The sequence below is a fragment of the Tasmannia lanceolata genome, unplaced genomic scaffold (genome assembly GCF_043159265.1).
Source record: "Tasmannia lanceolata isolate RefF3 unplaced genomic scaffold, GAP_Taslan_0.1 ptg000018l, whole genome shotgun sequence".
Taxonomy (NCBI): Eukaryota; Viridiplantae; Streptophyta; class Magnoliopsida; order Canellales; family Winteraceae; genus Tasmannia; species Tasmannia lanceolata.
The window spans coordinates 964,809-1,108,987 of NW_027518695.1; the positions used below are offsets into that span (position 1 = coordinate 964,809).

General features: G+C 37.5%; 4 protein-coding genes and 2 long non-coding RNA genes across 15 annotated transcripts in view; 4 read left to right on the plus strand and 2 right to left on the minus strand.

Moving 5' to 3' along the window:
* Positions 1–22,541: 22,541 nt before the first annotated feature.
* Positions 22,542–23,366, minus strand: LOC143849332 (uncharacterized). Its single transcript, XR_013235646.1, has 2 exons — positions 23,114–23,366; positions 22,542–22,840 (listed from the first exon to the last, which is right to left on the minus strand). It is a non-coding gene; the product is annotated as an uncharacterized LOC143849332 (long non-coding RNA).
* Positions 23,367–27,028: 3,662 nt separating this feature from the next.
* Positions 27,029–32,434, minus strand: LOC143850718 (uncharacterized). Of its 8 annotated transcripts, none has more exons than XR_013236031.1 (7): positions 32,205–32,434; positions 30,018–30,279; positions 28,970–29,912; positions 28,826–28,870; positions 28,469–28,557; positions 27,496–27,519; positions 27,029–27,355 (listed from the first exon to the last, which is right to left on the minus strand). It is a non-coding gene; the product is annotated as an uncharacterized LOC143850718 (long non-coding RNA). The 8 variants fall into 8 exon arrangements; XR_013236033.1 differs by having other exon boundaries at positions 27,074–27,355; positions 28,970–29,095; positions 32,205–32,415; XR_013236034.1 differs by lacking the exon at positions 28,826–28,870.
* A 32,010-nt stretch (positions 32,435–64,444) lies between these two features.
* Positions 64,445–94,345, plus strand: LOC143851655 (sister chromatid cohesion protein PDS5 homolog A-like). 2 transcript variants are annotated; one of them, XM_077361134.1, is made up of 33 exons: positions 64,445–64,694; positions 67,973–68,176; positions 68,332–68,513; positions 69,428–69,554; positions 69,729–69,947; positions 70,208–70,424; positions 70,588–70,733; positions 70,830–70,975; positions 80,144–80,293; positions 80,421–80,469; positions 80,551–80,745; positions 80,906–81,088; positions 82,378–82,532; positions 82,619–82,745; positions 82,856–83,005; positions 83,107–83,166; positions 83,340–83,476; positions 83,638–83,755; positions 83,944–84,078; positions 84,240–84,445; positions 85,931–86,087; positions 86,246–86,392; positions 89,036–89,113; positions 89,241–89,921; positions 90,038–90,145; positions 91,259–91,338; positions 91,736–91,787; positions 91,885–91,971; positions 92,100–92,137; positions 92,675–92,743; positions 92,822–92,985; positions 93,644–93,930; positions 94,018–94,345. In XM_077361134.1, the coding sequence occupies exons 1-33, from the start codon at positions 64,602–64,604 to the stop codon at positions 94,051–94,053; spliced, it is 4,983 nt and encodes a 1,660-aa protein (XP_077217249.1). In that variant the 5' UTR covers positions 64,445–64,601; the 3' UTR covers positions 94,054–94,345. The 2 variants fall into 2 exon arrangements, with proteins under 2 accessions (XP_077217249.1, XP_077217250.1); XM_077361135.1 differs by having other exon boundaries at positions 89,036–89,110.
* A 9,370-nt stretch (positions 94,346–103,715) lies between these two features.
* LOC143851865 (protein C2-DOMAIN ABA-RELATED 11-like) lies at positions 103,716–115,888 on the plus strand. Its single transcript, XM_077361364.1, has 4 exons — positions 103,716–103,916; positions 107,134–107,290; positions 111,688–111,783; positions 115,307–115,888. The coding sequence occupies exons 2-4, from the start codon at positions 107,180–107,182 to the stop codon at positions 115,601–115,603; spliced, it is 504 nt and encodes a 167-aa protein (XP_077217479.1). The 5' UTR covers positions 103,716–103,916; positions 107,134–107,179; the 3' UTR covers positions 115,604–115,888.
* Positions 115,889–116,731: 843 nt separating this feature from the next.
* On the plus strand, positions 116,732–120,453 carry LOC143849932 (uncharacterized). Its single transcript, XM_077359239.1, has 3 exons — positions 116,732–117,132; positions 118,931–118,998; positions 119,084–120,453. Exons 1-3 carry the CDS (start codon positions 117,012–117,014, stop codon positions 120,116–120,118), a joined length of 1,224 nt encoding a protein of 407 aa, XP_077215354.1. The 5' UTR covers positions 116,732–117,011; the 3' UTR covers positions 120,119–120,453.
* Positions 120,454–134,618: 14,165 nt separating this feature from the next.
* LOC143850741 (acetyl-CoA acetyltransferase 2-like) overlaps positions 134,619–144,179 on the plus strand; it is a 13,976-nt gene continuing 4,415 nt past the window's right edge. For both annotated transcript variants that reach the window (XM_077359980.1, XM_077359979.1), the window contains exons 1-9: positions 134,619–134,701; positions 135,598–135,653; positions 136,718–136,816; positions 136,919–137,092; positions 137,173–137,278; positions 137,800–137,938; positions 140,048–140,125; positions 140,213–140,278; positions 142,733–142,818. In XM_077359980.1, coding sequence (XP_077216095.1) covers positions 135,611–135,653; positions 136,718–136,816; positions 136,919–137,092; positions 137,173–137,278; positions 137,800–137,938; positions 140,048–140,125; positions 140,213–140,278; positions 142,733–142,818 — 791 coding nt within the window. In that variant the 5' untranslated portion in view covers positions 134,619–134,701; positions 135,598–135,610. The remainder of the gene's footprint in view (positions 134,702–135,597; positions 135,654–136,717; positions 136,817–136,918; positions 137,093–137,172; positions 137,279–137,799; positions 137,939–140,047; positions 140,126–140,212; positions 140,279–142,732; positions 142,819–144,179) is intronic.

Genomic DNA, 144,179 nt, shown 5'->3' on the forward strand with positions numbered 1-144,179 from the left:
GAAGATGGATAAATTTGAAGCCAAAGAGATCAAATACTGAAAGAAATAACCAATCTCCAATGGTGGCCGAATTCTATACAAGATGATTATTGTGCCTCTATAAATTCTCTTTTAAAAATTTAAACAATTCAAGGGCTGCAATCAAGTTACATGATGGACTATTAATTTGGATGGCTCGGATTAGCTATGGAATTCATTTACAAGGTATGGTCCATTTAGATTGTGACCTATAATATGAACGGTTCGGATTATCCTACGAGAATGATTTAGGAGCGTCGTTAATTCATGGCCCATCAATTGAGCGGTTTAGATCACCCTACGGAGATAATTTGAGGAGCAAGAATTATTCACATTGGAACCCATCACTTGGATGGTCTGGATCATCTTAGGGAAAGGATTTGGAGGACACGCCCATTTATTTCTAGGCCCATCAATTGGATGGTTTAGATTAACCTATAGAAGCGATTTAGAGGGAGTCGGCTAATAGGAGCTTTTATCACTCTTGAAAGAGAAGAGGGAGGTAGTAAAATCCATGAAGGGTGGTCAATATCATTAGTGGGGCCCACCTTTTGTTTAAGGTTTTGAAAATTTGGGGATTTCATTCAAAAGGGACATTTGGCCAACATGGATAGGAAATAAACCCCAACTGTTGGAAATCTAAGTAACCTTATTAATGAATTCACTCAAGTGGGTCCCATTTGGATTTTGGAAAGTCTTTAAAAGCGAGTCACAGCAGCCACGTTTCCCTTTTGTTAGAAAATAACATTTTCTGATTTTATATATAATGCATATACATATATGCAAAAGTGGGACCCACGAAAGTAGAGGAAGAAAGCAAGAACTTAAAACCACCGAATTTGGCCTCCCTTTCTTTGTGTTATATATATATTAAACAAAAGTGGGACCCACATGGGATTTGAAGAAAACTGCTATGGAAAATAAACTACCGCATTTGGAATGTTTATTCTTCCATGTTTTGCGTTGAAGAAAAAAAAACAGTAGTTTCTAATTAGCTTGTATTACTATTCTATATAATATAAGTGGGACCCAATATGAAGAAGAAAAGAAAGTTGCCAAAAGCCCACCCATTTCTACGTAAGGAAGGAGAAAAAGTCAATAAAAGTGGTGAAAAAGTTACCAAAGAAAGGTCAAAGTTGGTGAAATTTTAAAGAAGAAAAGAAGAAGTTGGTGGAATTACAAACAAATAGTGGAAGTTCCCAAATTACCAAAGACAGGTGGGGTTGCCAAAAATACAAAAAGATGCCTAGATTGTGTCTTTCCTTGGAGATGAAAATAGAAGGTGAAGAAAGCTACATATTGGAGTGAAGAAGGCTCTCTCTTTTTCTTCTCCACACACTTTTGCTCTCTTTATGCTTTTGCTTGTTCTCTATTATTCTCTACACATTTTCTCTACCACTCTCAAGCTCTCTCTCTTTGAGGTTTTCTTGTTCTCTCTTGCTCTTTTTCATGCTTTTTTTTTTCTACTCTCAACAAAGGATAAATCATCCACCGTTCAATCCAAGGTGACACTAAAGCTTGAAGAGGAGGATTTTGGCCAAAGTTGGAGGAAAAAAGACTAAGTTCTATTTAATTATTGTTATTTATTTTAAGTTCAATTTGATGTAATTTTGTTTTAATTCAAGTTAGTGAAGAAGTAATTTGCTTTTGTTTCATTTCCTTTCAAGTTCTATATGACAATTCTTCTCCCATCTATCTTTTTTATTTTTATTTTTCTTCACTTCTTCATGAATAACTAAATCCTAATTACTTAGGGTTTAGTTGAAGCCATGGGGAAGGAGAAATATTTATAATTAAATCAATCTACTCAATTGAAAATTTGTGTAGGATTTTTGTGTTTGGAAAATCCCAATCATTCATGCTATTGGCTTTCCCCTTTCGTATGAATGATTGTTGATTAACAAATATAAAGTTCTATATAATCAATGTAAATTGGAGAGTGGATTTGATTAATTACTTACAATGAATGACATCCCTTTGATCTTATTCCTTATTGATTAGTTAATCGAGTTTTCAACCCACTTCAAGAGTTGTTTTAATTAATCAATCTAATCCAAACTCATGGTGGATTCTAACCCTAAGTAATCTTTTATATTGAATTAAGGTTTTTACATTATTCCAAATTACTTTTGCAATTTTCCAATTAACTTAGGCCTTTAGAATTTTGGTTTTCTAATTAAATTAGATAAGTAATTAAAAGAGATCATTAGAACTTTGGTACACTTTGCCTAAATTAAGATTTTGATTGCCTAAATTAAGATTTCCAAATTAAAATCTTATTTGTGTTCGATTCTTAGATTGATTAGAATACACGCTTATATATAGTGTTGGCTCCGAGGTCAAGTCCACGGAAATCCTGAGTCCTTTCCAGGCAACATTATATCATAGCTAGTATTTTAATTGGTACAAGAATATGATTGACAACTAGATTTCTCTTCCCTGAGTTCGACCCGTATTTACACGATCCGTGCACTTGCGGTTATTTAATAAATCTAACAAGTTTTTGGCGCTGTTGCCGGGAAAGAGAGTTGCATTAAAATCTTAATTATTCGAAGTGTTAGATTAGTAGTTATTTTTAGTTTAGTTATATTTTTGGTTTCTTGGCTATCCATCTCTCTTACTTGGTTTTCTTGTGTTTATGAGTGCAGGTTGGGTGCGGAACTCGGCCAATCGACTAGAAAGAGCAAACCGGTTAGAGACGGCGGAAGACATCGCACCAAATCCAAATCAAGTAGTCATGGCGGAAGAACAAGAGCCGCCAAAGACTTTACGCGATCGCTTCTATCCGGCCCGAACTGCGCAACCTTCTTGCATTAGATTGCCGATTGCGCAGGGCAATAATTTTGAGCTAAAATCGCAATTTATCTCTTTGCTTCCTCATTTTCATGGCCTCCCTTCGGAGGATGCTTATTTATTTTTGCGTGAGTTTGAAGATGTATGTGCTTTGATTAAGTTGCAACAACTTACCGATGATGCGGTAAAGTTGCGGTTTATTATGTTTTCACTCAAGGATGGAGCCAAAAAATGGCTCTATGGCTTGCCAACGAACTCTATCACCACTTGGGAGGAATTCGCCGTCGCTTTTCTAAAAAAAAAATTCCATTACATAAAACTAATAAGCTTAGGAACGATATTTTACAATTCAAACAAAAGCCAGTAGAGTCATTTTCTAAGTTTATGGAGATGTTCAAAGACCTACTCCAAGAGTGTCCTCACCATGAAATTGATTTGTGGCACTTATGCCAAATTGTTTATGAGGGCATAGATTACCAAACAAAGCAACTTCTTAAATCCATGTGTCCTAACGGTTTTACATCTTTCACGGATGAGGCCGCGGCATGGAACTTCTTACTTGATTTGGCGGAAAAAACAAGAGTGTGGGAATCCACTCAAGACGGTGAGAGAGCCACTTCAAGTAAGGAATTTCTAATAGAAGGTGTCGTGGCAAAAGAGGCTCATCTTGATAGCTTAATCAAAAGGCTAGAAGCAATAGTTGTTAAAGGACCTTCACAAGTCAATCAAATTGCACATAGTGTTTCCATATGTAATTGGTGTCAAGCCACGGACCATGTCATGGAAGAGTGTCCAACTCTTGCTAAATTTAGTAATTCTAATGAAAATGTGAGTGCTCTTTATGCTACTAATCCTTATTCTAGCACTTATAATCCGGGATGGAGAAATCATCCCAACTTTTCATGGAGTCAAAGTGGGCCATCTAATTTCAAGGCCAAGGCCAATTCGGCCCACCTTCCCTCCCACTTTTGTTCGGCCATCCCCTTCCCCTCCTACTTTTCAAAACCCCATGATTAATAATGTTTCAAATCAGCAACCGCCGGATTTTCAAAAACAAGGAGAGTCGACACGCATAGCTTCCTTAGAAAAAAGCATAGAACTTCTCACTAACACTTTCATGACAAGCCAACACAACATGGAGAAGCAAATCTCCCAACTTGCCATGGCGTTGCATGAGAGGGAAAAGGGGAAGATGCCAAGTCAACCCGTTCCTATTCCAAGGAACGTGAATATGAATGTGAATCAACGGGTACCGCCAAATCAGTTGAATGCCATTCAACCAATTTTGCCGCCGCAAGAGCCCTCCAACGAATGTAATGCCGTATATGCTTTAAGGAGTGGTAGAGATTACCACAAGGAGGAGGTCAGATCTGAACCTTCTATAGATATACAAGATACATCCAAAGAGGTAAGAAAAGACTCCCCTCCAACAGGCTCGATTGCGGAACCCAAACAGGTAAGTGAAGAGCAGGCTGTTTCTCCACCTGAAAATGAGTATGTGCCTAAAGCTCCTTTTCCAAGGAGACTTGCTAATAATAAGAAGGTAGATGCCATGGATAAAATTTTAAATGTGTTTAAACAAGTGCAAATTAACATTCCTTTATTAGATGCGATTTCTCAGGTTCCTACTTATGCCAAAGTGTTGAAAGATTTGTGCACACAAAAGCACACAACTAATGTGCCCAAGAAAGCTTTCTTGGCCGCAAATATAAGTTCCATCTTGTCTCAACAAATGGTGGCTAAGTATAAGGACCCAGGATGTCCTACTATTTCTTGCACTATTGGTAACACAAATATTGAACATGCTCTTTTGGATTTGGGTGCAAGTGTAAATCTCTTGCCTTTTTCTGTATTTAAGCAACTAGGATTAGGAGACCTCAAACCAACCACCATTACTCTTCAATTGGGGGATAGATCAATTAAAACACCCAAAGGGATGGTTGATGATGTGTTAGTTAAAGTAGGTGATTTTTTATTTCCCGTAGATTTTGTTGTGTTAGATACCGAGCATGTTGCTAATATCAATAATCAAATTCCTATCATCCTTGGTAGGCCGTTCCTTGCCACTAGCAACGCTCTAATTAATTGTAGAAATTGATTAATGAAATTATCTTTCGAAAACACATCGATTGATTTTAATGTCTTTAGATTGGGTAAGCAACCAAATTTTCATGAATAAATCAATATATTGCATTCCTTTCCTGACGATATTGTTTCTAATTTTGAAATTGATTTTGATGCAGGATTCCAAGAATGCTTGGACGAACTTGTTAGATTTATTAAATAACCGCAATTGCACGGATCGTGTAAATATGGGTCGAACTCAGGGAAGAGAAATCTAGTTGTCAATCCTATTCTTGTACCGATTAGAATACTAGCTATGATATAATGTTGCCTAAAATGGACTCAGGATTTCCGTGGACTTGACCTCGGAGCCAACACTATATATAAGCGTATATTCTAATCAATCTAAGAATCGAACACAAATAAGATTTTGATTTGGAAATCTTAATTTAGGTAAAGTGTACCAAAGTTCTAATGATCTCTTTTAACTACTTATCTAATTTAATTAGAAAACCAAAATTCTAAAGGCCTAAGTTAATTGGAAAATTGCAAAAGTAATTTGGAATAGTGTAAAAACCTTAATTCAATATAAAAGATTACTTAGGGTTAGAATCCACCATGGGTTTGGATTAGATTGATTAATTAAAACAACTCTTGAATTGGGTTGAAATTTCGATTAACTAGTCAATAAGGAATAAGATCAAAGGGATGTCCTTATAAGTAATTAATCAAATCCACTCTCCAATTTACATTGATTATATAGAACTTTATATTTGTTAATCAACAATCATTCATACGAAAGGGGAAAGCCAATGGCATGAATGATTGGGATTTTCCAAACACAAAAATCCTACACAAATTTTCAATTGAGTATATTGATTTAATTATAAATATTTCTCCTTCCCCATGGCTTCAACTAAATCCTAAGTAATTAGGATTTAGTTATTCATAAAGAAGTGAAGAAAAATAAAAATAAAAGAGACAGATGAGAGAAGAATTACCATATAGAAGTTGAAAGAAAATGAAACAAAAGCAAATTACTTCTTCACTAACTTGAATTAAAATAAAATTACATCAAATTGAACTTAAAATAAATAACAATAATTAAATAGAACTTAGTCTTTTTCTCCTCCAACTTTGGCCAAATCCTCCTCTTCAAGCTTTAGTGTCACCTTGGATTGAACGGTGGATGATTGATCATTTGTTGAGAGTAGAAAAGAAAAAGAGCATGAAAAAGAGCAAGAGAGAACAAGAAAACCTCAGAGAGAGAGAGAGAGAGAGCTTGAGAGTGGTAGAGAGAATGTGTAGAGAATAATAGAGAACAAGCAAAAGCATAAAGAGAGCAAAAATGTGTGGAGAAGAAAAAGAGAGAGCCTTCTTCACTCCAATATGTAGCTTTCTTCACCTTCTATTTTCATCTCCAAGGAAAGACACAATCTTGGCATCTTTTTGTATTTTTGGCAACCCCACCTGTCTTTGGTAATTTGGGAACTTCCACTATTTGTTTGTAATTCCACCAACTTCTTCTTTTCTTCTTTAAAATTTCACCAACTTTGACCTTTCTTTGGTAACTTTTTCATCACTTTTTATTGACTTTTTCTCCTTCCTTACGTAGAAATGGGTGGGCTTTTGGCAACTTTCTTTTCTTTTTCATAGTGGGTCCCACTTACATTATATAGAATAGCAATACAAGCTAATTAGAAACTACTGTTTTTTTTCTTCAACGCAAAACGTGGAAGAATAAACATTCCAAATGCGGTAGTTTACTTTCCATAGCAGTTTTCTTCAAATCCCATGTGGGTCCCACTTTTGTTTAATATATATATATATATATATATATATATATATATATATATATATATATATATATAACACAAAGAAAGGGAGGCCAAATTCGGTGGTTTTAGCAAGATGCCAAAATATCAGTGAAGTTCTTGTTTCTTCCTCTACTTTCGTGGGTCCCACTTTTGCATGTATGTATATGCATTATATATAAAATCAGAAAATGTTATTTTCTAACAAAAGGGAAACGTGGCTGTTGTGACTCGCTTTTAAAGACTTTCCAAAATCCAAATGGGACCCACTTGAGTGAATTCATTAATAAGGTTACTTAGATTTCCAACAGTTGGGGTTTATTACTTATCCATGTTGGCCAAATGTCCCTTTTGAATGAAATTCCCAAAATTTCAAAACCTTAAACAAATGGTGGGCCCCACTAATGATATTGACCACCCTTCATGGATTTTACTACCTCCCTCTTCTCTTTCAAGAGTGATAAAAGCTCCTATTAGCCGACTCCCTCTAAATCGCTTCATAGGTTGATCTAAACCATCCAATTGATGGGCCAAGAAATAATTGGGCGTGTCCTCCAAATCCTTTCCCTAAGATGATCCAGACCATCCAAGTGATGGGTTCCAATGTGAATAATTCTTGCTCCTCAAATTATCTCCGTAGGGTGATCTAAACCGCTCAATTGATGGGCCATGAATTAACGACGCTCCTAAATCATTCTCGTAGGATAATCCGAGCCGTTCATATTATAGGTCACAATCTAAATGGACCATACCTTGTAAATTAATTACATTGCTAATCCGAGCCATCCAAATTAATAGTCCATCATGTAACTTGATTGCAGCCCTTGAATTGTTTAAATTTTTAAAAGAGAATATATAGAGGCACAATAATCATCTTGTATAGAATTCGGCCACCATTGGAGATTGGTTATTTCTTTCAGTATTTGATCTCTTTGGCTTCAAATTTATCCATCTTCCCAATATAACCCTGAAACACCACAAATACACAAAATACCTTAGTAGCACCGCTTTAATTATCAAATATGCATGCTTTAGTACCTACAATTCACACATAAATGTGCTCATCAGATTCCCCCATACTTAAGCTTTGCTTATCCTCGAGCAAACAAAAAGAAAATAAATAAAAACAAAACAAAAACAAAATCCTAACTCACTTTCGTAGGAATCACGATTGCACTTAGCACGTGTAACAAGCCTTTAAACCCCTAGGTTATCCTAGTGGATGAGTTTTGTCTCGTGAGTGTTTGCAGTGAATATACACACAAAATTCTAAAAACAAACTTTTCTTTCAAAATCTCACTATTGAATAAAGCCAAAAATTTCTAATTCTTTTTCTTTGATAAATTACTCAAAATAGAAGAACAAGAATACCCATATACTTAAACTTTGCATCCTATCCCAAGTTGGAAAAATTAGAAAAATATTTTAATCAAGGAATCCTCTTTTGAATTTGTCCTACTTTGCTCCCTTAAACTTGCCTCTAATGTAATCGTACCATAAAAGAAATTTGATTTTGAACTTAATAGAAAAATTGTAATCTTATATGGTCCACCATCCTTTACACTTTTCCATTACTTTCTAAGAATAGAACTCAGCTTTTGTAATCCTCTACTGCTTTTGGCGTGAATGACATGCAGGGCATGCACCAGACACCTAGGCTACTAAGCAGTGCCCGACTAATCTTTGATTTGCATATGTCATAGACATTGATGCATATGAGTTAAAACCTTACTTTTGATTACGTGCAATTGTAGACACCCCATTTTGACCAGACCCAAGTTCGCTATGCTTGGGAGAAACCCCATCCGATCATTTCCGCCATGTTTCGCATTTTTCCGTGAGAGGTTGAGAGAGATTATTCATAAGAATCCAAGCGAGGGAGAATTTGGACCCGTTTGGTGGGCCCGCATTGAACATTTGTTTAAAATTCGAATCAACCGAGGGCCCACATTGTGGGGCCCGCGTTGTGGGGCCCACATTGTGGGGCCTCAGTAGGGCCTCTTGTGAGGCCTCTTATGAAGAACAATAATGATGGATTCTCCACTAAAGAAACATGATGGGCCCTCCACTAAGAACAATAATGATGGATTCTCCACTAAGAAACATGATGGGCCCTCCACTAAGAAGAATGATGATGGATTCTCCACTAAGAAACATGATGGGCCCTCCACTAAGAAGAATGATGATGGATTCTCCACTAAGAAACATGATGGGCCCTCCACTAAGAAGAATGATGATGGATTCTCCACTAAGAAACATGATGGGCCCTCCACTAAGAAGAATGATGATGGATTCTCCACTAAGAGGGACAACATGATGAGCTCTCCACCAACACATCTCTCTCTCTCTCTTTCTCTCCCTATATATATCTTCCTTCCCATCCATAAAAAAGGGGAGAAAAAGGAGAGATTTATCTTCCATTATCTTTTTCTCTTCCATTATCTCTTCCAATCACTCCCTCCAATCCCTTTCCCTATATTCTTCTTCCATTATCTCTCCCAATCACCTCCCAATCCTTCCCTCTAAGAGAAAGTGAAAGACGGCGGAACGGATCGGCGGCAACATTTTTTTTTGGGGTTTTCTTTGCTAATTGAAAGGGTAAGACAAAGCGTATATCCGAGGATTACTTACCCTAGAGACAAGGAGAGCTAGCAAGGTTGGTATTCCAAAACCCTCTTTCATATATCTTAAACTAGAAGCATGCTAGGATAGAATTTGTGATTTATTTTTATTTTTTCTTATTGTTATTCAAAATATGTTTTTTTCAATCTCTGAGTGTTTTGCACATTAAGAAGTGTAGAAATCTGGAATTTCGAAGAATTTTGACTTCGTTTTGACCGTAATTTAACCTTTTGAACTTTACCCTCAAAGGGGTAAAATTCTAAAGATTGAATTTAAGAAGATGTCAACATAGATCCAAAATCAATGAAAATTTAAACATAATATAATTGTAAGATTTTGAATTAGTACGAATTTCTTTATGAATTCTTGATTTGATTTAAAGGGTTTAAAAATTCATTTAACTCTAGGGGTATTTTTGGAAAAAACCAATTTTCAAAAACTCTATAATGTTTTCAAAATTGAAATTTGGATGAGATGCAAATTAAATCTAATCTAATCTCCCGTGAATTTTTCAAGATTTTTGGTTTCTGTTGGATATTTGTTTATGATTTTTTACGTAAAATCATGCATGCTGTATTAAATCTGATAAAAATAGTAAATTGCAATGAAAACTTCTGAAAATATTTGTTTGATAATTACTACTGGAATTACATGTTTTCATAAAGTTTAAACTGATTTGGATTTGATTTACTATGTGTTTCTTTGTTAATTCATAATCTGGATGGATATTTGTAAAATCGTAAATTAATAGTAAATCATTTTTAAAATTTATGAAACTTTTACAGTAATCCTTTCTTATTGTAATAAACATACTATAGAAATTTCATATTGTTTTGAATTGATTTGCTATATGTTACTGTGTTAATTCACAATCTGGACAGAAACTTTCAACATTGAAAAACTAATAGCAAACCACATTTAAAATCTATGAAATTTTTATTATAATCTTATATAATTAAGGAGAAGTTACTGTAAAAATTTCATCTTGTTCTGAAAAGATTTGTTATATGTTGATGTGTAAATCTACAATCTGAATTGAAACCTTTTAAAATCCTTGAGTAAATTGAATTAAAATCAAATTGTTTTAAAAATTTCCAGATCATAATATTCCATCACATATTCAATCATTAAATTATCAAAATAGAAACCTTAGGAATCACTGATTTCCTTTGTAAAATCCTGGTGCTGTGATTAGTTTGTATGCTTTATTTTCTCATCACATTTACTCAAACTTAATCTAACAAAACCTGAAGGCATCATAGATTGCGCGAACTTATTGCACACACTTACATCACTTGCATCTAAACCCCTGCATCTCACATGCACACACGTCCTATTTTAGGAACCCGGAGTGTTATCTAGCATGGTTGACTGGGATTTCATCACCTGGTGCCTCTGTGCTAGAGAAGCATTCCACCCTTAGCCTAGTACCTTTATGGTACGTAAACGGATCTCTTGTTCACGTACTGATACGCCGGACACTGGTACAGTATATCGAACATGGATTCGCGCTAAGGGAACTCTTGGCCTTACCCCTAGATTAACCCACACATGCATGTAGTATACGAACACATGTGCATCACGTGTGTGAGCCTAGTTTAGGATATCCTACCCATTTGTGTCTAGATTAGGCCGTAGTCCATCTTCCAATGGCTACGATCGGTCCTAGGTACACAAACAAAGTCATGAGTCGAGATCCTTTCTCCACTCCGCTAGATTAGGGTTAGGGTTGATGCCTTCAGGTAACACTGATAAAATGTGTGAAGATTAAAAAACTTTTCCTTTGGGGTTAGGATGTAAATCCCATTCATTTCCAAAGATCTCATAGGATTAGTCATTCATGATCCATCCGTTGAAAGCAATCTTATGCTATCTCATCTCATCTTGATCACAGATTTTCAATCTTCTATTATATGATTCGATCGCGTTTCCATCTCTTTTAGAGAGTCTTTTGACTCATCTGTCTTTAGTTGGTGTTATTAGAGTCTTTGACTCGTATTCCTTTTCTTTTAGGGAGTCTTTGACTCATATATCCTTTAGTTGGTGTTAGTGGAGTCTTTGACTCGTGTTTTCATCTCTTTTAGAGAGTCTTTGACTCATTTATCCTTTAGTTGGTGTTAGTGGAGTCTTTGACTCGTGTTTCTTTTCCTTTAGAGAGTCTTTGACTCATATATCCTTTAGTTGGTGTTAGTGGAGTCTTTGACTCGTGTTTTCATCTCTTTTAGAGAGTCTTTGACTCATTTATCCTTTAGTTGTTGTCAGTAGAGTCTTTGACTCGTGTTTCTTTTCCTTTAGAGAGTCTTTGACTCATATATCCTTTAGTTGGTGTTAGTGGAGTCTTTGACTCGTGTTTTCATCTCTTTTAGAGAATCTTTGACTCATTAATCCTTTAGTTGGTGTGAGTGGAGTCTTTGACTCGTGTTTCTTTTCCTTTAGAGAGTCTTTGACTCATTTATCTTTTAGTTGGTGTCATTGGAGTCTTTGACTCGTGTTTCCGTTTTTAGAGAGTCTTTGACTCGTCTGTTTCATTTGCAGTATTATTAGAGAGTCTTTGACTTCGTTATCTTATTTCAGTGTTATCAGTTGCTCTTATTAGAGAGTCTTTGACTCGTTTATCCTTTAGTCGCTTTTATTAGAGAGTCTTTGACTCATTTATTCTTCAGTTACTGTCATTAGAGAGTCTTTGACTCATTTGCTCTTATAATAGTATTATTAGAGCAAAGTTTCTCCTGTACACCCTAGGGTTTGTCCCTAGGATGTTGTTTTGTATATTCCCTCCGGTCTTTGGCCAAAAGGGTGAAAACATAAAAAATAATTGATTTGCTGTAAGTGTTTGATAGTTAGAGAGTTCGTTTCGAACTACGTTGGCTTGATCCTCTTCCACGAGGTACGTAGTGCAGCTTGGGATCCACATCCCAAGTCCAGCCAAACCTTTAAAAATAAAAATTTTAAATCTTTCAAAGTTACAAAAATATTCAAACCATTTTCAAAAAGATCTTCCTCTAGAGTTAGGAGTATGTCCTAGCTGTTTAGGTTGTGTTCTAGAGTTAGGAGTTTGTCTTGATTTGTATTGATATGGTATGTCCTGTCGTGTGAGTGTCCCTAGAGTTAGGAGGCCTCGAGTCGATCGGTTAGACATTTAGTCGAACCGATGGCTAGACTAGGCATATAGTCAGCCCGTGGTTTTCATTAGGTTGCACAGCCTAGTTACACATAGGATTGTAGGAACCACCTGCATTAGCCTAAGGCTAATCAACTTGCATTAGTTAGGGCATATAGGGTGTCCTAAAATCCACAATTCACTGGAATTTTAATAATCATACAAGAAGCTTTAATAACTGGTTCGGTCTTTTAGATCGAGTCTAGGATAGAGGTCTAGGTGTCTTAGGCATCATAATTTTGAATAGGGCATCGAACTACGTGGGCTCCGATTCTTCCCGAGGCCGGGATACGTAGTGCAGCTAGGATGGATGGCCATTCTGGTCCGAGTCCAGTCCTGCATTAGAGTTAGGACTTGTCTTGTCCCGTCATACATAGCATAGATTTGTGTCTCATGTTTTGATATGTTTTCTTACTTTCTTGTACTGATACTATACCTTTGGTTGTAGCTTGCATGTGCGTGTCCACCAGAAACTTAGACACCCATTAGGCATGTCACTCATAACCTAGCTTTGCTTAGGTGACACATTTTTCATTTCATTTTACGTGTTTATTTCTCCATTCTCAGGAAATGCATGCTTAGGTAGACGATTCCTGAGGATTGTTCCCATTTCACATGATTTTTACTCAAACTTCTTTGGAATTAATGAAAATGGCATAAGAGACCAAGTGCTTGCACTCGGGCGAATTGGGGGTGCTCTCAGACCTTCCCCATTCGTAACCAGGCACGAACCCATATATATTTCTGGTTATCCATTGCACAGAGGATTTGATTTTAGGGTTCCATGGCCTATCCATGGATGGCGACTCTGAGTTATTATAGGTATGTCTCGGTTTCGAACCCCGGTTCCGGATCAAGACATATCTCTTTCGTTTTGTATCGCCACTCGTGCTATGCTGTGAGGGTGGCATCCGTTTCGAGAGTTCCTTGGCAGAGCTCTCCTTCACATTGTGGAGATCTTAGAGGATTGCTGTGGGGACCTCGCGTCCCTCGCCGCACTCGTCCTCTCTGGATCGGGGTCCACAGCAATGCTTTGATTTATTAAGCTTTCTAATTGACCCATGTATGGAGTTTTCAGTCAGTTGCTCTCAAGCCAGTTGGCTTTAAGGAACTAGGCATAAAAACCCTTCAGACTTAATAGCTCAAGTCAAAATGGCTACAAATCAAAACTATAATCAAAAGGTAAACTTTCTAAAAAAAAATTTTCAACCTTTCTTTCCTTTTTCACCATACCATATAAAAATCAAGTTTCTATTTCTATTTCTTATTCAAATCCTTTTAAAAGAAAGATTCCAAAAGAAAAACAAAACTAAGAAAGGAAAGTATTCTTTCTAAATTTTCAAATTCCAAAATTAAAATATCCACTAACTTTCTTTCTTAAAATAAGAAAACAACTTTCCTTTTAAGAATACCAAGTTCTTTCTAATTTGAGAAAAATACCAAAAACAAAAGGAAACGAAAATTTCTAACTTTAACTATAGAAAAGATTAGAAAAGAAAGTTTCTAAAAGCTACATCCCATACTTGATTTATGCATTGTCCTCAAGGCATTAAAAATAGAAAGAAAAAATATGATGACTAAAAATAGAAAGGAGGGTACGTACCGTATTTGTTTAGGCATGATTCGATTAGGAAGGTTTATGGAGATCCATTAACTTTGACAACTCAATAAATGGCTTTAATCTTTCACCATTAACTTTAAAAATCTCACAATTGCTTAGATTTAGAACCTCTACTGCGTCATGGGAGAAAACTTTATTAACCACATATGGTCCATCCCAACGGGATCTTAACTTACCTGGAAAGATATGCAGTCTTGAATTGTAGAGAAGCACTTTTTCGCCCTCTTGAAACGATTTTCTTAAAATATGTTTGTCATGAAAAACTTTTTTCTTCTCTTTATAGATCTTTGCATTCTCGTATGCTTCATTGCGCAACTCCTCCAATTCAGAAAGTTGTAATCGCCTTTGAACACCTGCAGAAGACAAATCAAAGTTTAGTTTCTTAATAGCCCAAAAAGCTTTATGTTCCAATTCAACCGGGAGGTGACAAGCTTTGCCATACACAAGGCGGTAAGGAGACTGACCAAGATCAGTCTTGAATGCAGTCCTATAAGCCCACAAGGCATCCACTAATCTAATGGACCAATCTTTGCGGTTTGGATTCACCGTCTTTTCCAAAATTTGCTTTGACAACTCAATAAATGGCTTTAATCTTTGACCATTAACTTTAAAAATCTCACCATTGCTTGGATTTAGAACCTCGACCGCATCATGGGAGAAAACTTTATTAACCACATATGGTCCATCCCAACGGGATCTTAACTTACCTGGAAAGATATGCAGTCTTGAATTGTAGAGAAGCACTTTTTTGCCCTCTTGAAACGATTTTCTTAAAATATGTTTGTCATGAAAAACTTTTGTCTTCTCTTTATAGATCTTTGCATTCTCGTATGCTTCATTGCGCAACTCCTCCAATTCAGAAAGTTGTAATCGCCTTTGAACACCTGCAGAAGACAAATCAAAGTTTAGTTTCTTAATAGCCCAAAAAGCTTTATGTTCCAATTCAACCGGGAGGTGACAAGCTTTGCCATACACAAGGCGGTAAGGAGACTGACCAAGATCAGTCTTGAATGCAGTCCTATAAGCCCACAAGGCATCCACTAATCTAATGGACCAATCTTTGCGGTTTGGATTCACTGTCTTTTCCAAAATTTGCTTAATTTGCCTATTTGAAACCTCTACTTGACCACTCATTTGAGGATGATAAGGGGTGGCCAACTTATGAGTAATACCATATTTCTTCATAAGAGCTTCAAACGGTCTATTACAAAAGTGCTTACCCCTATCACTAATGATGGCACGAGGTGTACCGAAGCGCGAAAAAATATTTTCTTTAAGAAACTTCACCACCACCTTGTGGTCATTGGATTTGCAAGCAATGGCTCCAATCCATTTTGACACGTAATCTACACCTAACAAAATATACAAGTTTCCAAAAGAGTTAGGAAACGGACCCATAAAATCAATACCCCACACATCGAAGATTTCTACCACTAAGATCGGGTTGAGGGGCATCATATTTCGCTTTGTAACTCTTCCTAACGACTAACAAGATCTACATGCCTTACAAAAATCAAAAGCGTCCCTAAAAATACTTGGCCAATATAAACCACATTGTAAAACTTTGTGCGCCGTTTTCTTTGCACTAAAGTGGCCACCACAGGCTTGATCATGGCAAAAAGATAGAATCGATTGGTGCTCATGATCGGGCACACATCGTCGGACAATCTGATCCGAACAAGTTTTGAACGAATAGGGATCATCCCAAAAGCAATACTTTACCTGTGAGTGAAATCGGTATTTGTCTTGGTTGGACCAATGATCCGGTGTAGCACATGTAACCAAGTAATTTACAATATCCGCATACCATGGCTCACTAGAAATAGCAAATAATTGCTCATCAGGGAAGTTTTCATTAATTGGACCTTTGTCATTCTTTGCATTAGGAAGTCTAGACAAGTGATCGGCAACCAAGTTTTCCGTACCCTTTTTATCTCTAATCTTCAAATCAAACTCTTGAAGAAGTAAAACCCACCGAATGAGGCGAGCTTTAGCATCCTTCTTTCCAACAAGATACTTGATTGCCGAATGGTCGGTATAAATTATCACATGCGATCCAATCAAGTAGGACCGAAACTTCTCTAATGCAAACACAACTGCTAGAAATTCTTTCTCGGTAGTGGTGTAGTTGAGTTGTGCATCATTTAAAGTCCTACTTGCATAATAGATTACTTGCAGTAATTTATTGAATCTTTGACCCAACACGGCTCCTATTGCAAAGTCGGAAGCATCACACATAATTTCAAACGGTTCGGTCCAATTAGGTGCTTGAATGATGGGAGCCGTAGTTAGCTCTTTTTTCAAACACTCAAAAGAATCGAAGCATTCTTTGGAAAACTCAAAATTTTGATCTTTTGCTAACAAGTTGGTTAGAGGCCTAGCAATTTTAGAAAACTCTTGTATAAAATGCCGGTAAAAGCCCGCATGGCCCAAAAATGATCGAATATCCTTCACACTTTTGGGCGGTGGAAGATGGACAATGAGATCCACCTTGGCTTAATCAACCTTAATTCCCTCTTTAGAAATCACATGACCTAAAACTATGCCCTCTTTTACCATAAAATGACACTTTTCCCAATTGAGGACAAGGTTCTTTTCTCTACTCCTTTCTAAGACCAATTTTAAGTGATGTAAACATTCGGCATAGGTGGAGCCATGAATAGAAAAATCATCCATAAAAACCTCTAAGAAGGTCTCCACCATGTCATAAAAGATACTCATCATGCATCTTTGGAAAGTTGCTGGTGCATTGCATAACCCAAAAGGCATGCGTCTATAAGCAAACGTTCCAAAGGGGCATGTGAATGTTATTTTCTTTTGATCTTCATGAGCTATGGGAATTTGGTTGTAACCGGAATATCCATCAAGAAAACAATACTACTCATGACCTGCTAACCTTTCTAACATTTGATCAATAAAAGGCAAAGGAAGGTGATCCTTCCAAGCAGCGGTATTAAGTTTTCAGTAGTCAATACAAACCCGCCAACCCGTTTGAATACAAGTAGGAATAAGCTCATTGGTGGCAGATTGTATAACCGTGACTCCCGACTTCTTAGGCACTACTTGGACGGGACTCACCCATTGGCTATATGAGATGGGATAAATGATCCCGTTATCTAACCATTTTAAAATCTCTTTTTGGATGGCTTCCTTCATCACAGGATTAGCCATTCTTTGATGTTCCCTTGAAGGTTTGGCACCCTCAACGAGATGGATGTGATGTTGCACAATCGAAGGGCTAATTCCTTTGATGTCGGCCATTGTCCAACCTATGGCTTTTAGCAATTTAATGAGTTCCTCCTCTTGAGGGGAGGTTAGGTCCGCAACAATTATTACAGGCAAAGTACAATTATCACCAAAAAATGCATAACGTAAATGAGAAGGCAAGGGCTTCAACTTCAACTGTGGCGCTTCTTCGATTGATGTCTTTGGAAGAGATGTTGCGAGTGGTCCAACAGGCTCCACGTTTTGGATGGCAAAAGCTTTGGAAAAGAAATCATCTCCATAATTTCCTAGTTCGTCCAAGCATTCTTGGAATCCTGCATCAAAATCAATTTCAAAATTAGAAACAATATCGTCAGGAAAGGAATGCAACATATTGATTTCTTCATGAAAATTTGGTTGCTTACCCAATCTAAAGACATTAAAATCAACCGCTGTGTTTCCAAAAGACAATTTCATTAATCTATTTCTACAATTAATTAGAGCGTTGCTAGTGGCAAGGAACGGCCTACCAAGGATGATAGGAATTTGATCTTTGATATTAGCAACAGGCTCGGTATCTAACACAACAAAATCTACGGAAAATAAAAAATCACCTACTTTAACTAACACATCCTCAACCATCACTTTGGGTGTTTTAATTGATTTATCCGCCAATTGAAGAGTCATGGTGGTTGGTTTGAGGTCTCCTAATCCTAGTTGCTTAAATACAGAAAAAGGCAAGAGATTTACACTTGCACCCAAATCCAAAAGAGCATGTTCAATATTTGTGTTACCAATAGTGCAAGAAATAGTAGGACATCCTGGGTCCTTATACTTAGCCACCATTTGTTAAGACAAGATGGAACTTATATTTGCGGCCAAGAAAGCTTTCTTGGGCGCATTAGTTGTGCGCTTTTGTGTGCACAAATCTTTCAACACTTTGGCATAAGTAGAAACCTGAGAAATCGCATCTAATAAACGAATGTTAATTTGCACTTGTTTAAACACATTTAAAATTTTATCCATGGCATCCACCTTCTTATTATTAGCAAGTCTCCTTGGACTATTTGTTGGGGCGTATGGGGTTTGGAGACCGGTGGAGGGGGTGGATTAGAAGATGTGTTGAATCTGCATGGTTTTCGATTATGGTCAATGGCTCTCCTCAAGCGTTTTTTAAATCTTCTAGAGGGTTGAGGCAGGAGGATCCTCTTTCTCCTTTTCTATTTGTTATTGTAGCTGAGACCTTGAGTAGATTGATGGCTATTGGAAGCGGCAAGGAGTTATTTCGGGGTTTTGTTGTTGGGTGGGACAGGATGGAAGTGTCTCATTTGGAGTTTGCAGATGAGACTCTATTATTTTGTTGTCCGAATGATTTGTACATTTTAAATTTGAAAGTGACTATTCGATGCTATGAGTTGATAACTGGCCAGAGGGTTGATTTCGAGAAATCATGTATGTTTGCGATCAATATTCCGAGTGAGAGGGCCATCAGGCTTGCTAAGATGGCGGGGTATAAGTTGAAATTTCTCCCGTCCTCGTATTTGGGTTTACCGTTGGGTGTGGGAAGACCTAAGAAGCATTTGTGGGATCCTATTGTGGAGAGAATTGAAAGAAGGCTTGAAATGTGGAAAATGAACCTTATATCCAGAGGGGGGAGATTGGTTTTGGTAAAGGCCGTGTTGGCTAACATTCCTATATATTTCTTATCTCTCTTTAAATGCCCAATCAGTGTGGTTTTAAGAATTGAGCAGATTCAACATAGATTTTTATGGGGGGGGGGGGGGTTCATGTGATAACAAGGGTATTCCGCTTGTGAAGTGGGAGAAGGTTTGCTTACCTTTTAAAAATGGAGGTCTTGGGATAAGAAGAATTCGTGAATTTAATCATGCCTTATTAGGCAAGTGGCTGTGGAGGTTTGGAGTGGAGCAAGGTCAATTTTGGGTGAAAGTGGTGAGTAGTAAGTATGGAGCAAAACCTGGAAATTGGGAGTCAGACAATCTTTACAACTTGAAGGGGGTGACTGTGTGGAGAGATATTTTGACAATATATCATGATTTCAGCAAGGGCATCCGGTTTAAAGTCTATTCGGGTGATCGAATTAGATTTTGGCATGACGCTTGGTGCTCGGCTGAGCCTCTTATGAAGGTATTCCCGGAGTTGTTTGTTGTTGCTGCTTCAAAGGAAGCTATGGTTAGTGATAGTTTTGTTCGAGTGGAGGGAGGGGTGATGTGGATGCCGGCTTTCAGAAGGAATTTCTTTGATAGAGAATTGGAAGCTTTAGCTCGTTTTATAGAATTGCTTGAATCTTGTTATATCAAACTGTCTGGGTCGGATAAAAGGATTTGGAGTTGGGACCCATCTGGCTTCTTTTCCGTTAAATCTTTTTATTCCCATCTTGTTCCGTGTGGTGCGCCCTCTATCTTCGTCATGGTGCGGAAGTTTCCTTGTCCTCCTAAGGTATGCCTTTTTGGGTGGGCGGCGTGTAGGGATAGGATCCAAACAATTAACTTTCTTCGGAAGAGGGGTATGTTTTTGGTGGATCATTGCTCCCTATGTTTGGAAGATGGAGAATTGGCTTGCCATCTCTTTATCCACTGCAAAGTTGCTAGAGAAGTATGGAGGTACATTTTGGGGAGATTTGGGATTTGTTGGGTGTTTCCTTTCTCTATTTCGGATGTCTTTCTGTGTTGGGAGTCCGTGCCATGGAAGAAAAAGGGTAAGATGTTGTGGAAGATTTGTCTCCTTGCTACAGTGTGGATCCTTTGGAAGGAGCGAAATGCAAGGATTTTTGAGGGGTCCAATAGATCGCCTTACCGGTTATACATAAATATCATTGCTCTTACCATTTCTTGGGCGAAATGCTTGCTTCTGTTCCGCTTTGTCTCTGCTTATGACTTATGGGAGGGTTGGAGGGTGGTGTGTTTTAGTGGAGAATACCGATCACAGGTGGTTCAAGAGTGGGAGCTCCACCCATTGGATTGATGAAACTTAATTTTGATGGTTCGAGCTTGGGCAATCTTGGTCCGGCGGGTATTAGTGGTATCTATTGGGATTCCAGTGGGGCTACCTTGTGGGCTTATTCGGGGCCGTTGGGAGTGTGTGACTCAAATGAAGCGGAAGTCAGAGCGGTACATCAGGGTATTAAAAGAATTGCAAGAGACCATATCGACTCTACTATAGTGGAGGGGGATTCATTAAATGTGGTTAGGTTGCTCCGTGGTACCGCGGCTCCTCCTTGGAGATTTTGGTCATTTTTTGATGAAATCTTTGATCTTGTAGAGGGCTCATCCATTGTTTTTAACCATGTTCGCAGATCTGCAAATTGTGAGGCGGATTCTTTGGCTAGATTCGGGGTTGAGAGATTATAGTTAGAGAGCTTTGATTTTTTTTCTCCTTGAGGTTATTGTATTTTTATTTTCTTTATTTCCTTGTAATCCTTTTGGGAGTCTTTCTAGGTCTTCCCTGTTTTAATAGTTGACTTACCATTTCAAAATATATATATATATATATATATATATATCAGATGGGCAGATCAAAGCCTATGTGCAATAGGAAAACACTTTTTTCACATAAAACACCCAGAAGTTGACGGAGAACATAAGTGGTAGTAGACTTCACTTTCCATGCTAAGATGTTAATTATGATGGTTGTTGAGCTGCTAGAGATCCACCAGTGTCTTATAGGGATGTTTAGGATCGATAAAAGGTTGGCCACATTATGTAACAATGGGTTCGCCTCATTGTATTACAATGAAGTGGTGCCCATGTAAATAGAGGTTTAGAAAGAGTAGGGAGGTAAGTCATTCCAATATAGGTAAATGATGTGGATCAAGAGAAATGAAATTCAATTAGCAAGGATCGAGTCCTAACAGTGACGAGTTTTGGTTCTAGAGGTCTGTTTCAGCTGGAATTTGATCGAGTAATTGTAGTTTTACTGAAGATTCAGGTTAGGTGTAAACATCTAACGACAGTAAAAGTGAAAATACATGCATATAGCACTATTTATAGGTGATGATTGAAGAGGTTTGGAGCCCCTTGCCATCTGGATGCCAGCTGGTTGACAGCTATTGGTTGCCACATGGCACCTTACAATTGGCTGCATGAATGGCTCCCCATGTGCAAGCCACGACAATTTGCCAAGTGAGACGGTCTCCCTCTTCCCCCTTACATGTACTCCTTACTACAAATGCCACTCATATGTACAAAAACTACACAACATGCCACACTACAGTTTATGTACAAAAATATGCATGCCCTCAGTCACTACAAGCACACTACTCCATTTCCTCTCTTGGAGGCTGCTTTGTTCTTCAAACGTTCTTAAAGCCTTAGGATCTTCGGATGCACATCAGTAAAGCAAGTTTTCACAAAACCGTTTATAAATTCCAAGAGAGATAAATGGAAGGGCTTCTCCTCATGTAAGGATCAGCCAATAAAACAGAAACTAAAAACAATATACTATCTTCAGAGAGAGAAATGACAATAGAGGCCTTAAATAGAATAGCTAACTTAGCAGCAGCAGCAACTATTGGAGTAAGTACAAAAATACAAACAATCCAACTTTAAGCGTATGCAATAGTCAATAATCTCATACAGAACATTGAACAGTAGTTAGAGAGAGAGAGAGAGCAGAATTTTCTACATCTATCACATCCATGTAGCACTTTTCATCATGATTATATATCAACAAAAATCTAAAAAAAACAATTAAAATTCGAACATAAAATTATAAGAAACTGAAGTATCAAACTGGTTAGTATATAAAAAAAACTAATTGAAAATTACAACATAAAAAAAATAATCGAGAGCCTTTTATTTGCCAAAATTTTCAACAAATCTGTTAACTTACTAACTTCTCCAAAAGCTTAAGCTGTTGGAGAAAGGCGTTATATATCTTTTATACTTAACACTCCCCCGCACGTGTGGCCCACTTGGCAAACACGTGGCACATGTGGTCCCACTTTGGATTGACCATCGCATGTGGATTTTTGCTATCCTAGGAGGTTTGAACTCAAGATTTTGGCTCTATACCATGTTAACTTACCAACTTCTCCAAAAACTTAAGCTGTTGGAGAAATGTGTTATTTATCTTTTATACTTAACAAAATCAATCAAAACATGGCCTAAGTTGAACAAAACTCACTCTTTAAAAATAAGTGATCCCAAAGCTCACTCATGAAAATATAAGAGTAAAAACATCTTCCCACACTAAAAAATTATCAAAAACATATAAAAAAGATTCATAATTTTTAGAGCTAGATCTTTGTTTCTCCGTTGCTTGTTTATACTGTAATAAATTTTCACTGATTGAAGGACAATTGTGGAGGGAAAAAATCAACAAAGAAAATCCCCATTTCCACCATGCTTTTCTCGTGCTTTTCTGGACGCCATTAGTTTTTTTTTTTTCCCTTTGCTAACGACCTCCCGTAGTCAGACCAAGGTTGTCCCGGCTGCTGCAGCCAACCACTTGGCACAAATTGTTCAGATGGATTGAATCTCTTTGACTAAGAAAGGGAATTGGTCTTCTGCAAAGGCGATATCTACCCTGAAAAGATATGAAAAAAATCATCCAAAGGGAAAATTAGGAGAAATAGGATAGAAAACATGTTGTTATATGAGCGTAAAGGGGAAAGAAAAAATAGCCTTGCCTTTGCCTTTTGTACCTTAAATAGAAAAAATTATCTGGATCCCTATATATATATATATATATATATATATATATATATATATATATATATATATATATAAAAGAGAGAGAGAGAGAGAGTAAAATCCATGGAAATGAAAAATATCTAAGTTGCAGAAAAAGGGAGAAAACCTCAATCGATTGAAAAGTCGCTGAGGACCTTCCAGTATCAACGGACTTTTGGTAGTGGGCATCATATTTCTCGTGAATTACTCGAAATTAAAAAGGAAATGAGTTAGAAGTAAAATCCAAACCCAAAACCAAATAAAAAAATGGATCTAATCCATTGCAGGAAACATCCAGAACTGTAAATCCCAAACAAAAAGACTTTCACTTAAATGAGAGAGAGAGAGAGAGGGAATACCTTGGAAATGAAAAAAAAAAAAAAAAAAAAAAAAAAAAACAGGTGGGGCCGATGATCATCTCCATCAGAGGACATGGCGCAGAGAGGAGAGAAATCGTCCTTGTTTACACACATGGGGTCTTAGATCATTTCCATTTTATTCGATGCAAAATTGCAGGTTCGGAAACAGTAAACGGGAAGAGTTATAAATTGAAAAAAAAATTGATTTCTTTTGGTTTTGGCATGTGTGATTAACGGCTGTAATGGGAATAGGTCAACTTGCACAAAACGGAAATCTTGGCATTTGATGGAAAGAAAAAAACGGAAACAAAATTTTATCCATAAATAACTTTTTGAAATGTGTGATTAAGGCCAAGATGAAAACGTATGATTAATTGTAATGGAAATACTAAACGACAAGAGTTATAAATTGGGAAGAGTATTAAGTAGAATTTGGTTTTTTTTGAAAATTTTAATTCTCAATGCCACGGTGGAATTTTATTGCCATGTAGATCTGAGGGGGGAAGGAGAGGGATGCCACATCAGCGGTGAACAGTCTTCCTCCATATTATGAGAATTTATATGGTGGCCGACCGTCAAACAAACAAGGGCAGAGAGAAAAAAAAAACTCTCTCCCTTGATTTTTGATTCAGGTCAGACCCCCTTTTTTTCCTTTCCCCTTGATAAAATATCAAGGGGGTTGATATTTTCTCTCTTTACCCTTGTTTGTTTGACGGTCGGCCATCATATAATTTCTCAATATGAGAATTTATATGATATGATATGATTGAGAGAGAGATTTTTGGAGGATTAATCTGCAAAATTAAAGGGATGTTACTGCCTAATTATAGGTAAGGTGGAGGTGAAAAGATACAGAGAGCTTTTTGGAAGATTTACATGCTAAATTAAAGGGGCATCACTGCCTTTGTAATTTAATGGAAACGTGGAGAGGAGAGATTTAATAAAACAGGAATCTGGAACGTGTTTTTGTCGAAATGTTTGCCAATAAAGGCAAATAAATTGGCGTCATTTTGGAAATGCCAATAATAAAGGCTTCTGGAATAAATAGCCAAATATTCCTTTTATTGCGCGTTAATTGCGTTTTTAGAAACCTTTGTAATATACAGGTTCTAGATTGGCGGACACGCTTAGAGGATTCCACTTTATATATATATATAGAGAGAGAGGAAAAGGATTGTACGCTCGAGTGCCAAATCACATGGGTCCCAAATTTTTTTGGTCATCTAAACCATTCATTTGCAAGGCCCCATCATAGATAAGGTGCATACCAAATATCAGCTCCATAGGATCATCCCAACCCATCCATTTGTGGAGGTCAAAATGGACAGACATTGTTTGTCCACAAATCTGCCCATTTTGCCCTCCAGTTTTGGAGGGGTTAGGATGATTCAATGGTGCTGATTTTTGGTACACACCCTATCTATGATGGGGCTTTGCAAATGAATGGTTTAGATGATCAAAAAAAAATGTGGGACCCATGTGATTTGGCACTCGAGCGTACCTAAGGTTAGGTACACTCGAGCGTACAATCATTTTCCTCACATATATATATATATATATATATATATATATATATATATATGAGATATATGATTGTACGCTCGACCGTACCTAACTTTAGGTACGGTAGAGTGCCAAATCACATGGGTCCCCCATTTTTGGTGGGCATCTAAACCATTCATTTGCAAGGCCCCATCATAGATAAGGTGCATACCAAAAATCAACACCATTGAATCATCCTAACCCCTCCAAAACTGGAGGCCAAAATGGGCAGATTTGTGGACAAACACTGTCTGTCCATTTTGGCCTCCACAAATGGATGGGTTAGGATGATCCTATGGAGCTGATTTTTGGTATGCACCCTATCTATGATGGGGCCTTGCAAATGAATGGTTTAGATGCCCACCAAAAATGTGGGACCCATGTGATTTGGCACTCTACCGTACCTAACTTTAGGTACGGTCGAGCGTATAATCATATACCTCTCTCTCTCTCTCTCTCTCTCTCTCTCTCTCTATATATATATATATATATATATATATATATATATATAGAGAGAGAACGGTTCCTACACATATGTGTAGATAACTTATCTACACACTAGCTTAAAATACAGTGGGGAAACACATTATTTGGGTGATCCAAACCATTCATTTTTAAGGCCCTCACATAGATAGGGTGTCCACAAAAAATCAGATCCATAGGATCATCCTAACCATTCGAACTGTGGAGGCAAAAAATCGACTAATTTGTGAAGGTTTAAAGACATTCATTTTACCTCCACAAATCGTAGGGTTGGGATGATCCTATGGATCTGATTTTTTGTAGACACCCTATCTATGTGAGGGCCTTTAAAATGGATGGCTTGGATCACCCAAACAATGTGGGCCCCCACTGTATTTTAAGCTAGTGTGTAGAGAACTCTCTACACATATGTGTAGGAACCGTTTTCTCATATGTATATATAGGAAACTGTTAAGCTCACCATAAGTTATGGTGAGCTAGCTTACCCAATCACATGGGTCCCACATTTTGGGGAGTGATCCAAACCATTCATTTGCAAGGCCTTATCATAGATAGGGGATGTACCAAAAATCAGCTCCATAGGATCATCCTAACCCCTCCATTTGTGGAGGACAAAAATGGGGCAGATTTGTGTCTGTCCATTTTTGTCCTCCACAAATGGAGGGGTTAGGATGATCCTATGGAGCTGATTTTTGGTACACCCCCCATCTATGTAAGGGACTTTCAAATGAATGCTTTGGATCATCCTAACAAAGTGGGCCCCCATGTGATTGGGCAAGCTAGCTCACCATAAGTTTGGTGAGCTTAAGTTTCCTCATATATATATATATATATATATATATATATATATATACTAGTTGCAGACCCGTGCGATGCACGGGGCAAGAAAAAAAGAAGCTTTTAAACTGTTTTAAAATTAAACAGTATGTCAAAAGAGGGAAAAATAGAATGAAAAAAAAATCCTTAGAATCAATAAACTGCTTAGTAGATTATCATTTTGAAGAAGAAACATGGTGTAGCTCGATGCCGGATGTGATAAACGATTTTCAACGGGCAATCTAAGGATGGATTGATGGAACTAAGAACCTACAAATAACCAAACCAAAAAAATGCAAACCACACCTTCGGGCGTGTTCGGCAACTATTATTTTACGGGATTTCCCCCCTTTTTAGGGGTGGAGAATGACGAAAGCCAAAAAAATCTCAAAAATCTTGTTCGGGTGACCCGCAAAGGTCGGTTTCCAAAATTTCTGCTCTGTTTCTGCCCGATTCTCTAGGCGAGAATGAGAAATGTTGCCGAACATGCCCTTCATATACACTTATATCTAAGAAAAATCTAAATTTTTTGTAAGAAAGAAAGCACATAAGAACAAAAACCAAAATCCCATATGGGAAATCAGAAACTAATTCCATCTAGGACAAAACAAATATAAACCCATGTCACACCAAACTAATAATGTACTCATATATTAGAGAAAAACCAAAAAGAGTGCACACCAAAACAGAAAGCAAATCAGAAACTAATTCCATCTACGATAAAACAAATATACCCATGTGACACCAAACTAATAATGCAGTCATATATTAGAGAAAAACCAAAAAGAGTGCACACCAAAACAGAAAGCAAGCAACCAAGAACACAGTGGGGAAAAAAGGAATAAAGAAGCTTTCAACCCTCTACTTTCACATTTTGCAACCAACAATAAACAAATACCAATGGATAGAGAGAGAAAGTTGTAGCAGAATTCCTAGTGACCGCAAGTAGGTATTCTTCACGATCAATTACAAAAGGGCATATGGGTTTACACATATTCAATTCTTACAATGATTGATGCTCCTGCTGCGAATTTTTTAGTCCAACTGACCTGGCTCTTCATTTACAGCTATTGATTAATGACTTTGGTGTAAGTCATACTGGAGCTCTAACATTAAGTTGCTTAGTTAATGTAAAACATGGTTGCCTTTTAAATAAGAACTGACACCATCTGCAAAGAACACAAATCAAACAATACTAATTAATGACTTTGGTATAATAAATCATAACATAAAAAAGAAGCCAAATCATATTGGAACTTGGACACTAAGCTGGTTAGTTAATGTAAAGAAGGTTAAGCTTGCAGTTTGCCTTTTGAATAAGAACTGACCATATCTGCAAAATCAAACAAAAAGGAAAATAATCAGTAGAGGAAGAAAAGTTTAAAACTCAAAAAGCACAATGTTGATTTTAGTAATAGGTGCTTGAGTTGAAGGAACTTACATTTTACCCAACTTGCCTCTTTACATTTCTTATTTAACAAATTATACAATGAATGGAATGGCTGATATTTTAGCCAAGGAGGGTGTTGACGTCCCTGTAACTCGTGTTATTTCCTTCACTGAGAGAGTGTAATCGTTTTATTTCTGGGACATCTTGTCCCCTGATTGTATTTTATTCATATCAATAAATCTTTGTTACCTTTCAAAAAATATATATATATATATATATATATATATATATATATATATATATATATATATATATATATATATTATAAAATGATGATGTGCATCACACTCCAACAAAAATAGAATAAGGAAGCACTTGATACAATTAAAGATGCCGGACTACCTATCAAAATATGGAATTCTACTAATTTAGATGAGTTGATACACCCATTCGACTTTGCTAATGTTCGTCTAAAGCTGTATTCTAATCCCCGTGACAGTATTCTTGCAAGCCAAAAAAGAGACTCAAATTTACAATATTTAAAGGGTAGTGATAAATCGACTCCCCAAATGGATAAATCGACTCCCCATGTGTCTATCTCTCTCCTCTTTCTCTCTCTAACCTAGAGGAGAGAGAAAGACACATGGGGAGTCGATTTATCAATTTGGGGAGTCGATTTATCACTCCCCTATTTAAAAGCTCTTTCGAGTAAAGAGTATTTATTGAAATAGTGAAATATGGGTAGTTTTTCTTAGAATTTTGGATGATTCAAATGGTGATTAAATATTGATAACAGTTTCAGACTTGAAAGATGGATTTGACTCGATGGTTGAATTTTTCAAGGCTATTTAGTTAGCATTTAAATGGGAACTGCCATTTCCATTAGACCCACCTTATATTTCGTCTCTTGAGTCTCTTTTCATTCTCATCAGTTGGGTTTGAAGAAGATGATGTTTTTCCAAGAAAGTTTAAGTGCCTCTCCTGTGGCAGGCATACGAACCAAAAAGAGAAACGTATTAGAAATGCATGCCAGAAGGAATAAAAATCTAAAGAACTGAAATGATGCATTCGCACACTCATATTGGTTCTAAACCATGTAACATTTCCATTTTTAATATTGTTTTGATGACAATAACTGTAACCACAGTGCATTATGGGATCAATTCATAAATAAAAACTTCAAACAACAACAATTAATGCCATAAAGCAGTAAATAAATTGAAAGCTAAAAAAATTTTAAATCACTTACGCCAATAGTATCACCAAGCCTATAAAACTGAATCTGAACCTCAGCCTATAAATTTGATTTTAGGAGATTAAGAGTAGTTTCCAAAGCCTTGAAATAAGACAAAAAACAATAAGAGACTACGTGTGATCCCAAGACGACTCGTACAATTTGCAGCTGTAGGATGGCGAGGAAGCGGACGAAAATTTTCTTGAAAATCTGCACTTGGTCACCTTAGGCTTCAGCGCCCAACTACCTTCTTTTCTGCCGGAGGATCAACCAATTACAATCACACTGCTAAATAGATTGAGTCCTGATTTGAAATACACTAAGTGGTCAAATATGTCAACAGTGTAACTGCATTAAAAAAATGTCAATAAGATGTAAAGAAGGTGTCAAAAAGAAGCATTGTCCAAGCCTACATTTTCACGATTATTGAAGGAAATACAGTCACTTACGTTATTCAAAAGATGTAAAAAAGGTAACTGGATAAAGAATTCTCACTCCAATCAAACCCCCTTCTTATGCACTCCTAACAATTTAATTACGACAGCTGAAACCTGATTGTGATTACTAATCCCAATTTACGTTAAGAAAAAATATAAATAGTAGAGCATGGTGGACTCTAAACATTGTATTTTATTTCACGGTTGAGACTTGAGAGACGTTTGGAATTCCAACATTCAGCTTTATATTATAAGAATAGATAGATATAGATAAATTAGTAATTAATTCGGTATTTAATTTTGGGAAGCTGTGGGTGTGACACGTGGCACAACCTCAGCTTCCCACATTCAGCTTTACTTATATACTAGTAAGAAACCCGTGCAATGCACGGGAGATAAATAAAATGTAAGTAATTATAAAAAATGAATTAATACAATTTAGAAAGAAAAAAATGAATATGAATAACAATAATAATAATAATAAGATGTATTAAAACATATTTTCAATGTATCAATAACATAACATTATGAATTTTGATATAAATCTGAAAATTTCTATTTTAAAACGGAAGGATGCCAGCATTCTGGTGAAGATATTGTATTCATCCGTCTATATATCACCATGTCAAATCAAATCCTTCAATGCTTAATATTCGTCTACATATCTGGAATATAAAAGAAGGGCAGTTAAGACATGAACCCTTAATATATGAAGGGGAATCCAAAGGAAAGGATTTTATTTGTATTAGAATAATCTAAAGGCTACTCACCTAGTAAGATGAAGAAGTTTTCCAAAAAGACAAAACCCTAGAGAAAACACCGCCGGTCGGTCCTGTGGATATGTAAAAAGCAGCTCCAAATTCTGTGAACAACTAATACTAAATCCCTGATGAATAGGAAAAAAAATATTACACCCACTCAAACTCTGTGATATCCTTATCTTACTGGTCTTGAGCTATTTCCACCACCATCGAGTCCGGATTTTATGCTTCTTAATCAACATGGATTTGGTCTGCAACCCAACTTCCATCACTGCAATATCCAGGAAACACAATTTAAAGCGAAACTAAACAACAGCAACAATTCTAACCCTTATAACCTCTCTTCCTGTCAAAACAATTCATTACAAAATACAACCTCACTGCCTGTAAAAATCAAACATTGAAAAAAAATAACTATGGTAAACAACAATACTAATTGTGAATGGGTAAAGAATAGTCTCAAGTAAACAACATCTAAAGTTAATGGGTAACAACTGATCAATAACTTTTCTTATGAATGAACTAATTGTGTCAGCGATATCATGGAGCACATGAACCTGCTTATGTATCGAAGTTAGAGTATCAATGCCTATTGAAGCTTCGGAAGACCTGAGAAAATCTTTTTTAGTGCACACATTTGCTAAATATAACAACAAAGATTCGCACATGCAGTGCTCTAGATATAAGTATGAGCAGGGTTATAAACTTGAATATCAGTAAGGATGTTTTGTGCATAGTATGTCAACTCCATGTTTTAGAGATGAAGGTGTTTGATGTGTGTGTATTCCCTACAGGAATATATTGTAATAATCACAAAGTGTTATCCAAAAACATGAAATATTAAATTAAGCAGATGTTATACGTATACAAAGCACTTGTAGTGAGCATTTTTGTAATATATAATGGCTAGAGAGTTTCAAAATCAAACCAGAGATTTAAGGAAAAAATTACTTACTACTCTATAGTCCAAAGACCATTTTCACACAACAACAAACTCTCACATCTCATCCTTAGTCATTTGGAATAGAGACGGAATAGCAGAGCATAAAAGCAAGAAATTTGCTTAATGGATGAGATATGAACCATGGAAATGATATCACGGAGGCAGTGCTGGTGGTTTTCAATCCATGGTCGCAGTTGAAAGAGGCTTGGGTGAGAGGGAGTGTTGCAGTGGGTAGGTCCCGTAAGAAGAGGAAGGGGAGTTTTGAGTATTTAGTGAGACTCTTCAATGAAAAAAAATAGAGAGGACAAAAAAGAAACAAAAAAGAGCAGATAAATAAGTCACAAATTGTTCCATGATTGGAGTGATTTGGATTCTTAAATTCTCATCTCCCTACATAGAACACATGTTACATGATTTCGGTGATTTTCGAATCTTAAATAAGAATAAGAAAATGAACTGAAATGAATAAAATCATAAAAATTAGAAGCAGATCATGAATGGATGGAGAAGACGCATCACGCCTAAAAATATAAAAAAATAAAAATAAAATTCCGTAGAGTGAGAGCATAAGTATTTGTAAAGAAGTTTAGGATTCAACCTACACTCAGCTAAGAATGGGTACTAAAATTATAGATAAGAAAAGTTGATTATTAAAACCAAAAAAGGGCTACAGTAGAAAAATAAATACCATTACACTGAGTTCCGAAGTTTGTATTGTAAAATTATACAATATTGCAGAATCATACGATAAAAATCCCATCAGGCTCCAATAAACAACCTCCTCAAAATCAAACCTAAATTAGACCAGCGGCCCTCTTTCCTTCATCCTTATAAATGGAGGCCCGCCAGGCGTGCCTAATCTAGCAGTTTAATCTAGCGCTCTTGAATATCCTATGTAAAGAAAAGGACAAAAACTGTAATATCATCAAAATAGTATATATTCCTCCCAAAAAAGGCCAAAAAAAATTCAGAACTTTAGAACAAATCAATAACAATTCAGAACAATCTGATCTGCAGGAAGGGCCAAAAAAAAAGAAAGAAGTAATTTTTTTAGCTAGTGGTGGAAAAAAATTGGGTTTTAGAGGAGCTTGAAGATTTTGATGTTGTCGTAAAAGAGATTTCTGCAAGTAAATAGAAAGGGCCTCTAACAATTCACATCAATAACAATTCAGCTCGGCCAAATCGCAAAAAGGGTTAAAAATATCAAAACCTAGAGGAGAAGAGGAAAGAAAAGAAGAAGTTTTTTATTTTACCTTGTGGTGGGAAAAATGGGATGAAGAGGAGCTTGAGGAATGTTGTAAAAGAAATTTCTGCAAGTCCATAAATATTGAATAGAAGAGGCACTGTCGAGTGGTGGAGAAACGAAAGGTTGGAGAGAATAAGAATGGAATTGGAAAGGAGAATTAATTGCTTAATTTAATGAGAGAGGGATGTGAATTCGCTATATGTATGGAAATAAATTAGGGATTAACACGATCTATTTTAAGCGTTACATAAAAAGTATACACCGTGAAATTAGCGTTTGTAAAACCTATGTGTATTATACGGTAAAACGAAAATATCGGGAGAGAGAGAGAGATAGAAAATATCTCATAAAATCTCTACCGTTTGGTTGCTGGGTTTTTTTTTTCTTAGGATTTATGTGGGAGAATATTTAGTGGTCGCATCAGCAAAATCTTGTCTTGAAAATGGTGGTCTCTCTTTCTCTCTACGCTCTCTCTCCACTCATCATAATATCTTTCTCTAATTAATGCTTGTCCCCTCCTTTGTCTCCTACCTTTACCCACACATAAATCCCAGGAAAAGAAAAAAACCCGGCAACCAAACGGGCGGGACGAAATAGAGGCTGACACGTAAGCTTCAATGAACAGTAAAATAGGCGTTCCTCTTTATTATAATATATATATATAGAGAGAGAGAAAGTAGTGTTCCTGCGCAGCTGCTCAGATGCTTTAAAACTCATGTGGCCCACATTTTTGGGGTGATCCAAAGCATTAATTTGAAAAGCCCTTCCATGGATAGGGTGTGTACCAAAAATTTGCCCTATAGGATCATCCTAACCCAATCAAAGGTGGAGGGGGAAATGGGTTGACACTGTTTCTGACCATTTTTTCCGTCCACAAATGGCAGGGTTAGGATGATCCTAAAGGGCTCATTTTTGGTACACCACCTATTCATAGAAGGGCCTTCCAAATGAATGCTTTGGATCACCCAAAAAATGTGGGGCCACATGAGTTTTTGAAGCAATCTGAGTAGCTGTGCAGGAACACTTTACTCATATATATATATATATATATATATATATATATATATACTAGTAAAACACCCCGTGCGATGCACGGGCCGACAAAGAACTGTACAGACCACATCATAGGTTGATCCAAACCGTCCATGTGATGGAACACAACATAAATAGGTTGTGCCCCAAAAATCATTTCCATAGGCTGATCCTATTCCTCCAATCTATAGAGGTTTCCATAATTTCTCTTAAATCGGATGGTAAGATCACCCTATAGATTTTTTATTAAAAAACCATAAAGGAGAGGGGTAAGATTGAAATTATGTTGCTTTAATGGGTGCCTTTGTTAAAAAGCATAAAGGAAGGGGTAGGATTGAAAATATGTGGGTTGAATTGGTGCATTTGTTAAAAAAAATGATGTGTAATTCTCATAGAATTTTCAAAAAATTCAAAAAATTCTCTTCTTTTCTCTTCTGCTATATAGTATACTAGCCCTCTGATCTGAATGTTAGAGGGTTGATCCTAACCCTCTATAGATCGGGGGGTTAGGATCAACCTATTGAAATGATTTTCGGGACACAACCTATTTAGGTTGTGGCCCATCTAATAGACGGTTTGGATCATCGTATGGTGCGGGCCATACCGTACTTTTAATAAAGTGAGAGTGCCTCATCAAAATACAGTAGTGCGGATAACATTTCCAATAACATATTGAGTTATGAATAAAACTATTGAAAGCTGACAAAAAAGAATTATGACATTTTGAGTTTCTGGATTTTGTTATTGTAAATGCCATATTTTATTAATAGGTTACTGAAAGCTGCAAAAAATAATTATTACCTTTTGTTTTGCATGAGAAGGGGGAGAGACAAAGCGAGACACATAGAGGAATTAGAAAGCAATTAGTTGTTTAAGGGGGAGACGTGTAAATCTAATAGAATTTTGGAGGAAATTCAAAACATCCAGCATTTTCTCTTCTCTCAAAATTCCACGTAGATTTGACGGAAGAAGGGGACGGGTGCCACCTAAGAGCGAACAGTAAACCCCCTCCCTCCTATTATATATACTAGCAAACACCCGCCTTGCGATGCACGGCACACAAAGAATAGTAAATTATTCGAAAAATAAATGAGGTAAATATTGGGAATACAGATTTTCTAATGGGAATACAGCTTGTCTCACCTTATTGCATGGGCCGAGAAAGAAAAAGTAATTGATGAAAATATATAAGAAAACAGAAATACAAATAAGAAGGCAATAGTCAAATCAACTCAAAGAAGCGAAACCGAAAAGAAGAGGATAATTGGGAAAAAAAATGAAATAGGAAGAGAAAAGAAAATTAGAAAACAATACTAAAAAGTGGATGTATTACCCGGATCAGTCAAAAGAGAATAATGAAATGTGTGGCTGGATTAGTTTTGAGGCAATAGTCAAAACAACTAAGCAAAACGAAAAAAGAGAATAATAGGAAAAAAATAAAAATAAAGAAATAGGAAGAAAAAAAATAGAACAACATTCTAAAAAGTTAATGTATTACCCGTATCCGTCAAAAGAGAGTAATGAAATGTGTGACTGGAGTAGTTTTGAGCCTATAAAAACAACTGGCATTATCTAACAAATTTTTCATAACATAGGACATGAATCCCATGTTCTGAGGCCCAAAACTACTGTAGAAAAAGACAACCCCTTATGAAGAATTAGCAAACAAAACTAAATTACGTGAGTTTAGGAATGCTTATAAGACCATTCACCAAAATATAGTTTTAATATCCCTTAAGAACAGGGTTGTGAAAGAAATCATCTTAAAATGGATTGACCACTGTAAGTGGAAGTGAACCATAATATTAGTAGCATTTTGACAATAATTCTCCATAATAAATAAGTTCCAAAAAGAATATAAAACTTAAAATAGAAAGAAAAAAATTTGAATTTTACCAAGAAAGATCCAGCTTGTGATCTTTCAATCTAGCAGGCCCAGACAAAATGGAGTGCATACAATAAGTCTATCTAAGATGGAATACTTGATAGTTAGTCTTCATAGTTCATTATTTGCAAAGGAGTGGTGAAGCTGTGAAAGACAAATGCAAGTGATGTTGCATATAATTTTGCATACAGTTAAGAACACAATGGTTTTTATGTACACTCTCCGTACTGTTTTTATGTACACTTTCCAAAATTAGTGAGTCCGTATTATGAGACATCAAGAACTAATTAAATTGTAGATGATTATCAATGGCATTCAAGCAGGGTGAAGGTGCCATTATCTGTAATTACCTGTAGACACCCCATTTTGACCGTGCCCTAAACCATCAAATTTTGTGCAAAAAAAAAACCTATCAAATCTTTGAGCTAGGGTCCCAAACTTCACCCTGAGCTAGGTTAGGGCCCCATCTAGCTCCCCGTAAAATTTCGTTGAAATCCGAGCGCGTTTGCCTAGCGAACGGATCGAGCAAAGTTGTAGTACAAGTTCGCAGAAGGGGGGTGAATTATCCTGGAACGGTGCCAAGCTACTTCTGAATAGGACACGATTCAATCGTGCGCCTATCAATTTCCGCGCAACCGCGCGCTCATCAAATCTGAGGGTGCCAATATCAACACTCATTTTTCTCTTATAAATATCGGTTTTCTCTGTTTTTTTTTTTTTAAGGAAAAAAGAAAAAAGAGGAAAAATCCGCAGAGAGAGAGAGAGAGATCCTAAACCCACCTTTTTCGTTATCTTCTCCGACGGGATTCCGGTCGGAATCCGGCGAAGCTCCGATTACTTTTCTTCTCTTTTTCCCTTCACTCAAGCGGCACTTAGATTTTTTTCAATTTCAAATATCATTTAACGAAATCTGTAAGCCCTGGCTTTTGTTTTAGATGTCATTCTTGATTCCTCCGGTCTTCTTCTCCGGCTAATCATCTCAGACGAGTTCATCTTCTCCGACCTGTCCCTCAAAATCCTTAGATTTGTCTATCAAAGCCTTAGATCTGCTCATTATAAACCTCAGATCTGTAAAAAAAATAGATCTCTGTGTTTTCCGATCATCTTCTCCGGCAGATCCGGCAAGATTCCGGTCATTTTTCGATCGGAATTCCATTTTCTCCGGCCTAGCTCCGGTAGAATTCCGGTCAAGATATCTCTCTAATTTTCTCCTCGTTTTCCATTAGATCTGTCCCTCGAAACTTTGGATCTATCGATCAAAATTGTAGATATGTTCATCCAGAAGCTCAGATTTATGAAAGAGGAAGACAAATCTCGCTTCAGATCCACATCATCTTGCATTGATCTGCATTTCTGGGTCTCGGATTGAAGAAGCTATACATCTTTGGAGTGATTTTTTTTTTCCATCTCATTCGCAAAAAGGTATTCTCTAATTTTGTCTGTTTCTAATATATACTTTGCTGTTTCTGTTTGTATTGGCTGGATTTAGGATCTGTGGATGGATGAATTAGACTTATTTTTTTTTAGTTTTATCAATGAAATGAATGGATAAATGTTCTAAAACATAGAAAATGATACAAAGGATGTAAAAAAAAAGAAAAGAAATGATGATGCTTTTAATTGTATGATATCTGAATAAAAGCACTGTGTTCTAATATGTACATGTTAAAATTTTGATTTACACTTCATTTCTCAGGAGGTATTCCATGTTTCTAGTGAACATGTCATTGGCATAATACGGACATGATTTCGCTTTGGTCATTTTAACTTAATTTTGACAGTGAGGTAAAATTTGTCTATGTTGCTTCTATTTTAACGATCAGTAAAAAAAATAATTTTGAGTCTCTTTGTGACAACAGTTTTCAAGTAGGCATTTATTTTAGAGATATTCTGAAAATTGCACCCTAGGTGGGAGAAGATTTAACAAGCTAATCCTTGGAAGGTGTTATTTACAGTTTATATTCATATGGCATAGGATGCTTCGGTGGTGTTGTAATATCATTAAAGTCATTTTTCTTAGCAAAGATAACCGTACAAGCTTTTCTTTTAAGTAGTTTGAGCTATGAATAATTCAGGAAATATGGCTCTGGTGACATTTTTATTCAATATAACTTCATAGACTAGTGTGTGTTCAACACCATTGCTTTGCATTAATTCAGGTGAGCTTATTTTTTTAGTACAGCCTGTTATTTTGGTCAATATATGAGTGCTACAGATTTTTTTTAGGAAGTGGTTTCCCATTCTATGGAGTTTTTCTTTCTATGAGCTCGATGCCTCAAACCTAGTGCTTGGGAGGTAAACCTACCTGTTATTGTAAAGGCCTGGTTCAAATCAATTTAGCTATATGTATCTAGCTGCTTTTTGAAGTGATTATCCCTTTAGGTACTGTATTGATTTCAATGTCGTTAGATAGTATGTACGAGAGAGAAGATAATTAGTATGTATATACTATGCTATGAAAGCTATGCAAACTTCTAAAGTAAAATGTGGCATAAAATGATTTTATTGAGAATCCTATGTGATTTTTACTCTTGGAGTGTAAATGTCCTTCTCTTATTAGCTTTCAATTTATATCATGTTGAGATTTGCACAGGTTGTAGCCAAAGTAACTCATTAAGCATAGTAATGTTATTACTCGTTTCAGTTTAAGTCCATCTTATAAAGAATAATTGTTATTTTAAATTAGTCCTGTTTTGGGTCAGTCCTTGCATCTTGAACTAATTGATGAAGTTTTTGTAGTTATTGTTTTCGACCCTGTTTTGAATCATTCCTTGCATCCTGAACCAATTGATGAAATTTTTACGTTCCCAATTTCAGCCCCTGTACTGGATTGACCCCTGTTTTGAATGATATTTTGCTATTGATGAACTCTTTGAATTTGTTTTGTGGTTTGATGCCTTTAAAAACGTACATGTAAGGGATTACTTTTGTTTCTTGTTTTAGCACTATCACTAGCTAAATTGGTATTTCCATCCTTATGATTGGTCTTGACCTGAAACTGATTGGTATTTCCATTCTTATAACCTGAAACTGATTATCTTATAACCTGAAATTAACTGAATATAAACCTGAAACTGATTGTCTTGTAACTTAAAATTAACTGAATATAACCTGAAGCTGGTTGTCATGTAACATGAAATTGTTTAGAATATAACTTGAACCAATGGTCTGTCATTCTAAATATGTTCTAATCTTGTTCATGCATTAGGAAATCAGATTTTCTTGATTGATAGTCGAAATCACAAATTGTTAACCTTAGCTAAGAAAGATGATTACATGAAACTTTGATCATGTTCATGAATTTACATGTACTAGATGTATTCAATGGAGTTAATGCCACTTGGATGATGAATCTTCAATCGGTTAAATGAGTTGATAAGTATTGGATAAGTCTGCCTTGTTATTTTGTTTTTATTTTTAGTTTATATACCTTTGGCGTGATAATATCAACAACTATGGCTTATCATGACCTTTTACATGGTGTCCCAAAGGGCGATGAAGGAGTCATCCCAAGCCCATCTTTAGGGGACTTGCCAAGTCCTATAGTCTCCTCCTTTCTTTTTCCCTTTGTGAGACTTTCTTAATCTTTTAGACAACCTCAGATATTAGTTTCCCTCCATTGCAAAGGCGATGAAGGCGCTAGCCCAAGCCCATCATTAGAGGATTTGCTCAGTCCAAGTAGCACTCCCCTCTTTCTTTTCAAAAAGACTTGACCAGTCTTTTATGTGTGTGTTTTGCATATGGTTCAATTTTTATGTCAGTTATTGTTCAAATATATAGTTTAGTCCTATATAATTTTTTGATCATATATATTTTGGTTCTAGATTATGTACATTTCAATTTAGTAATTTATTTTTTCTTATCTGTGAATAGGATTTTGCTGTCCAATGGCTTTAAAAAGAGAAAATCATTTTTCTTTGTCTTGATAAATATATAAAAAAAAACTGAATAAAGAGTACTTTGAAATAAAATTTGAGAAGATTTCGATAAGGATTTCCAAAATTAAGCCTATAGTCCAGTATTTATAAATTTAATACTTCTCTTTCATACTAAGCTTTGAGTTAGGGTTCGAAGACGGTAATAAATGGATTGTTCAGGTGAGATTATCTCAAAGCTTATTATGCTCATTCCTTTTTATTTAAATAAATTGTTTGATAGGAAGAAGGAGATCAGATGACTACTCTATTCGATATTATCGACATGAGTACTGTCTGATTTCAAGGTGGGATATAGAAATATTATCATGTGTATATGATATCAGATGATTACTTTAGCATCATCTGATTTCATCCCCATATTGGGGTGGTGTTTGTGGTTGGGCATAGAAGTGTTTGATATTGTTTTCTTTTACTTTATTAGGCTATCCAGCGGCTGGTCTGGACTAATTAATGTTGTTTATCATTTTATGATGGCTATAGATTGTGTATTTTTTTTATTTATTGAAAATTCTTCTTTGCTTAGCACTTGATTTATTTTTATAAGAATAGAATGGAATTTACGATTATCTGGTAGCCTTTTCTTCTCTCTTTGATAGACTAACACAGTCTTATAGATTTCTGTTAATTTTCTTTAGATACTAGAATCCCCTCTCATTACATAGGGCTATGAAGGAGTCATCCCGAGCCCATTATTTTAGAGGACTTGCATAGTCCTAGTAATGTTTTCCCTTCTAATCTTTTCTTCATTTTATGAGACTGTTTAAGTCTTTCAGGTTTCTTTCCTTTGTCATTTCAAGCCCATCTCTAGGGGGACTTGCACAGTCCAAATAGCATTCCATTTTCTCAAAAGACTTGCCTAGTCTTTTAGATCCAAATCTTTAGAGATAGGCATTGTCTCATTAATGAATCAACCTGAGTCAACCCCTAGGAGACTACCTCTAGTCTCACAGGTCTTAAACCCTCTTCTAGTCGAAGACCAACTTGGTCTGTCAGTTATCTCATTTTCTTATCATTGTTTAGGCAATGATAAGGTTACTTGGAGCCCATCCTTGTGCTTAGGAGACTTGCCCTGTCTTGCTAGCATTTTTCTCTATCCTACCTCTGTGTCTAAGAGACTTACCCAGTCTCATTCTCTTGCTAAACCTCCTCTTTGTGCGTCGTTTGGTTTTGGGAGAACACCTTACTCGGCTTGGCAGCATACCCCTACCCTTATGGGTATTGGGTTGCACATTTGTTGCACCCTAGGGCTAGGCAGCTGTCCGGCCCGGCTGGGTGTTTTTCCTTTGCCAAATATGCACAGGGTCTCTTTTTTCCTTATTACTTGTGAGCTTTATTTTGGTTTGATAGTCCACTAGCATAGGAATCCGTCCTTAGTCTAGAGAGTCAGTCCTCTTATTCAGGAATCAAATTCTATCATCATAGGGATTAGGATTTTATCCAACCTTTCATCAGATCATGTTCTTCTATCCGCTCTTGCAAGGTATAGGATGCTGTCCAACCCTTGCAGAGTCGTGTTTTTGTCTTTTTCCCCCGCAAAGCATAGGATGCTGTCCGACCTTTGCGGGATTCCAGAAGTCTACCCTACCCTTATGATGATAGGATTCTATTCTCTGGTGTCAAAAACAACAAAAACATTACAAAAATATTTCAAAAACACTAAAAAACAACAAAAACATTTCAAGAACACTCAAAAACAACAAAAACATTTCAAGAACACTCAAAAACAACAAAAACATTTCAAGAACACTAAAAAACAACAAAAACATTTCAAAAATACTTGAAAACAACAAAAATATTTCAAAAACTCTTAAAAATTCAAAAAACATATGAAAAACCAAAATTCTCAAAAATCTTGAGTCTTAGGAGCGTACTAGGAAAATCTGTTTCCGAACTACGTTGGCTTGATCCCTTTCCAATGGGTACGTAGTGCAGCTTGGGATTCACATCCCAGGTCCAGCCAAACTTTTTAAAAAATAAATATTTCAAATCTTCCAAAAATGCAAAAATCTTCAAAACCTTTTCAAAAAGATCTTCCTCTAGAGTTAGGAGTCTGTCCTAGCTGTTTAGAGTATTTTAGAGTTAGGAGGCTGTCCTGATTTGTATTGATGTGGTGTGTCCTGTCGTGTGAGTGTCTCTAGAGTTAGAAAGCCTCAAGTCGATCGGTTAGACATTTAGTCGAACCGACGGCTAGACTATGAAGCATATAGTCAGCCCATGATTTTCCTTAGGTTGCACAGCCTAGTTACACATAGGATGTAGGGCCCACCTGCATTAGCTTAAGGCTAATCAACTTGCATTAGTTAGGGCATATAGAGAGTCCTAAAAACTACAATTCACCTGAACTTAAGCAATCGTACAAAAAGCTTTAAAAATCAGTTGAGTCTAGTGGATCGAGTCTAGGATAGCGGTTCTAGATGGTTAGGCATAGGGCATCGAACTACGTTGACTCCGATTCTTCCCGAGGCCGGGATACGTAGAGCAGCTGGGATGGGCGGCCATCTTGGTCCGAGTCAGGTCGCATTAGAATTAGGACTCATTTTTGTCCAGTCATGTATAGAATTGAATTGTGTTGTGTGTTTTGCTGTGTTTTCTTACTTTCATGTACAGATCCTATACCTTTAGCTGCAGCATGCATGCGTTTGCACATCAGAACTCAGACACCAATTAGGTATGACACTCATAACCTAGCTCTTTAGGCTTGTCACTCAGAATCTAGCTACTCCTAGGTGGCGCTTATTTTATTTCTTTTATGTGTGATTATTATTCATCTCCGAGACATGCATGATCTTCTCGGAGATATTGATTCTCATTTCATATGACTTTTGCCCAAAACTCTTCAAAATCATTAAATAAATGGCATAAGAGACCAGGTGTTTACACTTGGGCGGATGAGGTGCTCTTTAGACCTTCCAAATTCGTAACCAGGCACGAACCCTCTTTTTATAATCTCTGGTTATCCGTTGCAACAGAGCATAGTATGGGATCCTTTGCCCACTTCCTTGGACGGCGACTCTTCTTTGTTTAAGGTACGCCTCGAATCTGGGCTAGTCCCCGAATCGAGAGGTATCTCACCTTTGTATCGCCACTCATGCTGTGAGGGGCACTTCTTTCGAGAGTTCCTTGGTAGAGCTCTCCATTCACGTGGATGATCTTGAGACTGCTCGTGTGGGGGCTCGTCCCCCGCCTCTCTCGGATCGGGGTCCACATTACCTTCTTCTTTTCTTAGGTACACGGCAAGCTGATGGTAATTCTTATTCACAACGCTAAATTACGTAGAAAACAGAGTTTAATTTGTGGACATGCATCTGGGTGGACAGAGTTTAATTATTTTTCCACAACTCTAATTTAGAAAACAGAGTTTACTTAGAAAATAGTATTTGGGATTTTAGTTGTGGTGTTGCATGCTTGAAAATGTTATTTATTGCTTGATATTTGTGGACCCCGATCCGAGAGAGTCGGCGGTGGAGGACGTGTGCCCCCACGCGAGTCAGTCTCAGGATCATCCACGTGAATGGAGAGCTCTACCAAGGAACTCTCGAAAGAAGTGCCCCTCACAGCATGAGTGGCGATACAAAGGTGAGATACCTCTCGATTCGGGGACTAGCCCAGATTCGAGGCGTACCTTAAACAAAGAAGAGTCGCCATCCAAGGAAAAAGGCAAATGGGCCCTGGATCCCATACTATGCTCTGTTGCAACGGATAACCAGAGATATAAAATAAGGTTCGTGCCTGGTTACGAATTCGGAAGGTCTAAAGAGCACCTCATCCGCCCAAGTGCAAACACCTGGTCTCTTATGCCATTTACTTAATAATTTTGAAGGGCTTTGGGTGAAAATCATATGGAATGGGAATGAATATCTCCGAGAAGACGTCTATCTAATCATGCATGTCTCGGAGATGAAATCAAAGGCACACAAGATAAAATAAAAGAAACATGTGTCACCTAAGCATAACTAGGTTATAAGTGACATGCCTAATGGGTGTCTAAGTTCTGATGAACGAACACATGCACGACACACCAAAAAAGTATAAGGTCTGCGCAATAAAGTAAGAAAACACTGCAAAACATAGAAAAATGACTCGATACTATACAACCCTAAGACTCTAATCTATACCTAGGCCCGAGTCTTTAGATGATCTGATGTTCATCCAAAGAAGCCTACGTATCCCCGCCTCCACGAGAATCAAGGCAACGTAGTTCTTCGCACCTATTCTAAGCTATGATGCCTAAGACATCTAGACCTCTATCCTAGACTCGATCTAAAATACCGGACTAGTTCTTAAAGCTTCTTGTGTGATTATTTAAATTCCAATGAATTGTAGATTTTAGGACACCCTATATGCCCTAACTAAATGCAGGTTAGCCCTAAGCTAATGCAGGTGGTTCCTATAATCTATGTGTAGCTAGGCTGTATATCCTAAGAAAACAGTAGGATCTATCGCATCTTAGACCTAGTCATCAATTGGCGATGTGGATCGCCAACTGACCGGACGGAGGCATAAAACTCCTAGCTAGGACTCACTCCTAACTCTAACACAAGCAAATAAAAACACACAACAAACAAACAACGAACGAGGGAGCAACTCCCGACTCAAAAACTCTCTAACTAGGACAAACTCCTAACTCTAGAGGAAGATCCTTTCGAAAAAACAATATTTTGAAAGATTTTTGTAATTTTGAAAGATTTAAAATGCTTATTTTTAAAGGTTTGGCTGGACTTGGGATGTGGATCCCAAGCTGCACTACGTACCTCGTGGAAGAGGATCAAGCCAACGTAGTTCGGAATAGATTTCCTAACTACTCCTAATGACTCAAGATTTTTGAGATTTTTGGTTTTTTAGATGTTTTTATTGTTATTAAGTATTTTTGACTCAAAGGGAACAAATCCTATCATCATAAGGGGAGGACAGACTCCCGAATATCCCGCAAAGGTTGGACAGCATCCTATACTTTGCGGGGGAAAAGAACAGAAACACAACTCTGCAAGGGTTGGACAGCATCCTATACCTTGCGAGAGTGGATAGAAAAACACATGATTTGATAAGAGGTAGAATAGAATCCTAACCCCTATGATGATAGAATTTGATTCCTGAACAAGAGGATTGACTCTCTAGATTAAAGACGGATTCTTGTGCTAATGGACTAATCAAACTAAGATAAAGCTCAACAAGTAATAAGGAAAGACCTTGTGCATATTTAGCAAAGGTAAAACATCCAGCCGGGCCGGACAGCTACCTAGCCCTAGGGTGCAACAAATGTGCAACCAGATACCCATATAGGATAGGGGTATGAAACCAAGCCGAGTAGGATGTTCTCCCAAAACCAAATGATACACAAAGAGGAGGATGCTAATAGAATGAGACTGGGCAAGTCTCCTAGACATATAGGTAGGATAGAGAAAAAAAATGCGAACAAGGAAAAAAAAGACCTTGTGCATATTTGGTTTAAGTAAAACACCCAGCCGGGCCGGACAGCTACCTAGCCCTAGGGTGCAACAAATGTGCAACCAGATACCCATATAGGATAGGGGTATGAAGCCAAGCCGAGTAGGGTGTTCTCCCAAAACCAAACGACGCATAAAGAGGAGGGTTAGTAAGAAAATGAGACTAGGCAAGTCTCCTATATACAAAGGAGAGGTATGCAACTTGGACTGAGCAAGTCCCCTAAGGATGGACTCACTAATGAGACAAAGCTTGTCTCTAAAGGATACAACTTTCTCTGTCTGAGACATAGCCTGTCTCCCTAAATTGAGGCTTTAAATGACAAAATTTAAGGGTATCTCAAAAGACTGGGCATGTCTTAAAAACAAACGAGGGAAGGGCTACTCAGACTAAGAGAGTCTCCTAAGGATGGGCTTAGGCTAGCGCCTTCATCGCCCTACAAGAAAAGGGGATTCTAATATCTAAAGAAAATTAACAGCAATCTATAAGACTGTGTTAGTCTATCAAAGAGAGAAGAAAAAGCTGCCAGATAATTGCAAATTTCACTCTATTTTTATAAAAATAAATCAAGTGCTAAGCAAAGAAGAATTTTCAATAAAAAATACACAATCTAAAGCAATCATAAAATGATAAACAACATTAATTAGTCCAGACCAGCCGCTGGATAGCCTAATAAAGTAAAATAAAACAACATCAAACACTTCTAAACCAACCACAAACCCCAATACGGGGACTCCAATGAAATCAGATGATGCCAAAGTAATCATCTGATATCAAATACACATGATAATATTTCTAATCCCGCCTTGAGATCAGATAGTACTCATGTCGATGATTCGAATAGAGTAGTTATCTGATCTCCTTCTTCCTATTAACAATTCATTTAAATAATAAGGAATGAGTGTAATAAGCTTTGAGATAATCTCACCTGAACAATCCATTTACTACTGTCTTCGAACCCTAATTCAAAGCTTAGTATAAAAGAAAAGTAATAAATTCTCAATATTTTACACAAATTTTTCTAATGATATTTCTAATCTATACAAAGTATAAATTAAAAGAGGCATTTATTTAATATATGCAAGCAGCGAGATATAACTAAATCTAAAGATATGATATTTGCTATTGTCAGGGTGAAATAAGGCTGTTAATATCAAAATGGAAATGGCTACCACTATTAAGGTGTGAGAGGGAAAATTCTAAGACTTATTAAGGCTGGATAAGCTTAAAATGAAAAGGGAGCGTTATTCGGACTATGTAAGTCCTCTAATAATGGGCTTGGGCTATCGCCTTCATCGCCCTTGCAATGATAAGGCTCCTAATGTACAAGGAATACAAACCTAAAAGACTGGGCAAGTCTTTTAAGTAAAGAGGAGAGTGCTACTTGGACTGATCAAGTCCCCTAATGAAATCAAGACATGATGATGAATACCCTTAAGGAGGTATTTCTCAAAGAAGGGAATTTTAAGTGCAAGAGAATGCAAGGCAAGACAATTATTTGCAAATGATATGTTCAAATGAAAAGAAAAAAGTTTAGTTTGCCATAGAAAAAGAATCCCAAGAATTTGGAAAGCATGGAAATGCATTTGGAAATGATTCGAAGAATTTTGAGAACTTAAATGTCTAGGAATGCTAAGCTCTTTTAGTTCAAGTGCAAGTCTCTATCATAGCTCCTTAACATTTTTTTTTTATTAACCATTTTCCAACATCTTTTACAGATTTCCAATATGTTTAATTAAGATTCAAATCATTAGTAGATCACTTGTTCGCATATCAGTATCAAGTTTAACAAGGCATTGTTAAAGCACAACCAAACCCCCGATTTTTACTAAAACGCATCAAAATGTAAAACAAGTTATGGAAATTTACTAATACATGATTTATAACTTGCTAGTATGTTTATATATCCAAAATAATCATTAGAAATGATTTAGAATCAAGACAATAACAAAAGCAAACTATATCATATTAATGACATAAGGTGTAGAAAATGTGATTTTCCGAGAAAAAATTGACCATCTAGACATCAAAACCATCAAAACTCACAATTATCAAAGTTGTAGATCTCATGATTAGTGACATTTTATCTTTTGATCATTTCGGCCAACTCCAGCCAGAAGTGATTAGAAAATGATCATCTCTAGGTTATCGCCATTAAAAAGCACATTAGGTGTTTGGCTGAAAGTTTACACTCAATTTTGCCACCCAAAAGGTTGTTTCTGAAGAAATTGCACAATAAGAAAGTTTCAAGAAAATTTGTAAGGAACAACTTTCCTTTCTACGGTTCTGGCTAATTCTGACCATAAATGATCTAAAAACAACCGACAATGTACTGTGTACAGTATGACAATTTTTTCGAAACAGCTGAAATCTTACAAAGGGATTTTGACAATCAAAACAGCGGTTTTGGTAAAAATTTGCACAACAAGAAAAGTTTGAGAAATTTTATATGAAGCAACTTTCCTTTGTATGGCTTTGGCCAACTTTGACTAGAAATGATCCAAAAACAGCCGACAATGTACTGTACACAGGGTCTTAACTCAAAATCGAACTCTAAAAAAAAATCCTAGCTGAAACAGAGCATACAACAAAAGGAGAAAATAAAACAGTTGGTTTAATTATAAAGGTGTGAGGGCTGTTCGTATACAAATGGGATAGGGGCTGTCCATATACAAATGGAGCATGGGGGCTGTGAGCTTTGGCTTAATAAAATATGGTCTGTTAGGGGAAACAAAATAGAAATGGTATCAAGAGAATAATTTAGGGTATTGTGAGGCCACAAGAAAAATGATCTAAATGAGGCCTATTAGGGTGAAAATGAAGGTGAAGGTAAAGGTGTTGGTTGCAAATGCAGAGTCTAATGGTATTAACACAAAGAGGTAACCTCTAACACATTTCTCTAATATGGAGCTTGTAAACTATGCATCATTTTTAGCACCTATTCAGTGATCTACAACACAGCTCGAATCTTCAGCACAACTTGAATAAACATATGCATAATAAACTTCAAACAAAATATAAAGAAAACAGAACAGACTTGTAGAATTTATCGTTACAAACATTAATCAAAACCGGTTGAAATGAAACCTAGTCTATAAACATCAAGGCAAACTAAAAGGAATAATTTCTTTGTTAATTCAATGTGAAAAATTTTTTATTCCTAAAAGACTAAAGAGTAAATGGAAAAGAGAGGAAAATATTATTAACCTAATTTAAAACCCTCAAAACCAAGAAGGTAAATCCAAATGAATAGGGATACATGAACTCACAGAATTTTTGCAAGAACAATTTAAACACATAAAAGGATTTATAGTGAAGATAAAAAATAAAAAATCCTATAATAATATAACAGAACTTACAAGATCAATAATGAGCTAAAATTTCTCAAATAAAATAAATCAAATCGAAGCATAGATCTTCTGTCGAAAGTACATATAAGATGATAAAATCATAGAGTCGATCGAAAGTTCAGATCTTCCAAAACTCAATTTAAAAGAATACGGTTCCTATCACAAATATATGTAAATCACGAAATTAATTAGGAACTTTGATCCTTCTAACCAAAGCCTAGATCTCTAATTAAAATCAACTAAATAAGATGATCGAAGGCATCAAAACCCCTTTAAACTTCAAATTTGTGCAACGAAAATACAAATCTAAGCCGAAAAAAAATTGTAGATCTTAAATTCGGTTAACAAAATGTGGACTAGAAAGAATTTCTAAGATATACAAGTAAAAAAAAAATAAATTAACAATGATTTTTACGCAGATTAAAAAGAAGTAAACACACAAATATATTAACCTGAGAAGAAGGAGATTGTCTTGAGCTCGCCGAGGTTTGACCAGAGCTTATCAGAAAAGAAGAGTTGCCGGAACTTAAAACAATAAGATCTGTGTTTCTTCTTCTTCTTCTTCTTCTTCCTTTTTTTTTTCTTTTTTTTTTGAATCTGAACTCTGAGCTTTAAATCTGCTGAAATTATCAAATCCTAATGAATCTTTTCTTCTTTAATAGAAGATAATGAAGAAGACGAGCCAGCCGCTGTTGTTATGAGGCTAACGATTTCAGATCTGAAATTCCTATGATCTAAAAAAAGAAAATGAACCGAATCGCATCATAATAGAGCAGATCTAGTTTTTTTTTTAAGAATGTTAGGGCTTGAAGAAGGAACGAAATGGTTGATCTGAAAAGAAATAAAGATCTGAGGGAAGAAAATGAAGAAAAAATGACAAGATCTGCAACAAAACGATCGGATCTAAAGTAGATCTACGGCATGAGATGAACAGATCTAAGTTTTTTGTGAAAAACTAGGTTTTCTAAAGGGAATACACAGAGAAATCAGAAATTTTAAAGAAGAATAAAAGGAAGAACAATAAAATCTCACGATCAAGATCTAGCCGGAACTAAACCGGAGATTGATCGGAGATAAAGAAACGGAAATAAAGGCTTGGGATTTGGGGAAAGCTCTCGATCGGAAAATTTCTCTTTTCTCTCTTAATTTTGCTCTGGTAGGGTTTTTAAAAAAAAAAACCTCCCTTCTCTTCTGCACGAAAATTTTCTTTTATAAGAAAGAAAAAAAAAATGGGTTGCTGATATTGGCACGCCCAAATGATGGGCGTGCGGATTTTTGATGGGCGCGCGAAATTGCGCGTCCTTTTCGGCCCAGGTTTGTCTTTTTTTCAAAATAAATTCGCCCCCCCTTTCGGATATATTCACCTCCTTTTCTAGTTTACACAATGGTCTTTTCTCGACTCGTTCGCTGGGCAAACGCACTCGAAATTCAATGAAATTTTGCAGGGGCCTTGGCGGAACCCTAAGCTAGCTTAGGGTGAAGTTTAGGATCCTAATTCATTCATTTGATGGGGTTTTTGCGCAAAATCGGAAGGATTAGGGCACGGTTAAAATGGGGTGTCTACAATATTCTACAGCTAGTTTTATGGATGAACTTATGCACACATAAAAAATTATTCTGGATGTAGGATTGAAGGATGTATTTGATGCTACAATCAAAGTGAATTGAATGAACTGAAGAAAACACAGAACACCTGCTACATTTTTTAGTGGATGTTAGAGAGGTACTTAATGATTTGCTGATGGACAGTTCTGTAAAAAAAATTGTTCTCGACTTTCTCACGGAAGTTTTTTGTCCTTCATATTTAGGGATGATATGTCTCTTTGTTGTGTCTTGTTTGTTGTGGTGTCGTTTGTTCTTCAGTTAATGAAGGAAATATTTATTTCATTTAGTTATTAGAAAAATAATGAAAAAATGGTGTGAGTTTCAGATACGTCAGTTCATATGTGCTTAGCCAATTTTCAAGCTTTTGTATTTTTATACGCTTGGTATAAAGATTTTCATCTCATCTCTTGATTAATAAACAGAAAATCCACATAAAAATTGTGAGGTTGTTGAGAGAAGAGTAGGAACAAAATCTAAAAGCTGACAAAACAACAGAAAAATAAACCAATAAAAAAATATTAGGAAGAGAGAGCAAGAACCTTAGAACTATCAATCAGAAATTTCCGGCTTTCCTCAAAATCAGTATATAAATTGAATTTTCTACAGTAGACATACACATGCCAAAAAAAATAGCACGAAAACCAAAACCCACATCTAATTACACAACCATCACAAGAACAAACCCAAAACCAAACCAAAAAACAAAAAAACAGAGAGAGGGGGAGAGAAAATGAGGGTTTCAAGGAAGAAAAAGAGGGAGATGAGTAACAGCAGATGGGGATAAGGATGGATGAGAAAGGAAAAATCTCTTCTGCATAGAGAGACGTGGAGAAGCTATACACAGAAGCTGCATGTATAGATGTTACCATCCTCGGTGCAAAGATGCGCATGGCAAATGTTGCTAGCAAACCAAAAAAAAAAGTAATCATTACACATAAAAGCCATCCTCGGTGCAAAGATGCGCATGGCAAATGTTGCTAGCAAACCAACAAAAAAGTAATCATTACACAAAAAAGTAAATAAGCTAAAGTATAAAGTTTTCAATGAAAAATTACCTATAAATGGTTAGAAAGTTTTAAAATTACGAAAAAAAATACGAACAAAATGTAGTAATATATGACAATTACGGAAAAAAGCGAAAAATCTCTGACATAAGACACGTACATGGACGTGTTAAATTGATAGAATTTTGCAGAAAATCAAAATATTCTCTAATTTCAAGGGCATAAGAGGTATTTATGTAATGAGGGGGTAAGATCGAAATTATATGAGTTGAATGGGTGCGTTTGTTCAAAAAAGTCAAAAAATGTGACGTGTAATTCTCATGTAATTTTCAAAAAAATGGGAAAAACTCTCCTCTTTTCATCCCAGCTTATTGTAGTATATATATATATATATATATATATATATATATATATATATGAGGAAAAGGAGTGTGCAGTCAACCGTATGAAACCTCTATGCGGTTGAAGAGAGAGAATGGCTCTCATTGATGCTTGTTGTGGGCCATGCGAAGAAAAAAAAAGAGTGTGAATTGTGTTATTGAGGTGCGTTTTACACGTACCCTCGAGAAAACTTCTGTAAACCCTAAATCGCTTTCTCTAATTTTCTGCCTCTATCTCTCTCTTTCTCTTCGACAAAACCCTAAACGTCTGCCCCATCCGACCGACGATCCATCCGACGGAAACGCTCTCCCACGAATGATCTTCTCCTCCCACAGGTTAGTGCCTTCTTCCTCTTTTCCTCTTTTTTTTTTTTTTTTTTTTGCTGCAAAAAAAAACTCCACCACTAAACCATCTTATTATTCCCCTTTTCCCCTTTTCCCCTTATGATTTTTTCAATGATTTTTTTGCTGCAAAAAAAAAAACTCCACCAAAAAACATTGATGATTTTTTTGCTGCAAAATCATCTATTATTCCCCTTTTCACCTCCTCTGCCACTAAACAATAGCAACAGACCAAGTGAAGAACAAGAGGAAATAACCCATAAACTTTCTTTATAAATAAACAAGACAAATCCCAGATGAATACTGGGGAAAAGAAGAGGAATAAAAGAGAAAAGAAAAGAGCAGTTGGGACAAAGGCTTTGTTGAGTTGTTATTGAGAAAAATAACTCATAGTGCAGATTTTTTCAATTTTGCTGCAAAAAACTTGTAGAAATTTAGGGTTTAAACTTTAAAGTGGATCTTGTTATTTGTTTCTCTTTTCTTCTTTGTTTAAATTCCTCTCTCTTTTTTTTGCTTCAAAAGTGCAGATTTTTTCAATTTTGCTGGAAAAAACTTGTAGAAATTTAGGGTTTAAAGTGGATTATGTTCTTTGTTTCTCATTTTTTTCTTCATTTAAATTCATCTTCTTCTTTTTTGCTGCAAAAATGGTCAATAGTGCCGATTTTCTCGATTTTGATGAAAATAACTTGCAGAAATTTAGGGTTTAAAGTGGATCTTGTTCTCTGTTTCTCTTTTCTTATTTGTTTAAAGTGGATTTTCTCTGTTTCTCGTTTTTTGTTCTTTTTATTTTTCTCTTATTTTTTTCGTGCAAAAATTTTCGATTTTATCTCTGTTTTTATTTAGTCGCCCTCTATAGAGCGGAGGGTTAGGATCTTCTCTCTATTAGTAGCATTTGCATGACTTTTAAAGTGCACTCTTTTAATTTAATCTGAACTGTATATAATCATTGTTAATAATGTTGTGCACAGAATCAATGTAACAGGCAGCAATTGGAGTTTTAATTAAGTCTTTCCATCTCTGTTATGTTTTCAGTTGTTCGTGTTCATCGGCGCAGGAAATAGCAACAGAACAGCTTCAGAATCTACTATCCCCTTATACTAGTATGAAACAACTTGAATCGCCACTTAAACCATATTTTGTTTGTGTTGCTTGTTTGTGATGCACGGAGAACATGGAGAAATATATGGTTTTGAAAAGGAACATAGTCTGATAGTGAATGCATTTGGTAATTCATTGATCAAGTGACACAATTTCTGAACAACTTTTTTTGATTGATAAATTTCTGAACAACTTGATTGACAAAGTTATACATGCTTAGCAATTTGCCCTCGTGCATGAGAAAGAAACCTGTGTCGGTGTGAAACTTATCCCTCGGTCTATCAGCTATATTTTTTGTTGTTGTCTTAGTGAAAAATTAAATATATCAAAATATGATAGTGCTAATTGCTGATACAAAACTAACGATCGAGGGGTTGATTCATCAATGTTGCCTATTAGGTCTATGTATTGTGGTTGACGATTATTAGGTCTATGTAATGGTTAATTACAGTGTTCTATTAATATGGTAATGAGTAAGATGCAGAGAGTTAGACAGTTGGTTTCTAGATGAAGGTGCCATCTAGAAAGCACGGGTACTCTCCCGGGGCTCCCGTACCCGTACCCGACATGTATTGGGTACGGGTACGTTTAAATGTCTTTACTATTTTATTGTCCATTTACTTAAGATTTACATGTAAATAACTGAATACACTCCCCCCCCCCAAATTTGGATTTATTAAAAATAGTTTCAAGACCCAAATCTAAAATAAAAAAAAGTCAACTCTCTTGTTCTAATACAAAATTCGAAGAAAAAGGGTCGGGTCAAAATTTTAACTTTCGTAACTTTCAAACGGTTGGGTATTTTTCAAATTTTAAAAATTCATAAAATCTATCATGTCCAAACATTATTAAATCCCAAAAGTCTGGTATAGAAAATCTCATAATTTGGTCTCTAAAAATTATTCATCTTGTAAGGCACTGGTCAACACATTGGTCAGCACACTGACGACAGACTTTTTTTCTTCTAATGAATGATGTATTGATGCCTCATGTTATGAAATATGAAACTTAATCACTTATTAAATGAAGAGTAATATTAGAATTTTCCATTTTGGTGATGTTATTTTTATTTGATTGCTCTCCAATTATTTTTTTAATTTTTATAAGTATATAATAAAATATTGAAATATATTATTATATTCGGCGTACCCACACTTAGTTTTTTTTGGAAAATCACGTACCCACGTACCCGTGTCGTGTCGTACCCGCACCCGGTACCCATGCTTCATAGGGTGCCATTTCTCACTGACCATTGTGATAACTAATGAATCTTTCAATTATTTGCTCAGTTCTCTAAGATTAATTTTTGTTTATTTCTGCAATATGTTTGTGGTTAGTTAATGCATTTGTTTGCTTTACACATGCCTCATCCAACTGAATGCTTTTGTGGTGACCTGGATGGCGATTGGAGGATTCTAATAATCTGAAAACAGATAGAAGTAGTTGGATGAAAAGGAATTGCTCCACACTCAATGGGGGCAATGAGATTGAATTTGTGCTCTGATGCCACTTCTGATTCTCAAATCTTTGATCCAAAATTGCATCTTTGTTGTTCCAATTATAGATTCTAAAGTTTGACTTCATGCTTGCAAAGATCCCTAACATGGCGAAAGTGGAAGATATTGAGCTTCTTGTTTGCATTCTTGAGACTAAAATTTCCTAATTTTTTAAAGATGTGAGAATTTCTTGTTTGAACCTGTTATGCCATCTCAAAGTGAACTGTTGCTTGATGGAATACTGAAGTTGGGTTTTGTTTATATTGGTTCCTATTGCTTGTTACTTTTTAGGCCCTGTTTGTTTAGGATAATGAAGACCGATTGTGATTGCTAAACCTATTACTGGACTCAAATTTAAACGTAATTTGAATCCATTAATTGGATTGGCACTCACAATCGGTTGACATAATCTTAAACAAATAGTTCCTTATCATGCGATTGCTGTGTGATTGCCTGCAAGAATATTTGCTAGTGAATGTTGTGTCCTTAAGATGCATTGGATGTATTGGCAGATAACTTGTGATGGAAATGAAATTCATCTAACTCTATTGAACAACACGTGATTACTAAGACCCTGTATGTTTTTTTATTTTGAGAATAGATTAAGACTCCAAAACTGATCATTGGACTCAAACTGATCGTTTGAGTGCAATGGTCAGTTTTGGACCAACAATTGGCTCTCAAAATCCAAAACAAACAGGGCCTAAACTTTGAATGGATTGCTGTAGTGCATACACATTTTATTGCAAGGGAGAGCTTTGTGTCATTCTTTGTTCAATAGAATGCACAGGGGGCCATTCTGAAACCTATATTGTCCTGTATTTTGAAACAGGGAAACCTTATTCTGGGGGCATTCTGTATTGTCATGTATTTTGAAACAGGGGACTGCATTTGCCCTATATTGTCGAACAAGAAGATGAAGCCCTGTATAGTCAGATCAAATTGTTGGGGAATAAACAAGCCATGTATTGTCAACAAGAAAAATAATATTTTCATTACCAAAATAATTGAACAAAAATACAATATTTTGAGGACAACATAAACAACTTCTTCATTTGACGGCAAGGTTAATAGAACAAAAATACAATATGAAGAGGACAACAACAATAACTTCTTCATTTGGATGAGGCCTATGTCATCGCCAATGTAATCGCCATCCAGGTCACCACCAAAGCATTCATTTGGATGAGATGAGGCATGTGTAAACAAAAAAATGCATTAATTGACCATAAACATATTGAGTAGAGAAAATACGTTGTGCCCAAAAAATCATTTATGTAGAACGATCCTAGCCCTCCTATCTAAGATGAACTGCATATTATGGAAACCTCTAAAGATCGAAGGGCTAGGATCGTCCTATGGAAATGTTTTTTGGGGCACAACCTATTTATGTTATGGCTCATAACATGGACAATTTGGATCATCCTATAGTGTGTCCGTACAGTACTTATTGAAGAATAATGGACTATAAGGGCTTACACCATACAAAGTCTCGTGTTATGATATCAACGAAAATTTAGTTACAGAACAGAATTCTTGATAAGTCAATCCAATTACACACAAGTATATGAGTGATGAGTCCTCAATTGAGGCTTTTTTCCCACTATATGAATAATCTAAATTTTTGCACAATTTTTTAAGGAAACAAAACGAGAAAAACAGAGAGAAGATAAAAAAACATAACATAAACACTAAATTTTTGCATGATCTCTCTTCAAGTTTTTGTTATTATTATTATTTTTTTTGCAAAAAAATCATGAATGGTATTTTATCTTCCTACAATCCATATTATTTCTGCAAAAAATTAGGGTTTCGTTCTTAAACTAATAGCAGAAACCCTCATTTTTTTTCCAAAACCCTAAATTTCTTCACCATTCATGATTTTTTGTAAAAAAACAAGAGAAAAAGAGAAAAAAGTGAAGAAACCCTCTTCCAGTGGGGAAAAAAATGAAACCCTCTCCATACATGATTTCCACAACATGCAGCAAAAAAAGGAGAAAAAAGAGTGAAGTTAGAAACAAACTAACCTTAGGGGGCGGCTGGAGAGGGAATTTGCAGAGTGCCGGAGGGGAGCGTCGTTTCACAGCGAAGGGGAGCCGAGATTTGGGATGAAGGGTGGCAGAGATGAGCTGAGATTTGGGCGAAGATTTTTCTCTTGGTATCTATTGTGAAAGAGAAAGGGGAGATACCCAAACGATTTAGGGTTTCGGTCGAGGGTACATCTAAAACGCGCCCTCGATCATGCACGCATTCTTTCTTTCTTTTTTACACCCGGGCCCACTACCACAACCAGTTAGAATTGTTCTCTCTCTCTCCGACCGCACAGAGGTTTCATGCGATTGACCGTACACTGCTTTTCCTCTATATCTATCCATATACTATATAGCAGAAGAGAAAATGGGAGAATTATTTGAATTTCTCTCAAAATTCTATGAGAATTACACATCACTTTTTTTTTACTTTTTTTTAACAAAGGCACCCGTTCAACCCACATATTTTCATTCCTACCCCCTCTTTTTATGCTTTTTAACAAAGGCAGCCCTTAAAGCCACATAATATCAATCATATCCCTTCCTTTATGCTTTTTTAATTATGGAAACCATAATAGATTGGAGGGCTAGGATCAACCTATGGAAATATTTTACGGGCACAACCTATTTATAAGCCCAAGGGTTCCCATGGGTCTAATCATTCACGTTATCTCTTGTTTTGATGCTAGCAAACTCAAATTTATTAGCATTTATAGACTAATGTGTTGCTTTGAGGTGTTATGTTATATACAAGATTTTCATGTCATAATCGCCATTACACAACTCATTTCAACACATGACTTGTGGATCAAAAAGCAAATGAACCAAGAGCTTGCACTCACAGTGAATACATCATCATTTGAAGATGTTCAAATCAAGAAGCTCATCATGAAAATTCCACAAGTTCCCAAAAAGTGTCAAGAAGGAGCTTAGAGTTGACCATTTCATGGTAACACCTCATGTACCTTAACATGCATTGAAGATTGGAGGAGAAGTCACAAGAGCCGAATCAAGTTCAAGATGTTCACTCAAGCCGAAGAAGTCCAAAGAAGTGCAAATGAGCTGATACATTCTATGAAGACTCATGTAGACACCCCATTTTGACCGTGCCCTAATCCCTTCAGTTTGAGCAAAACCCCATCAAATCAATAAGGTAGAATCCCAAACTCCACCCTTAGCTAGGTTAGGGTTTCATCTAGGTCCCTGCAAAATTTCGTCAGAATCCGAGCGCGTTTGCCTAGCAAACGAGTCGAGCGAAGTCGTAGTGCAAGTTCGCAAAAGGGGGGTGAATTTATCTGGTAGGGGGGCGAATTTATCTTGAAACGGTGCGATTTTAAATCAGAATAAGACACGACTGTGTCGTGCGCCTATCAAAAATTCACGCAACCGCGCGCTCATCATTCTGGAGTGCCAATATCAGCAGCTTATATTACCTATATAAAAAATTTTCGTTTAAGAACAGAGGAGGATTTTTCAGATCTGGTTTTCTTAAAAAGAAAAAGAAAAAAATCGGCAGAGAGGGAGAGAGTGGGTTTTAACTTCGTTCCTCTTCTCCGATCATCTTGATCGGAGATCCGGTAGGATTCGGCTGGCTATTTCCTTATCTGATGAGAGAGATTCAAGATCCGAGAGAAAGAAGAGAGATCGATGGAGGAAAGACCAGATCCGAAGTGAGAAAGTGGTTTTAGAGAAAGAAAGAAAAGGGGAGAGGAAAGGAGCAGCAGATCTGAGAAAGAGAGGGAGAGAAAGAGAAAATTCTGGTCTAACCCTAACCCAAACCCTAGTTCGTTAGCATCTTCTCCTTTGGTCATCCTCTTCGACCGGATTCCGACGGAGCTCCGACCGATCATTCTATCTGTTGACTCACCGGAGCTCCGGCAAGCTCAAGCTCCGATCCTCTTCTCCGGTAAGTCCCGATCATATCTTCTATTCTCCTTCTCCTTCTTTCATTAAATTGTTGAGTTTTTTTTGTTAGACTTTAGTCTAAACCCTAGCTTTCAAAACTCTAACCATAGCTCCTCCTGCTCCGGTCATCTTCTCTGACCAAATCCTTGAGATTCCGACTGGATTCCGACTAGTCCTTGTTGACAGCAAGCTTTTCTCCTTCCTCCTCTGTTAGATCTGTATTCTTTTGATTTTAAAATTTTAAAAAAAAAAAAACCTAATTCCTTCAAAATCATAAATCCACTGCAATTATTTCTTCTCCGGTGAATCCACCGGCAGATTTTAGCTTCGGCTGACTTCCGATCATTTTCCTTGTTGTCATCGTTTCCTTTCTTCACAATTTTAGAATCTATTTCTTTAAAACCTTGATTTGAATCTTAGATCCTTTGAGAATCTCAGGATTTGACCTTCATTAACCTTTTTTCTCTATAAATTTGTGAAATATCAGTTGATTGAGAGACGTTTGAACTTCTCAGATGCAATTATTTTTTGAAAAAAAGTTTGTCTGAGCTCTAATCTACAAATTTCAAGTCTAGAGCAAGAGATTTTAAGTGGAATTTGAACATATTCTATCTGAAAGAAGACAGAGGAGTTTGGAGCTCATAGTTTGTTGTTTTGACAAGTAATTTCAAGCTTTAATTACCTTTTATTCAACAAGAATGTCATCAGCATCTTAAATCCAGCGAGAAGAAGGTATATACATATATGTTTATGTAGTATTTTGATCTCACTTTGGAAGTTTTGTCACCATATGATTTATTTCACTTCCCTGTTGATTAATGATGATAGAACTTAGTTCAGTTTTTAAATCCAATTGTTAAGAATTATATGAGGAAAACAGGAATTTATTCTGAACTTTATGCTTTACAGGAATTGATTATGAACTTCATGCTTTAAAGCTTATAAGTCAAAGCTTTACTTTAAAGCCATGTCTCATTTGTGTGTGAATATATGCCTTGTACTGTGCGTTTTCTCAAACTGTTTGAGTAAATTATTTAATAGGAAGAAGGAGATCAGATGACTACTCTATTCGATATTATCGACATGAGTACTGTCTGATCTCAAGGCGGGATATAGAAATATTATCATGTGTATATGATATCAGATGATTACTTTAGCATCATCTGATTTCATCCCCATATTGGGGTGGTGTTTGTGGTTGGGCATAGAAGTGTTTGATATTGTTTTCTTTTACTTTATTAGGCTATCCAGCAGCTGGTCTGGACTAATTAATGTTGTTTATCATTTTATGATTGCTATAGATTTTTTTATTGAAAATTATTCTTTGCTTAGCACTTGATTTATTTTTATAAGAATAGAATGGAATTTGCGATTATTTGGTAGCCTCTTCTTCTCTCTTTGATAGACTAACACAGTCTTATAGATTTCTGTTAATTTTCTTTAGATACTAGAATCCCCTCTCATTGCAAGGGCGATGAAGGCGATAGCCCAAGCCCATCTTAAAGGGGAGAATTACTAAGTCTCAGTAATACCCTCTCCCTTCTCTTTCTTTCTATAGAGACTTCTTAGCCTTTTTCTTGTAGGGCGATGAAGGTGATAACCCAAGCCCATCCTAGGAGACTTGCCCAGTCTTGCTAGCAATTTTCTCTATTCTACCTCTGTGTCTAAGAGACTTACCCAGTCTCATTCTCTTACTAAACCTCCTCTTTGTGCGTCTTTTGGTTTTGGGAGAACACCCTACTCGGCTTGGCATCATACCCCTACCCTTATGGGTATTGGGTTGCACATTTGTTGCACCCTAGGGCTAGGTAGCTGTCCGGCCAGGCTGGGTGTTTTACCTTTGCCAAATATGCACAAGGTCTCTTTTTTTCCTTGTTAGCATTTTTCTCTATCTCATTCTCTTACTAAACCTCCTCTTTGTGCGTCGTTTGGTTTTGGGAGAACACCCTACTCGGCTTGGCATCATACCCCTACCCTTATGGGTATTGGGTTGCACATTTGTTGCACCCTAGGGCTAGGTAGCTGTCCGGCCCGGCTGGGTGTTTTACCTTTGCCAAATATGCACAAGGTCTCTTTTTCCTTATTACTTGTGAGCTTTATCTTAGTTTGATAATCCACTAGCATAGGAATCCGTCCTTAGTCTCGAGAGTCAGTCATCTTGTTCAGGAATCAAATTCTATCATCATAGGGGTTAGGATTCTCTCCTACCTCTCATCAAGTCATGTGATTTCTTATTCGCTCCTGCAAGGTATAGGATGCTGTCCAACCCTTGCAGAGTTGTTATTCTGTTCATTTCCCCGCAAAGCATAGGATGCTGTCCAACCTTTGCGGGATATCAGGAGTCGGTCCTCCTCTTATGATGATAGGATTCTGTCCTCTTGTGTCAAAAACCATAAAAAACATCTGAAAAATCAAAAATCTCAAAAATCTTGAGTCATAGGAGAGTAGTTAGGAATTCTGTTCCGAACTACGTTGGCTTGATCCCTTTCAACAGGGTACGTAGTGCAGCTTGGGATTCACATACCAAGTCCAGCAAAACCTTTAAAAATAAACTCATTTCAAATCTTTCAAAAATACAAAAATTCTTCAAAACCTTTTTCAAAAAGATCTTCCCCTAGAGTTAGGAGTCTGTCCTAGCTGTTTGAGGTGTTTTAGAGTTAGGAGTCTCTCCTGATTTGTATTGATATGGTGTGTCCTATCGCGTGAGTGTCCCTAGAGTTAGGAGGCCTCAAGTTGATCGGTTAGACACTTAGTCGAACCGATGGCTAGACTAGGAAGCATATAGCCAGCCCACGGTTTTCGTTAGGTTGCACAGCTTAGATACATATAGAATGTAGGGCCCACCTGCATTAGCTTAAGGCTAATCAACTTGCATTAGTTAGGGCATATAGAGAGTCCTAAAAATTACAACTCACATGAACTTAAGCAATTGTACAAAAAAGCTTTAAAAATCAGTCGAGTTTAATGGAATTGAGTCTAGGATAGCGGTTCTAGATGGTTAGGCATAATAGTTTAGAATAGGGCATCGAACTACGTTGACTCCGATTCTTTCCGAGGCCGGGATACGTAGAGCAGCTGGGATGGACGGCCATCTTGGTCCGAGTCAGGTCGCATTAGAGTTAGGACTCATTTTGTCCAGTCATGTATAGAATTGATTTGTATTGTATGTTTTGCTATGTTTTCTTACTTTCATGTACAGATCCTATACCTTTAGCTGTAACATGCATGTGTTTGCACACCAGAACTTAGACACCCATTAGGCATGTCACTTATAACCTAGTTTTGCTTAGGTGACACATCTTTCATTTTTTTTATGTATAATTATTCATCTCCGAGACATGCATGATTAGACAGACGTCTTCTCGGAGATATTAGTTCCCATTTCATATGACTTTCGCCCAAAACTCTTCAAAATTATTAAGTAAATGGCATAAGAGACCAGGTGTTTGCACTTGGGCGGACGAGGTGCTCTTCGGACCTTCCAAATTCGTAACCAGGCACGAACCTTCTTTTATATCTCTGGTTATCCGTTGCAACAGAGCATAGTATGGGATCCTTGGCCCACTTCCTTGGATGGCGACTCTTCTTTGTTTAAGGTACGCCTCGAATCTGGCCTAGTCCCCGAATCGAGAGGTATCTCACCCTTTGTATCGCCACTCATGCTGTGAGGGGCACTTCTTTCGAGAGTTCCTTGGTAGAGCTCTCCATTCACGTGGATGATCGTGAGACAGTTAGCGCGTGGGGGCTCGTCTCTCACCGCCGCCTCTCTCGGATCGGGGTCCACAACTCAATATTCTTATTTTTAGAATGTATTTAGAGTCATCTTGATTTTAAGTTAAATGCACTCTCAAAAGGTTCAAATGATTTTCATACTTAACTTTTTACATCTTTGAAAATCATACACATACCCAAAAATGTGTTTAAAAATCTAGGACTTAAGCCCAAAGACCATGGCCCAAAAGCCCCTGATCTTTTAAAATTAAAATGGAATTTTACACAGGGCCGATTGACCGGGGTGTCCTAGACGACCGCGGCAATGTAGTTGGTAATCCAGCACTTGCAAGTAAATAGCGGGCTGGTCGACCGGGTCAACGGCGACCGCGGAATGAGTTCTGTGTCAACAGAACCATTCCAGCATTGTTTGGGTGGGCGACTGCCAAGTGTCGGTCGACCGAGATAGGTTTTTGAGCCGAATTTTTGAGCAAACAGGTTGACCTCGCCGAACGACCGCCATGGGCCGGTCGACTGCAACGGTAAGAAATTTAAAAATAAAAAAGGGTGCCCGATAGGGGTGGGCGATCGTTGTGGCTCTGTCCACCGCGACGGTCGGGCAAACTAGCCGTTGGGGCTTGCGCATGTTGACTTTTTCAACCCCATTTTTTACAGTTTTACCCCCAAACGGTCATATTTTCAAATACACTCTATACACACTATCAAAACCTATCTAAACAAGCTTTTGAACATTTGAGAAAGATAAAATCACATCTTCTTTGAGCTTCAACATTTCAAATCAAAAGCGAAACCTCTTTGAGCTTGTATTTCTATATTTTATGAAGAGGCACTCCATAGGGCTTTCATTTGCTTATTTCTTTGGAGTGATTGTGAGCTATACAATATTGTAATCCGCCTATTAAGAGGTATTGGGTGTTTTTCATTTTATTTGTTCTTCGTTGAGAGTCTTCTCTTCGGCCCGTTAAGAATTGTGAAGACATTGTGAGGGTCTCCTCTTCTGCTCGTTAAGAAAAATGAAGACGTGTGAAGGTCTCCGATTCGGCCCGTTAACAATGGTGAATCCGGTACGAGGGTGTGTCCCCTCGTCAAGGCTTCTTGCAGAAATGGTTTGTTCCCTTTGGAGATGGAGGAGTCGGGTGTACGGCTTCATCATTTTTAGTGAAGATCCTAAGGAGGAAAACTTGGAAGAGTGCAGTAGGTCTTGTGATAGACCGAACCACTATAAATCTTGTGCCCTGTGGATGTTTTCTCTCTTTCTCTCTCTCTCTCTCTTGCACGTGTGGTGATTGGTAATCTCTAACCCTAACTTGTTTATGCTTTTAATGGAACAAGGGTTAGTAAATGCACTTGATTGAAATGTTTAAACCCTAATTGTATTACAATATCTATTTGAACAAGGGTTAGCAATTGTGCATGATTAAAATGTCAAAACCCTAGCTTTCATTAATATTCCTATTTGAACAAGGGTTAGACTAATTAGTGCTTAATTAATGGATTAACTTTTAATCTTCCACCTAATTAAACCCAAAATTTTTAATTGACCAATTCACCCCCTCTTTGATTGTCACTCTTGCATTTCACTATTGATGTTATGTTCCTTCACATGGACGGTTTGGATCAACCTATGATGTGGTCCGTACAGTTCTTTGTCGGCCCATGCATCGCACGTGGTTTTTTTTACTAGTATATATATGGTTGTTCTGAACAGCAGCCTTTTAAAAAAATTAAAAATAACTTCAATGTAATTTTATGATATTTATGGTCATGTTTGGATTGCAAAAAAAATTTAGCCCACGAAGGAAAAGTTATTATAGTTGATATTTGCACTACAATGTTTTGATAATTGCACTAACTCACCTTGTCTTTATTATTTAAACAGCTGTCAAAAGTTATTATGGTTCCCAAAAGATAGCTCTCATAAACCAAATAAAAAAGAAAAGACAAGCTGAGTTTGTGCAATTATTAAAAAAGTAGTGTCAACATTAGTAGCATTTTTTATTGGTTGATTACATGTGAGAAAAATAACTTGAACAAGCTCGATTCAATTTTATTTAGAGTAACCTTCAATTTATGATGATATCCCTGTAAATAAGTTGTTAGGAAAGTTGTCTTGTTTCCCATGGAACCCACACAATTGCTGTTTTACACGGGGAGGCAAAATTAGAAGCTTTTTTAGGTTTTTTCTAAAACCTAAGATATAAATACTTCCTTTTACGACTTTGAAGGGGGAGAGAGAGAGAGAGAGAGAGAGAGAGAGAGAGAGATATCCTTTCGGGTTTTTTTTGGGTACAATCTTGGTTGATGAGTCGTGGTTTATGGGTTTGCAAGTTAATTAATCCTATTGTAGTCCTTGCATATTGTTTTCTCATATTGAAGATCGTGTTATCACTCATGGATGTAGGCATCTTTAGCTAAACACAAGTGCTATCCAGAGCTGTGGTTGGAGCAATCATTAAGGCCGAGTAGAGTGATTGTGGGTATTGTGATTGGATCGCGATTACAATAATTGTCATAGGGTAGAAAGATTATAATCGTCTAATGGGTTTGAATTTTGCTCAATGGCTCATCCATCGCGATTACAATAATTGCCCCCCCATCCCCCCCCCCCCCCCCCCCCCCCCCACACCCATATAATTCCTCCAATAATAAAATGCCCAAGATGGGATAAGGATATTTCATTTTATAATTTTTTATTTATTTTTTGAATGACAAAAAGAATTATATTAATGAACCTAAAAAAGTTAGGGGAATCCCCCACCGATCGAGATGATCAATGGAGAAAGGCCAACAAAACAGATCAAACGAGAGCAGGGAGAAAGAAAGGTCCGAAAAAGAAAATTGTAAAAGGACATATTCGTAATTCTATGAAAACAAGGGGTATTTATGTCAGGCAAACATCTCAATCTACTGACCTCGGTCGATCTATGACCTGTCCCGGTCCCGACAATCAACGAACGAACAAACCTCTATAAATCCTCGTTTCAGAAAATTTGATTGAGTTGAAAAGTCATTTCATTTCATTTCACTTCATTTCACTTCATTTCCGTTCATTTCGCTTTTATCTGAAACCTCCCAAAAAAAAAACAAAAACAAAACCCTCCCTTTCTCCTATTTCTCGATCGAATGCTCTATTAAGGGTACAGAAGCTACGTTCCTGCAACGAAAATGGCGCAGAAACTCAAACAGCAGCTGAGGGAGGTTGGATCGAAGCTCGAAAGCCTTCCGGTTTCTAAGGATGCCCTAATTAAGCTCTTGAAGGTAAGTTCCATTGATATTCTCTCCTTTGTTCTTTAAATTCAGTCAAAAGTTCTGTAGTATTTTAGATTCAATATCGATCCATTCTATTTAACATGCGTAAAAGTCTCAAAACATGGTTAAATTCGTGTTCCCAAGGGGAATTAAATTATGCTTCACTCGTTAGCAAAACCCTTACAAATATGCGATAAGATGATCACCTGGGTATGAAGGGGGTTATTTGGGCCGAGTTGAATTACATGTAGTTATTGTTGCTGGTGGAACAATGGTAGGGCTTACAACTTAGTTATGAATACTGTTTCATTCTGCTCAGTGGAGTAGGATATACCATCATTTTGTTTGTTTTGATGTTCTATTTTGAAAAAGGCGCTTTGATTGGCGATTTTTTCAATAGTTATTTTAAAAAAAGAAAAAAAGAAACCACCATATCAAGTAAATTTTAAAAAGGACATTTTTTTACTTCAAATTTCTACCAAAATATGTAGCGAAAAACCAATAGGACTTGTTATTTTATTTTTGATAAGCAGGCGTAGTCATACTCATATTGAATATCCACAACAAATAACAACACACATTCAAAGGCAAGTCACTGATGCCATTCAAAAAGGAAAAAAGAAGAAGCAAGCCACCGACAACAGCCATAGAGGAGCTTCCAACAAACCACCAATCAACGATTAACCACCAACAACACAACCAACAATCCACCAACAACGCACAACATATGAATCACCAACAACCCATCGACAAGCCACCAACAACACAACCAATCAGTCAACCAACAACTCAACTGACCGACCACCAACACCACAAACTGCCAAGTACCACGATCAGTACGCTGCCCGACACACCACGGTCAATTTTATTTTTGCCCTACAAGCCATTAGACGGCCCGGGAAAGGAGAAAAACTCCGACAACACACAGAAGCACTGGCAAGAGAGAAGAATTAGCAGCTATCTTCATCTGGGCCTCAAACACGGAAAGAGAAAAGGAAGGGAGGAAGTTTAGATCATGCATTCCAAGGGTTAGAAATAGATTAAAAGGAGTTTAAGGACTGTTGGGGATAGGATTAGGTACTAGGGTTAGGGTTTAATGTTGTAAAATTGAGAAAAGAGGGTTTGTGTGGGTGTGGGGTTTTTTTTTTGGCGGGGGGGGGGAGGCAATGGAAGAAAGAGACTGGGAGGATTGCAATCAGGGTTTGGGTTTGTAAAAACCCAAAATATGAGGGTTATGGGAGGAAGGCAGTGACGGAAGAGTGATTTGGAGGGGTATGGGTTGGAAAACCCAAAAAGGATAGAATGGAGGGGGCGGCTAGGGTTAGGGTGATGGAAAAAAAAACCAAAAGGAGGGAGAATGGAAGGGGCAGCTAGGGTTAGGGTGATGGAAAAAAACCAAAAGGAGGGAGAATGGAAGGGGCGACTAGGGTTAGGGTTGAGAAAAAGAACTAAAACAAGAAGAAGGGAGGGTCGGCTAGGGTTTCATCAAAGAAAAAAAATGAGGGTAAAAACTAGGGTTAGGGTTTCACAGATCTAGGGTTAGGGAATGGGTGAAATCTTCAACCTTTAGCTATGATACCATATTAATGTTAACATAACTTCCATGAGAGAGTGAAAAGAGAAGAAGAAGAGAATGAGAAGTGATGAGAGAGCTATGTTTTGCCCTCTCCCACACGAAAATGATATATATATATATATATGTGTGTGTGTGTGTGTGTGTGTGTGTGTGTGTGTGTGTGTGTGTGATGCAGGACGATCGAATGTTGAACTGATATTTCTCTCCAATATGTATGTATGTGAGTAGTTGATGCAGGACGATCGAATGTTGAACTCATATTTCTCTCCGATGCCAAATCTAATGGAGGATGGGTCTATAGAAGGGACGCTAGGGGTGAAAAAAGATGTGTAAAAATTAGGTTTTGGTTCCTAAAATATGTTATGAGATTGGAAAAATATTTCTATTAGGTTTAGGGTAGGTTTAGAGTGGTGCAAACATATGACGCTTTCGAAGCATGCCGGGAAGCTTTCAAAGGATGCCGGGAAGGTGTAAAATTAGTTTTGGGACAAAACAAGAGAGAAGCGGGATGGGATAGGGATGGATTTGAATTAGGGGTGCAACTCGGGTCGGGTTGAGGCCAACCCTAACTCAACCTGAGATAGCATTCCGTCAACCCTAACCCGACCCAACCCGAGCCTTGGGTTGAGAATTGTGAACCCTAACCCAACCCACGTCCAAATCGGGTCGGGTTGAGTCGGGTTGGGTTCGGGTTCATCTAGGGCCAAACTGAAAAATACACGAAAAAAAACATAATCTTAAGAAAATCATGATAAAATTAAAGGACGAGGTCGGGTTCGGGTTGCCAAGGCCTCAACCCTAACCCAATCCAAAATTAAATTGGGTTGGCTTTTTCCAACCCTAACCCAACCCAACCCAACCGAAGCCAAAATCTGGTGAACCCGACCCAAGTTGCACCCCTAATTTGAATGATGTTTATACTGTTGAGAATTTTTTTAATGGATATTTTAGGGGTTGTAGAAGGTGAGCGAAAAATAATGCAAGAGAGGTTTTCGGGTTCCCGGAAGGTGATTTATGGGAAAAATCATGAAAAAAAAAAGAAACATGAAAGAGATAAATAGCAAGGTCGGAATCTCACCAACCAAAACCAAGGCATCACACCAAGGGGTTCCTAGGCATCACACCTTAGAGAAGATCAGGGCATTACACCTTTGCAAGAAGTAGACATCACATATTCACTTCCACAAAAGAGGAAAAAACTTCAAATCTTTTCATTAATCATAACATAACATTCTTCTTGAAAAGTTCCCTAAGGCTTAGAATTTATAAGAAAGAAGAAGAGAACTAGAACTTTCTCAAACCCTAAAAGAAACCAATACCTTTGGACCAAACTTCCCTCTTACTTGCTTCCAACTTTAAAATCCCATAATACACGTGGGACCTCTTTAAAACATACATAACTCAAAGAACTTAAGCTATTTTGATGTAAAAAAACTCTAGTACCCCTACTATAACTTAAGTGACTTAAAAGACACCTAAAACACACTTAAAAATTAAAATATGGCCCTAAAATGGTCCCCATCAGTAGGGTTACATGAATGACAAGAATACCCCCTATGTGGGTATATATTTACATGTACACTCTTAACAAGTCCTAATATTTTAACTTTTGCAAACCTGCACTAGCAGAAATTTAGTGAGAGTTTATAATAGATTTTATATGGCCATATTCTTCTTCTGTTTGAGACTAGTGTTTCATTTGATTGTGTAGCAAGCAGCAACTTGTCTTGCTGAGGTTGATCAGTCTCCATCACCATCAATGACAGAATCAATGCAGCCTTGTCTTAATGCAATTGGCAAACCAGAGCTGTTGAAACACCAAGATAAGGATGTCAAACTTCTGCTAGCAACCTGCATTTGTGAGATAACACGCATCACTGCTCCAGAGGCTCCTTACAGTGATGATATTCTAAGGGTACCTTTCTTTCTTGACAAAAGGTTAATTGCATTGGAAAGGATTCGATTTATTGCCTTATTTGTATTACATAGGTCTTCCATGCAGTCTATTTTGTGGTGATGGTTCATTTTGCATATTTATCTCCACCTGATTGAAATAGTTCCCATTTGCAGGATATTTTTCATTTGATTGTAGGCAGCTTCAGTGGATTAAGTGATATCAATGCTCCATCATTTGGAAGGAGGGTTGCTATCTTGGAGACTCTTGCAAGATATAGGTCATGTGTTGTGATGTTGGATCTCGAGTGTGATGATCTAGTTAATGAAATGTTCCATACATTTCTTGCTGTTTCTAGGTACTATTGTTTCCCTGAAGCTTTATAGCAATTTTGTACGTCCTAATTTGTTGAAAATCTGCCAATGAAATATTTTTACACAATTGGTTATATCTTAAATGTATTAGAAGTTGCCACTACTTTGGTTCTGGGAGGACCACAGTTTCTGTTTATAATGTGTTGTTATAGTTCCATTTGGAAATGCTTCTCTCTATATGCAGAGCTAAAGACACACCCTTTTCTTGGTACTCCAACTGTGTTGAATGTACACGACTAGTCTCTCCTTATCTTAAATTTGGTAGCTATGAAGAGAAGTTTCAGATATCTGCACATGGTTTCTACATGAATACTTTCCAAGATTCAGTTAGGATTCTTTTCTTCTGTTTGTATTTTTTTTATTCTTATCCGCTTCATTGTGATTAGTTGGCATATATATTATTCATTTTTTCGTCACCAAGGTGCTTCTTAACTACTTTGTGGAAACTTGATTTGTATGCAACTAACGATTCTTAATAGTACTTCTAATTTTAAAATGTGCACTATGATTTTGTGAATCACTAATGCTGATGCATGTAATCGTTCTCTGTCTCAAACCACCTCTTAGAAACATCAACTCTTGTAGGAAGACCTAAAAAAAGCACCAAGTTGCGTCCAAGTTTCCTTTGAAACATGTCACACATATTGATACAAATTGGCTATGGCATGGACATGTCTTTGCACTTAATTTTGTATTATCTAGGGACAGCCCTTGGATTAGAGCAATAAAAATTCTGCTTCAAATATTAAATTTTTATAACCTTAGCCATACTTATATGATGGTGGTTAGTAAAAATGTACGAGTGCTTTCAGAAATAGTTACATTTCTTTCTTGAACAGATTGAGTGGTCAAGGTGTGAATGCCTTCACTGTTCTTATTGGCCTTTGCACATGTGCAGTGACAGTCATCCAGAAAATGTTCTTGCGTCAATGCAAACAATCATGGTCCTCCTTTTAGACGAGAGTGAGGATATCCAGGAGGATCTGTTACTCACTTTATTTTCTGTTTTAGGCCGGGAAAAATGTGTGAGTTCCTAATCTCTGTTGCCGATAATTACACCACATAGTTTATTTTTGCTAATTGATCGCTTAGAATGTGATAGCCACACATCGGTAATCTGTGCTTCCATCATGTTTAAGACTTCACTTTTGCTGGGACTTTTCTTTACAGAGTTGATTTTGTGAAATTTGTGATGCTAGGATGTTTCAATGGCTGCCCGGAGGCTTGCTATGAACGTTATAGAACATTGTGCAGGAAAACTTGAACCTTGCATAAAGCAGTTCCTTATATCATCAATATCAGGGGACAACAGTTCTCTGAATACTCAACTTGACTATCATGATGTCATTTATGATTTATATCAGTGTGCTCCTCAGATCCTCTGTGGAATCACCCCCTACATCACAGGAGAGCTATTGGTAACATTCCTTATCACTAGTTTTTGTAGAACTATTTGCATTTTCTACTTTGTAATATGAATTTGATCATTTTTCATAAGCACCTTGTGGCTAAATGGCTGAAGTTCTGTAATATATATATATATATATATATATATATATATATATATATATATATATATATATATATAGAGAGAGAGAGAGAGAGAGAGAGAGAGAGAGAGAGAGAGAGAGAGAGAGTAATGTATTGGTTCTCACGTCTCAAGTTTCAACTTTTGCAGACGGATCAATTAGATGTTCGTTTGAAAGCGGTGAAGTTACTGGGTGGCCTGTTTGCTTTACCTGGACATGCTATCTCAGAGACATTTCAGCCACTCTTATCCGAGTTTCTGAAGAGATTGAGTGATAGAGTTGTGGAAGTTCGAGTTTCAGTAATTGAACATGTCAAAAATTGTCTGATGGCAAATCCTTTCAGAGCTGAAGCTCCTGACATCATCAGTAAGGAGGATGGTTCTTACTTTTCTAACATTTTATCTGCATTTAGACTCCTCTTCTTTCAACGTAAAATGGGTGTAAGACAAATTTTACACCCAATTTTGAACTTAACAACGAGGGTAAAATTTGTGCACATAGATTGATTTGAGTGGGTGAACTTTTCCAGCTGCCCTCTGCGACCGGCTGTTAGACTATGATGAGAATGTTCGGAAACAAGTTGTTGCCGCAGTTTATGATGTCGCATGTTATACACTGAAATCCATCCCATCAGAGACTGCTAAAGTTGTTGCAGAGCGCCTTCGAGACAAATCTGTACTTCTACGTTCTTGTCATTTCTCTTATTTGGTTATTTGATATTCAATAGTTAGTGATTTTTGTAATTGGGTGAAATTCTTTTCAAATTTTCAGTTACTTGTGAAAAGGTACACTATGGAGAGGCTTGCTGAATTATATCGATTTTATTGCTTGGAGTACTCCAAAGGTTCAATTAGCGCTGATGAATTTGACTGGATGCCCGGAAAGATACTGAGATGTCTATATGACAAAGATTTCAGGTAACGTTTTGAACTATGCAATGGAAACTGGTAGGATCCTCGCATCTTTTACACGTGGAATTGCTATTTATTACAGTTGATGTGTTTATTAATATTTGAATTGAGATGCTACTAATGTTTTTAAAGACGGAAAGCAAGGTGAATCATTTGCCTGGATCCTTGAGGTGTTGTGGCACAAGCTTCATGCTTTTGAATCCTTTTAACTGAACAAATTTAGAAGTTCTAACGTCAAGATGTAAGAAAATGACATTGCATTCTATGATTACCTTGAACATCAAGCCGTATATCATGACAACGCATATAGATACATGGTGTCTATTTATTGTGTGACTGGACATTAAACCACAACATCACAAACTGTGGACACATGGCTGACATGCTACATCATAGACGACATACTGCAATCTACCCACCAAATCATGTTGGAGAATAATTCAACACCCTACACCGCACATCATAGCTACCATGGTGCTATAGCGCAGAAAGGAGATCTCTACCTTGCTGAAGGCGGGATGTAGTTGCTTCTTGAGAAGTGACCTGTATATGTTGAAGCATCTAAATCTTGATGCGAAGACAAACAGCTTCATTGTCACCTAGGAGTACAAAATCTATATCGTGTTTGTACTTGTTTCACATTTATATGTTCCCAAAGTTGTGGCCTGTTAAACTCCAGAACTGCAGAATCTCATCCATTGCTTTGCTCTGTGGCATATAAGGATCTATGGCTCAGTTTCTTTATCACATGGTACTTGATGAGATGAACCTGAAGTGCCTAACTAGAAATGGATGCTGTTACTCTTAGAAATGCTTACATTGAAATGCTTTGAAAACCTACATAATCAGGTCCAGGTTATGTTTTCTGGTGTCGACGTAAGCGTAGACATGGATCATGTGATGAGCTAAGAATCATGAGGTGACATTGGTGTTGCGGAGATTGCTTTGAGGTTCAGAGAGAATCCCAATTTACTTGAGGCATACCATGATCCTAGCATGGCGATATCTTTCGTTTGGACTTTGGACCAAAGGACGTGAATGTGTTTGACGAAGTCCTTTTGGATGGTACTCCTATGATGAAAGGGTATGTGTGGCCGTGGTTCATCACCATGACAGACTAATTTGTGTGGCAAGTGATTGAGTCTCTGTTTTTTTTACTGAGAGAAAAGGTAGAAAAGAGAGTTTGTAATGGTAATATTGAAATAGTGAAACTCTCTTCTCCGGTGGATGTAGGTAGTAAGTAGTAAGTACATTACTGACTTAAGTAACTTTTGTGTGTCTTACTTTGTGTGTTTGTGTTTCTTGCATTCTCATCTTGTGTTCGCTGCACATCAAGTTTGATCCTTTTTTTTTGGGGGAAGATAAAGGTCTCTCAATTTACAACAACGGTTTCAATGGAGATAACATATGTGGCGAGGACCATAATACGCTTAGGACCTTTGACATACAATTTTCGAAAATGTTTGGATACAATAAGCTCCAGGTGATGGTTGCGTTTGTTACAAACTACATTGGATAGATAGAAGAGAGAAATGAAGAAGAGAATAGATGGGAGAATGTCTGTGTGAAATAGAGAGATTAGATGTCTCTCACGCTCCCAGACTATATGTGTGTGTGTGTGTGTGTGTGTGTGTGTGTGTGTGTGTGTGTGTTTGTGTGTGCGTGCGTGCAATACATAGTGAAAGACATAAATACCCCCATATTGGGGTACACACATACACGACCATACTTAACACTCCCCCTCAAGCTGGATTATGTATATCATACATTCCCAGCTTGTTACATAAATCGCTCAATCTAGCCTTGTTCAAAGGTTTTGTAAACATGTATGCTATTTGATCATTTGATCTTGTAAACACGGTGCAAATCTCCCCTTGAATCCGATGGTGAATAAAGTTACAATCCACCTCTATATGTTTTGTCTGCTTGTGAAAGACTTGATTCATTGCTATATGAATGGCGGACTTGTTGTCACAGTGGAGCGACTCAGGGGATGGGTAGGGTAACCCAATCTCTGACATGAATGTTCTCAACCAGATCAACTCGCAACCTGTATAGGTGATGGCTCTGTACTCAGCTTTTGCACTTGACCTCGATACAACTTCATGTTTCTTGCTTTTCCAAGACACTAAGTTACCTCCCACAAAAGTACAATCATGCCTAATCTGTGTCTGAATATCCCTCAATTCTCATGTGACTATGTTTTCTAAGGAGAAGTCCTTTACCATGAGCTTCTTTAGATATTTCACTATTTGAAGAACTGTCAACCAATGAATGTGCGTGGTGCGCTCATCTACTGACTAACCACGCCAATTGCATAAGAGATATCCGGGCGTGTGACAATGAGGTAAATCAACCTCCAACTAAATGTCTATATCTGCGTGGATCCTCTAGTAACTCTCCCTGACCAGGTGAAAGCTTGACATTTGGGTCCATGGAAGTCTCAACTGGCTTTATTCCCAGAAGACCATTCTCCTCCAATATATCCAGTGCGTACTTGCTTTGTGATAGAGGTAGCCCTCTACGTGAATATGCTCTCTATCCCTAGAAAATATCTCAGACGACCAAGATCTTTGGTGTTTCTATAGAATGTCCTTCAGCCTCTGTATACTTGCACTGTTACTCCCTGTGATTATGATATCATCAATACACACAATCAGGAAGATCCTACGATCTTTACCATTAGAGCTGAACACTGAATGATCTACGGCACATTGTTTCATTCCAAATCGTATCATTGCCCCATTGACTCTTCCAAACCTGGCACGAGGGGATTTCTAAAGACCATATATTGTCTTCTGTAACTTGCAGACTGCATGCTTCATCCCCCCCTGAGCAACATACCCAGGAGGTTACTCCATGTATACCTCTTCCAGCAGATCACCATGCAGGAAGGCATTCTTAACATCTAATTGATAGAGAGGCCATGACATTTTCACTTCAAGGGATATCAAAACACGGATTGAAGAGATTTTTGCCACATGTGAAAATGTTTCCGTGTAATCATTGGCTTACGTCTGTGTATACCCCTTTGCAACTAATCGAGCCTTCAATCTTTCTACTGTCCCATTTGGTAGGTATTTTACTGTAAACACCCACTTACAACCTACTACCTGTGCCCCTGGAGGAAGAGGGACCAATTGCCATGTATGATTTGACTCCATAGCACCCATCTTTGCATCCATTGCTGCTCGCCAACTTGGATGAGCCATAGCATCTACAATTGAACTTGGAATAGAAACAGAGGACATAGATGATAAAAGGAGCCATAAGAGGGTGACGAATGATCATAAGAAACCACGTCAAAAATGGGATGATGTGTAAAATGAGAGCGTGTACGATGTAAAATAGGGTCTCATCAGGAGAAACAGTGACCTCTGGAGCAGTAGGGAATCCTGCGAGCTGTGAGGGAGCTCTTGGGCATGAGGTGTCGGCTGGACATGAAGGCAGTGAAGATTGGTGACCTCGACGAGAATAAACCTTCAATGGCTTGGATTGTTTCGCATATGTCTAATTCGGGACTGGAAAGGGTTATGGCAGTGGAACCTGAGAATAAGGAATTGGAATAGAAACATAATTAGTAAAATAAGGGGTATCCTCAAAAAACATAAAATCGGCAGACACGTAGACACGACCAAGTTGAAGACTATATTGTCTATAGCCCTTCTGAGTACGAGAGTAGCCTAAGAATATACATTTGATAGCATGTGGATCCATCTTATTGAGTCCAAGAGTAAGATCATGAACAAAGCATGTGCAACAAAAGATTTGAGGAAGTAATGGGAAGGGATTACCAGATGGATTTAGAACTGAAAATGGAGTAACGGTTTTGGAGAACTGATGATGGAAGACGGTTGGCTAGGAAACATGCTGTTAGAACAGGATCAGCCCAATATGACTTTGGGACACGCATCTAATAAAGAAGAGTCCTAGCCATGTCTACAACATACCTAAGTTTCCTCGCAGCAACCTCATTTTGCTGAGAGGTATGAGCACAATACGACTGGTGAATAATGCCATGGCTAGATAAAAATTCATGAAACCCATTTGGTACAGAGAAGTATTCACGTGCATTGTTAGTATGCAGGCATTTAAGAGAACATGAGTACTAGTTAGTAATCTCAGCATAAAAAGAACGAATTACAGAAAAAACTTCTGAATGATCTTTTATTATTTTTTATTACATATAACCAAGACATTCTTGAATAATCGTCCACTAATACAATAAAATATCGATATCCAAATAAATATTGAGTTCTACATGGACCCTAAATATCAGAATGCACTAGCTCAAACGGGCTCGAAACATGACTAGTAGAACATGACGGAATGGAAACACGATGGTGTTTTCCATACTGACAAGATTCACAATGAAACTGACTAACATGGCTAGACACAATTGAAGAATACTGTAGACGATCTACTGGAGGGTGACCAAGACGGCAGTGCCACATGAACGAAGCAACTGAAGTGCGCAACGCAGTGGGCGGAGCATCACCGTCAAAGTAGTAGAGTCCATCCACCTCATGGCCCGTTCCAATCCTTCTCCCAGTCGCAAGATCCTAAAAAGAACAATAAGATGTAAAGAAGGTCACATAATAGTTAAGACGATGAGTAAGTTGACTAACAGAAAGAACATTACAAGGAAAACTTAGAATACAGAAAACATATGAAATAGGTAATTAGAACCAAGACCAACCCATTAGCCAAAGTAATCGATGGAGAAGTGGAAGTAAGTATAAAGGGGCTAAGAAGACTACTGTTACTCGTCATGTGATGGGAGGCTCCAGAGCTAATGAGCCATGAACTGGTGTGACTAAGAGAGCCGGATGGGTTGCTACCTTCCGTTGCAAGTGTGGCAATGTGTTGTTTCCCTTTCTCCTATAGACGCAGTAGATGTTCTTACTCAGTATGAGAAACAACAAGTGTATCAGAAGAACTAGGCGTGGAAGAGACAGCCGTCGAACTCGCTGTGGGAGTCCCAGAAACGTGATGTGCAAGCCCGTGGAGGTAGTAACTCTCAATGGAAGTCATAGTAGTAGTCGGTAGTGTGACCCTCCATGCCACAATGTATACAATAATGAGATCCACGGCCACCAGTACAACGACCAACCCCCCCCTCTGAATCATGTCCAAAACCTCTACCAGATCCGCGGCGACCACAGCCACGACCACCACCACCACGGGTACCACGTCCATAACCAGACTGAACAACTAAAGTAGATCGCTCACCATCAGGATCATCAGGAACATCAACATGAAGAGCTCGCTGAACACGAGAGAAAACCACATCAAGAGATGGTAAACTACCCTCACCCACTATCAATTGTCGAATAGGAAGAAACTCTCTTCCTACACCATAAAAAACTTAACAACATGGAGCTCTTCTTTCTGTTTGGCTAGCACATGAGGATCTGGAGAGGGCGGCAAGAGTCTAGCTGCTCACACAAGCCAAGTACTCAGAAACAGATCGCTTGTCCTGCATCGATCTGAGAAGATCCGAATAAACATCACAAATCTTCGTAAGATTGTTGGTTCCTGAGTAGAGTGTCTCTGCACGTAACCAGACAACTCTCGAGGACTTCAGGAACAACAGATGACTTGCAATCTTGGGCCCCATACGCTAACATAACAGGGACTGGAGACTAGCATCCTCCTGGCTCCACTTGTCATAGGTGGAGTCCTTAGGTGATGGTGGGTCCGAGGTGATATAACTCAGTTTGCCCTGGCCACGGAGATAGAGCTTAACAGCCTGGATCCGTCAAGTTTGTTCGAAGTCTTGGAAGTCACAGAAAAAGGGCCAGAAATCGTAGATGACGTAGCCATGATGAATAACTATACGAAATCACAACAACACAAACGAATGGTAACACCGCAAAATCACAACACCACAACACCAACCACAAAGCAATGAATGAGTTGCCATTCATCCAATCAAAGATGCCACATGTACAACCTCAGGCAGATCCACCAATCTAACTAACATCCACAACCAACAAATATCAACTATGAACAACACCGAAAATAAAGCCACCGACAAATTTCCACCAATATCACAAGATCCAACATACACCATCAATAAGACAAGTAACATGGCACAACTAACACTACCAAAGCCAACAACACATTCTCTCCAGACATTTCATCGAACGGTTGGCGTGCACTTATATCACCAACAATCACCTGCACTCACAAAACCACAAATAAAGCCTCCAACCAACGACAAGCACCAACAACAACTAATCACCACCACCTCACTGACATGCCACAAACAAAAGCATCTACAGATGCTATCTCACACGGTTCCAGGATAGAAAGCGTCAATAACACCACCAACGTTATAAAATCACCAAACAATTGTCCGAAACCATCACAAGATGACAAAGATCAAAGAATACCGGTTTAAACCATGAATACGAAGTGTTATAAGTAAATGAAAATGAGTTTAGGGATTAATTTTAGGTAAAGGTTGGAAAAGGATTCAATAGAGGATTTATGGGTAGATCTGATGGGTGAAAAATACCGTAGATGGGTTGGGCAGTTGGGTAGAAGGGAGGAATAGTTGAAGAAAAATGTGGGAACGAGAGGTATAGGGTGCATCTAGGGTTAGGTATTGAAAACCCAAAGTCATGTTTCGTAAGATGGTTCTAATGAAAACTAGGGTTTGCTATGGCGAGGGTTAGGATTTTCGTGGTTGTGGTACAGATTGGAAGAGAGAGAGAGAGAGAGAGAGAGAGAGAGAGAGGGTGCAATTGTTACGGTTAGGGTTCTAGGTAGGTGCGGCACTAGTTAGGGTTAGGAAAGGGGTGGCGGCAATGATTCTCATGGTTAGTTCTAGGTTTAGGGTTTCAAGGATGGAGTATCAGTCTTCGATCTTCAATCTTCAACTTTGAAGCTTTGATACCATGTTACAAACTGCATTGGAGAGAGAGAGAGAGAGAGAGAGAGAGAGAGAGAGAGAGAGATGGGAGAACGTCTATGTGAATTAGAGAGATTAGATGCCTCTCACGAAAATCCAAATGGGAGAACGTCTATGTGCAATGCAGAGATAAGCTTATTTGCGCTCGAGTGCAGAAACAGGGGTGGGCCCACACTGTTGGGGGGATCCAAAGCATTCATTTGATGGGCCCTTTCATGGATAGGGTGTCCACCAAAAATCAGCTCCATTGGATCATCTTAGGGTGTCCATTTGTGGGTGAAAAAATGGGCAGATTAGTGGACAAATAGTATCTGCCCATTTTTACCCCCACAAATGGACACCCTAAGATGATCCAATGGAGCTGATTTTTGGTACACACCCCATCCACGATGGCGACTTTCAAATGAATGCTTAGGATCACCCCAACAATGTGGCCCCACCCTTGTTTCTTGCACTCGAGCGCAGATAAGGTATCTGCGCTTGAGGGCAGGAACCCTTTACTATATATATATATATATATATATATATATATATATATATATATATAGAGAGAGAGAGAGAGAGAGAGAAGTGTTTCTAGTCGGCCAACTAAAAACACAGTGGGCCCACATAATGAAAGACATAAATACCCCCATAGTGGGGTGCGCACATACATGACCATACTTAAGAGGGTTGGTTTGTGAAGGGGCTTCTAAAATGGAGTTCCAATCGAACACAGTGTGTGCATTCAAAGCTTTTGGGTTTTTCAACTTGTATGTGGAGCAAGGAGCTAGAATTTAAAAGCCTTCTTTTACTCTTCTGTTTTTTCAATTTGTTGTGTACCCCCAACTTTAGGCACTCCTACTTCCTCAAAAGATGTTAAAGAATGTCTTATGAAGATGTTTTGCACTCGTATTTTCTCGTGTGCACGACTTTTGAGTTTTTAGATTTTCCTCTGCACAGAACTCATCACCTTCGACAGATGATAATTTACCTCGGGTTGGAGTTGCACACAACTATGTTGCTGTTCTAAACCTGTTGGTCAAATATCATCAAAGGTGTTGTTTGCTGTTAGTTGATGTTCTGTACTGGTACGTGACCATATGAATTTGCAGTCCTTGTCCCATTGCATAGATCCTCTCATCAAGGCCGTTATTGCCTTGGATTGCACGTGACTGTTCTGAATCATCAGTCTCTTTGTCCCATCAGATCAAACATTGTGTTAGGACATTTTATGCCTTACTTTTGGAGTCCTACATCTGATGTGACTCTTCTGAAACTTGTAAGGACCAATTCCCATTCGATCAAATCCTTTGTCAGTCACTTCTTTGTTCGTTTTTGAAAATCATGCTGTGTTTCATTAAAGTGAATTTATATTTGTAATTATTTCTTATTTCGTAAAGGTGTTTTTTATTTTGTAAAAGGAAGTTATTGATTGATTGAGCTACCTCAGTTTTGGTCCCGACAGTCACCCAGGACCCAAACAATTTGGTTTGGTCTCAAAGCCTCGTGTAACCTTGCCGATTCAATCATTGACTCAGTCAATTTGACTTGTGCACTCCACCGAACAAGTCCTCTCTGTGTCCAAGTTTTTTTGTATTGGTTATTTTGGTCATTCCATGCCACTTTTTGCAACTTAAATATCCTAACAGACCGAAAGAATGTGGGTGGCCCTGTTCCAAAAGAAAAATATTGCAAATCTTCCTCATCATCGAGTTTTTCATTCTTTCATTTCATTTTTTGTTTCTTCTCCATAGTCATCCTCATGAAAGACCAGATCATATAAAATGGAGAATCCGGAAGGCTTTTATCTTCAGTTTTTCTCTTGCTGTTTGCTTTTCTTTTTGGTTCCTTTTGTACATGTGTCTTCACACTTATTCTAATGGCCCTTACTTATCCGAGGGTTTATTAGAAAAGAAAACGTTCAAGTAGAAGAGGGAAAGAGAAGATTGAGCCTCAGACGGGTTGACTCAAGAAGTATTCTTCTGGTGCAGATGCTTCTGCTATCAAAACAAGCTCTCTTGTGTCTCAAGCCCACAATGTGCACGTCTTGTTCTATTTGCATGTTGAGGTTTGACCTTTCCTTGAGCCATATCCCCTAAAAGCTTCGAAAACCATTTCAGGGAACATCTCTTCAACTCTCCAGTAGTACAAATATTGATAATGTATGGAAAATGTTATCTTGCGGACTTTTTCTTTTTTTTAAAACTATTTAGTCTAGTTCTCATTTTCTGGTAAAAGGGAACATGTCTGAGGATTTGAATTATTTCATACAGGTCTGAGACAATTGAAGTTGTTCTCAGTGGTTCTCTGCCCCCGACTGAGTTCTCAGTCAAAGACAGAGTGAAACATTGGGTAACAGTTTTCTCTGGGTTCGAAAAAATTGATGTTAAGGCACTTGAAAAGCTTCTGGCGCAGAAGCAGAGGTTCGTCTTAAATGCTTGATTGGTCATGCAATTTTGTGTTATGTTTTATAGAGCTCTCTTCCTTTACAATTTCTAGTATTTGATAGATTTTGCACGGATTTTCAGGGCATTTCCTCTTCGATTGCAGGTTACAGCAAGAAATGCAGAAGTATCTCTCTCTTAAACAGACATATCGGGTTTGTAAGATTTGAGAGTTGAATTTCTATTGTTGAAAATTATTTAAGGAACTATCATAATTTAATCTTGTTGAAATGCAGGATGATGGTGATGACCCTGAGCTCCAAAAGAGAATTTTGGGTTGCTTCCGCACCATGTCTCGATGGTTTAGTGATCCTGCAAAGGCCGAGGAAGGTTTTCAGATTCTTAATCAATTAAAAGATGCTAATATTTGGAAGATTTTGACATGTCTACTTGATCCTGACACAAGTTTCCAGCAAACTTATACATGCCGAGTATTTTCTTTTGCTCCTCATTGTTGGACATTCCAATAAAAACCATAAGGAATTGAAATAACTGCAACAGGCGGCTTGAGATGCAAGATTTGATAGGATAGAGATGGAAATGGTTTCCATACAAAGTTTTTAGAGGATAACTTTTCCTTCTCATTTGCAGGATGACTTGCTTAAGATTCTGGGTGAGAAACACCCACTTTATGATTTTCTGGATATGCTGTCATTGAAGTGCTCTTATCTACCATTCAACAAGGAGCTTACCAAGGAAATTCTTTTGGAGGCTGATGCACAAAAAAGTTCAGGAAATACGAAACTTATTCTGTCGTGCATGAATCTGCTGGTGGTAAAATATGCTGCTTGTCTATACTTCTCTTATTTATATTTTTTCAAATGTTCTAGACTTTAGGATTTTCTCCTCTCTTTGGGGTTATATTTATCATATTACAGTATCTACATGGCTGTGGGTGAATAGTCCAACAAGCTGCATCGTTTTATGATTCATCTACTTTGTGATCCTCAGAGGCTGAGGAGCTTGAGGAGGCAAGGTTTTAAATTTTGGTTTCGGTGTCGGTTTCGGGCCGAAATTTCAGCCGATATCATGTAGAAATATGATTATGATTTCTTTTTCTTTTTTTTGACCGAAATGTCTAAAATTCTGGTGTAAATTTCGGTGATTTCAGTGGAAATTTTGGCTATGTCGGTGAATATTTCTTAAATTTCGGTGGGAATTATAACATTTCGATGGACTTTTTTAAAATTTCGGTGGAAATTTTGTAAAAAGGCTAAAACCGAAATTTCAACCGAAATCTCGGTGACATTTCGACGAAATTTCGGAATTTCGTTGAAATTTGGCCGAAATCTTGTAAAGAAACGACTTCATGAAAATTTCGTTTCGGTCGAAGCCGAATCCGAAATATACGTTTCAACCGAAATTTAAAACCATATGAGGAGGTTCTGTATCTTGTCAGAGGCTTATGTCAGTGTGAATGCCTTCAACATTCCTCCAGAAGGCCCAGTCTTCTGGTTAGCCATGCACACACTTATTGACATAGAGGGTCTCCTAGTGTCACCATATCTCATGCCCTTCCAAGTTCCTTAAGTTTTTTTTTCATTAATTTTTTTTTATTTACACAGCATATCAGTATCTTTTTTTACCTGGGCAATTTGAGATTGGACACTTGATTTTTAGTTGACTTGTATTAACCATAGTTCAAAACTCTCCTGGGTCATCATCGTCTTGCCCGAGTTGACTCCCTTTTACTTTGGTCATGTTCTTGTCTGAGTCCGCGCTTTGCAATCAGAACTCCTTTACTCTCCCGAGTCTACCATGTACTTAGCCACAAGACTTTAAATTTCAGTTTCAGTTTCGTTTTTGGTCATCAACGAAATGATAACATTTCAGTTTCGGTACGAAATCACGACTTAAATCCTGGTAAGATTCTGAGTTAGCATATGCTTGATCTCCCCCGCCTCTGAGACATGTGGATACCTGTGGTGGGCCAACTTATCACATTGGATACCATATTCATAACATCTGCTTCACTTAGTTTTCTATTATTTGGAAGTCTTGGCTTTGGTTAGTTTCAGCAGCGTGAATCTATGCTTCTGAACCACTTTAAGTTAACCTTGCAGATTCTTGCGAGTTCCTCTCCCATGTTTCTGATGGGAGCTGAGGAGGATCTTGTTCATCTTCTTAAAGAGGAAAATGGGATTATCAAAGAAGGTATTGTTCATATTCTGGCAAAGGCTGGTGGAACCATCCGAGAAAAACTGGCGACAACCTCTAGGTGAAATTCCAAAACCCTGAATTCATAGAAATTATGTTTCTTACGCAGAATATTGATTTTGATATGACTTGGTTGTTTTATTGCAGTTCCGTAGACCTTCTGTTAGAAACTCTGTGTTTAGAGGGTAGCAGGAAGCAGGCTAAGTATTCTGTACAGGCCTTAGCAGGAATAACAAAGGATGATGGGCTCAAGTCACTCTCTGTTTTGTACAAGGTTTACTTGCTTGCACTTTTTATCGATTTCCAACTCAAATCTATGCATTATGATACTTATGAAGATATAAAAATATTTACAAGGAGTCTTGTTTCTTACTGGAAATACAGAGGCTTGTGGATATGCTGGAGAAAAAAACACATTTGCCTGCTGTACTGCAATCTCTGGGATGCATAGCACAGATTGCAATGCCAGTTTTTGAAACCAGAGAGCATGAAATTTTAGAATTTATAACGAGCAAAATTCTGGAGCGCAGTAATGTATGCCTTCTTCACAATACTACCAAGACTTATTCTTTCTGTAATCTTTTTCTTCCATTTTGATAAGCAAATTTTATTTTAATTTATTTATCACTTTTCAGGATTCAGATGATAATACTAAAACCTGTTGGCATGAACGGAGTGAACTTTGTTTATTGAAGGTCAGTCAGGGTATGGAGTGTTTATTTTTGTCTGAATGTCTGTTTCTATCTATTAAATTTCTGAGCACACAATTTGTCTATGATTTGTTACGCTCCATTTATCCCGCAATGGATTTTCACTATAAATAACCCGCGTGCCTTCTTAATGGAATGTTACTGTCTATGTACTGCAGATCTATGGAATTAAAGCTCTTGTGAAGAGCTACTTACCTGCTAAAGATGCCCATCTACGTGTGGGGATAGAAAACCTGTTGGGAATCCTAGTAAATATACTTACTTTTGGAGAGGTTTCAAATGATATTAAATCAAGGTATTGAAGGCCTACTGCAGTGTCTGGACCAAATTTTGTAGCGCATGAATATTATAACCTTCATTTTACATTTTTACCTGCATGATTTATGTATAAATTATCTCTTGTTTTAAGAAGATTACTGTATAGTCAGAATTTTTATTTTTATTTTTTTAATGCAGTCCTGTGGATAAGTCCCATCTAAGGCTTGCCTCAGCAAAATCAGTCCTGCGTTTGTCAAAGTACTGGGATCATAAAATAACTGTTGATATCTTTCATTTGACCTTAAGAACATCACAGGTTGAGTATTTTTCTACAACAAAAGTTTATTTTGGAATGATTTTTTTTTTTTCACTTGGCATTGTTTGCTTATTGTGCTGATTGGTTCTGTTGTTGTTATGCAATGCAAAAGCAGTTAATGACTCAATGCATATTAAGACTTTAGAATCATTTTCAGTCATGGTTACACGCTTTATTTTGGCTTACAGGCTATCTACCCTGAAGCTAGGAGATTATTCCTTAGTAAAGTACATCAGTTTATAAAGGAACGGCTTTTGGATGCGAAGTATGCTTGTGCCTTCTTATTTAACATTAATGGATCCTGCCCACCTGAGTTTAAAGAGGTCAATACTCTGATAGCTTATAATATACATCAATCTGTTCATAAAGTTTGTCTTTGTTTCATTTGATTACATAATATTATTCTCTGATAGTTATAACAAGGGCGGGGTTTCTTGCTGGCTAATTTTGCCTTATCTTTCTTTGTACAAATTTCATTTGGCAGGCCAAACACAACCTAATTGAAGTTGTTCAAATATGCCGCCAATTGAAGGCCCGCCAACTTTCTATGCCAAGTGATATGAACTCACACACACCGGTGGCTTATCCAGAATACATTGTCGCTTATTTGGTCCATGCTCTGGCACACCATTCAACGTTTCCTAATATTGACGAATGCAAGGAGGTTCAGGCATTTGAACCAGTTTACCGGTACAGCTTGCTCTTTACCCCTGCCATTGTTCACCTGTATATTTTATGTCTCCTTAAACAGCTATTAGAGGATGTTGAGCTCACGATTGTGTACAAGCATGGATCTTATTATGATTTGAATCTTAATCTTTCTTTTTCTCAGTTCCATTTATGCAACTTGGTACTGTTGCATGCACATGTACACACGCCACACGGTGTTGGAGATCAGTGGGAGGTGTCTAAAGTCTGAACAAAATTTCAAATACCAATATATGGCTATGTATCAGGATCATGATACAGTTTAATATATAAAGAGATGACTTTGTGTATCTAACCTGATTTTAATGGTATTTATACAAGCCCATATCTCAACAAAGATCAAGACAAAAAGTTTGTCGGCTGAGGTAAAAAATAGGTTGGGCGCAAACAGAAACAGCATGCTGATATCAATTGTGGGTCTATAAATCTCCATTTATCACAAATATTGCTAAGATGGGTCATTATGACTAATGAAGATTTTTAGTGATTTTTATTTAATTTCTGGATAAATTTTTAGTAGGTTTTGATTGGCCCTCTGTAATGTAAAAGTGTTTTGACATAAACATGCAAGACACTTTCTATTTTTATTTTTGGTTGTTATAAGATCGAAACCAAGGTTTTTTTTTTTTTTTTTTTTTGGGGGGGGGAGGGGGGAATGATTCCTCATTTCGTTCCCCAGTCAATGGGGTATTAGCAGCCGTTTCCGGTTGTTGTTCCCCTCCCAATGGTAGTTCCTTACGTGTGACTCACATGTCCGCTACCGGAAACACCACTTCCCGTCTGCCTTGCATGTATGAAGCATGCCACCAACGTTTATCCTGAGCCAAGATCAAACTCTTCATGCCAAGATCAAACTCTTCATGAGATTCAGAGTTGCATTACCTTTGTTCGTAGACAAAGCTAATTTGGAATTGTCTCTCATTTCAAGACATAACTTGTATCCATGCACTTCATATTAGCCTGGAGTTTTCTCTTAGCAATATAGCCATCCTGCTTTGGATTTGACCATTCTTTGATCATATTCAAATCAAATCAATTGTGATTTGATAGAAGATGATGTCGATCGAGATACAAAAGTTGTCCCTATAGAGCTCCATTTGTCACAAAAATTCGCAAGCCGGCTCACTATAGTTTATGGATATTTTTAGTAGTTTTATTAGATTTTTTTGGTAAAAATTAAGTAGGTTTTGGTGGATCCCTAGTAGATGTTGCACCAACAGCCATGCCACTTATGTGTTAACTGTATTTAATATATTTTGGGGACACAAGCGGAGTATCTGCATGCATGTGTTCCAGACACATGACAATGCGAAATTTTAGTTATTGTGGTAATGTAGGTTTTGGAATGCAAATGTTTGCTCATAGTATAGGGTGAATGGAAAAGATGCAATATTTGTTGTGGTAGGAGATGCGTGTACACAACATAGGCAACTTTTTTCATGTATAATATATTTTTTGATTTTTCAGGCAGTTGCATTTGTGTCTTTCTGTGCTGATGCATGGACATGAAGATGGGCATTCACAGGTTAGTCCCAACAAGGAGCCCGGGAGTATTTCTGCAATAATCTCCATCTTCCAAAGTATCAAGTGTTCGGAAGATGTAGTTGATGGAATGAAGTCAAAGGTAAGGGATTCATTTTCTATCCCTGCTGTTTCTTCTGATGTGTTAGTTAATAACATAACCTGGTTTTAGTAAATTCTTTTCTGCTGATTTCAAAGCTTTTACTATCTTGTTTACCGTATCTGAATAGTTTTATGATGTGGTCACTGTGAAATTGACAGAACTCACATGCAATATGCGACCTTGGGCTGTCAATCACCAAGCTTCTAGTTCGTAATGTGGCAGATTTGGTAGGGCTAACTACCACAGTTCCATTACCTCCAACACTTTACAAACCTCTTGAGAAGAATAAAGATGATAACCCTGAGGTGAATACTCCTTATCTTAAGATTTATTTATCTTTTGTGGTATTTTCTTAATGGGCTGATAACTCTGTAAAAGGTGGTGCTTGTATGCAGTAAATTTGAATATCAGTTGAATTAATGATTATATGGACATGCATTTAAGCTATACTGTTTGGCCACTTAATATTGCGGGCTTTATTTTCATTCCACACGGGACAGTGTGATCGCTTGACTGGAGCAAAGTGGATCTAGTCTAATGAAAATGCTAGAAAGACAGTGGCTGTGAGGCTCTTTTATAACCGCTACTTTCTAGGCCCCACATGTGCTGATGTGCCACTCGGACATGATTGGATCCCTTGATCTGATTGACAACTACGAGTCCAGCCCGTTTCTGTTGACCCCAGCTTGATCGAATGATCCTGGCCTTCATCTTACGAATGTGATGTCTGTTTGGCATGGGACAAAGACCATGTGGGTTGGCTCGTGATGGTCTACAAGATCAAAGCTCTTAATACACATGCATGTCCCCATGTGGCCCCACAATGTCGTCAGTGGTTTTGATCCCAAGGGTGACTGCCATTTAGTTGAACTCCTATGAATACATGTGAGGCAAGGGGGAAAAAGTAAAACATCAAGTAGACCTCCAAAAGACAAATGCTTCATTAAAAGGGCGGCCCAATGCACTAGGCTCCCGCCATTGTGGGGTCTGGGGAGGGCTAGATGTACGCAGCCTTACCCTTGCTTTGTAGAGAGGCTGTTTCCATGACTGGAACCCGTGACCACCAGGTCACAATTTACATTGGTCCAAAAGACAAATTCTTCATTATAGATGTAAACTAAATATTTCAGTTTAGTGTTCCTGGAGGAAATAGCTCATAAGGCCATGTATTTCTAACTAAATGTACTTGATTCTATTAATGAGACTTTCTTAAAATCCGTTAATATTAATGTGTTTTGTTCAGATGTGAACTTGTATATAGTTTGTGACAATTATCGGGGTTTCTCAACAAATGTCATTACTGACCCTACGTACCTGAGATTTCCCACCAGCTTTGTTTGTCACTAGTTTACTAAATAACGTAATTTAGATCCAGTAATAATGCATTCTTTCAAAGTTATTAAAATGTTTGCTGTTTACACAATTACTACAATTTGATTTGAATACCATTGAAAAACGATTCATAGTTCAACTTAAAGCATATCTATAAACATTTACAAGGTGAAAAATGAATCATATTTCAACCTAGATCCTATTTATTATGTTGATAGGGTTTCATGGCTGTCGGTCTCAAAAATAGTTTTATTTTCTGGATTGAACTTGGAAGTGGAATTATATCTAATTGTTGTAGCATATCACGGATGACTTCTTTCCCATTTTTGACAGGCTGTGAGTGTTATATAGTTCATCACCAAGTAGATATGCTTCAGAATCCAAAAAAATTAACTACAAGTTGATGCAAATGTTAGAATATGATTGATTTGCTCTATCTTATTTCGCAAGTTTTTGAATACTCTTTTATATGATTATTAAGGAATAACAACAAAACACACACACACAGACACACAACACTATGACTTGCCAAATAGACACTGTTAGTGCTCCAAAGTTGACATGGGTCATAAAATAATAAGACGGCTAGATTGAATGTAAAATAAATGGGATCGAAAATTGCTAGATGAGAAGATAATGTCTTCTGATTGCTCTTGCACTTTTAAAACGGTAAGGGTGATTTTCCTTTTGTTGGTGAGGCAGTCACCAACAAAATTCATAGTTTATTCATTTGGCACATTAACTATTTGTGCAGTTAAACCAGGCTTCTAAAAAGGCTATATTACTTCTTAAATTTGAGCTGAAAAGTCATCTCCTCTAAGCCTGTATCAAACACATCAGGCAGTTTCATTCAGATGTTATATATGTTCTATAGGGTAGTAAGCTAATGAGACGCATTGATTTCATTTCATAAAAATGGTGAATTGTTTTGGAACATTCATTTTCTATAGTATCCGTTCTTGTACATGTTGTTACGATGGAATTAGCCTTTGTTATATTGCCAGATTCTAGTTAATTTGAGATACATTTGGATGTGTAACCTCAGATCTCTGTGCTGTAGTCAAAGGACTCGTTTAGGCTTGTACCATTGTAAACTGGTCTTGTGTTTAACTTGCTAGTTTAGAATCTCATATGACCATTTCTTTCCTCTTTTTATTTCATATGGAAATAGGAGATATCCTGCCAGATGAATTCTTGCGGGGACCCTGGTCCCCAGATCTGTGCTGTTCTTTAATTATCTTTTGTTTAACCCATAGGAAAAATGCTTGGCTTATCCACTTAAATAATTGAGGCGTCCAAGTCCAAACTTCTTGGTTAATTCATTGAGCACTGGTATTCATGCAATAAAAACCAGGGTTTCGAAATAGTTATCTTACTTCATGAACTTAATCTCTTAAGTCATATCCTCAAAGTACGTATCACATTTATCATAGAAATCTCTTTTTTCTTGGTTTGTTGACTTTGATTTTTACTTCTTGGTGAAAACATTCAAAGATTTAACTAAAGTGGCCTCAGAATCGTTTCAACATGTTTTAGCTGTTTGATCTGTCCATATGTTTATTGGACATATTTTCCAACGTTACGATGTATTAATTGTGTCTCAGTTTTTCTTTTAGGCAAGTTCAGCGCAGTCGTGGTTGGCTAGTGATGGCATCTTGGCTCATTTGGAATCACTCAAGCTTGAAGATAAAGTAGTAGTTTTACTGCCCATGGATGATTTTCTTGTGAAATTTCTAGGGAATGTGGAAATTTTGCTGGGTTATTTTCTGTTATATATTTGATTCTTTCATTACTAATTTTTTTGGGGGGATGATTTTTTAGGTTCATCCAGATATTGCCAAGGATGAGAATGCTTTAAAAGATAGTGATAGAGTTGAGACTGAAATGCCTCTACGGAAGATGATGAAATGCCTGAAATATCAGGGAACCAAGAAAAAGAAAGTAGGGAGAAAGCATATTTTACCGGCTGAAAGAAGTAATCCAGAAAATGGTTTTGATATCCTTGGAATGGTAAGGGAAATAAATGTAGGCAACCTGGAAAGATCCAAGGACATGAAATCTGGCAAGGGTGCCGATGATCATGAATATTTTGCAAGCGGAGAAGCAGCTGATCAAAATATTAATAAGATAGTTCCATCTTCATGGAAAAAGAAAAAGAGAAATACTGGCACTGCAATATCGATGCCAGTTCAAAAACGCAAGAGGCCACCTTTTACCAAGGATGTTCTCATATCGTCCAACTCAAGGAACACAACAAAGGGCAGGGGAAAAGCTTCGCAAGCAAGTTCACTTAACTCCATAATTCCGTCCTTGCAATCTCTTCAAGATTCAGGAGTAAAATCACCTATGGAGAGAGACATGGTAAAACCCACAGAGTCGGACTTGCTGGCATCATGCTTGCCAGCATTTAAAAGCTTCTCATCAAGGCGAAAAGAAAAAGGCACCATCCAAAGTTCAAGTGACATGAGTGTAGTTGGAAAAGCCATCAAGCATGACAAAGAGGTGAGTTTTTCCCTATATCACTATTCACAAAAAAATGGAGGCCTTCCCAAAATTTCCAACATCTGGATTTTGTATATCTAAAGTGTGCATTTCTTTTTTTCCCATGTTTAATCAAGTTCCTTGAGCTAGTGGATACCGATAAGAAGAACTCATTTCATAATGGCAAGATATCCGTTGGATCTTTCAAAAAGCGCAAAAGAAGAAGTATTGCAGTACTGGCCAAGGTGATCCTTTTCATTTCTTTGTAGTTAACATTCAAGTGGTTTCTCTTTCCTGCTTACTCTTCAGGTCAATATTTAGAACTCATACTGAGTCTACTTGGCTGAGTCGGTGATTGATGCAAGAGGTTCTTTATTGACTCACTTGAGTCAAAAAAGTTTTTTATTGACTCGATTTGGCCCACAACTAGTCAAGTTGGGCAAGTCAATGACTGACCCAGGGAGTTTTTGGACAAGGCATGAGATCAAACAGCTATGGTCTTTTATTATTGAACCTGGAGCTGTGTAACGAGCTACTGTAGTACAGTTTTCTATGGGTGTCTTTTCCTTGTGTTTTTATAGAACCAGGAGTACATGCTGTCATTCTAGTGTTGTTATCTGCGTAACTTATTTTTTTATATTTTATATTTATAGATTCATGACGCCTTGTGTTGTTAAAGAATTATGTGTTCTTTGTCCTGTAATAATTGGACCTGCTTTTAAAATTTAGCTGGGTAAACAATAATGAGTGCCTGGATTGATTAATTCAAATCAACTTGTAGAACTTAGTGTGTTCAAGAATAAAAAAAAAAAAAAAACTTTTAAGTTTTAAAGAATTCACGAGAACATAAACGCTAATCTAATAGTTTTGGGTCTGTTTCTTACTTGTTTCATAGGCAAATTGTGTAGAGAATGTGTAAGGCAACTATGCAAAAGTTCATATTTTTAGGAGAACGAAGGCTTTAAAGTAATTCTAAAACTATTTCGATGGTTCTCTTCTCTCTCTCTCTCTCTCTCTCTCTCCACACACACACAAAAAAACTCTGGAAGGCATTACGAGAGCTTGAATATGTTTTCATTTGGAAACCTGGTAAGAACATAGTATTGATTTTTTCAGATCAGTTTTAATGCGCGCATACATCTAAAAAAAGGAAATATTTGTCATGCCAGAATGCCATATATTTATTCTTCATGGTTCATGGATGCATTTGCTAATATAGGTTGCTTTTTTTAATCTTTATTAACTTGTGGGGCTGGATTGGTCATTTTTTTATGAGTCCATCCAAGGCAACTTCCCTGCAGTTTTGTCGTTACTGTCATAAAATATTCCAGGATTTCATTCTTTTCATTTCTTTACAGTGTTCACTGGCGAATATTGAAAGACAAAATGCGGAACTGATTGGGTGCAGGGTAAAAGTTTGGTGGCCAATAGATAAGCAGTAAGTGTTTTCAATGATTTGTTTTATGATGGGGTTTTATGTGGATGTGTGAGACCGGGAATGAAAGGCCAAAGAGTAGTTTCAGTTACTCCAAGGCATTGATCACCCATGGCCTTGAAAGTATCACTTATATTACAAGATGGTCGTGAGGTTTGATAGGACTCCGAAGATTATAATTTAGTAGCAAATTTGGAAATATTGCCTGATCTCAATTTGTTAATAGTAACCATTAGCATCCATAAGTGTATGGGTAGAGCCCTTTTTTTTTTCTTTGATGGACTTGACCTTGGTTAAAAATTGGCTGGATTTCAAATCTTTGTAACCATTAAAATTCAAGGCTCTCCTAGACAGGATGTGCTCATATGTTTGTTCATAAACATTGCTTTTTCATCTTCAGGTTTTATGAAGGCGTGGTACAATCCTATGACCCAGGAAAAAAGAAACATGTGGTAAGCTGCAAAAGCTCTTCCCAATTTTTTATTTTTCAATGGTTAGGCTTTGTCATCTAACTAAGACTAATGTTTGCTTAATAATATTTTATTGAAGATCTTATATAATGATGGAGATACGGAAGTACTCCAGTTAGACAAGGAGCAGTGGGAGGTTATTAGTAATGATTACAAGCCTAGAAAGGTCTTAATCTTCTCAATTCTAAGCACATCTTTGCTTCTTGGCTGATATTTCTCTTTGATTTATTATGAATCCATGGATAGCTGTGAAATTTTATGATGAAGTATGTAATGTATTCAAACTTTTTACAGCGACTAAAATCGTCAAAGGTTTCCCCATCTAAAGGAATGTAAGTATCTTTCTTCAGAGATTTGCTCAACATAATATTCCTTTTTGTGTTTTTAATTAGGGGGGAAGTCTTGCAAATTTGTTTCTTCTATATCGATTGTAATATGCTCAGGGATCTTCTTGGTCTCTATTTTTGGAATGAATCCTATTTACCATTCAAAAAAAAAAAATTAGGGGGGAAGTCTAGGGACACCAGATCTATATGATAATCAGAAAAATGGATCATAAACATGGAAGCAACTTGCACAAGGAGTCCCTGAAAATTGCTTTGTGCATATTGCTAAGAAAAAAAACAAAGTGCCATGAAGCAATCTGATGTAGATTAGTGTGGGATGGTCCCTCAACCCCCTCTGCTATAATGGAGACTGTTGTGATTGAAAGGGAAAGGATGGTCCCCCAACCCCTTCACCAGTATCACACAATATGTCGAACCACATAAATCTCATCTGTTATCACTTGTTTTTTCTGCCTATTTTTTTGCCGTTTATATCTGTTTCAGAATCCCATTTACATATTTAATCCATGGTCTCCTGTTCAGGTTTGCAGAACAGGAAAAACGTGGAAGGATACCAGGTGTCTCAAGACGAAATAATAATTCCACCAAGAAGTAAGCAAATTATTATTTTGTGGGTTCGTTTTATAACACTTTTTCTCCCCTAATGAATTATGAATTGGCATGTTCTAGATTCAGAAGGAAAGGGGCTTCAAAGAGAAGTGTACAACATGGCGACGGTGGATTATCAGAGAATAACATAGATGTTGATACTAGTGAAGCTGAGAATGGAGGGACCTCACACGTATCGAATGCCCACCCTCATGCCAGTTCCGAAGTTGATGACATTAACTCAGGTAACCCTATCTGTCACCTTCCAGCCACTGCCGTGTTGGATATCAACAATCAGATCTCTTCTGCTCTAAGGCCCTATTTTGATAACTTATTGTGAGTCCAAAACTGATTATTCGACTCAAATTTATGTTTAGGCCCTGTTTGTTTTGGATTTTGAGAACCGATTGTGAGTACAGAGCTGATTATTTGACTCAAAATTAAGGCCCTGTTTGGTTTGAGTTTTGGAAATGAATTGTGAGTCCAAAACTGATTATTGGATGCATTGATTTCCAAAATTCAAAACAAACAGGTCCTTAATTTTGTTCAATAATCGGTTTTGGACTCATGATCGGTTCTCAAAATCCAAAACAAAGAGGGACTAAGACAAGGGTGAAACCTTCACCCAATGAAATTTTAGCATTTGATCACATCTGTAATTGAGTGTAATTCACATGCTTTATTCACGTATTCCAACTCCTCAAATCGGCCGAAGCCCTTGTTTCATTGTGCTAATGTTTCAATTATTAACCCTTTTTTAGCTGTCAACTTCAAAAGTTTTAAAATTTGCGGAAACTTCAGTCTTGCAAAGGTTGATTGAACCAATACATAGGACTTACCGTTGGGGTGGCTTTGATGGAGGTATTTGTGTTGGTTTTCATCTTCTGCTCTGTTCATTTTCAGGTGAGGGTGTAGGGAATCTGGCATCCCTGTCAGAAGCCAAAGAAAGAATAGAAGAGGGCCCGACAGACCCAAAAGAATCAGACAAAGGAGAGAACCCAGATTCTCCCAACACAGACAGTGCCGGAGATTCAGACAAAGAAGAGATTCCAGATTCTCCCGACACAGGCAGTGCCGGAGATTCATATAAAGAGAACCCAGATTTTCCTGAAACAGGCGATGGCGGAGATTCAGACAAAGTAGAGAAGCCAGATTCTCCCAATGCCGGAGATTCAGATGACGAGCCCCTTGTAAGCTTGCTTAGACTTGTTATTAACTGAAACAGCTGAGAATCATACATTTCTTCACTCTGAACATGTTTCATTCTTTCAATGCAGAGTGTGTGGAAGCTTCGAGCCTCGAAAGTGGCCTAAAGCTGCATTGTTCTTCCCTTTTGGTACTGGCTCTGTGGTTGCATGGTGTTTTGATTTTTTTCAGCCAGAATGTGCAGATGAATGCCATATCTCCTACATGCTTAGAATGCTTCCTGAGGTTGAAGTCCAATGTACTACGTAGTATAATTTTCATATGTAACATGTAGATGTAAGGATAATGATCTCACGTAGATATAAAAATGTCTTATAAGTGGCTTCTGTCTTGTATACATACATGTATGTATGTATGTATTAAAACATTCAAATAGGAAAACTCTTTTAAGATTGATCACGTACGAGATTCACTCACTTTCACATGTACGGTGGTGATCGTAGCCTACCGTTCTTGATCCCACTCTCACCAGAGGATTCTAGACCGTTGATCAAGCATGATGAAAAAGGCATCTCAAAGATGTCTGTAAGCCATGGACTTATTGCACGATACAATCTTGTGATTGAGATCTCTATTTGGCGCTCGAATTGGATGCAATAAATTGCCTTGTAATGGTCATTCAGATGGACGGTCCTGATCATCCTGATGAGATCAGGCGATCTCCAGATAAATATGTTGGGCAGCGAACATGGTTGAAGGAAGATGTCTAACATGGTAACTGGTAAGTACAAGGATACAAGTTGGGCATAATCTCAATAGAATGATTCGATTTGCAGAGGTTTCTATAATGTTACAGGTCACTATAGATGGAAGGTTAGGATGATCTTATGAAGAAGATTATCAAGGTATGTCCTATCTAAATTGCGTGGGGGATACCCTATGTCATTAAAAAGAAAAAAGTTGGGCCCAACAAATGAATGGTTTGGATCATCGAATGTTGTGGGCTCCAATTTTTTTTAAAATACTTGCTTGTACGTGTGGATACCATATAAAAACTTGTAGTTCCTCGTCAAAAAGTTAAATACTTGCTATTCTTCAAAAAAAGTTAAGTGGGGCTCACTTTATAAGATGATAAATAGGCTATACTCCATAAATCATTTCTATAGGATGATCCTAACCGTCCAATCTGTATACACATTGTAGAAACCTCTACAAATTAGAAGGTTAGGACCATCCTCCGGAAATGATTTCGAGTGTATAGCCTGTTTACGCTGATTTTGGTTGGTTTTTGGAGTCCTTAATCTTACAGATGGGATGATATTCGTTACCCATGGAAGATCAAGGGCCGCGATTACATACACGTGGCCGCGGTTGATTGTTCCACCCAAATCAAAAAATCCAAAAACAGGAACGTGGCTATCAGCCTGTTTCCATATCCAAGATAAGGATTAGGAGACAAGGGTAGCAGTGTAGTCTATTCGTGGGATGTTGGAGACAGGGAGTAGCTCCAGACCAGTCATAGCACCATGAAGTCACTTTTATTATCAAGGGTAAAAGACGAAAGTTAGAATGATGGGTATATGCGCATTTTGGAACTAGTCCCACATTTATGTTGTCTGAGAAATTTTGCTCATTTTGAAAGCAGTCGAACAATTACGTTTGGGGGATAAATTTTGCTTTAGCAACCATTTTCTTGCAACTCGTACGACTGTTGTTTGCTTTTCTCGAGGAATAATGATATGGTAACTGGAGAATTTATATGGAGAATTTATATGATGGGTGGCCGTGAAGTCTAAAAAAGGAGGTACGGCCCACTTTTTTTTATGATCCAAATCGTTCATCTGCTTGGGCACAACGTCAATAGGTTGTGCCCAAAAAATTATTTCCATAGGATGATCCTAACCTTCATATAAGTGGACGTACCTCCTTTTTTAGACTTCACGTGTTTTCACGGTCACCCATCATATAAATTCTCGTAACTGAGCTTGGGACCTTGAGTGGAACCGAGCAAATACCCTCTTAACACATCAACAATCTTTCCTTGATTTTTGGCTTTTTCCTCCACCAAAATGGCAAAACTACCCCTCCCATGCCATATGGCATGTGGGGGGTTTAGTGAGGTTACACTCTCGGTTCCCCTCTCGGTCTCCATAGCAGCACTCTTTCTCAAGAGACCATTTGAAATAACATTAAGGGCACATTTGGCTCTCATGAGATTTGTTTTTTAATAGGGTTAGGCAGGTGAAGTGGCTAAAAAATCAGGAAACTATTGTCTCCAGTGAGTAGCTAAAAATCTGGACCAAAAACTCTACCCAAAATCTGATCTACTTTTTCGTGATTTTTAGCCACTTCTCACCCTCATCTCCCTTCGCCCTCTTAGATCTCTCTACTTCTCCCACACGCCCTATCCCTCTTTCGCAACTTGGAGACAATAATTTATCATGAAAAAAAATAATAGTGAATGCCAGACATGGCCCAAGTGGTGAGAAAGGGGTAGGCTGGTGAAGTGGCTAAAAGTCAGGAAGCAAAAAATCTCTACTCAAAATATGATTGAACTTTTCCTGATTTTTAGCCACTTCTCACCCTCATCTCAATCGTGCCCTCTTAAATCTCTCTCCTTCTCCCACTGCCCTACTCCTCTCTCACCAATTGGATACACCGATTTATCATGAAAAAAAAAGATCATAGCTGATATTAAGGCTGCATTCGGTTACCAGAATCGAGAATCGGAATTACCATCTTATTCTGATTCCTTTCCTTTCTCCATAAATAGAATGGAAAAATAAAAATAAAAAATTTAATTCTAAAAAGTTTCATTTCAACCCTGGCAGCATCAAAATACTATCTCTTTGGGCAAGAAATAGATTCTGTAATTTTTCCCCACTTAATTCTACCCCGGTGCCAATTCCGTCCTAATTCCGTTTATTTTTTGAACCAATTACTGGAATCATAATAAGATGCCGATTCCAATGCGTTGATTTGATGGTTCAGATTGAGGAGCATGTTAGTGATTGGACTATAGAAATGGTTTGTACTTTCTATTCGCTTTTTGTCTTAGAGATCAGCATCAAACAATAGAGTATGGTCATATTTTAAAAAGGGAAATGATTTCAGCAGTCCATTGTTTTGATAAGACTTGCTCAGCATCTTGTTGTTTAGTACTCAAAGGAGCTTATAAGAGCTTTTTGAGAACCATAAAATCCATCTTGTTGTTTACTACTTAAAAGGGCTTATAAGAGCTCTTTGAGAACCATAAAATCCATCTGAGATAAGATGCTTCGCGCATCTTATCAAAACAGTGGAGTTTCAATATCATTTCCCATAAAAAAAATCTCAAAATTTAACTGAGATTTGAATCTTTCTTTGGATATAACGATACAAGAAGCCCAAATCAGGCTTGTCTTCTGCTTTCTATTGTTTAGCAAACTCTTAAAACATCTTTTAAGAAAGTGACGGGTTGGAGACAGCTTTCTAGAGAAGTTCTTTTTACAGAGATTCCGTTTCGGGTGGGGGGAAGAGCATCTATTGGCCATGTCCAATAAATGGAGGGAGCTCAAATCCCCATAAAAGCAATAATTACACTTTAGAATGGTCAAATCAACGGTCATTTCAGTCCCACTTTTATTCTCCTAATGGAATCCCGATCTCAGAGTGTTTTCTTTACGTGGAAAGCCATTTTTCTTTTCACCAAATATGCATTTATGGTCGCGATTCTTCAAGACCGATCGGTCGCTTAGTTAGGCAGTTAGGCCATGTTTGTTTTGGATTTTGAGAATTAATTTTGAGTTAAAAACTGATAATTAGACTCAAATAGCATTCAACTCAAAATCAATTGACACGATACAAAACGAGCAACGCCTTAAATGAGTTAGAAGTGAGGCTCAATAAGGGCTCGTTAGAATTGGGGACATATAGCCACTCTACAGTATTTTTACAGTGGCACTACCCTTTTCATCTTACACTTTCACCTCCCTTTGATAGTCCGAATATCAGCACCCTTTGATTAAATCCCTACGTCATGGAATTTGCTAACAAACATTTGAAGGAGAGAACAGCCACCTCAGATGAATTAAATCTGTTGGAAATTATATAGTTGGAGTCTGATTTGTGACTTAGTCGAACCCCAAAAGTGCAACTCGAAGCCAAAAACAATTACTTGAAGCGAAAAATCTTTTTTGTTGAAAATCAAAAACCGAATTAAAACAGTTCTCATCTCTTATTGAGAAAACCTTCTGGAAAATTAGATTAGAAGAAGAAGGCTGAGTCGTGCCACTGGTCGTTTTTCTTAAGAATTGTATCCGCCCCTACCGGTGCTGGTCACTCCCCTTAACAATCGTATTCGCCCCTACCGGTGCAACCGGAATTCGCTAACTGATGCTCCAAGATAAAAAAAAGAAGAAGCCAAATATAGCCCAGTTCACGTGCATAGAACTGTGCTTAACTAGGAACGGAACGGAGGAACTCTTTGAATAGGAACGTAACGGATGAAGAAGATGACAGAAAAACATGACAGCAACTCTTGGTTTTTAGAAAACTCGTTGAACGGTCCACCCATAACCACTGTAGAACTCTTGGTTTTTGGAAAACTCGCTAAATGATTTCTTCCCCTTTATATAGACCACAAACCCAAATCCGCCCAAACGGCCACGGCCCGGCGCGGCGGCGTGTGGGTGTGTGTTTTTTACACATGGGCTTGTGCTATTCTAAAAGCCTAGGATCCAACAAATTATAAAGGCCCAAGTCTTTCTCCAACACTCCATCTTATATGGATGAGAAGCATTTTCTTCGAAAACAATGTGGGACTATTTATTTTTGCTTATGGTTGATAGCTCACTTCACACACACACCAAGGTCTTGGGTTCAAATCCCCATTCAAGCAAAAGACTTTTGCTTTCAAAAGAAGAGAGGGAAACTTTTATTTGAATCTTCCCTCCAAATTTTAACACAAAGTAAAATTTGTGTTAAAAGACGAAAGTTAGAATGATGGGTACATGCACATTTTGGAACTAGTCCCACATTTATGTTGTCTGAGAAATTTTGCTCATTTTGAAACTAGTCGAACAATTATGTTTGTCGGATAAATTTTGCTGTGTCTCCAATTTAGCAAGCATTTTCTTGCAACTCGTTTGACTATTGTTTGCTCTTCTCAAGGAATAATGATATGGTAACTGAGCTTGGGACCTAGAGTGGAACCGAGCAAATACCCTCTTAACACATCAAAAGTCTTTCCTTGATTTTTGGCTTTTTCCTCGATCAAAATGGCAAAGTTACTCCTCCCATGCCGTGTGGCATGTGTGGGTTTTGTGAGGTTACACTCTCGGTTCCCCTCTTGGTCTCCATAGCAGCACTCTTTCTCGAGAGACCATTTGAAATTACATTAATGGCACATTTGGCTACCATGAGGTTTTTTTTCTTTTTATATAATAGGGTTAGGGAGGTGAAGTGGCTAAAAAAATAAGGAAACTATTGCCTCGAGTGAGGAGTAGCTAAAAATATGGACCAAAAACTCTACCCAAAATCTGATCTACTTTTTCATGATTTTTAGCCACTTCTCATCCTCATCTCCCTCCGCCCTCTTAGATCTCTCTCCTTCTCCCACACACCCTATCCCTTTTTCGCAGCTTGGAGACAATAATTTATCATGAAAAAAAAAAAAAATGAATGCCAGACATGGCCCAAGCGGTGTGAAAGGGACAGGGCTGGTGAAGTGGCTAAAAGTCAGGAAGCAAAAAAACTCTACTCAAAATATGATTGACTTTTTCCTGATTTTTAGCCACTTCTCACCCTCTTCTCAATCGTGCCCTCTCAAATCTCTCTACTTCTCCCACTGCCCTACTCCTCTCTCAACATTTGGATACACCAATTTATCATGAAAAAAAATGGGCAGTGATAGGGCTGATATTAAGGCTGCATTCGGATACCAGAATCGAGAATCGGAATTGCTATCTTATTCCGATTACTTTCCTTTTTCTGTTAATAGAATGGAAAAATTAAAAAAAAAAATTAATTCTAAAAAATTTCATTTCGACTCTGGCAGAATCAAAATACCATCTCATCGGGCAGGAAAAAGATTCTGTAATTTTTCCCTACTTAATTCTACCCCAGTGCCAATTCCGTTTATTTTTTGAACCAATTACTGGAATCATAATAAGATGCCGATTCCAATGCATAATTCCGACAGTCCAAAGTCACCCTAAAAGAAGAGATGGTGCTTCTCAAAACTCAGGTGATTATTTTTATTACTATTTACAATATCAAGAGTTTGATTTATGAAATTAGATCAAGTGGTTATTAGACAGTTAAAATAATTTGACCAATGCATTTGGGGATTACTGTCCATCCAAGAGGTGTGGTTCATTGATTTGATGGTTCAGATTGAGGAGCATGTGTAGTGATTGGACTATAGAAATGGTTTATACTTTCTACATTAAGCTGTTGATCTATAGATTATACAAAGTTCATATTGCCCTTATTAACCATTAATGAATCAGGAATACATATCATCAAATCCCGTAACTTAAATTTAATTTTTCCATTCGCTTTTTGTCTTACAGACCAGCATCAACAATAGAGTATGGTCATATTTTAAAAAGGGAAATGATTTCAGCACTCCAATGTTTTGATATGATGTGCTCAGCATCTTGTTGTTTAGTACTTAAAGGGGCTTATAAGAGTTCCTTGAGAACCATAAATCCATCTGAGATAAGATGTTTCGCGCATCTTATCAAAACAGTGGAGTTTCAATATCATTTCCCATTAAAAAAATCTCAAAATTTAACCGAGATTTGAATTTTTTTTTGGATATAACGATACAGGAAGCCCGAATCAGGCTTGTCTTCTGCTTTCTGTTGTTTAGCATGGGTAATTTGTTTTTTGGCCATTATATCCTTCGTAGTGCCTGATATTTTAAGAAAGTGACGGGTTGGAGACAGCATTCCAGAGTAGCTCTTTTTTTTTTCTTTTTCTTTTTTTTATACATGGAGAGCAGTGCTAGGAAAACGGGATTCCGTGTTCTGGGGGAAAAAAGATCATCAATTATTGGGCCATGTGGAATATATAGAAGGAGCTCAAACCCCCATAAAAGCAATAATTACACTTTGGAATGGTCAAATCAACGGTCATTTCACTCCCACTTGGCCACTTTTATTCTCCTAACGGAATTCCGTTTTCAAAGTGTTTTCCTCACGTGGAAGGCATTTTTCTTTTAACCAAACATGCATTTGTTTGGGGGCGTGGCGAGGGGGAGAGCATCTATTGGGCCATGTCGAATAAATGAAGGGAGCTCAAATCCCCATAAAAGAAATAATTACACTTTAGAATGGTCAAATCAACGGTCATTTCAGCCCCCACTTTTATTCTCCTAATGGAATCCCGTTCTCAGAGTGTTTCTTTACGTGGAAAGGCATTTTTCATTTTACCAAACATGCATTTATGGTCGCGATTCTCCGAGACCGATCAATCGAATCGCTCTGTTTGGTTGGCTATTTTTAAGGAGATTGAGGGGAGAACATCTTCTTGAGATTGTTTGGTTGCCTTTTAAGGTCTTTGACTACTAGCACTGTCGGGCGACGGTCGGGTGATGTGGCGCGCTCGAGTTCTTCTCTCCAAATTTCTTCAAATCAAAGAAATTTGTGGAGAAGATCTTGGGGAGATCTTTTTGCCCTTATCCCAAACCCCCCAATATTTGCAAGACAAACCAAACAATGTTTCATTCTTCCACCTTTAATCTCCCCGTTGACTGATCTGCTTCAGATCTCCCCTTTAACCTCCCCTTTGACCGCTGGGATATAGATCTCCCAACGAATTACCGGCATCCAAACAGAGCGGCAGTTAGGCGGTTACGACATGTTTGTTTTGGATTTTGAGAATTGATTTTGAGTTAAAAAGTGATTATTAGACTCAAAATAGCACTCCAATAATAAATTATGGACTCAAAATCAATTGACACGATCCAAAACGAGCAACACCTTAAGTGAGTTACAAGTGAGGCCCAATAAGGCCTTGTTAGAATTGGGGACATATAGCCACACTAACGTATTTTTACATTGATTAAATCCCTACGTCATGGAATTTTCTAACATACATTTGAAGGAGAGAACAACCACCTCATATGAATTAAATCTGTTGGAAATTATACAGTTGGAGTCTGACCTGTGACTTAGTCGAATCCAAAAAGTGCAAGTCGAAGCCAAAAACAATTACTTGAAGCGAAAAATATTTTCTGTTGAAAATCAGAAACCGAATTAAAACAGTACTTATCTCTTATTGAGAAAACCTTCTGGAAAATTAGATTGAGAAGAAGAAGGTTGAGTCGTGCCACTGGTCACTCCCCTTAAGAATCGTATCCGCCCCTACCGGTGCAACCGGGATCCGTGAACCGACACTCCAAGTTAAAAAAAAGCCAATTGTGGCTCCAGTTAGGGCTGCAAATGAACCAAGCCGAGCCATGCTTTGGGTTGTTCGGGCTTGGCTCGTTTAGTTTTCGAAAAAGCTTGGCTCGGCTCGTGAAATATTCTAGAAAGCTCGGCTCGGCTTGTTAAGTGGAACGAACAGAGCTTAAGCTCGGCTCGGCTTAGGGTCGGCTCGTCTCACGATGACAAGAATGATAAACACATACATTTTGTGGGATTTGAACCCAAGCCCCCTCTAAATCCGGCACCTTAACCACTTAGCCAAACTTTCTTTTTTTATATATATAAAAAACAAACATAATCCAAGCTTTAAAGCTCGGCTCGGCTCGTTTATGAACCGAGCCTAAAAAGCTCGCGAGCTTTTCCAAGCCGAACTATACAAAGCTCAAGTTCAACTCGTTTATTTCGCGAGCCTAATTTTTGGGCTCGGGTTCGGCTCGTTTAGTAAACGAACGAGCCCGAGCTGAGCTTTTAACGAGCAGAACCCACACATGTTCACGAGCCGGCTCGGTTCATTTGCAGCCCTAGCTCTAGCCCACGTGCATAGACCTGCGCTCAAATAGTAACGGAACGGAGGAAGAAGATGACAGAAAAACATAACAGCAACTCTTGGTTTTTAGAAAACTCGCTGAACAGTCCACCAAGAACCAACATAGAACTGTGCTCAAATAAGAACGGAACGGTAGGATGCTGTTTCTTCCCCTTTATATAGACCACAAATCCAAATCCGGCCCAACGGCCACGGCCCGGCTCGGCGGAGCGTGGGTGTGTGTTTTTAACACATGGGTTTGTATTCTTCTAAAAGCCTAGGATCCAATAAATTCTAAAGCTCCTTGAAGGCCCAAGCCTTTCACCAACTCTCCATCTTATATGGATGAGAAGCATTTTCTTTCCAAACAATGTGGGACTATTTACTTTTGCTTGTGGTTGAGAGCTCATTTCACACACACACCGAGGTCTTGGCTTCAAAATAGGAGAGGGAAACTTTTATTTGAATCTTCGCTCCAAATTTTAACACAAAGTAAAAGGCATCTCTGACTCTTCAACCAATTTTGTTTTTTAAAATTTCCAACAAAATAAATAGGACTAAGTAGGCTGAAAAGTGAGTCCCACGTGGTTTTTCTCTCATGCAAAATGGCTTTCCGTGAAATTGGCCAGTAAATCCCGATATTCATCAGAATTATGACGGGTACAAACTAGAAATATGATATTTTGATGCTTTAATAATGGGACAAAGCAGTTTCTTTTAAACTTTCCTAATTTTGCCATAAAAATCCGAAAAACATGTAGCCATTCTAATGATGTTCCTTTTTTAGAAGGGTTTTGCTAAAGTTAAGGAGCATTTAAAGCACCTATTTTTCATGTACCCCCACGCATATATCGTCGAACACATTTATTACTGGAGCAACGCACTCGTTAGCAAAAGCCTTTTTTAAAATATACCGAGCTCAGATTACGAAATCTGTCCTCGTCCTGTCTTTTACGGCAACGACAAGCGATTATGGTCGGTGGATAATCTCTTGTAGATTAAATACCCTGAGTAAAACTCTATATATTCCGACGAATTCGAAAGAAGAGAGCACAAAATCGGGCTTAGGAAATCGGGAAATATTTATCCGGTAAGTTGTTTTCCGTTTCAGTTTTTTAAACAAAAGCGGTTTCAGGTTCTGTGCCTTGTTTGGGAGAGCATTTTTCATTATTCCCAGATTTTATATGGTGTGAGCCCTTATAGTAGTCCAATATTTTTCAAAAACTACTGTACGCCCCCACTTCATAAGATGATCCAAGCCGTTCATCTGATGGGCCACAAGGAAAAAAATAGGTTGTGCCCCAAAAATCATTTCCATAGGATGATCCTGACCCTCAGATCAAACCTTGTCTGGGTTCCAGGAATTTCTTGATTTTTTTTTTTTTTTGCCACTTCTCATCAGTTGGAGACACTAGTTTCCTGATTTTTAGCCGCTTCACCCTCATCTCTCCACTCGGAGACACCAATTTATCATGACAAATACTTCATCTAAGCCAAACGTGCCCCTATATGATCATATTTTTGCTTCTTTGAGTAATATAAAGAGAAAAATCCATGTATATGGACATAGATTTGTTGTCCTTTAAATATAAGATGAGGGTTTTACTAGCTGTAGAATGGATTTCAGGAGCCATCTGACATGAATGGGATGTAGAATTGGCAACATGGCTAGATCAGAGGGTCAGGATCATCTTATGAACGGCTTGGATCATCCTCTGAAGTGGGCCGTACAGTAATTTACGCGGCCACACACCGTATAAAATCTCCATTTTTTCATTACTAAGAATAGAAAATTAAAGGCTGTTTTTTTTTTTTCAGAAAACAGAAATAGCGGTTTTTAGGTTTTTTCAGAAATGGAAATTGCGGGGTTCTGTTTTTATCTTTTCCAAAGACGTGTTTCTGTCGGTACCTTTTTTTTTTTCTTCATGTCAAAGTTCGGTTCCGTATACTGAGAATCTCATCTTTATTTAGATATTTTTCCTATAAACGGAAATCCCCGTGGGTGTTGTCCCTTTCTAAAGAAAGAGGAGATTTTTTTTGCCTATAAACCACTTTTCGTGGCGGTTTTGTATTTCAATGTTTTTTTTAATAGTGGTTTTGTATTTCATTTTAATATAACCCCTCATAAATAGAAGGTGGTTTTCTTACTCTGTTTCTTATAGTGGTTTTGGGTGATTTTTTCTTTTCTTTTCTTTAAATCCGAGTTAGGATTTCTTCATGAGATGAAATCGGAAAAAAAATGTCGTTTATTCTGTTGCCAGAACAATGGTAATTTTGATGATGTATTTTGTCTTATATTTGTCAGTTAGAATTTTTCTTTTTTAATTTGGTTCGAGATCTTAGTAATTTGTTTTAATTTAGTTAATTAGCATGTTTGAGTAGAAATTATAAAGTTGATGACCCAATTAAACTGAACTGTATGGCTCTAATTTCCGACAATTGTTAGTTCCCATTTATTTGTTTCATGTAAATCTTTTATATTGATAATGGTCTGATCCGCATGCAAGTTCTTTACTTGTTATTTATGTTGTTTATTGTTTCCCTTTTCTTGTTTTACTGATTTTGTTCTTGCTTCATTTTTCTATCATTTGTCTTAAATAAATAAAACTCAATGCTACAGTGATTTCGGCTTTTTTAAGCAATATTTATGGGTTTTTTTTCATTTGTGTTCATAGGCAGTGTGTGGTTGCACGAACACTCGCATCCGTTGAAGTTTTGAAAAAAAAAAAAAAAAAAGCAAGGCTGATTCCTTGTTTAGTTGCCAATATTGTATTAAACTTCCAGCAAATTTGCCTGCCCAATATGTTTCTGACATAATTATTACATGACTCCTCCTTCGTACTTTCAAATCAAATTCTACAAAAAGGGAGAACTTTAGTTGAAAAATCTTGAAAATTATGCCTTGTTCTTTCTCTCTTTGTCTCTCTTCCCTCTCTCTTCACTTTATATATTGGTAATGACACTTCTACTTAGGGGTGTAAATGAGCCGAGCCGAGCCTGGCTGGCTCAGGCTCGAACCAGGCTCGGCTCGGTCAGGCTCGCGAGCCTTACCGAGCTCGGGTTATATTAAGTTCACACCCCTCATCTTCCCTGGACAGCCCTATCTAGTGTAATTTGACTACTTTTTTTACACTATGGGGGGTGGTCCAAGTAACAAATGGGGTTCCAAAAATGAAGTGACATATTTTGACTCCCCCTTTCCCTCCCTGGACAACCCCTTTAGTGTATATATTAATATATAATATATATATTTAAATATATTAAATTCTTAAAGAGCCGAGCCGAGCCTGGCCTAAATCGGGCTCGGCTCGGCTCGTTAAGGATTCGAGCCGAGCTCGAGCGAGCTTCCGAGCCCGAGCCAAAATTGACACCCTTACTTCTACTGTTTACCCGACTCTCCTAGTCTATGCCGAGCAACCAAACACTATTGTAATCTATTCCACTATTCTCCGAAAAGTAATTCTAGTCAAATCCAATACTTGTCTCCTCTTATTCCACTACTCTTTAAGCCTATGCCGCGCATTGGGTTTTCTTATCTAACTTTATTTGTCTCTGTGAAAACCGATTACTCCAAAAGCCTAGGCAGTTGGAGTTGGTGTTATTTAATCATTTACACTTCAACACTTGTCCTCATGTGTGGCTCTTTTTTCTTTTTTCGTGTGTGTGTGGAGAAGAGGGGGGGGGGGGGGGGTTTGCAGATTACACTTAGACTTTTAATATAGTTGTTAATTTTGAACCGAGAACCTCTTGCTCTGATACCGTGATAATTTTAGGAATGTCACTAATTCTTAGATGCCGTTATAGAGAATCAAATAGTGCCTATATAAAGCACGTAGGTGATAAACATTGAATCAAATCTTGATAACTATGGAAAGAGACTATTCTAATTGAATATAGTTGCCTAATCTATCTAGGTTACCCTATCTAACAAATGGCCATTCTAACTCCAAGATGATACAACGGTGAGATCTTAACCCAATCCAACCGCTCGATCTAACATATTCTAATTGTTTCAAATAGAGCATTTCAATTTATTCTATCCTGAAAGCTTTAAGTGCATTATTTTGTACGTCATTGTATTTTCTTTCGATTGGAAAACTTTTTTTTTACTTCCTTTTTTTGGGTTTTCTTTTCTTTCCTTGTCTGTTAATGAAGTGGTGCTCCTGTTTTTTTTCCCATTGAATGTCCATCTTTTTTAAAAGAAGTGAAGTGGGACAAAAAGAACGAGCTGATGTTATGCAGAAAAATAACAAAATCCAAAACAATAGTAGCTAATCCTAAAATTTCTTAAGTTCATGTTTTGGCAGGTGTTGTATTGTGTTCAAAGTTGAAGGCACTGTGGAAGTGATCCTCATGGGGGATGTTGTTGGTCAACTGAAAGTGACTGTATTGCAAGGGAAAAGGGTGGCGGTCCGAAATTTAGCAAGCTGTGCTCCTTATGTTGCGATCAAGCTAGGAAATCAGGTACCTTGGTTCTTTTGAGATTTGAGATTTGGTGTGTTTCTTAACTCAATATTAGAAAGGATTACATTTCAATGCGTTCTTTTTTCCCTCTTTATGGATATTTAGTAATTGTGCATGATAATCGGTAATTTGAACAAATTAATGTGCTATCAGTCAGTAAATTCTACTCGTTAAATTGAACAAATTAAAGTGATATCAGTTAAATTTTTTGTGAATGATAATAAAATTCAAAGGAGTAAAGAAACATTCAAAGCGCCTGCCAATGGAGATGGCCTTGTATGTAGGCGGGCAATCATAGATCATTGAGATCTACAGTCATGATTGATGAGAAAGATTAAGTATAACAATTATTGGGTTTACTGATGCAGACACATCTATATGTGAGAATCCTTTGCTGATATTTCAGTCCAGAAGACATATCACCAAACCCACATATTTGAAGGATTTCGTTAGCTAAATCCGTCATTATCTTTAGTCTTTATCAATTAGTAGTTTATGACTTTAGGAATTCTTTAGTTTCTTTTGATTGGTGGTGGTATTGGTTGATTGAGGAGTCATCTTTTATATTGATGAGGAGTCTTTTATTAAATATTATTTAGTCTTGTAAATATAAAAGAGAGATGGATGATCAGAAGGGGGGATTATTGAACATTTTTATCAGCTTTAGATACCATCAACTTTTGTATTAGGGCTTTCTTTGGAGATTTCCGTATATCAAAGCGTGTGAATTTTGTTTTTGTTTTGGCTTTGCTATTTCCATCTTCGGTTGCATTAGTTTGGTATCAGAGCTCTCGTTGATCTTGACGTTTGTTGTGAAAGAGCGACTACCATATCAAACAACCGTGGGTACAGTCGAGGTGTTCGTATGGAGGAACCTCATCCAGATCGTCAAGCCAATGATATTGAAGAATTAAGGAGGCGAGTCCAACAACTCACGGAACGTTTAACACATTTCGAAACTCTGAGTCGTGATGATGAAAGTCTCGTCTCGGAGGATGTTAACCCTTTTCATAATCGTGCTTCATGGGGTGAGCCAGGTGATAGGGGATTTCAAGATCTGATGGGTTCTAATCAGCCTTACGATGATGTGAATATGGAAGTGGATGTACCGGATTTTCAAGGGGAGATTCAACACAATGAGTTCATTGATTGGCACAACACTATTGAACAAGTGTTCGATAATAAGGAGGTACCGGATCATTGCAAGATGAAGATCGTGGGTATCAAGTTGAAGAGACATGCTTCGGCTTGGTGGGCACAATTAGAGATTCATAGAGAAAGATTGGGAAAAGAGAATATCAATCCTTGGGAAAAGATGAAGAAGGAATTGAAGAAGAAGTTTTTGCCAGAAAGCTATCTTCAAGACAATTATATGAAGATGTATAATCTTCGGCAAGTAAATTTGACCGTGGATGATTACACGAAGGAGTTTGATTTACTAACAATTTGTTGCGTTGTGATTGAGCCTGAAGAGCAAACTGTTGCGCGCTACTTGGGAGGCTTACAGAAGGAGATTTAGGATATGGTAATGCTACAACACTATTGGAGTTACAATGATGCGTACAAGTTGGCCATTAACATTGAGAAGCAACTGAAGTAGCGCTCAAAGCGTCCGATGATTTTTGAGCCCAAGAACATGCGTCGAAACCCAGTATCAACTGGAAAGGCAACAAATTTTGGTCAAAGCTTTAACACTTCCAACAAGCCAAAGACTGTTGGTGCGCGCTTCAAGTGCTCGGGGTTCGGTCATATAGCAACAGAGTGACCAAGCCGAAGGTACGTGAACTTAGTCGAAGAACTTGACAAGTTGGCCGAAGAGAGTGTTCTAGATGAACAACCGCACTTTGACAACTACAATGATGATGAGGGTGACGAGATCACATGGAGCAATAATGGCGAGGCGTTAGTTATTCGGCGTGATATGAAAACGGGCAAAGTGGAAGAAAATCCAGATTGGTTGCGACATAATAGTTTCCATACAAGATGTATGTCGAATGGTAAGATATGTAATCTCATCATTGATAGGAGAAGTTGCGAGAAAATGGTGGCCCAAAAAAGTCCCCATATTCACTCCCATTCATTCTCTTTATAACAAAATAGCAAAGAGGCTAAGAGCTTCTTCTTGGAATTTCTTTATATTTTGGATTGTCGATTTTTTCTTTCTTCTGTTCCATTATTAACCCTTTCCCAAGTGATTATAAATGGGTACAAGGGAACATGGATACTCTTTATGTTGGGGGTTCCACACAAAAGCAAGATCCCACATCGGAAAAATTGAGGGATGTGGATGGGTTTATAAGGGAATGGGCACCCTCCCCTTCAAGGCTAGCTTTTAAGGATGAGTTCTACCCTGTTAAAATCCCTACACTTTAGTATATTCCAGATTAAACTATGTAAGGATAAAGTAGTTTGTTAAACTAATCAATTAAGAGTTCTGTTATGAGTAGAACTCTAACAGACATATTTCTATAAATATGGGATTGATCTCCGTTGCCATCTAACTAATCGTCAAGAGATCAAACCTTATCAAAGATAAGTCAACCAAATGACCTATTGAGGCAGGTTTTAAATCTCAGTTTAGTTTGTATATTCTAGTAATCTACATGATTAGATCAGTTATATAGATGTAAATCTAATGTTAGATCATCCAGATTGACAAAAAGATCCATACATTTTATTTTAGAACTAATCTATATGATGTTTGATCTAAGATCTCCAAGTCTCACAATATCAAATTGAACAAAGGAGGCATCAAACCCTCTTAAGCTACTTTGTAGAATAAGAATCAGAGATAATTAACGATGGTCTCTTCCCAAAAATATGATAAATTTGATGTGGGTGTGATGCAAAAAAACACAAACACATGAAGCAAGAATCACAAGGGTAGGTGCTTCGGGAGTATTCCTGCGTCCACAAGAGAAGAGACTTTCAATATTTCGATATTAGGGTTACAAACTCTCTTCTCAGTCAACAACTGCTAATGTAACTAATCTGTATGGTACACATTAGCCTGCCTTGGTGATGAATCACTGGAAAAATACATAATACAAGATACTTGGACATCTCTATGCATGCTAATATTCTACCTGAGTGCAACATATCTTGTTTAGATTGTTGTGGATACCAACTTTCAGTGGAATGGAAGGACACCAATGGATTCCCCTCTCTTAATACCATTTTTAGGGTCCTAGCACCTAACAGCCCACATTTTCAATTAATCAAGTATTGTTTAAAGTCACCCATGATCTCATTCCATTATTTTGTTATGTTGGGATGTGTTGTTCACCCTTGGCAGATGAGGGTGAAGGATATCCTCATTGAACATGACTTGGTGAAGGCGTTGAAGGGAAATGTTGGGAAGCTGAGGAAGATGAAGAATACCAAGTGTAGCAGATTATATCGCCGGTCAGGGACACAGTGACTAGTGTTCATAGGATCTCTATGTCTGCTTGGAAATGGAGTGGCGTTCCTGTGATGGCGATGGTGGATTGTGATTGGATGAGTCAACGGATTGGCAGCTATACATGTGCATTGGCTGTGTTATCGAATTAGGTGGAGTCAAAACCAGGGTATTTGATGATGTGTAGCTGATACTTCAGAAGGCCGATGATGATTTGCGAATCAGTGGACCGGTGGTGACATCAACGAATAATCTTCAAGTGGCTGAGAGACAAGCCAAGGTGGAGATTGTTGGGAAATGTTGTCTTCTTTCCCACAATTTCGCGGGAAGCTAAATCAGAAACAAGTGTTTTTAGGTTTTCTGGAAAACCTAAGTTTATATATAAGAGAGAAAATGTGTCTCTTGGGGGCGGGAGTCTCTTTGTGTGGCAGATGCAAAGAGGAGGCATGGAGAGAGAGAGAGGGGGAAGAGAGGGAGAGTGAAAAGGAGAGAGAAAGAGTTTTTTCTCGAGTTTCTTCTTGGGTTTCTCTTGGGGTTTTTCTCTTGAGTTTCTCGTGTACGGACTTAGTTGAGAAGCAGTAGAACGGTTGCGGGTTTTCGGTTTCAAATAAATCAATTGTAATCCTTGTAATTTTGCTTTCTCATAATGAATTATCTTGTTCTCACCCATGCATATAGACATCTTGGCCGAACTACATAAAATCTCGGTATTCATCTAGTGCTTGTGTTTATGTTTACCTTTCCATTTATTTGTACACAGATGGGATTGAATTTGCCTGCCAGATTTTCTCAACATGTTCACTGAAAGTTTGTTCATTTTCCGATGTCAATGTTATTTTTGTTGTTATGCACATTTAAATTTCTATCATTAAAAAAAAATGTTATTCTTGCTCTTGCACATTCAAGATGTTTTTTGTTCCCATTACTGACATGACATTGAGAAGTAGTTCATTTTCTATGTTACTTAGTACTTACCAATTTTTATCTTCTTTACCAGACTGCAAAGACCAAGGTAATTTGGAGTTGTCTTAATCCGGTTTGGAATGAAGAGTTGACCTGCTCCATTATAGAACCTGTTGGAATCCTCAGACTGGTAAGTTAATCAGATTGGATTTTTCAAGCTTCAACACTACAGTATACTTTTTTCAAGCAAGTCCACTACAAGAGAAACCCCTTATGGCGACGGAAAAATAGCCGTAGCCATTGTTCTGTTGCTATAGGTATTTTATACCGACAAATTTTATTTCTGTCGTTATTTTAGCTAGCTTCTGTCCCTCATAGTCTAATTACTTCTTTTTTTTTTGAAATGGTCAAAATTACTTTTTTTTTTAAATATACAATTTGGAGATTTTATATGGTGAGGCTATAGATCGGAGGGTCAGGATCATGCCATGGAAATGATCTACAGTCTACAGCCTATTTACATTGTGGCCCAAAAAATGAATGATTTGGATCATCCTTTGAAGTGGGCCCACTGTACTTTTCCACACATACTGGACTTCACCCGCTATAAAAACTCTACATTTTGAGGCAAACTTCAATATTCCATATGCTACAGATGTTGGTGGTCTGCCCATTCCCCATTTGCAGGGCACGTATGTGGTGTTTGGAACCAATTATTCAGTGGGCCCACTGTGGATGATATCAGATGATGGTAGTCTTCTAACCATTTGGTCGGAAACAGAGTGGGGGCACGCCTAGGTATGGGACTGGGTGGGACCCAGCCTGGTATGGGACAGGCTTAAAGGGCCTTGCCCAACGCGTTCCATCAGCTTTGGAGCTTTTGGCGCATTGATAAGGTACCTAACCTCGGCGTTCTTTATTTTCATGATAAACTGGTCTCTCCAAGTGGTAAGAGAAGGGTTGGGCAATCGAAGTGGCCAAAAATTAGGAAACAAAATACAGGAAACTAGTGTCTCAAAGGGGTGAGGTGGCTAAAAATCACGAAACAAACAACTCTACTCAAAATCGGATCATCTTTTTTCCTGATTTTTAGCCACTTTTCACCCTCGTCTCAATCGGCCCTCTCAAATCTCACCCTTTCTCCCACCCGCCCTACCACTCTCTCACCACTTCGGAAAAAAATTCCTAGCTTGCAGACGTGCCCTTAATTTAAATAGGGGCCGTTGATTGGGTGTCCCATTGTTTCTATGGACTATAGCATAAAAATGGCACTGGTCGAGCGATTTTAACCATCTAATTTTGGCTTTCAGATGGGCTAAGGTCAAAATTCAACAAGGAAAAGGCCCCTTATTGCTCAAGATGTTACGAACATTTTATATACATTGTCTTTCATCATTATGGGTAGTGGACTAATAGATTATCATCATCCAAGTGTACTTAATTTCCCAATTTCAGATGGCTCAGTTCACTTGCGTTCTCGGGAAAACGAATCCCGGGAAAAGACCCCTTTTTTCTCTAGAAAGCTAAAATAGCGGTGTTCACTTGCTTCCTGGGAAAGTAACAGTGCCTATGTGGAAAAAGTAAAAAGTGACGTGGAAAGAGATCTTTTCTCACTCTTGTGGGAAACCAAATCCCACTAATTTGGTGCGATTCTGTTTCCTGAGAAAATAAAATGGCATGGTTGGGTTTGGCGAAAGAGTAAAGTCAGTGAGTGGGTAAAAAACCCTACATCATCTTCTTCCTTAACAAAGCCCTAGATCGTCTTCTCTTGTGTTGGGTTTGGTGAAACAATTCAAACCGTCTTCTCTTGTGTTGGGTTTGGTAAAACAATTCAAACCGCAATCATAAAATCGATATATCAACTTCTCTTGTATTGAAACTACATATAGTATTGTAAAGTATATGTACTTTTGAACAACATTTTCTAAGAAGATACTTTCCTATATCTTATATCACTAGAATATTTGTCTATCAAGTATTAGACATAAGAGGTTATAAATTACCAATGTAGGAACAATGTTGGTTCTTGAGTTGAGCATAGGATATAAGAGATTGTAAATTTATGGAGCATTAATTAGAGTAAATGTTATCAGCACTACTGTATTTTGATGAGGGCACTCTTCACTTTATTCAAAATACTATATGGCCCGCACCATAGGATCATCCAAACCGTCTATTAGATGGGCAACAGTCTAAATAAGTTGTGCCCCAAAAATTTATTTCCATAGCCCTCGGATCTATAGAGGGTTTGGATCAACCCTCTAATGGATCGTAACCATTAGAGGGTTGAATGTTAGGGATCAACCCTCTAACATTCAGATATGAGGGTTAGGGTCAACCTATGGAAACGATTTTTGGGGCACATCCTATTTAGGCTGTGGCCCATCTAATGGACGGTTTGGATCATCCTAAGGTGCAGGCCGTACCGTACTTTTAATAAAGTGAGGAATGCCCTCATCAAAATAAAGTAGTGCTGATAACATTTTCCTTAATTAGGAGAGTTTACAGTTTTACTTAAACTTGCTATAGATACAGCTGGTGAACTTATTGTGGATACACAAACTTTTTGTAAGGGTGTTTTAGTCATTTTTCAACGGGTAAGTGTATTTTTGTCAATTTTGTATGGGATAAGAGCATTTTGTTCATTTTCTAATTTCTATGCGATAATGTGTTTAGGTCATTTTTACAAGATAGGGGCATTTTTTTCATTTTCAATGAAATAGTTGTATTTTGGCCATTTTCATTGTGATAAATGTATTTTGTTCATTTTTTAGGATTTTTAAATTTTTTTCATTTCATCTTATTTTTTAAATTTCCTACTAAAAACTTTTTTCATAGAAAATTTTACACCTCATATAGTCATATTCTTATGAGGTATTTGCAGGGACCATCACAGTAGGGTCCTTCATGGATGGGCTGTTGTCTTGTTCATTCAATTCATCTGAGGTGGCTGTTCTCACATGCAACAGCACATCCTCGAAATGCCTTCTGTGATGGTCCCTAGCAAATCCCTTCTTATGGTGTGGGGCATCCATTATATACCTCATGTTTTCACGAGGTCAGTAGGGCTCACAATTTTATACCTATGTTTAGATGAAGTGGAGCCCACCATTTTACATACATAAGTGGGGCCACCATTTCCACCCAACCCACTATTTTATTTGTTATGGAGCGGGTCACACTATTTTACACCTCGTCTTTTGATTGGTGGGCCTACAATCTCCACCCAAACCCATGCATAGGATGGGGCCACCATTTACACCTCACGTCTTTTATGAGATGGTCTTGAAGTTGAATGGGTGGGGGCTCACCATCTCTACCCAAACACATGCATGGCATGGGGCCCATCAAAATGTTAATGATGATGAGGCCCACCATCAACTTCAAACCTGTGCATTACGTTTATGGGTTGGGAACCACCATTTTACAGCCATGCATAGCATGCACAAGGAATGCTAGTAAGGTCATATGCATATAAGATTATATCCAAATAATTTCTAAGGGTATCCAAAGAGACATTTTTTGAACGGAGTTATAGGCCAAGATTGGAGATATTTGATCATCTTCCTCCTTGAGTTTCTATATTTTCTTTTATGGGTTTCTTCTCTATTTGTATTATTGACCATCTCGGTTTTGGAGGTTTCTCTCCGTTTTAATATTATTACCATTTAAAAAATAAATAAAAAGTCTTTATGAAATGATGACTTATGCAGGAGGTGTTTGACCAGGATCGGTTTGGAGAAGATGAGACATTGGGACATGCATTTCTCAACCTTCAACCTCTTGCATTAGAGACGAAGGGGGGATTTGGTGCACAGGCTTCTGTCAAGGAGATGAAGATAAGGAAAATCGTCCCCGCTAGTGACAATTGCCTTGTGGGGGATAGCTTTATTAGTTGTGTGAATCGTGAGATTGTGCAGCATGTTTGCTTGAGGCTTTGTGATGTTGAGTCAGGTCAGTTGGAGTTGAAGATCAAGTGGATTGATCTTCCTCGTACTCGCCGCACTTAGACTCTCTTCTAAGTTGGTCAAGCTCTTGTCTATGTCTTGAGTTTGTTGCCCTAATAAGTCAATTAGCCCTGTTAAGTTAATTAAAACTTTGTTCACTCAGCCCCACTTAATGTAAAATTGATCGTTGCAATAGTTTAAAGTATTGTAATTTCAAATTTCTAGTGTGTCCCCCTTCGTCATTTTGCAGTGTAAGTTGAATCTTCTCTTCAAGTTGTGAGTTTAATTGTATGAGATCCAAAACAAGACATAAATGGACGGTTCAGATCATTTAAAAGTGGGATGGAACCTTATGTAATACACAAGACATACCCATATTTACGTATATGGACTAGACCTTTAGTTGATCCGGACTGTCCATAAGATATGAATTACCTTGGATTATCAATAGCCCAGAACTTTTGTAGGCATAGAAAACAAATAAATGTGAATGATTTTTTTTTTAATTGAAAGCAATTTGTGTCTTTCATTTTCTGATTTCTCTCCCTTCTTTCTATCAATAAGAGAGTAGGAGATCATCCTATGTTTCCAGTTTTTAGAAGTCTCAAGCCAGGAGAGATTTCTAAAACTTGGATTTTTTACTTAAAATCCAGGATTCTAAAGATACGCAGAAAAGACGGTCTCCTTCTTCTCTCGTGTCCCATCCATGATTTTGAGGAAAACCAAGATTCTAAAATCTGTCTATCCAAAAGGCCCTTAACTTTTTTGCTTATAAAAACTTATTGATTACTACGTACCAGCCATTATTTGTCCCTAGAGCAAATTCCTGACTGTGCGTTGGCCAGGATGAAGCTCCTCTCATGTTGCTCATATATTATCCAGTTAGGGTTTGCTAGGCAATTTTGCTGAATGGGGCTCACTTTTGCACGAGAGAGCAGCCACACAGGCTCACTTTTTTACAGATTTTGTTTTACTCATTTAATTCATCTAAATTGGCTGTTTTGTCTTGCAAAAGTCGGCCGCAAAATGGCTTTCCACAAAATTACCTAGAAAATCCCTACCCGGTTATGTATATGTGAGCCAAAGTAAAAGGCCACTATCTTACTAGGTGTGTGGCGCACGTTGTTACGGATTGCATCCTACTAGTAAATCTCAATGTCATTTCCTACGCAGTTTGGATTGCAAGAAAAACATTTTCCATAGATAATTTTTTCTTTTCCCAACTTATAGAGGAATAATATGATTATGTTAATTTAGAGGGATATCATTATAAATTGAAGGTCCCTCTAAATTAAAATTGAACAGGGTTGGTTCAAGTTATCTTATTTCGTGTTTAGAACAATAGAAAATCTTAGAAATATTTTTCCTTTCCTTTCCAGAAAATTCCTCCAATCCAAACAGGCCCAAATGAAAAAAAAAGAAAAAGGGCTCCCGTTACATAAATAAAGGATGGCATTCCTGCCAGAAAGTAATGCTGTTTTTGAGTTTTTCCATGGCATCTGCTTATGAAATGCCTGTCTTCATAGACAGCAGTCTCGGTACTCATATAGCCATGCCTCTTTCTCCTGATATTACAGCGGCTGATTTCAAAAGTAAGATTTTTTTCCCCCATTATTCGCATTTCTATTATCGTCCAATCAGCTGATTATCTGTTGAGTTTTATAAAAGATTACCACCTCTCTCTTCATTCCCTCACGTTTTCTCTTTCTGGGAAAAAACCCATCACTTACTCGCTTAATGTTCTACCTTTCTACAAATTTGATTCTTTTTTATTCATGTTTTGATGGATAAGGGTTTTTTATGCTGATTTTCATTTGGTTTCTTGTTGGCAGCCCATCGATTTTTTGGGGTCCGTTTGATATTCGGGTTATAATTTATTTGGATTTGTTTCTAATACCTGATTACAGATAAAAAACGGAAATGATATCAGCACAACCATGTTTTGATAATATACCCAAGAACTCTCATAAGCCAATAAAAGAAGAAAGGACAAGCTGAGTTTGTGCAATTATTGTAAATGGTGGTGCTAATATCAGTAGCCTAAAAAAAGTTGTTGAATTTTGAAAATGTGAAATGAGGATTGATCCCGACATCGCCTTGAATTGGCCATGGCCCAAAAATCAGTCTGATTGGATGAACCTAACCATCTGTTCAATTCATTTTTGGCCATTGATTGAGGGTTTTTTTTTATGGGATGAGTGTCCATTGGCAATTTGGCAGGCACTTGATCAGATGGTCAGGATCATTCTAATAAAATGGAATTTGGGCCATGGGAAATCCAATGATGGGCTCGCTTAGTAGAAAGTTAAGACTGATCAAATATGGGACCATCTATGATGCCACATAAGCATGCAACATTGAATCAATCCTCTTTGAAGTTTGAAGTTTGAAGTTTGAAGTGATCTTTTGACATGTTAAAAGACTGTTGCTCTTCATATCTTGTTCTTTATTTCACCACTTTTGTCCTCTTTTTTTTTTGTTTTTAGAATTTTGAGAACATTAATACATTATGCTCCATAATCACCAGCAATATTGAATAGGAAATCTATATTCTTCTATAATATTCTGATTTCTGAGTCAATCTAGATTATTCAGGAGTCAATTTAACTTTCAGAACATTTGCTGCTATTTAGAGCCAGTGTAATACTAAATTAGGACTTTTTAGATTGGACGTGATGTCCAGAATCTCACTAATTGACTTGGAACTCAGTTGAGTCGATTGGTTTGGTTGGATTTCTGCGTTGAATCCTGGTTCTATAAGAAATTGGTTAAGTCTAAATTGGCCGTCAATGATTGATTTTTACAGTATCAGCTGCTATTTCATTGATTCTAGCTGAGTCAAACTCAGATATCATATCAAGGCCAATTTCCAATTTGCTTGAGTTCTTCAATGAAGTAATGTCCATTTTAGCGGTTCAAATTTTTGACAAAGAAAGGAGACTGTGGGTCCAGTTAAGTGCATGGTTTATTTCTCTCCTGCTAATTGTTTTAAATCAATCTCTTTGTGTGTTTGTAGTATCTGTCCAGGATGATTTGTAAATATTTCTGGAACCTGGTGTGAATTAATTCTGCAATGCAACTTTATGAATATGAACAGCATAGATCCTTATCATGTATTGTGAAATTTTGGAAGTTTTTTTTTGCTTTGAGACCAATATGTAATGTAAGAGTGTAATATGAAATTTTGGAAGTGTTGTCTCGCTTTGATATCAACATTTAAGAGAATCTGTAAGTTCTCTCAGGATTCACGACACTAGTAATCTAGTACTATTCACTTATGAATCACGAGTCTTTGATATTATAGATGAATGTTTATCATAGATACCGATACAGTGTTGTTTACAATGCTTCGGTATTAGAAAATTTAACCATCGCAGGATTGTTGCATAGGGAAACTTGCAAGGGAACACTACCTTTGTTTCCCATATATTGGAGAAATCAGGATTCGTGCATTGATGGTACGACATTTTAGTGTTTCACTTCTTTTGAGTTACAATTTACGAGTTCTCCTAGATTTCCATCTTATGTGTGTTGCTCTTGTAGGTGAAACGAAAATTATGTTTCTACCACCTTGCTGATTCGATGCCTGTAATAAATGCTTTTAAAGGCTTGAAAGGAACTTGGTTTCTTCACATGGATGCCACTTGTGTGGAGCATATGCAATGTCAACCAACAGCCACTGGTAAGCACTGTCTGTCTGGCTTCAAAGTTGTTGTACCCAAGTCTAATATAACGCAAGATGAATCTTTGAGCATTAATCCAAATGATAAGATTTTATCATATGGACATTCTTTCAAGAGTAAAACATGCGGTTCTGAGGGGAAAATATTTTTTAGTCCAAGTCAAAAAGATGAGGGTGCTTCCACCCAAGAGCAGTTTGGTCACTTTGGTTCCAAAAAAGAAACAATCCGTAAAGAAGAAACCAGTTCCCACTCTATGAATGGTGCTCCTAGTGCAAGCTCATCTGAGATAATATCCGTGGCAGGTATCATCACAAAATACTTTTCCAAATTTAATGAGGTGCATGCATTTGATAGCAATGCAGGAAACGTAGTACATACTTTACAATGGCCTGAGCAAAGTAAAGATCAGGAAATGCAAAAATTAGGAGAAATTCGAGATACGAATAGCACAAATAGTACATCAACTATTGCAGAACTTTGTGTAAATAGGAATAGGACAAAAGGATCAAATGATAAGAAGGGGGGAAATGCTATGAGCTGCGTTAACGTTACTGATGAGTATGTGGTCTGTCAAGGTCATCATGACGATTCTTGTAAGGCTACGGTGAACAATTATTGCTCAAGAATACTAACTGATGATGATGATACACGGCAATCTGGAACCAAATCTCCACCCATGATGCCCTCTTTTTCATTGTTGGCCAGCCCAAGTATGGAAATTCCAAGGAGCAAGCTTGGAAGAAGTGAGGTTGGGAAACGACTCCTAGTAGCAGCAAATGGGCTTGGGATTTCTCTTAGTAACCAAAAACCAGTGATTTCCTTGTGCCAGTCTGCAGTTGACTCAAGATCACTTGTTAGAAACATCATCTTTGAGATTAGTGATGGCGATGATTAAGGAAATGGAAGAGATATACCTTATGTTGAGAGTCTTTCTTGTTCAGCTAATATTGCTTATTTGCTTATAGCCAATAGGTGGATGGATGTTATAAATATAAGATACTGGAAAAAGAAGTTTCCAGTCTTACCAGTCTTACTCCATATCCATATTTGTACCCTGTTGTATATGCAAGGGTAATTCAGTGTATAGAAAAGTGCCCAGGTACTATAGTCATGCTATAATTTTCCTTTCTTACACGAGTTATTCAATGAATCAAAAATTTTGTTCTACTTTTTAATGGATTTTCACACCCTGGGAATAACATTCTCTTCCTTTAATGGATTATTCAGCTATGCCATGGATCAAAATTTAATTTCATGTTTTTATGCTCTCGTGCATTACAGGCTACCATATATTTATTTATTCATCTAAGAATTCTGTGTTGACAAACCGGTCTCATTCAAACCAAATCCAAATTCCAGTTTTATGCAGATGCGTCCTAAAATCACTATAAAATACCATCTGTATCTGGTTTTTCAACACTTCCAAGTTCCAACATCAACATAAAAATGAGCTACTATCTCATTACAACATATTCATTTATATTGTTGTTTATTTGTTCACTCAAATCTTAAATGCATATGATATACAGATTTTTTTACCCCCCATTCATCACAGGGTCACCATGCCAGCGACAATTTAGTATAACTAAAGAAATTCTACTGATAAAGTACAGTGGAGGAGGAACCTGTTCATGTGCTTCCATTATACAGTTTTCGATTTGAAGGTGAGCTTTTGGGTATCAGAGGCCGCGCATGACTGGCATTCCCAACTCCATGTTCTTATGGAATTTCTGCACTTTCCAGTCCTCTGCATTTAGGAAGAGCAGCATTGTTGCCATCACATTATGTGTTCATCAGTCTTATGGCCATCTCTTGTTATAGAGGAATTGGAAAAGATCAAATTTAGGTGAATAACTCTGCAAACACCAAATGGCTATTTTATTTATTACCAGATTGGTTTCCAGAAACATTATCACCTACAGGGGAAAAAAACATACCGCTATCCAAGAAACTTATCTTTTTCTGTATGATGGTAATGGGAGATAAAAATACCCACACAGATAAAAGTCATCTTATGTCTAAAGAATGAATAGAATTTAAAGAGGCATTGCACTTAGGTTGCTACTTTGGAGTTTGGATGGAGTAAACTTTCCAAAGCACTTGTGGCAGAGACCCTATAACAAGAGAAAAATTAGGATAAAGGCATAGGACTAACTGACTTACAAGAACTTTTCCTTCCAAGATGACAAATGCAGTATGGGTTTTTGAAATAATATAGGCAAAGGATATTACTGGGAGGAATCAGAAATTTGGGATACTGAAAACTCCAGCGAATCATAAATTTATTTGTGTTCTAAATTCGAAATAAAATGGTTTTGTTTCATTAAGAATAATGTAGCAGATAGTGTTTTGGCTATTAGTAGGACTTACAAAATTAATTTATGAACCACGTACTTTGCCTGGTTCCTACTTCCATACATGGTTTTAAAGTGAAAGTCATCTATACAGTTTACAAAGGATGATTATCAATAACTGATGCTGTATGGAATGAAGGCACACGAACTTGAGATCAAGAATCCATCTTTCTAGTTGTGAAATAAAAGAAGAACAAGAAATCAAGAATAAAAGACAAAATCTAACTCAAACTTTATTCAAAATATAATTAAAACTTTCTAGGCATAGCCCAAATCAAACCAACATATCAAAATCCCTCCCTAACCCTAGAACATGCTTGCCTTATAATAGCAGTAATTATATGTCTTTGGAACCCTCAACAGGGAAACATCGAATAAAGGAAAGAAAAGCGGGAAATAAGATATTTAAAAAAATAAAAAAAAACGGGAAATAAGACATGATAAAAATAACTTCAATATCTTCTGTTCTGCATGTTCCGTTGATCAATGGCACAAATTTTCAATCGACCTTCTAGGTCGCGGATCAATTGTTTGGGGCTCTTCTCCATCACCTTCATCATCCATACCATCATAAATGTCAAAGATCAGCGTGGTTTCTTCACAGAACACTTCTTCCTCCTCGACATCATCATTATTATAAACATAAAAATTAGTATGTTTTCCTCAAATGATCCATCTTCTTCCTTGTTACAATCATCATCATAAACATCGGAAAGTTTTGTTTGCATACCTTCATCCAACTCAATCGCTTCATCTACATGTGAAAAATGTTTCAATGATAATTATCGCAATAAATATTCAACTTTACGACATAACTCAGCTACTTCTTATCTCAAATTGTGGTCGGTATCTTCAACAACTGCAGGCTTCTATTGTGGTTACATGTGTTGGGGGCTCCACGTGAAGCAAAATAGTCCCACATCAGAAAAGTGTAATGATGTGGATGGGCTTATAAGGGAATGGGTTCCCTCCCCTTAAAAGCTAGCTTTTGAGGGTGAGTTCTACCCGGGTCCCAACAAGTGGTATCAGAGCTCATGTGGAGCGATCGTCGAGGCCAGGTGGAGTGATCGTGGGTGTTGTTGTTGGATCGCGGTTAGAGCGATTTTTTAGAGTGGAAAGATTGTCCAAGAAAGATTCTCGTTCGAGCGATTTTTTGGAGTAGAAAGATTGTCCAAGAAAGATTCTCGTTCGAGGTAGAGCGCTACACCGTGAAGAGCGGAGTAATCTGAGATTGCGGTAAAATCAAGCTGGGAAATAAGCCAAGGTGGAGATTGTTGGGAAAGTTGCCTTATTTCCCACCCACGGTGGTTGCTTGGGTGAGAAGGCAAAGGCAACTTTCCCAACAACATGATCGCCCTCCAAGGTCACGACTCATGCTGTGACACCAGTTTGATGCAGTATAGAATGAAGGCACACAAATTTGAAGAATCCGACTTGCAAATTACGAAATCAAAGACGAACAAGAAATCACGAAGTGAAGACAAAATCTAACTCGAACTTCATTCAAATAGAGGTGAAAATTCCAAATCAAACATAACATATCAAATGCATCCCTAACCCTAGGACTTGCTTGCTTTATAATTGCAGCAATTACATGTCTTTAGAAACCTAATTCAATAAGAAAATATCAAGAAAAGAGAGTATCATAAAATAAAACATGATAAATATAACTTTAACTGCTTCTGTCCTGTGCATTCTTTTGATCAATGGCATGATTTGTCAATCAACCTTCAAGCCTTCAAGTCTGTTGACCGTTTGGGACATCTATCGAATGAAATTTGGCCTGCATTAATAACAGATTAACAGACAAGGACCTTGCTGGTGAAAGTGTTGACTTAATCATCATAATCCACAAATCTTAGAACTTACCTTCTCGCGAAGGGGCAGTTTGGATACGCGGATTTTAGAATCTTGGATTTCCTCAAAATCATACTTGGGAGACGAGAGAAGGAGGCCGACTGCTTCACTTCTCTTTAGAATCTTGGATTTTAAGTAAGAAATCTAGGTTTTAGAAATCTCTCCCACATCATAGGATTTCTAAAACCTAGAAAGATGGGATGATCTCCTGCTCTCTTGCTGGCGGAAAGAAGGGCGAGACAACAGAAAACGACAGCTAGTCTCTTTCTTCTCACGCCTCCCAACTACAATTCAGAGGAAATACAAGATTCTAAAATCCACATATCCAAACGGCTCCAATGTGTTTTTTTTTTTTTTTTTTTGGCTGAAAGATAATGACGAAGATGTATTAATCTAGAAACAAATACAGCTATAAGAGATTGCTTCCCGAGTAACAAGGTATCCCCAAGCAAGCAGCAACTTACAGAAAAACAGAAACAGCATAATAGATGTCCAAAATAAAACGAAAAATTATGTCCATCTTGCAGCTATCCAACCGGAATATGGGACCGAGTTAATGCAATTGTTGACTCTCAACTTGAATGATATGCACTTCCTCCCTACTCCATCTTTGGCTAGCTTATCTGCTTCCTGGTCGATCGAGCCCTCTTGTGCTGAAACTTAGGAGCTAAGCGCTTAACAAAGTCCCTAATTTCATCAATGATGTCTGATAACTTGCACGGTCCAACCACTCGGTTGCTTGCCCATGCAACGGTCCTGATTCATGTATTGCTAACCATCTTAAACCCCATAGAAGCACACTTACTTCCGCCTAGTTAACATCACAAAACCCAGCCGGACCTAGAAGGATAATAATGTACTACCAGTAGAGTTTTGAAGAATCCCTCCAGTCCCCACACACACTCGGGTGTCCATTTGCGCTCCCATCAAAAATCAACTGTACCCTGCCAAATGGGGTGGGGACAAAGCAAAATGCCACCGTCCAAAGCAAATGCCACCACTCAGGGCAGGGCCCAAGTGATGTAAAATAATGTGAGTTCGTCCCAATATCGAAACGTGTTCTCGCGGATGCCTCCTTATTTTTTATTTTGGAAAAAAAAAGCCACTGAAAATAAGTTGACATGTTGGGAAAGTTGCCTTGTTTCCTAAAAGCCAAAATAGGCATGTATCTTTGTTTAGACTTTTTAAGAAAGCAAAAAATAAGAATCTCTTGAACATCTTGTGTGGAACGGCGGCTGCAAAACTTGGAGACAGAGAGAGAGAGAGAGAGAGGAGGGTGAAAGAGAGGAGGAGAGTTTTCTTCCGGGCTTTTCTCTTGGGTTCCTCTTGGGATTTTATCTTGAGTTTCTCTTGTGTACGATCTTTGTGGAGAGGGCAAGTTAAGGGTTGCGGGTTTGTGGGTTCGGGTTAATCAATTGTAATCCTTGTATATTGTTTTTCTCATGGAAAATTGTGTTCTCGCTTGTGGATATAGGGATCTTGCCGAACTATTAAAATATTGGGGTTTATCATGTTGATTGTTTTCTTGTTTTTACTTTTCCGTTTACTTATGCACGTTCAGATCGGATTTGCTCTGTAATTTTTTCTCAATAATTGGTATCAAAGCCTAGGTTGGAATGATTGTTGAGGCCAAGAGAAGCGATCGTGGGTGTTGTAGTGGGATCACATTTGGAGTGATCTTTGAGGGTAGAAAGATTGTCCGAGAAATTTTCGTTCGAGGTAGAGCTTGGCACTTAAAGCAGATTTGTGATGGCATTAAAATCAAATTCTACTCAGTTCAACATCGACAGATTCGACAGAAAGGACAATTTCACCCTATAACAGATTTGACAGAAAGGGTAAAGGACATCCTAGTTTAACAAGACCTCGTTAAGGGATTGAAGGGAAAGGATGGAAAGCTAGAGAAGGTGATTGATGACAGGTGGGAAGACATTGATCGAAGACGGTTAGCACGATTCGGCTATGTTTGCAGAAAATGTTATGTTTAACGTTAAGGTAGAAGAAGTGTAAATTATTGTAAAGCTTTTCCAACCGATTGTATCTGAAGCGGCAATTGTACGAACTGAAGATGCAGGAAGGCAAGAATCTTCTTGAACACATTACCGTGTTCAACGGGCTTGTGGATTAGCTCCACAAGGTTGAAGAAAAATTGAAGGAAGAAAATAAGGCCCTTTTACTTCTTACTTCACTTCCGGATTTGTATGACAACTTGGTGGCGACTTTATTGTATGGCAATGATACGGTAAAGTTAGAGGAATCAAATGAGATGCGAAAAGAACATATTTTTTATGGGAATCAAGAGCATGGGTTGGTTGTTCACGGTGCGAGTCAAAGAGGAAGGTCTGACAAAAGTGTTACAAATACGGTGGTGGCTATAACGGAGGAGCATTGTAAAAGGGTTGGATACATTCTTACAGTTTCCACAAGTAATCACAGTCAGGAGCGAAGGCACATATATCGTGCCCCCCCCAGTGTAAATTCCTGGCTCCACCTATGATCACACTTATCCTCATAATGAGTGGATTCTAGATTCAGAGTGCTCTGTTGTTCATGTATGTTCTAGAAGAGAATATTTTGATATGTTTTAGGAGACAAGGGCAGGCATAGTGTCCTTAGGTAATGGGTTTACGTGTGACTTCACGGCAGTTGGAACGGTGATGATTAAGATGTTTGATGGAGTGGTTCGTACTTTGAGTGGTGTGGCGTATGTCCCAAAGCTGTGAAATAATCTAGTGTCACTTGGCCGGTTGGACTCCAGGGGTTGCAGGCATTTAGCTGTAGGTGGAGCCATGAAAATCACACGTGGCTGTACGGTTTTGAAGAAAAGATAGAAGTGTGGAGGACTATATTGTCTGGTTCGGGATACGGTGACTAGTGTTCTTAAGATCTCGATAGCTAGTTCGAATTAGTAGCACGTGAACGCGTATGGTCTCTTTTGCAGTTTGTGTAGAGACCTAGTTTTCATGTTGCAGATGGTGGTGAGAAGGTGACAGTATCTGTGTTGGGAATGATCTCTCTCTCTCTCTCTCTCTCTCTCTCTCTCTCTCTCTCTCTCGTGTTGACTAGGTGAGTCAATAGGTTGACAGCTATATATGTGAATTGGCTGTGTTGATCGAATCGGGAGAAGTCAGAACCAGGATTATTTAATGGTGTGTAGCTAATACCTTGGAAGGCTAATGGTGATTTGTGGCAACAGCAGACCGGTCACGACATCAACGAAAAATCTTCAGTTGGCTGGGAAACAAACCAAGGTGGAGATTGGTGGGAAAGTTGTTTTGTTACCTAAAAGCTAAAATAGGCAAGTAGCTTTGTTTAGGATTTTGGAAAACCTAAATATAAGAATCTCTTCAATGACTGGAAAATGTAGAGAGAGAGAGAGAGAGAGAGAGTGTGTGTTTCTTCCGGGCTTTTCCCTTTGGTTTTCTCTTGGATTCAGGTTTCTCTAGGGCATTTCTCTCAAGTTTATCTTGTGTACGGTCTTGGTTGAGAGGGCAAGGTAAGGGTTGCGGGTTTGTGGGTTCAGGTTAATCCATTGTAATCATTGTACATTGTTTTTCTCGTATTGAAAGATTGTGTTCTCGCCCATTGATGTAGGTATCTTGCCGAGAAATGTAAAATATTGGTTTTCATTCTGTGACTTGCTTTCTTGTTTTCACTTTTCCATTTACCACTATCAGATCAGAATTGGGGAATTTTTCTCGACATGACCAAATGCTTAAAAATTCCATGTGAAGCACGGAGAACACCGAAAATTCATTTCTTGTGAATCTCGTCTCCGTCCTTTAACACATATTTAAGGCCCTGTTGTTTTTAGATAGTGACAACCGAATTAAAAAATCCGTCATGGTGTGACATTCAATACCAAATCATTCATTTCTCTCGATCTAACCACTCATCTCAAATCTCAATATGGATCGATCAATCTGGAGCATGGACCGTGTCACCTTAGAGGTTGCGTTCTAGTGTAGCATTCTTCTAACCATGATGCGCTTACTCGTCCGTGCTCTGTACCTAGCAGTTTGGATTGTTTTGATGTTTCCTCTGTGGCCCCTCCATTATTGGCACGTGAAACGGCAAGCTAAAATATATGTCTTGTTTTTGGAGTGGGACTGATATCCACACTACCATATTTTGTTAATGGCACTTCTAACTCGATTATGTACTTAAATGACACCTTTCTGGTCAACAGAGGAGGCGCTCTAATGAGAAATGTTTTTTTAGTTAAAAACATCATTGCTCTGGCGACTCGCAAGACCTCTGTAAATTGCCGGTCCCTTCGTCTTATCTTGTTCAGAGCAGGATAGAGTGGGGCCCACATACATTGTTCCTGCTGTTCGTAGGCTTGATGCGAGGGGAGAATCTTTGGGAGTTTGGATCTACGGAAAAGAAAATTGTGGAAATAATATTTTCTATGAAAATAGATTCAATAGAAAATAGAGAAAATGACCAAGAAAAAGGGCTTTGATATGACAATAACCTGTCAAGGGGAGAGAGTTGGAAATGACTAATATAAAGTCTTTAGGACGAGAATGCCCCTCACTCTACATTTTTCTCTTTCCCTCTCCCTCTCCCTCTCTCTCTTTCCCACTCTCTCTCCCCCTATCAAATCAAATTACAGGCTATGATGATTACTTTCAGCTGTTAGATTTTTTAAATTTGAGAAACCCAAAGCACTTAACAGTATACACCCACCCACCTCTCTCTCTCTCTCTCTCTCTCTCTCTCTCTCTCTCTCTCTCTCTCTCTCTCCGGCGGTCTTCTCCGGCACTCTCTCTACCTCTCTCGCCGGTCCTCTCTCTCCCCGCCACCGGCACAAAAGAGGTCGGTACCCCTCTCACTGTGACTTAATTGAGAAAGGGGAAAAGAAGAGGAAGGGGAAGGGACACCTAAAAGATGGAAAAATGAGAGAAAGGGGAAAGGGTTTCAAGAAAAATGATGTGGGTAGGGTTTAGGAGAGAAATGTAAGGTTTGCTAAGGAAGAAGAGGATCGAGGATGGATGGTGGATTTAGGGAAGAAAAAAACAAAAACAAATGAGGTTTTTGAGATGGAGGAGAAAAAGGGAGAAAGAAATTAAAATGAATTCAACGAGTCGGTCCAGACATTATGCGCGCTTGGGCCGACTCTAGGAATTCCGAAAAAAAAATTGGAATTCCGACACAATTTTTTTTGCGTAATTGGGTTATTGCGGAATTCCGAGAATTCGGCGAAATTCCGCAGTAACATATTCATCTGTTGAGGTTCTGTATATGGTTACTGCGGAATTCCGAAGCTTTTCTCGGAATTCCGGGTGCGGAATTCCGAGAAGTTTGTCTGAATTCCGCAGTAGAGTTTGGACGTTGTTTTTTTTTTTTTTTTTCATTTTCCCCAACCGAGTCTGGGTTCAAAACTGATTATTGGCCACAAATTTACTTTTATAAGTTTGACTGAAGTAATCAACTTTCGGCTTACATTGGATCTCAAAATCTTAAAGAAATTTTTAGAGTACAAACCATCATCCATGTATTTGATAAGATCCACATATAGAACAACAGAGATGTTTTCGTGTTGGAATGTGTACCACTTACATATCCATGTAAAGCCTATCTCATTTACAACAGCATTTTCTGGTTGTTGCTACAAAAAGACAAACCAAATACAATGTTGATATGAAAAATGATTTTTGGCATCTTCCCAGCCTTTACCCACATATAAACATTACAACGATATTGTTTCTTACAAGCCTACATTTGAAATGGAATTCAACCTCACCAAGCCTGCATGTTCATCAACTCCTACAAGTTCAAAACCGTGCCACACCGCCCTTCTAAGAAATCCTCCAACAATTGTCCTCTCATCAGCTCTATATCTGCCTGACTGAACTCTGGCGGAACGTCACGTGCCAGGCAGTCCATCTCCTTAAGCACAAACAGCCCGCAATCATTGCTGCAAAATAACAACACATCATCGACCACGCTCTTCCACAATTAATTTAAACTTCCAAACTGATTTAAACCAACTAATTTCTCAAATATTTCGGGTTTAAAATAATGATTTCTGATCAATTTTTGGTTTAAACTATTGATTTTTCAAGATTTAGGGGTTTAAACAAATGCTATATATCAAATATTGGTTTAAACAATTGTTTTTCAAAACTTAGGAGCTGATTTCAAAAATAGAAAGGGCTTAAACAAATGATTTGTCAAAAATTATTGATTTAAACCATTTATTATTCAAGATTTAGGGGTTTAAACCAATGATTGCTCAGAAATTATTAGTTTAAACTATTAATTTTTCAAGAATTAGGGGTTTAAACCAATGCTTTATATCAAATATTGGTTTAAACCATTATTTTTCAAAACTTAGGGGCTGATTTCCGAAATAGAAGGGGTTTAAACAAATGATTTGTCAAAAATTATTGATTTAAACCATTTATTATTCAAGATTTAGGGGTTTAAACCAATGATTGCTCAGAAATTATTGGTTTAAACTATTGATTTTTCAAGAATTAGGGGTTTAAACCAATGCTTTATATCAAATATTGGTTTAAACCATTATTTTTCAAAACTTATGGGCTCATTTCCGAAATAGAAGGGGTGTAAACAAATGATTTGTCAAAAATTATTGATTTAAACTATTTATTATTCAAGATTTAGGGGTTTAAACCAATGATTGCTCAAAAATTATTGGTTTAAACTATTGATTTTTCAAGAATTAGGGGTTTAAACCAATGCTATATATCAAATATTGGTTTAAACCATTTTTTTTCAAAACTTAGGGGCTGATTTTCGAAATAGAAGGGGTTTAAACAAATGATTTCTCAAAAATTATTGATTTAAACCATTTTTTATTCAAGATTTAGGGGTTTAAACCAATGATTGCTCAGAAATTATTGGTTTAAACTATTGATTTTTCAAGAATTAGGGGTTTAAACCAATGCTTTATATCAAATATTGGTTTAAACCATTATTTTCAAAACTTAGGGGCTGATTTCCGAAATAGAAGGGGTTTAAACAAATGATTTGTCAAAAATTATTGATTTAAACCATTTATTATTCAAGATTTAGGGGTTTAAACCAATAAGGTGGGAGAAATTATTGGTTTAAACCATATATTGTCAAAATATTAACAGTTTTCTCAACTAATTTTCGAAAAAATAGAGGTTTTAACCAATGATTTACAAATAATATTGGTTTAAACCATCATTTTTCATAACTTAACAGCTGTTTTCCGAAATACAAGGGATAGAAGCTGTTTTCCGAAATAGAAGGAATTCAAACCAATGACTTTTCAAAACCCAACATTCTTCTTAACTGTGATGCCAACCATATGGAAACTATAGGTTTTTCAAAACATAGAGGTTTAAACCAATAATTTTTTAGAAACTATAGGTTTAAAGCATATATTTCTCAAAAATTAGGGGTTACAGACACTGATTTCTACCAAAATATTGGTTTAAACCATTATTTTTCAAAACTTAGGGGCTAATTTTGGAAATAGTAGGGGTTTAAACCAATGATTTCTCACAAATAATTGGTTTAAACCATTGATTTTCAACATTTAGGGATTTAAACCACTAATCTGTGAGAACTTATAGGTTTAAACCATACATTTTAGACCAATTAAGGGTTTAAAGTAACTGATTTCGAATTATTAAGGGTTTAAACCAATGCTTTCTCACAAATTATTGGTTTAAACCATTAATTGTTCAAGATTTAGGGATTTAAACCAATAATTTCTGACAAAACGGAGTTTAAATCAATGATTTCTATCAAATTATTGGTTTAAACCAAACTTTAGAGGTTTAAACAAATAGTTTGTGAGAAATTATTGGTTTAAACCATAGATTTATACAAAAATTAGGGGTTCAGTTGCTGATTTTTCCAACTATAGGGTTCAGTCAACTGATTTGGAAAAATATAGGGAAAATTCTAAACGGATTTTCTCAAAACCCTAACTTAAAACTGAGAGGGAGAGAGTGACAGTGTGAGAGAGGGGTTTAAACCAATGGCTTAACCCAAACTTAGAGGTTTAAACCAATAATTTGTGAGAAATTATTGGTTTAAACCCTAGATTTATTAAAAAATTAGGGGTTTAGTTGCTGATTTTCAAAATATAGGGTTTTCTCAACTGATTTGGAAAAATATAGGGTTTTGCCAAACTGATTTTCTCAACTTTAAACCAATTATTTCTAACAAATTATTGGTTTAAACCAAGCTTTAGGGGTTTAAAACTATAATTTCTGACAAATTATGGAAAAATTAGGGGTTTAAACCAATCTTTAGGGGTTTAAATCATATGTTTTCTAAAAAAATTAGGGGTTTAAACCATAGGTTTTCTAAAAAAATTAGGGGTTTAAACCAAACTTTAGGGCTTTGAACCTTAGATTTCTAAAAATAATTAGGGGTTTCGATTAGGGGTTTGATTACTCTCTCTCTCTGATTTTTCCAACTGAGAGAGAGAGAGAGAGAGAGAGAGAGAGAGAGAGAGAGAGAGTACCAACCCTAACTTATTTGTTTGAGTCTAAACTGATCTTTTCAAAACCCCTAATTTTTTGTTCCTAAACTGATTTTCTCAAAACCCCTAATTTTTTGTTTCTAAACTGAGTACCAACCTGTGAAAAGGAGGTCCTCTCAGAATCAGAGGCTGCCGGAGAGACAGAGGGCCGGAGAGAGCGGGAGAGAGAAGATGCCGACGAGAGAGAGAGGGCCGCGAGAGAGAGGGTCGGAGAGAATCACACCAAAGAGGGGGAGAGAGAGGGTGCCGACGACAGAGAGAGAGATGGCCAGCGAGAGCGAGTGAGAGCCGGCGAGAGAGGAACGGCGAGAGAGAGAGAGAGAGAGAGAGAGAGAGAGAGAGAGATGTAAAAACAGTATACTTGAATGACTTTAAGGGTAGTTTTGTCCTAAACCTACCCAAACCAGTCACCATCACTTTGGATTGGTCATTTCCAAGTCTCCCCCTTGACAGGTGATTGTCATATCAAAGCCCTTTTTTTTGGTCATTTTCTCTAGAAAATAATCATCCAAGGTCGAGTAGGTTTGCAAAAAAAAAAAGAAATAAAAAAAGGATAACTGCGCCCATTTTCATCACATGGGACACCCAACTGTAGTGGAAGTGGCAATCAAATCCGTTGAATCGTTGATGTGAAGTACATCAGCCCCTCTGCAGTCATTGATACACTGCTGCTGGGTGTCCCAAGTGATGAAAAGGGGCGTATTTATCATTTTCTAAAGAAAAATATCCATGGAATATGAGGTTGTGTTTGGCAAAACCATTCGCGGAAGGCATTCTGCTGATTTTCCATTGCGGAGATGAAACAAACCTCAAAGAAGGAGTTTGGAATCCGAATCCGACCAGCCCGTCTCTCCCATTTCTGCTTAACGCAAGGCTAAAATTTTTGGAAAAGTGAGAACCAAATCCACTTGGAAGATTCTCATCATCCCCTTCTTGCCCGCTTTTTTGGGAGAGAATGAGAAGCCCTGAAGACATGACCTGAGCTTACCAAATGTTGGAAAATTCAAGGCCAGCAAAGGAATATTAATGGACATATGAAAAGAAATTTGACGAAAAAATAAAATTTGTGGGTTTACTATGTTTGCAACTTTCCTTAAAAAAATATTTTAGAAAATCCATGGAAAATGAGTTTACCAAACAATAAAAATCACACTTTCCATGGAAAAAAAATTTGTGGGTTTACTCGCAGCCCCTGTAGGATGATTGGCACCCTAAGAACGGGATTTGACGTCAAAAAACGTTAAAAGTCTCCCATAATTCACGTTATAACGTCTTTTGACGTCAAATCATGTTATAAGTGGTGCGAATCATCCAACAATGGGTGCGAATTTATCATCCCCAAAAGTTATTGTCAGCCTCAGTTTTTTCTTCATGTGTAGCAGCACCATCTCCTTTCCACACTTGACACAGTGATCCAAATTATTCCATCCAGCTCGAGGGTCCTACTTTAGATGTTCTGCAAAAAAATCACTATGTCTGATCAGACGGTCAGGAATGCCCGATCTATACACCATCAACAAGATCGACGTCGGACAGACTATTTGGGTGGTGCAGGCAGATGTGCCCCACCACTTTTGCCTGGCAGATTAAGTGCCGTGCAGTCTCACTTGCACGAGGGATGCTAGATGTCATATTTTGCTAGTAAAAAGAGGCGGCTGATAAGAAATACTTTATTATTGGTGGCCGCACAATTGACACCCTCACATGACCCGGGCCAACAGTTTGGTGGGTCTTATAAAAATTAAAAGCGAATAGGCCCACACTACCTTTGGCGATCAATGGTGACTATCAATCGTGGTCCCATACAGGATCACATATCTGCAATCAAGACCGTTGAACTTGTAGATCATCATGAGGTGACTCATGCGATCTTCGCCTCATCCCGAACGGACATTCCATTTGTAATTTGAACAATTAAGAAAAATCAGTGGTTAAGATCATCCAATCAAGATGTTCTCAAAACTAGAAATGCATTTATCATTTTATTGCTTGTGAGATCATGTGGGACCCACTTGATGGGCAGCTCGGATTATTTCAACAACCTCGTATAAGGAGCAGATAGGCCCCAAGTGGCCCATAGCGGTGGAAGTATTGTGAATTTTTCACCCGCACGAGTGGTGGTAGCACTCAGTGCTTCTAGTAAATAATTTGACTGGTCTGGTCATACCTGGCGACTGATAAGTGATAACTCTCTCTCTCTAAAAAAAATCACTTTTAAAAAGAGAAACCATTCACGAAATCTTTTTCAATTTTTCGCTTGTGTTGGTAAGAAACTGCCATCTAAGAGTATCAAACATGAACAACGTATCAGAGTTGTATAAGACCCTCTTTCTTTCTTTTATCTTATAAAGACCCTTTATTTATTTAATTTGATGTGCATTTTCTCAATTTCTTGGGGGCTATATAATTCATTTGAAAAAAATCTTAACGGATGATCTAGCCCAAACTAAATCAACGGCCTTGATTGCATAACATTGTCTGTGGCTAGCCCAAACTTAATCAACGCCCTTGATTACATAAATCTCACTTGGTAGACCCATGCAATGCATTTAAGTAAATGATTACCGGATATGGTAAGTCAATAAATGTTTTTACAGGGGCATTTTAATAAGGTGGTCTGCGTGTAATTTCCTGCTTAATTAGCCAAATGCAACCTTTCTTATCTCGACGATTCGGGTATATATATATCTCTGTATGATTTGCTGACTCTCTCGCTCTCTCTCTCTCTCTCTCTCTCTCTCTCTCTCTCTCTCTGTAAAAACCCGAAGAAAAGGTGAGGCCTGTGTTCTTCAAAATCCCTACAAATCCTCTTCTGAAATCTCTACTTAAAATCCTTGAGCTTTTCCTTTCTTATTCTATTCTTCTTCTTTCTTGTGCTATCACTACTTTCTGCTGGTTTTAGTTGTTTCTCTGCATCTCTAGCGATCCATAGTTATATTCATGTATAGATCTTCATCCATATCCTATAGTTTTCTGGAATTCCTCTAATCAAGAATCTTCTTTTCCTTAATTCAACTGGTTCTTCATTAGATCTTTCCATCTTCCATTTTATTTTTCGATTTTTTCGTAACACTCTGGTATTCCTGTGATCCTTTATGATCAAAACAATTTCATCATTTCTTATTAATCGATTCTTTGCTGTTTTTTAAGGGATTTATTTTCGACACTTAAAAAAGATTATTCCGGTTAGTGTTCTCACTCTGTGTATCTATTTCCCCCATTTTTGAACTCTGTCACATCTTTGAAAATGATTTTCATAATCCAAAACATCTCAGTTTGTGTCTAGTTGAAGAATTTGGATTTTATTTTATTTCTTGAAAAAAAAAAAAAAACTTTATTGTTTCTCAAAATTACATTTTTTTTTTGGTTAGGAGAAAAGAGAAAAGTGTATTTGTTTCTCCAAATTACTCGCTGCTTTTCTGTTTTGATCACAATTTATTCGTAAAAAAGCTTAGATGTAGTAAGATCCGGTAAAAGTTTCACTCCATTTTGCCAATACTTTTTTCATATGTACCATCTCATGATTTTCTTGTGATTCGTTATAAAAGCATCACCTGATTTCCACCGTTGTTTCAGTTCTCATATTACTAATTGAAGGGGATTTTTTTAAAGAATATGTGCTACTTTTGCCGGTTGTATTGTTAATAAGACTGTTTTGATCTCGCGCAGATCTGTTTAAGACATGGCCCCAGCAGCAGCAGCAGCAGATAAATTAAATCCTCGAGGTATAAAACCTTTACGAATTTGTGTTGTGTTTGGTTTCAAATTTTACTTACTTATAGAAATTTAATTCTGAATTTGATGAAATAGTGACCATGTGAGAAAGGTTTGGTGTAAATCACTAAATCCACAGACTTGTATTGGATATGGCTTCAAATCAAAATGGAACTACACTGAGAGTTTAGATAATCTTTGCTTTCATGTTTTCTTTTCCTTACTGTTGTTATTTCTGTTAAATTGCATCAAATTCTGTTTAAAATTTAGAAATATTTACTAAGTTAAAAAATAAAAATAAAAATGATTCCCAGTTTTAGTCTAGACAATAGAATTTATTTACCCTTGTGTGGATACTTGTATTTTTTTCGTTTGAAATTTTACAAATTGTAAAATTTCCAAGCTTCTTGTTGCGGTTTATGAGCTTTGAGCTTATTAAAAAAATTTCTTCCAAGTATTTTCTTCTTTTATATGGATTTTCCCTTATGGCTTGTAGTATTTGTAATTTTGTTTTCCTATGAATAGTTGTCTGGGGCTTGGTTTCAGATATAAATTTATTGAAATTACACCCTCCTTGATTCCTTTAGTTCTCTTTTTGTGTATGTGTGTTAGAGGTTGTTTGTTTATTAATAAAATAGGCCACCATTAAAAAAAATGTATCTTATTAGAAGAGAATACCTGGTATCTTGGTCTCAGCTGTTGACAGAGGAGTTTTTAAATCGCTGCCTGAATGTGGCTCTGTCTTACCTTCATTTTTCTTACTTACACCAAACTTTTCTGATTTGGTTTTTTGTTTGACATTTTAAAACTTGTCGAAAACTGTACTAGATGGATGTAATAGTCGCCCCTTTCTTATCATAATCTGATTCCAATTTATTTTTTCTTTGCATTTGTTTGTTTCTTTTCCTCTTATCTGCCAAACTTGTGACTTCTTTTGGTCTCATAAAATGATAATGGCATTTTCTAATTTATCTATATAAAAGAAAATTGTTTTTTTTTACAAAAACTCATACAGTTTTTTCATTTTCTTGGATGATTGTTGTAATGCTTAATTTTCATGGATTCTCTTGGGCAGATGTCTGTGTTGTTGGTGTTGCCCGTACACCAATGGGAGGATTTCTTGGTTGCCTTTCATCTTTATCTGCTACGAAACTAGGGTCTATTGCTATTGAGTGTAAGATTATCTCACATTTATTCAGTTTCTTCGTTTTGTTGTTGTAACATACTGGCATCACTATAATTTTCATCTGAAATATTGTTGCATTTTGACTTATAGGTGCTCTTAAAAGGGCGAATGTTGATCCTAATCTTGTACAAGAGGTTTTCTTTGGAAATGTTTTAAGCGCAAATTTGGGGCAGGCTCCTGCTAGACAGGCTGCATTAGGTGCAGGGATACCAAATACAGTGGTTTGCACCACCATTAATAAAGTCTGTGCCTCAGGAATGAAGGGTATGCCACTATCTTTTGAACATGGTGCTTGTCTTTTGAGATCCTAATGATACTAATATGTTCTTTTTCTTTCTCCGCAGCAACAATGCTTGCTGCACAGAGTATCCAGTTGGGTATTAATGATGTTGTGGTGGCTGGTGGTATGGAAAGCATGTCAAATGCTCCTAAGTATTTGGCAGAGGCAAGGTTAATGCTCTTTCTTTTCTCAAGTTTGAGTTTATCTGCTTTTTTCCTTCTTTGGTGGGGTTCATGTATATGGATGCAAACTTGCATTATGAAGGAAGAAAATTTGCAATGCTTAATGGTATCTTGGCAATCACAACATGTAATAGAGCATGAAAAGTGATATTACTGGACTATCATTCAAGTATATGAGCATGAAAAGTGAAGTCAAAATAGTGCAAAAGTACGATGAACCTGAATATTATTCTAATTTTTTCTTATTATGAGGGTTATACGAGTTTAGGTGCTACTTTTGTCTTGCTTGATGAAGACCACGAAACATGTGAATAACCAACCATAACGACATTGCTGCCCTTGTCACTATATTTTTGTCATGTTTGTGATGGCATGTGGGTTTAATTTAGTGATGTTGGAGTTCAGTAAATGTTACTATTTTATCTCACAATTAGCAACATGTCTTCCTAACATATAGTATAGGGTAAGAAATATCTTTACTAAACTATCCTATTATTTTCCACACACAGGAAGGGATCTCGATTTGGACATGATACTATAATTGATGGGATGCTCAAGGATGGACTTTGGGATGTTTATAATGATTATGCCATGGGCTCATGTGCTGAACTGTGTGCAGATCAACATGCAATAACAAGAGATGAGCAGGTATTGTTTACAGCCATCTATAATGTCTAATTTTGCTTTTCAGGGTTTCTGTGCCAAGTATATCAACTCTTTTATCTTTAAGTGGCCATGTGTCAGTTTTACCACCTTCATTTTACCCATGTAAGACCCTCTCATATTTGAGGAAATATATAAGTTTTTAGATGCATCTTCATTTATATGCCAATTACTTTCAATGATCTCAAAGTCCATATGAAAACCATGCAATGAAACATTCAAAACTATCCACCAGGGCTCGTATATGCTTGGGTACAAGAGTTGATGAAGAAGCATGTTCTGATAATAAGGTGCCTCAACACCTTTTTCCTTTTTTTCTTTTTTTTGTTTGAAAGATATTATAATCTTTATCAAAAAGGGATATGAGGGAACACAGTCATAGTTGCCGGAAACTCCTTGCGTGGGTGGGAAACCCGTTTCCCCTAAAACACGTTTCTCGGGGGTGGGAAACTCGTTTCCCCTAAAACGAGGGAAACACTTTTCAGAAACGTTTCCAAAATATGATATAAAATTTGAGAAATGCTTCTGAAACACATGGGAAAACATATAGAAAACTTATGCAAATAATGTGTAAACGCGTGATAAACATATGCAACACTCGTAGAAAACGCATATGAAACGTGTAGGAAACATGTGTGGAACTTATGAAAATCATTTTGGAAAAAACACATCATTTCCTAGGACGTTTCTCGTACGATTTTTCTATTTTTTCTCGTTTCTCGTTTCCCCTGTATTTTTTTTTTCACGCGTTTCCCGTTTCCGTTTTCCGAATTCGTTTCCCACCTTGGTAACTATGGTCTAAATTAAGTAGCTTGAAATGAAATGAGATGGACCGAAGACCATCTGACAAGTAAATAAAGTAGCCGAATCCCTTTATCAGCACAAAGCCTTCTAAGACGATCAGAAAGTGACAAGTTAGGAACAATCAAGAGCCACCGGGCTCCCTGTTTACAGGAGGTGCCTCCATCCCCTAAGCTACATGCAGTTCATGATTTCAAGATACATAAAATCTTCTTCTAAAAATCCAACGGAACATGAAAATAGCAAAGACCTATTATTCTCAGCCTTGTCACCAACTCTCACTGTCAGATTGCCATCTGATGTATCCTCCAAGCCTTGCCTTTCCACAATTCTTACTTCCTACCCATTCCGCTGACCACCTGGGGCAACTTCTTCTCCTGCAAACTCTGCCACCTGGTAGTTCAAATAATTTCACTTAAAGCGTTTTCAGTCCCCGGGTTTCCAAAGGGGAGGTGTTCCAGCCTCTCGAGCTCTTCTTTCCAGAATTCCTGCTTCCAAGAATCATCCAGGCTTCTCCTTATCAGCTGTCAGAATACAATCTCAGGCATAAATATACAAGACAGAGCATGTTCACCTGTGGGATCAAGTTGCCAAGTTAAAACTGAAAGCGCCTCCATGGCTAGTGCATTTATAAAATGTGCTATTGGATAGACTCAGATGGTACTTGCCTACATGTGTTTGATGAAATCATATCTGTGATGAACTTCCTATGGGCTCTTATAGAACTTCCAACAGGCTCCTATTCTTGCTGATTTTCATTTCTTGGGATTTTCTTTGGTAATCTCAAAATTACTTTGATCGCAAGACACTTTTTAAATGATAAAGAATTCAGTGCATGAGTCATTCTCGTGTTGATTTTACTGTTATGCAATGATTTTATAACTTATTAAAGAAGACTGACATTTGATCTTAATTGCCAAAATTTGACTATGGATGCTTTCCAACTTCCTCTCCACTCCTTTTAGACATTTTTGGTCATGGAATACAGAAGTTTCTTAATATGAGAAGCTTTGGGCACTTTTTAGTGTTTGGAGGAGTTTTATGCATCAATTGGCCAATTCTTGATTCTTGGCTTTTATTCTGTGTTATACTTCTTGCTTTGGATTCTACTATTTCTTTAAAACTGATTTTTTTTGTGAATTTTCACCTTCAGTTGAATGCAATTGCGTTCTGTTGCCTTCCGATCATTGTGTTGTACTAGTCAAAATAATTATGATAGCTAAATCTTGTAAATTCTGGTTTTGAGTTTGTCTAGAAGCTTGGAACTGAATTGTCTGTTAATGACTCCTTCAGGATGCTTTTGCCATTCAAAGCTTTGAGCGTGGCATTGCTGCTCAAAATAGTGGTGCCTTTGCGTGGGAAATAGTTCCGGTAAGAATTATACTTTTACAGTGAATGGAAACAAAATATTTGATATATGGCTAGTTGTCATTTATTTCCACGACTTCTACCATGCAGGTTGAAATTCCTGGGGGGAGAGGAAAACCATTCACACTTGTTGACAAGGATGAAGGCCCAACAAAGGTAATGACAACTGATCGTTATGGGAAAACCATGTTTCAATTTATTTTCCATGCTATCTTGCCATTTGTAGATCGTATATTTGTTTTTCAGATTTTTGTTGTGCTTTTCTCATTGTAGGAATTTTGGGACAAAGGCTTAGTTGAGTTGAGTTTTCTCATTGTAGGAAACTATTGGTAATTGTTAAAGTATAAAAGATTAAATACTGCCCTTCTCCAACAGCTTAAGCTTTTGGAGAAGTCGGTAAGTTTCTAACATGGTATCAGAGCCAAAGGTCTCGAGTTCAAACCTCCCTTGAGTTGAGTTTTCTCATTGTAGGAAACTATTGGTAATTGTTAAAGTATAAAAGATTAAATACTGCCCTTCTCCAACAGCTTAAGCTTTTGGAGAATTCGGTAAGTTTCTAACATGGTATCAGAGCCAAAGGTCTCGAGTTCAAACCTCCCCGATGTCAAAAAATAAAAATCCACATGCAATGGCCAGCCCAAGGTGGGACCACATGTGCCACATGTTTTCCAAGTGGGCCACACGTGAGGGGGAGTGCCGAAGTATACAATATTAAATACTGCCCTTCTCCAACAGCTTAAACTTTTGGAGAAGTTGGTAAGTTTCTAACAGTAATGTTTATGTTAATTCAAGAGTAGTTAACTCTGTGCATGGAAGGTATATTGCTTTTCTTACAGATTCTGTTCCTGTATTTCAAGGCTGGAATCAGATTGATACTGTCTCTACGGGGATGAAAACGAGAGGGTTGCAAAAACGAATAAAAAATTATATTTCCAACTATGTGGGGTTGAAGATGAGAGGGCTGCAAAAATGAATAAAAAATTATATTTCCCTCCAAATTGTTTGTTTAACAAAGTTACATTGCTTGTTTGACTGGGTTTCATTTTACGATACAACACAATGGCACACCCTATAAATATGATTATGTAAACCAAAAATTCAAAGTATGGAACTGGTGGAAAGCACGACAATGTAGTCCAAGCTATCATGGGATCTTGTTTGTTAGTTCTAGATTTTGAGGATCTAGGTTCCCACACAATTCAGTGGTCAGAGTCTAAGAGTCACTAAGAAGATTCGGAAGAAATGCCAGAAGAAACACATTTTAAACAAAAAACTTGAGGGAAGACAAGAATTTCACATTCAGTACCATCAGGCAAGCCTGTGTCCATCATGTACGTCTCACTTCAATGACCTACTTCACCGTATATAAAGAACTTATCAAATTCTAGAGCCCTCGCAAGTCCACTAAGCTTCAGAAGTCGCTCTTAATTTATACTCTCAAATTTACAGTGGATCTGTCAGTAACTGTGTTTATACATGTCTGTGATTACATTGTCTCATTTATTGGGGAGTTGTTCACCTGATACCTAATGGTTATTAAGCCTGTGATATTTGGAACATAGTTACCGGATTCGTCATCCGACCGGCGATCCGGGGTCGCACGATCCCAAACGTGGTTCCATAGCGACCCGGATCGCAAAAAATGACGACCCGCAGTGACCCGCGGGAGAGAAAGAGAGAGATACAGATAGACTAAGGAAGAGATGGAGAGAGAGCTACAAATTTAATATATTTTGGGTTGGATTAGAACTAGAGCTTTCTTTTTGAAAAAAATATGTAGGGCATACATGATGTTTTTTTTTATTTTGTTTATTAGATGGATGTAATATGGACTATGGAAGGATATTCATATATTCCAAAGGGAACTTTCTTTATGAAAAAATATGTATGACATACATTAGGTTTTTATATTATGTGTATTAAATGTATGTAGTGTGTACTATGGAATAATATTCTTGTAAAAATATATGAAATTATACATGTGTGTGTGACTCCGAATTAGCACTCCAAATTGACCCGTGATCCCGAATAGCGAACCAACATTGCATACCCTCATTGTACCATGTAGCGGGCTACCATCGTACCCCGTACCCGTTTCCGTACCACGTACCGGAACGAATTGCATTCCAAGTAACATTGATTTGGAAATGCCTTCCTTTCCGGTAGCAATCATTTCTTATACAATAGACTATTTTTCTAACGTGTATGCAATTTTCTTATCTTTTTCATGTCAGCTATCTGTGTTGCAATGACTGAGTTGGCAGTTTAATTTTTATTATGCTTGATTACGCATTTTCCAAATTTTTATATGTGCATATGCCCAATAAAACAGAAAAGAATTGTACCAGACACAAATATTGTAATTGTTGTTTTGAACATGTAGAGACAAATTAAGAAAGCTTGACCACCCGATGAATTGCAGATTTCTCAAATTTGTTGTCTTTCTTCGTATCCTGTACAACTTGTGAATTAAGTGTCTGGCTGTTAAAATGATTTACCAAAGGAATGTAAAAGTCTTGATCTTGTTCTTTTTATTCATTCCTTTTTGTAGCTGGTGTTTGGCTCCCACATTAACATATATATCAACTTGTTGCCTTTCTGTTGTGCCAGTTTGATCCTGCCAAACTAAGGAAACTCCGGCCAAGTTTTAAGGACAATGGAGGTTCTGTTACTGCTGGTAATGCGTCTAGCATAAGGTCGGTATATTCCATCCTATACACATTTTGATATTTTCTTATATATATACTTATATATATATATATATATATATATATATATATATATATAGAGAGAGAGAGAGAGAAGGGGTTAACCTCATATAACTTATATGAGGTGGCGCTCACAAAACATAAGGGGCCCACATTGTTAGGATGATCCAAAGCATTCATTTGATAGATAGGGTGTGTACAAAAAATCAGCTCCATTGGATCATCTTAACCCATCCAAAAGTGGAGGGCAAAGTGGATAGACACTTTTTGCCCACAAATCTACCCATTTTTTCCTCCACTTTTGGAGGGGTTAGGATGATCCAATAGAGCTGATTTTTGGTACACACCCTATCTATGATGGGGCCTTGCAAATGAATGGTTTGGATCATCCAAACAAAGTGGGCGCCTTATGTTTTGTGAGTGCCACCTCATATAAGCTTATATGAGGTTAACCTCAGGAACTCTATTCTCATATATATACATATATATATATATATGTGTGTGTGTGTGTGTGTGTGTGTGTGTGTGAGAGAGAGAGAGAGAGAGAGAGAGAAGTGTTCATGCGCAGCTGCTCAGATAGCTTATCTGAGCTGCTGCTTCAAAAACTCATGTGGCCCCACATTTTTTGGGATATCCAAAGCATTCATTTGGAAGGCCCTTCCATGGATAGGGTGTGTACCAAAAATGAGCCATTTAGGATCATCCTAACCCTGCCATTTGTGGAGGGAAAAATGGTCAGAAACAGTGTCTATCCATTTTCCCCTCCACCTTTGATTGGGTTAGGATGATCCTATAGGGCTGATTTTTGGTACACACCCTATCCATGGAAGGGCCTTTCAAATGAATGCTTTGGATCACGCCAAAAATGTGGGCCACATGAGTTTTTGAAGGAGATGCTCAGATAAGCTATCTGAGCAGCTGTGTAGAAACACTATTCTCTCTCTCTCTCTCTCTCTCTCTCTCTATATATATATATATATATATATATATATATATATATAGTAGAAGAGAAAAGGAGAGAATTATTTGAATTTCTCCCAAAATTCTAATAAAATTACACATCACTTTTTTTTACTCTTTTTTAACAAAGGCACCCATTCAACCCACATATTTTCAATCCTACCCCCCCCCTGTATGCTTTTTAACAAAGGCACCCATTAAAGCCACATAATTTCAATCCTACCCCCCTCCTTTATGCTTTTTTAATAAAAAACAGTGGACAAAGTCAACATAATGACGTTTTTTCTTTGCAAAATTACGGATTGGTTACATTTGTTACATAATACTACGGATTTTTGTGAACATATTACATAATACTACGGATTCAGGACGCCTTTCAAAATATTGAC

Excerpts from the sequence above, each read along its gene's own strand:
- LOC143851655 (XM_077361134.1), top strand. The coding sequence starts at position 64,602 with ATGGCGCAGAAACTCAAACAGCAGCTGAGGGAGGTTGGATCGAAGCTC. Across the intron at positions 69,555-69,728 it reads TTTTAGGCCGGGAAAAATGT|GATGTTTCAATGGCTGCCCG; the intron begins GTGAGTTCCTAA and ends TTGTGATGCTAG. Across the intron at positions 82,746-82,855 it reads CACTCTCTGTTTTGTACAAG|AGGCTTGTGGATATGCTGGA; the intron begins GTTTACTTGCTT and ends CTGGAAATACAG.
- LOC143851865 (XM_077361364.1), top strand. The coding sequence starts at position 107,180 with ATGGGGGATGTTGTTGGTCAACTGAAAGTGACTGTATTGCAAGGGAAA. Across the intron at positions 107,291-111,687 it reads CGATCAAGCTAGGAAATCAG|ACTGCAAAGACCAAGGTAAT; the intron begins GTACCTTGGTTC and ends CTTCTTTACCAG. Across the intron at positions 111,784-115,306 it reads CTGTTGGAATCCTCAGACTG|GAGGTGTTTGACCAGGATCG; the intron begins GTAAGTTAATCA and ends TGACTTATGCAG.
- LOC143849932 (XM_077359239.1), top strand. The coding sequence starts at position 117,012 with ATGCTGTTTTTGAGTTTTTCCATGGCATCTGCTTATGAAATGCCTGTC. Across the intron at positions 117,133-118,930 it reads TACAGCGGCTGATTTCAAAA|GGAAACTTGCAAGGGAACAC; the intron begins GTAAGATTTTTT and ends ATTGTTGCATAG. Across the intron at positions 118,999-119,083 it reads TCAGGATTCGTGCATTGATG|GTGAAACGAAAATTATGTTT; the intron begins GTACGACATTTT and ends TTGCTCTTGTAG.